We start from the raw sequence: 144,179 nt of genomic DNA on the forward strand, positions 1-144,179 counted from the left end.
CTCTATCTGGTGACCCAAGTATTTCACTTTCTTCTGACAGAACTGCAATTTGGAAGGGGACACCTTATGTCCATTCCTTCCCAAATGGTTCAACAGAGCAATGGTATCAGCTGTGCAGCCACTTTCTGTCTTTGATGCAATCAGTAAGTCATCAATGTACTGTACTAGAGTTGACTCGAATGGCAATTCTAATGCTTCCAAGTCTTTCTTTAGAATCTGATTGAATATCGACGGTGACTCAGAAAACCCTTGAGGAATTCGACACCAACTGTACACTCTGTCTAAGAATTTGAAACAAAAGAGAAATTGGCTGTCCTCATGAAGAGGCACCGAGAAGAACGCTTGTGACAAGTCGATGACCGAGAACCACTCGGCATCACAAGGGACCTGGAACATAATCACAGCTGGATTCGGTACTACAGGGCAGCATTTGACTATGATGTCATTTATTTTCCTCAAGTCCTGCACGAGTCGGACCTTTCCACTCGGCTTTATTAGTCCCATGATTGGTGAATTACATGGACTGCTCAACACTTCTTTCAGTACTCCCTGTTTTACAAATTCGTCAATGAGTTGGGCAACTTTCATGAGGGTGTCTTGTGCCATGTGGTATTGTGGGGTCTGGGGAAAGATTGCAATGGGCTTTACAGTCACTTTCACTGGTTCACTCCTTTCATCAATCCCACCTCTTTCCCTGTCATATCCCACACTTCCTTTCCTACTGTTTCCCGTAATTCAGCTGGAATATCTTCTTCAGTTATCATCGGGAAGAGACAAATCAGAGGATAATCTTCATCGACAGTTTCCATCTCATCCCCCTCTACACTGTCCTCTTCTTCCCCATCGCTGCTCGTCTGAATTTTGATTCCCTCGTTCGAACACATAATCGAACAACCCAATTTGCACAATAGGTCTCTCCCTAACAGTGCTATCGGGCTTGAGTCACATACCACAAATTGGTGTAACCCTTGATAGTTACCAATGCTGACTGGTACCGGATCTGTAATCGGGTTTGTCAGGTGCCTGTTTGCTACTCCCACCACTTGAACTGTCCTTCCTGAGAGTGGCAAATTTGGTACTTCACTGCTCTTAACAGTTGAACGTGTGGCTCCAGTGTCAACCAAGAATGAGACACGATGACCCATTACTCTTCCCTCCACGTACGGACCCTTTTGATCAACTTCCAAGGATGCTGCAAGCACACAATCTCCTTCCTCTACTGAACTTTCACTCTCCCATACATTGTTTATTCCACTCTCACTGCGTAATGGGAACTGTTGTACGGTGCCATTTGTACTCATTACCTGACCCGAGACCTGTGGAGGAACCATCACTTGCTGTTGACTCATTGGTGCCAAAGGTATTTGCTGATTAGGTACCATGGGTAACTGCTGTTGCATTGGCTGCATTTGCGTCATCTGCATACGAGGCATCTGCATTTGCTGCGGCTGCATGGGCTGTAACCCCTGCAACTGATTTACGGTCTGAAAATTTGGGGTTGGACCTCTCATTTTCGGTCCCCTTATTGTCTGAAATGCATTGACATCGTTGTTTTGCTGACCAACACCTGCACCTTCCTGCACCACCATCGGGCACTCGCGTTTCCAATGACCGACAATTCCGCACACGTGACACGGCATCACCTTCTTCATTGCCTGCACACCATTCACAACAGTGTTCAAATCCGGACCATTATTCACAAAACCTCCTCTGCCTCTGCCTCTCGCCTGTGGCTGAAACGCCATGTTTCCCTGCAACTGCGGCTGCTGTTGCGGTACCTGTTGTTGTAACCCTTGCATCCCTTGCAAACCTTGCAGACCTTGCAACCCTGTCTGAGCTGCCTTAAGCTGCATCATCATCACTTTCTCCTTCAACCTTTTCTGTTTCACTTCAATTTCGTCGCTACAGTATTTCGCATAATTCAATACTTCGTCAATCGGTTTCGACTGCCAGCAAATCAAATGCGACTTTATCATCTGACTTATCTCTGGTCTCAGCCCTTCCACAAATCTAAACACAAAATGAAGCATGTCCTTCGCCTCTATTGTTTCCGTGCCACTGTAGTTCTTGAATGCCTTCAACAACCTCTCATAGTAACTGTGAATCGACTCTTTAGCCTCTTGGGAAGTTCGATCTATATTCTGCCAATCCACATTCTTCGCGGCAACCTTCGTCTTCAAATGCTCAATCACCTTATAGTACAGGCTCATTACCATAAGTGATGGTGCACCCGTATCCCTGTCTCTTTCTGGTTCACTTGTCGGCCAACCTACAGCTCTTTTGCAATCCTCCCACAAATCTGCCGGAACCACAATCTCAAAGAGAGTGTTCAAGTCTTCCCAGAGACATTTTGCAAGCTTCACAAACCTGTCAGTTTGTTGATACCATTCAATCGGTTTCTCTCTCAATTTGGGAAAATCATCCGTAAAAGACTGAATGTCGCTTCTGTGCCATGGTACATGTATTAATTTTCCCTCTGCTGTCTCCCTCATTGGTAACATGGTTACTGCCTCGCTACTCTGTGGTCTTTTCTCGTTGAGCTCTGTAGCACTGTCCCTCCTCTTTTCCTTTCTCTTTACCCACCTGCTTTCCCACTTGTCTAAGCACCTCCACACTTGTGCACTCTGTAGCAGTTCTCTAAGGTGCGCCTTCATGCCTGCTGACCTCATGTGTTCAAAGTCTGTGGTCCCAAAATCCAATCTGTAGCTCCTGCTCAAGTGTTTCATCTTGTCTATATCGACCCCGTTTTTGTCAGCTATTTCCTGCAAGCTTTTATGTACCTTATTCACTTCTTTCGTAATCCTTGGACATAGGTATCTCAGCTCTTCTTCCGAGTAGGACTCTAACCTATTCACACCCATAGTCCCTTCCACCAATTCTTGTGCCTCCATGTTCAACCTCATCCTATTCATATAATCTTCTCCCTTCCCACTGGCTGAGCTTTGTGTGGAATTCAGACTGTTGAACCACTGCGTCAGCTTTTGCGCATTCAACCCCATCAGTGTAGCATTCACATCGACTGCCATTGATGGTTGCGGCAACTTTTCAGTGTTCGATGTTAGAGGTATTATCAGTGGGGGACTCGATCTCACCAGTGTTGACTGAGCACATATGGGACTAAACTCCATCAAAGACCCAGATCCGGTTGGCTGAGCCGCTATCGGAGTTATCCCTGGAGTATTTTCTATGCACCTCCTTTCTGTCCCACTCTGCAGCATTGATCCCTGACCGCTCATTCCTAAGTTAGGCTGACTGTACAAAGGTACCGGTGGACCTACAGTAATGGGTAGCGATATCGCGTCTGGGTTCTGTCCATTTCCCATGTTCTGAGACATGTTCATTCCCACACTATGGGTCATCATTGCCGGCATGCCCATCTGACTCCCCGTCATCTGAGCATGTGCTGTTCCCCCCTGCATCTGCTTCTGAGGCATCAAAAACTGGGTTGATTCAGCTTGTGCCAGTGTCGGGTTGTGACCATTCTGTCCTCCTATTACAGTTGGATCTAGAACCATTCCCGTACTACTGTCACTGCTGTAGTACCTTGGGATCTGCGGCTGATAATTCTCTGCTGGTTTCAACATGGGCACATCTGGGTATATTCTCCTAACCTGCGGTATCTGCGGGGTGAACAGTAGACTCGGGTCCTTAGATCCCGATGATGCTCCTGAACTCTGACTTTCACTGTTCTGTACCGGTGCCGGAGGGGCAGAACTGGTACTTGGTCCTTGTCCACTCTCTGCATAAGGTGGTGGACGGTCGTTCAGCAATTGCATTATTAGCTCCTCATCCTCTAACTCCTCTTCTCTTCTCAACTTTTCCTCGTCCTCTCTATCTTTGGAACACCCCCTGTTTGTCTTACAGGTAGCTTTGTTACCTGTCTCCTCTTCTTCCTTAGTAATTGCGGGAAACAATTTTATCCCCTGCAATACATCTGACCTCCACACCTTCTGTGCATTATCCCACCTAGCGTCCGCTAGTGTCTTTTCTACCTTCCTTATCCTGGTCTCGAACTTATTTTGCTGTTTCTGTCTAGCCATCAGTTCCCAAATCGCTAGAGCCTCAAACTGTGCTGGCCTTGGAGGTACCTTCATGTCGTACATCGTGAATCTCAAATTCTCTAGGATCCTTATATTGAATGTCCCATGTATCGGGAACGCTACGCTCCCATGTTTCTCTGTCAATTTGTGCCATTGTTTTAGCCAAAGACACGGAGCTACCCCCTTCTCCTCCATTACAATGTAAGCTGGGGTACCTACGGGCGGCGTCTCCTCCCCTACGCTCGCTTTAATGTAAGACTCCCCCTTCATCGCGCTCCTAAGTGCTTTAAAAACATTTCATTTTCTCGTCTTTTATTTCACAAAGTTTGTAATCAATAGGTGACTTTAATTCCCGGAATACTCTTCGCTTGCCTTTCCCCTTCCAATCGAGCCCCACGGACTGCGTCCAATCCGTGCGCGACCCTCCTCTACAACCAACCTATCCCAGCGCGGCTCCTAGTGACGTCACACTCACACACACTGCGGCTGACAAAGCCTCGCGGCTAGTCCTCCTTCACTCAGCTCTTTTCGTAACAACTTCTTGCATGTATCGCGAGCTACCAAAAATATAAAACAGATCTGTCGGTTTACTACAGGAAGGGTAACACAACCGCTTCAGGACCTTAGGGATTTTTCACTAGCCTCGGCAGTTATTCCATCTTTCTCGGTCCCCACGTTCGCAAGCAAATCTGACCCGCAGACCTACTCTCAACTTGTCAATGATCTATTCTAGTGCACTTAGAATTTTGTCAAAGCCCGAAGTCGAAGTTTCTTTCACTCCCTTAACACACGTACCGACTTGTTGACCACGCCCGATCAACCTACTAAACCGCCCAGACCACAACATAAAACAACATACTCCGGAGTCTCTTGACCTCGCAGGGCCCGTCTCAACAACAACAACCACGTGGACCTTTTTATGCACGAAGTGCCACATGCACATGAAGTTCGACGACTTCCCTACTCTCACACTCGGAGTCGCACCTCCGCTATTTCTATGAAGTTCGACGACTTCCCTACTTCTACACTCGGAGTCGCACCTCCGCTATCCTCTAAAATCCTCGCAACCTTCTCACACAATCTGCGGCAATAAGCTGTGCAAGCGCAAAACCCTAACTTCACTCATACCATCACTAGTACCGCCAACGCTGATTCCACACCTCCGTTCTCTCCATTCGCAAGCTCCGAGATCCCGGGAAAGTCGCGGTGGACCTAGCCCATCATCATTTTCTCAATCAGTTTTATCCAAGAAAAATCTAATTCAACTTCTCGAGTGGGGTCTCAAAGGGCGTAACCGTTAATTCAACACCATGTACTTTAAGAGTATGGGGTCCCAAAAGGCGAAACCGTCCTCTGCTACCATCTACTGATAGAGCGTTCCGTACTAATAGTTTACCTGTATTTAGACGCTCTTTAGGCCGATGAATCTTTTGGCTAAGTGGGACCCTCGACACCCTTAATCAGTCAATTTAATCAAACCAATAATCAATAACGAACATAAGCAATCCCCTGATCAACATAACACTTAACAATTAATCCAGAATACATTTTCGGCGAACCCTGACCTTTCAGTCAGGAATAACCACACCAGTTTATTCAAAGTTAGTGAATTTATTTCCCTATATTAACAAAGCTAGCACAATATAGATGTGTCTCAACACCAAATGATAAACATAAATGAACATTAATAGCTGTCCATAACGGCGAAACAAGTGCAATCTATGCAGCATTTGAATAACAAGGCATTCGATAATGGCAATGCAAATCACCAGAACTATAATCTGTAATGAGCTAATTGCATACATTTAGTCAGCATAACAAGGTCTCAAATTGCATCGTGCGACAAAAGGAATCCTCATCTAACCTCAAATTAGCATCGGCATGTGGGACTTCATGCAAAAACAATTTGGCAACATTAATTTAGAAAACTCCTAACTAGGGCTCTTATCAAAATCAGCAGTTGGTTACCTAAAAGAAACACAATGCAATTGTACAATTTCCTTTCATATTTACCAATTTCAATCAGCATTCAAGGAAGTCTTCGTCTCGCAGGTACAGTTTCTCGATCAGCATGGGACGGGGCAAAGGGGCAGGGGTGGACGGGTCAATTGCCTCACGGCGGCAAGATAAACTACTACTTCATGCAAAGGGACAAATCAAAGTTAAAGTCTCTAGGGTAAGAATCATTTAAGTCTCTTTCTCTCGATTAGAGAAAGCATCAAAGTCTCTCAAAATGGCGTCGCAGCAAAGTGGGCCATAATAGCTGCAATGTCCTGCAAAATGGCGGGTATGGGCGATGTCCAATAATGGCTACTTTCTTCTCGTGCACCTGGTTTAAATAGACAACAGTTCAAATCCAGTAGGGTCTTCCATTGGAGGGTTCATAGGTTAGCTTCAAATTGTCCAATCAAAAACAACAGTTCTCAAGCTTTTACTTAAGCATACATTATCCTTGGAGACGGGTACGCAAGTTGCAACATTTTATACCAATTAACTCACTTTCAGAGCCTCCATTGTCCGCACCTGCAGATCGACCTTGGAGTAAAGAGAAAATATGCCAGGCTGGCACGAAACCTTAAGATAAGCATGTGAACGATCTCAGTGGAAAAGTACAGCTTCAAGCAAAAATACACGTTTAATAGCACATTGGAAAAATACGAGCATCTAAATCGTGAGACCAGGCAACTAGGCCGAAGCCTGCACTAAAGTAATGCTAAGCTAAAACATTTCGAACAAGCAAATCATAGCACACGTTTACGATTAGGTCGGATTAGTGCAATTCTAATACAGCACGTTATATAAAGCACGCTTATAAATGTTGGCAAACTACCCTGAGGGCACGTTTTGTCCCCGTACAATCTTTATTAGTTCGTTTAAATTCACACATGATTATTTCACACTACGTTTAAGCGTTAATAAATGTAGAACCTTCATTTCTGCTTCATCACTACTCAGATTGAGTGTGAGGGCTTGGAAGCCCCTCGGCTGCAGAAGGGATGTGAAAAGGGAAGGACAAGCCTGATACGTGATCTAAAAATGCAAAAAACATCGGAGGATTGAATTCATTCAGTATTTGTCAGCTTTACACGTGGGTCTCAACATTCTAAGAACTCACTCGGGTTTGTGCCAGCTCTCCTGATCGCTAGGCGCGTGTTTTATGCCTTGCATCCAAAGCATCCCAAATGGGATAGCGTAGTGTGAAACTGCTTTAAAGAAGTGCATGCATGCATGTAGTACTCCCGCTGCACACCAGCGTTTCGTCAATGGGAAGCTGGGCCTTTTTTATCGGAAGGATGCTTCATGCCCTCCTAAAACACAAAAACATGCACAGTGCACTGCAGACTTTCAGAAGTCTAATTAGACATGAAGAACGGAAATGGGACAAAATGGTTAAACCTAGTTTCTTGAGAAGAGGAAGAAAGTAGAATGGAGGAAAAGAAGGGAAAAGAAGGGAAAAAAGTAAGGGTGGTAAGAAAGAAGGATAGCATAAGAATGAGGTTGTAAGAGGGAAAGGTAAAAAAAAGCAAAACAAACGAAAGATGTAAAGAAAACAATTGGGACAGAGATTGGTAGGAGGAAGAAACAACCGTTAGAAACGAAAAAAGAAAGGGGTGGTGAAGAAATTAAAATTCACGTATGACCTACAGATAATTTTCTAAGGTTAAACACGAATTCTGGCATTGGAAGAGGCCCACTTAAGGGTTAGTATGTAATTTTACCCATTTCCAGTAGTCTTCTGTAACCCATTCACCTCCCCTTTAAAAGAGGTCAATCACTCAGTAGTTAATGAAAAACACCCGTGTCTCACAAGCACAGATGGCATACCTGCCGTCTAAACATTTTCTAAGACCGAAAACAAGTCCTTCAAAAATTTTTTAAGGAAATAAGTGGGATTTACATGTATTTCAGAAGCGTGCGATGGCGGAACCTAAGAGGGTCTGAATATTCGAGAGGAAGGTTGGTTCATTGTGTGGCCGCTCTGACTTCAGCTGCATAGATTAATCTAGAATTGCCAACTGCTCCATGACAGTTGCTTCAAAATCTGCACATCTTACACCACAACAGAAAAAACAGACAGAACATACTTTTAGAAATTGTTGGACCTGGCCCTTTTACAGGTTATTCCTCAAAATGTTTTGCCTTTTCCTCCTTATATTTCTGACCCTTTTTGGTTGACGTTATGAATCTGCTAATCAGTGCTAAAATACATGTGCTCTCAGGCACCCGGGGGAAGGCACCGGCATCTTGTAAAGGGGCAGGAGCCCTTTAATCTTTGAAAAGCGCTCCCGCCGCGCGGGACGCGCACTCCGGCATCTTGCTAAGGGGCAGGAGCCCTTAACATTTTTGAAAGCGCTCCCGCCGCGAGCACTCCAGGCACCCAGGCACCCGGGGGAAGGCACCAGCATCTTGTCAAGGGGCAGGAGCCCTTTAATCTTTGAAAAGCGCTCCCGCCGCGCGGGACGCGCACACCGGCATCTTGTTAAGGGGCAGGAGCCCTTTACATTTTTAAAAGCGCTCCCGCCGCGTAGGACGCGTGCTGGCGGCGCACGGGCGAAGCCCGGGCCAAGGGCGGGCCCATCCTGCGCCCGTCAGCGGCCGGCAGAGGCTGGGCTGGGCCAGCCCCCTGGGAATTTCTTCGTGATCTCAGGATCAGGTTCCTAGGACTTCTAACAGGTACTGAATTTTTCTGTCGTGAATCCTTGTGATTGTTTCTCCTTAGCCCCCCTCTGGGTTTCACGGCTCAGGAGGTCCCAAGTAACTGGCATCCAAGTAAGATTTGCTAACTGAGCAGTTTTATTCATTCATTTATTTACTTCATACTGCCATAGTTTCCCTGTGCATTACTCATACTGGTTTGGATTGGTGTTTTGCCCCGTTATCATTTGTAAGGCGATGGGTAAAAGGAAGAATACCACACTTGGCGCTGAAGGAGTACATGCCGTGCCTGTTCAATCATCAATAACTAGCTATTTATCTTCAGTTATTGGGGCCATTGAAACTGAAATTGTCCAAGTAGAAGAAAGGATTGGGTTGGCTAATAATTTGACTCAAAGAACCTTTCTAGAACCTACGACTCTCATACAGTCTGTAGACTCTTCAATTGCCCCCCATAATTCCGATCCACCTCTGCCAGAAGACGACATTAATGCTTTGCACTCCTTACAGCCCTCTAACGCAGCTAACACTGAACATTTAGTTGACACTCCCCCTCCTTCAAAAAAAAGGAAAGCTGGATGGCATCGCAAGTGTATTAAGCTAATTAAACAACCGACGAAGGCCAAGGAATTTATTTCTACACCATTGGATGCCCCGGCCGATCCTTTTCCTAAGACAAGTCTATCATTTGGCGAACTAGGCTCAGATTGCAGGATTTTAAGAGACAATCATTTGACTAATTTGGACTCGATCCTCAAACCCCTTTTTTCGGCGTTAGAGGAGAAACTAACACTACTAATTAATTCTAAATTTGAGCAGCTACAAGAAACTGTTTTTAAATATTGGCCTCAGCAGTCCACTATAAAAACTAGTACAAATTCCACTTCTTCCATTCAGAAATTGGTGTCTGATCCCAAAGCCTCTCAGCAGGCTAATTGTTTAACGAATTATAATCAACTTTCGTCCCATCGCATACCCACTCGCGATTCCTATGATGATTCATTAATCGATTCTCTGCCTACTTTGGCTGGTGGTGCGACTGCCTTATTGAAGCCTGAAACTGCTCTTAAACTTAGATCCTCTACCAGTACAAAGGAGGTTTTACAGCTTCCACCGGATAGTCTGCCATATGTTTTAGTTTTAGCAAACGTACCCCCTCTTGATTGTACTCAGAAGGAAGATACTTACGCGCTAATAAGGAAATGTGCACATTGGATGAGACAAAAACTTAGATACCAAGATGATCTAAATAATAGAATAATTATGGCAAGAAGGGTGAAGTGGGTAGGTTTGTCTAAAAAAGTATACGAAGGTGATTGTATAGTGATCAACTTTGCAAATTCTCATTTTGTTAATTACTTGTTGGCGTCTCTACCATTGTGTGCAAAATGGGACGGTGGGATCAAAGTCTATTCATTAAGCTTTTTCTACGGGCCGCCCACTCTATCACTTCCTTCTATGAAGGCTTCCCATGGACAAAATATTGTTTCAACAAAGGCACTTTTACGGAACCCCACCCTTGACCTTGAGGGCATCCAAAATCACTCCTCCCTTGATGCAATTGAATGACAATTGGAGGGTTTGGGGCTCCCAAATGATTGTTTACAGGAAATCGAGTTGATGGGTGGGCATACACCTTTGGAATCACCCACAGGGTCTGATGAGCCAATTAGCTTCTAATACATTATAACAGATACGGCCATAATTAAGGAGTCTGGGATAACGCCCCAGCAAAGTAATGCATTTTTATCTTTAATTAGTTGGAATATTGCTGGGCTTCGTTCTCAAGCTGAAAATTTAGAATGGTTGGAGTTCATATCTACATTTGATATCATTTGTTTTCAAGAAACTTTGCATAAAGCACCCTTTTATTTAGATGGCTTCTATTCCGTGTCTCAGCCAGCTATTCCATCCAGAGCAGGCAGAGCAAGTGGTGGTCTCCTGGTACGTGTGTCATTATTACTTCCAAAAATTGAGGTTTCATTGATTTGGTCTTCTGCTTTCTTCTTGGTAGTTTTATTATCAATAACCGGACGGAAAGATATCCTACTCTTAAATTTTTATAATAACATTCCAAGTGCCGCCCTGCCAGGAAGCCTCGAAGAGCTCACAGACTCTGCTGGGAAACTCCAGGACAGGGAATTCGATATGATCTGGGTTTGAGATTTTAATGTTCAGTTATGGAAGTATGAATTACCTCACTTATGTGGTGCTGCAACAGAAGGCAGAGAGTCACTTACTCATTTTATCCACTGTAATTTAGGAAATGCCTTGAATACCCTTATTTATAAATTAGATCTTGTGTTTGCAAGGGATATGGCAAACAGTTGGATAAGGGAAATACCCACCTATACAGGGAGTACGAATGGTAGCATTATTGACTTTATTCTTATCAGTTCTTCACTTTCATGTTCAATAGTGGATTTTAAAATTAAATCTCACTGTGCCAGTGACCATAATCCCTTGAGCATAAAATTATCTTTCAAAACTAGGGTAATTTTACCTAGGATTGTACATAAAGGGAAAGAGGTTTCTAAAAGAAATTCTGGCCCCGCATGAGATGGGAGAGAGTAAACCCTAACACTTTCCATGCGAACCTTATAACTCAAAATAAGGTCCACATCAATACTTGTTTGTCCCTGCAATCCACTTGCGTCCACCTTATAACTGCTTTTGAGTCTTTAAGCTGTGCTATTTCTGAGGCACTGACGTGTGCCCAATATCCCAAAGGCGTAAAACCTCTACGATGGTTTAATTCGGCCTGCACGGCTGCCCACAGAGATTTAAAGACAGCCATTAAAACTATTCCATTCAGTCGTGATTTAGTTAAACAGGCCAGGGGCCGATACAAGTCAGTCCTTGAAGAAAGAAAGAATGAAATACGCACTAGCGCATGGGAAGATCTCATGGCAGCCACGGAATTACGGGATTCCTCTCAATTTTGGAAGGTGGTTAATCAACCATCTTTCTCAGGAAAGGTAAATAGGGACGATGACTGTCTGATACCAGAGGGGGTTTGGGTAGACCATTTTTCATCTGTATTTCAGTCCGCAAATAATCCCAATTATGGAGGGGAGGCACGTGGTCTCCTACGTTCGGCTACTCCTATTCCAATCAAGAGCGGCATTTCACTTGAGGCATACGAGATCAGTGCAGCTATAACTAAAATGAAACTAAGGAAAGCCCCTTGCACCGACTGGGTACCGGTGGACTTATCCAAATCTTTACCTGATTTGTGGGTTCCACTAATCACAAATGTTCTGAACAGTGCTATTCAAAGTGCTATCCCCTCTTCATGGTTAACAGCAACAGTCGTCCCGATATTCAAAAAGGGTAATAGGCTTGACCCCTTTTGCTATAGACCCATCTCTCTCATTGACTCCACGGCAAAGATTCTGGGGAGTGTCATTTTGACCCGGCTCGAGGATTGGGTTGTAAGGACAAACATTCTATCGCCAATTCAATATGGGTTTAGGCCTGGATTAGGCACAGTGGATCAGGCCCTAAATTTACATCTTATTCTTAGAAAATATGTTATTGCAAAAAGGGAACCTATCCACTTAGCCTTCATAGATCTCTCCAGTGCATTTGATATGGTGAATAGAGCAAAACTGTGGGATATAATGGATACAATGGGGATTGAGCAAGATTTGTTGGATTTGATTAAACGCTTATACTCTGACCTTTCTATTATAATTCCGTTTTGACAACATGGCGAAAGGTCTCATCCCCTTGCATCCAATCGGGGTGTTCGAAAGGGCTGCACTCTGGCACCTTTTTTTATTTCTGCTGTACATAAATGGCTTGCATAGTTATTTAGCCCAAAATGGTAAGGATTTCCCAAGGATGAGTTTTAGACAATTGCCAATTTTATTATATGCCGATGACGCCGTTTTAATTGCCCGCACGGCCAATGGTCTACAGTCCCTTTTGGATATTTTTTTAACACATACACGAGAGCTTGATTTGAAAGTCAACTTTAAAAAGTCACACGTCATGACTTGCGGTCCTAAAACACACACACCAAATGTTTTACAATGGGGGGGAACACCTTAACAAAGGTAAAAGACTTTTGCTATCTAGGTCTGTATCTAAGTTCCACTCTGTCATGGAAATCCCATTTGAATTTTAAGTTCCAACAATTGGAAAGAAATGTTGAGGCAATCTTCTGCTTTGCCCGTAGATTAGGGCATAGACCGGTCCACCAGATCATCACGCTCTACAATTCTAAATGTGTCTCGGCGGTGATTTATGGGGGTGGCCTCTGGGGATATACCAGTCCAAGCATTTTACAACTGGCAGAGAATAAATTCCTTCATCGGTTACTTATGGTACCCAAGAACGTAGCGAATATTTTATGCCATGAGGAGCTTGGAATCCGCTACATTACAGATTTGATAGATATTGCCCCCCTTCTGTTATGGATAAAAGTATGGTCAAATCCGGCGGCTACTTTAACACATGATTGTGTAAAATATTGTATTTCATTAACAAATTGCAACAAAATTCCATGGCTAAATTTTGTTCACAATGGTTATCGAAACTTGGACTTGGAGTTTATGTATTTCAAACCAGAGCTTTTGCCCGCCAATGCGAAAGAAATTGTTAAACTCCGACACAAAGAGCATGTTATGAACCTTAGATATCAAGTGGCAGAGAAATTGAGTTCTTTCAATTCATATGTACAAATTCCATCATCGGACTTGTTAGAACCTTATTTTGTTTGGTTCCCGATCCCTTCTCTATATTCTTTACTCGTACTTTTTAGATTTAACATGATCCATTTTAGAGTGGCGTTTCTGACAAAATGCATGTGGTAAAAAACATTACCGCCATGCCCTTGTGATAACTCTTCAAAACAAAGTACTTGCCACTTTATTTTATTTTGTACACTTTACTCAGCTCCTAGGAAAACCTTTCTATTACCTATTTTGCGTAATTTGCACACTTTTTCTTATAAAGAAGGATTGATTGGCATTCAAAGCCTTTCATCCAAACAAATGTGCAGTTCTATTCTTAGTTTTATTAAATCCGCTATTACCATTAGAAACCGATATGAATTGGTAATGTGATTATTTATTAAGAGAAACTAGATATCGTCTTATTGTTATATACGATTTTATAAGTATTTATTATTTTATACTGATTTAGTAAGCTTAGGCGGTAAGCTTAGATCTTATAGATTTGCCTTCGAATTATGTAATAAGTACTGTATTTTATGATGATTTTTATGTATGCATGTGTACTTTTATGGCAACACGCCGAATAAAGTTATTTTGACTGACTGACTGACTACATGTGCTCTCCCTAGTAAACTTAGTATGATTGGCTTATACCTAATTGGTATATTTAATTTACATGTAAGTCCCTTGTAAAGTGGTATCTCTATACCCAGGACCTGTAAATTAAATGCTACTAGTGGGCTTGCAGCGCTGCTTGCACCACCAACTGAAATAGCCTTTCAAACTTATCTCAGGCCTGCTAGCGCAGGGCCTGTTTGCTCAGTTTCTGCCACAGGGACATGACATCTAAATTTACTTGCCAGGCCCAGAAGTCCCTTCACTACATATAAGTCACCCCTAAGGTTGGCCCTGGTTAGCCCTTTGGGCAGGGTGCCGTCTATGTAGAAGGCAGGACATGTGCCTAGTAGCGTAGCCTGTCCTGGTAGTGACAAACAGCCTATTTGGTTTCTCACTGCTGTGAGTGCTGCCTTCTCATGGGATTGCATTGGAAATGCCCTGCCTTGTGTGTAGGGGTATTGACTGATTTATGAGGGGTAGCATAGGCATGTTTAGTATGGTTGTAATGGTAGTGAGAAATGCAGCTTACTGGTGTAGGTGGATTTTTTATTATCATTGCTGAAATGCCACTTCTAGAAAGCGAGCATTTCTCTGTGCTTATAACTCTGGTGTTTTGTAGCTTGCCTCCAATCCACATCTGGGCAGAGTGACAGTTGGGCTTTGTGCATACTTTTCAGATAGCCTGTACACAGGGAGGGTGGAGGTGTCACAGAGGTGCATCTACATACTGAATAGTCTTCCTGGGCTGAGAGAAGGGAGAGGTGGGGAGCTCATGCATTTGTAAAGGCTGTGCCCTGGCCTCACACAAAAGGGTAGTTTACCCCCAACTGTTGTTTGGAGCCTCTGCTGGAGGAGAGAGGGGGCACTCCCAGAACCAGTTGTAACTGGTTGTAACCTCCTTTCCCCTCTCTTTGTGAAACACGCTGTAAACTGAACATAAGTACAGGGGATTCTTCCCCACAATTTAGACATGAAGAGACATTCTTGGGACTCAGGAGACTCTTCTGGAACTGGAACTTGGACTGCTGCTGTTGTGCTGACCTGTGACCTACTAGTTCACTAAGAGGAACTGCCACTATCTGCATCCTTTGTGACGGCCTGTTGTTTGGGCCTGCTAGCCCTGTGATTACCCCCCTCTTCAGTTTCCAGGGGCAGGATGCTGTGACCCCTGACCCCTGCAACCATCCACAGCACGAGGAGTGCTGCATATCCTCATAAAACGCCTAGAGAGAACTCTTTCCTTTGTGCCCCCCTGTGCTTCTATGCTCATTGCCGTGCTGGAGATTCACCCCTGCTACCCGGGGCTCATTAACGTGTCACCGCGCTTCGAAGAGCACGTTGCTGTGCAGAAATCACTGCTACAACCTGGGCATCTGGAGATTACCCAGTGCACCTGAAAAGCGCTGTGTTAAATACCCCTGAGGTACAGGAGTATTGGGAGAGTGCCCCCGGGGCACCCCGGCCCTTCCTTCTGCAAGGATCACTGCCACAGCCCCGGATCAAGTAGAAGCACGTCTCGCCCCATTTGGGGGACGCGCTGCCCAATGACTCCTTAGGGCCATGGGGGTGGCCGTCCCTTGTTGGAGCCCCCAGAGGGCTCATGCTCTACTGCAGGAGGAGCATAGTCATCCGGGAGTGGTGCCAGCCTCTCCCCCTTTCCTACGGCAGCCGCACCGAGGACGAGGGCGGCTACCTCTAGGAACGCAGGTCGCAGGGAGGAGAAGGAGTCCCTCTCCCCCCAGCCTCTGCCTCAGGGGCAAAGAGGCCCCCACTATTGTTAGGCCTCACCTCAGTCCCCCCCACTAAGAAGGGCCAGTCGCGACCCGTGGGGGGTTCCCAGACCATGTCAGCGCCTGTAGGTGTGGGCCCCAGGAGGTGCCCCGAAACCACAAACCCAGAGGGGGGCGCATACCGCCCTCCCTCCCCAAGATCAACATGTGGGCCCAGTTCTGCGCATAGGAGCACCGGGGCCCCCCTTATTGATCTTAGTGGCACAGGAGGTGCCTTGCATACTAAACCAGGTACTTTTCAGAGACTACCTATCCTTTTCTAATGTTCCTGCTATGGGCGTTATATGCCTGGGATGTAACCTGTGTATTTTATGATGTACTATATATATATGTATGTTGATGTTCCTCTTATGGGCATAAGGTGCTAACATATCTTCCTGACTTGCCATATGTTTTATAATGTTCCTGATATGGGCATTTATGATATTTCTGTGACAAGTGCGTTTGTGTAGTAATGTGATTCCTGACTATTGCTTATGTTGCAGAATCCTGAGTACTTATGTTTTCTAATGTGACTACTGCTTATTCTTGCAGAGTATTAGTAACCTGTGTAACGTTCTGACAACTGCTAAGGTAGCAGGGTATGTCTGACATGTAATGTTTGGTCTAATTATGTTTTGTGCAATACAGTTTATTTTTACATAGCTCAGTGTTGTGTTTACTTTGTGGAGTATATATTGCGTCATTTGTATTGTGTGTGTTGTGCAAATGCTTTACACATTGCCTCAGAGTTCGGCCTGACTGCTCGTGCAATGCTACCAATGGGGTGAGCAGTGGTTATCTTGGACGTGTAACTCCCTTGCCCTAACAAGAGTGGGTGGGCTCTGCCTGGCTTAAGCGCATTCCCTAGCCAACCAGAAACCCCATTTCTAACAGAAATTTAAATACAGCAACAGACTTAGTACTATTACATATGAGCAACATAAACACACTAGCAGGTGAAAGACTTAGGTGGTTAAATCTATTTGCACTCAAAAGGTCATGGGGGAATAGAAGAAAGTAGAGCCAGGGATTCAGCCTCAGGACCCACTGCGATTCTCAAGGCAGGAGGTGACAGTCAGAGACATGTGACCTGGACAAGTTTGTAACCCAGAGGCTGGACGGGTCTTTGAGACAGCATTTCTTATGATGCAACACAGAAATATGGATACTCTCTCATACTAATGGTAGTGGTACTGATGCACGGTGTGCATAATTGACCATTCGTTCCACACGCCAAAGGCTATCTGACCTCTCAACACCAGTCACATGAAATAGGTGGGCTCTCTCAAATGGAGCCGATCCTACAGGAGTGGCCACCCAGTCAAACCAACTGCACTATGCAAATGGCAGCCTCAGTTCCTTTACCAGACTGTTTTGTATTTGGATAACACAGGCAGTTATCATCTTCTTAAACACTCTCCGCCCCCTCTTTCTACAGTAAACAGTGAAACGGAATCAGGCAAGAACTTCAAATAAATGTGAGAGGGCAGCTAGATAAATACCTACAGCCGCTGCATGGCTGACTGAGCCCCAATACCATCTGGTCCCAGGTGCCACTGCACCAGCAGCACCACTGGTAGGTATGCCCCTGAGTGAGGGGAAATGGCCTGGATACATTTCATATCTTAAGCATAGAGCCTCTGAAGAAACCACGCACCTAAAAGAAACCACGTATGACCTTGAGGAATAGTATGAGGACCGTACCTCAAAAGGAAATCTTCATGAGTAGAAGCTCACAATCTCCTATATCAACAGTACCTTTTAGATCAAGCCATGGGGATCAGGGTGGCCTCCCAGATCGGGACTCCCAAACATGACAACAAAACAGGGAAACTCTTTCTCTAGCTAACCCATGGTTATGTGGAGAATAGACATGTTTGGGGATGTGGAGAATAGACATGTTTGGGGAGGAGGGCGATAAGTACTGAGGGGAGCCTTGTAGCTGGCCCAACAGCAATAGCTAAGAAAGCTGCCACATACTACAGAATGTTATAGGGTCTTTCAGTGCCCACTCCCCCAGAACTACATTTCTGGACTCATTGTCATTGGTTTCTGAACGAGGGAGTGGGGTCTTTGAACAATGACCTCACAATTGATGAAATATCAGAAGCTATTTCCAAACTTGTGTGTGGAAAGACCCATGCCGCAAATGGATCCTGCAAGAGTTTCTCAAGGGCTTCTCAGATGCACTTGCCTAACCGTTGCATGCAATGTTATCCTCCTCACATGATATTGAAGTGCTGCCCAGAGAGATGTGTAAAGAATGCTTCATAGTGCTTTCAAAACCACATCACCCAGCAGCGCATCCTGCCCTCTACTGGTCTATATTGTTAATTAATATAGGGGCCAAGGTGCTAGCCAAGGCACTTGCAAATCATCTCTTTGCACTGATATGAAATTTAGTTCACAAAGATCAAAGTAGATTCATGTCACACCATACCCCCATCACAATATAAGGTGCCTGTTGCATGCAGCAAATCAGAAACCCTCAGGCAGTTCTTCAGATTGATTTTGAGAACACATTTAATAACCTGAAATTAGACACTTTTTTCAATCTCTTTCTAAGAATGGCTTTTAGCTGAAATTCATCTCATATGTCTTCCGGTTATACAAGGAACCCACAGCGAGGGTGTGAATGAACGGGGTGCTGTTAGTCCATTTCCATGGGTAGGCCACTGCTGCCACTGGAACTTGGATTAATGCCCAATGCCTGCACCAGGACCCTGGTCCTGATTTAGAGCTTGGTGGCAATGGTCCTGCAGTTAGCTTTTTGACAGAAAACCTGTCTGCAGACTTGGCGATCCACCTGCCCGATTTAGATGTTGGTGGTCCCATAGGCAACAGACCGCCCATGTCCCCCTGTCTCCTCCAGGAATCTTCATCCACCGTGACCGTGCCATTGCAAATAGTGTCTGGCAGCGGGATTTTACCAAATCAATTTCCTTTTTCCACTGGACATGACTGGACAAGACCTTCCATCGTTGCTGCCACAGACCACCACAGAGAAAACACAACCCCATCGCCGTCTCGAAGGTAAGGAGCCCACAATGCCTGTGTACATTGTGGAGTCACAGCACATAGGCTCGGGACCACTGCAGTCAGATACATGTCACAGTGATTTTTCAAAATTACTGTGACATGAATATGTCGGGAACACAATTGTGTCAGACATGGATGGGGACACACTAGTACAATACACATATTGCACACATACACAACGGCCATTATGGTGTCAGTATTCATTGCCAAATGAATGCATGGCACCACAATAACGTCACAATCACACTTGTCAACTATGTATACGAGTTCACATTGAAGGGGGACATGTACCTGTACTGTTGTGCTATCAGTTGTGTATGTGAGTCAGTACATATATGTGTGTGTGTGTGTTTGCAATTGGATTAGCTGGGTGAGGTAGATGAAGGTGTAATGGGTGATGTGGTTGTGTCACATTGTGCACCACTTGCATGTGCGTCTGCTGTTGTTGTATATGTTTGGTTATGTGTTGAGTTGTGTTGCTGTGTGTGACTTTCAAGTGAAGTGTGGTGTCATTGTCATGATGTGTGAAGTTGTGATCTTGCGTGTGTGATTGTGTAGATCAGTGTGTAGTTGTGTTGGTTGTCATGGTTGTGTTGTGTGTGGGTGTTGTGTCAATAATCAGTGTATGTTGTGCCATGTATGTTTGGCAATGTGTGGTTCTAGCATGTGTTGTGTTGTAATGCAATGGCTATGGCTACAAGTGTTTATGTGGTGTGCTGTGTAGTGTGTTATGTAGTGTGTTGTGCAGGGGAAGACATATGGCTAAGACCCTTTGTGCGACTTAACTCTAGTCCATAGCCATTGGCATTGTTCAATGTCCATGGGATCCTTCGATGTCCTACCTCAGTCAGCAATCCACTGCCAGTACACTGCCTGCAAGACTGTAACATCTAAATATGGGCGGTGGGAAACCTGGCAGCTGAGAAGAGCACTCCGTGGGGCCGTCAGTGGCTCAGCTGCAACACATCTAAATACAACTGTCGGAATGCCATCTGCTTGATGGCGTACTCAGGCCCACCGCCGCAGCAGATTGGCACTGATACCGTCAAGATCTAATTCAGGCCATCTGTCAACATGGAAAGGGTTTTCAGTGAACTTTGGAAATTGAAGATAAAGGGCCTGATTTAGAACTCAGTGGGAAGGTTACTCCGACACAATGGTGATGGATATCCTGTCTTCCAAAATCGAAATCCCATAGAATAGAATGGGATTTATATTTTGGCGGACGGGACACGCATCACCGTTGTAACAGAGCAACCCATCTGCTGAGTTCTAAATCAGGCCCAAAGTGTTGTTATATGCTGATGACCTTCCTATTTATCTTGACCATCTTGATCAGTCAAGCCCAAGAGTGGAGTAAATTTTAAATACCTTTGGTAGTTATGCTGGGCTCAGAGTGAAGTACGAAAAATCAAACATTTGTCTTATACAGGGAGGCTGAGGTTGAAGAACGGACCACCATCTCCAGAATCAAGATGGCACCCTACACTTTTAAATGCCTTGAGATACACAAAGAAAGAAGGCCCAAAGAAAGAAGGAGTACAAGTTTGGACCTAAACATTTTCTCTATACTCGAGGACTTGAAGACAGACCTGATACACTGCAACCAATTGTGGAACCATCCAAGTTTCTCTATGACATAAACCTACCATTGTATTGTTCCTGCATTATTCTTTGAACACATTTCCTCCGTACTGCATAAATGTTGGCGGCAGAAAAGAGTTCCAAGAGTTTCAGTCAAAGAAATGTTGTAATTCGTCCTTTGAATGGGGACTAGACATGGCAAACTTTGCTTCATACTACCAAGAAGCACACTTGACGGTGATAAACAACTAGTTAAATGGCTCTGATGCAGACCTCGCATATGAAACAGAGCTGGGTGCCCTCAGAGACAGACCTACTATGCATTATCTGGATAGATAGAGGGATGTCCACTCTTGGGGAGGTAATCTCCAAAGGTAAAATGAAACCTTTCACCAAGCTCTAGAAAGAGTTCGGACTCTTCCAAACCCAATTGCTGAGATTCCTGGTGCTCAGGCATGCCCTCTCCCCCACCCAGTTAAGAGACATAACGCCAGACTTCAACCCTTTAGAGGAGACCGCAGAGCTCTGAGGGAAAAAGCATTGCTAAGGTTTCCAAACCATTAATTTCATAATCCTGACACCCTTCACATCCTTAGGCATCTCTGTGAGTCAGAACAAGGTCATTTAGAAGATGTAGATTGCCAAGATGCCCTCATGGCAACTAGGGAGATCACTAATTCAACATTCCTACAGTGGTTAGGGCATGCAAATAGAGATTCTTACCCTTCATGTCTTAAATACTTTATTGAGGAAGGGGGTTTTTGCCCCACCCTACAGTGTGGAACTGCAGATTTATCAGAGCTTTCTATGAAGAAATAGAAAGGTATTTCCAGATATGCTTGACACATGACTCTGTCTCCACAGGTAACCTTGTTAAATGACCTAAATTGTCAAGTTTTTAAATAATAAGTTACTTACCTTTGGTAATATCTCTTTCTGATGGGTACTCTATCTAGCTGCTGATTCCTACCTCTGGAATATTCCCCATGTGCCACACTTGATCCAGAAATTTTCACATCAGTGCTCCTGCGTGCCATTATGTGGCTCCGTACAGATGTATGTTGGCCTTTTTTCAACCCAGAACTGACAGAGCAAAGCCCACTATAAGTGCCTGTGCACCAACGAAGTTTCTTGCTTGACTATTTCCAAACCCTTGGCGCAGAGCACAAAACAACAGGAGGTGCCACTGTGCAATGCTCTGATTTGGGGCCGTTTTAGATGGTAAGAAAATACACCCCACAAACAAGGGAGATGGGAAGGTGGTGAGAAATCTTTGGTATGGTAGAGTACAAACCAGAAGGAGCATTACCAAAGATACGTACCACCTTCCTATGATGAATACTTCCAACTTAAGAATTCTCACCTGCAGTACAGATACCAAAGTATTACCTCCCTAAGTTGGAGTGTCTGTGGAGTGGAGTAATAAAAAGTCCTGCAGGACTGAATGGGCAAAATAGCCTACCCAGTGAACCTTGCTGTGAAGACAATAGACTTTGTGAATGTGTGCATTGGCGCCCATGTCACAGCCAGGCAGATGTCAAGAACAGAAACTCTGCATGCCTGCTAACAGCCATGGCCTGTGCTCCGTTCTAGCAAGAACTTATCACCTAACAACAGTTTTTTCAAAAAATCCAACTCACAAAACTTTTGACACTGCAGGTGATTCTTGGGAACTCCAACGCACAAACATTTTGACACTGTGCATTCTCAACACGCGGAAAGAACCAACCACAATTCTCTCCACAGTCAGAAATGCCTGGCGCCACCTTGGGGTGCAATCACCATTTGTGATCCACCAGGCGTTGCGGCCTGAGCTTGTTCACCTGGTGTTTAAGGAATCCACTAAATAGTTCACGATCAGGGAGATGCTCTGATGATTCAGCCAACTCTAGAGGCACAGCACATTTTGGCACAGGATCCAGGACCCCATTCCACTCTGCTTGTTGCAGTACCACATGGCGGTGTTGTAATCCATGAGAACTTGCACCAGCCTTCCCTTGATGGACAGCAGAAATGCTTTCAACACTAGGCTGATGGCCAACAGCTCCAACAGATTTATGTCAATCCAGGTTTCTAACAGAGACTAGAGCTCTCTGATCCCCATCTTTCCCAGATGGTTTTCTTAACCCAGCAGTGACACACCAGTCAACTCAGGGTGGGGAAGAGATAGGTGTCTGCTGCTGTTCAGATTCTGGTCAAGCAGCCACAACTGAAGATCTTGTGCATTATCCTCCGAAACCTGGATGATGTCTGCCGGGTTCCTTTGGGACTGGGCTCACTGATACTTACATCTAATTGCAGATCCCGTGTGTGCCACCTGACAAAGTGGACTAGCACGGTGCACAAGACCAACTAGCCAAAAAGTCTCAGGGCTGCTCTCACCAAGTTCCAGAGCTGAGGATGAAACATAATCATAATCTGAACGTTCTGGACTCATTGCAGGGGAAGGAAGACCCTGAACTGCAGAACATCTGTGACAGCTCCTATAAAAGGGACTCTTTGTGAAAGAGCCAGGTGTGTCTTTAGCTCATTTATCGAGAATTAGAGTTATGTATGGGGGTTCACCGTCATCTGGATTTTCTATGTAACTGATTATGGTGAGCCCAAATTCGACTGTCAGTCAAGGTAGAAAAAAACTGTTTTCCCTAGCCTGTGAAGATATGTAGTGTCCACTGCCATCACTTTCATGAACTCCCAAAGTGTGCTGTAAGACTGAAGGCATACACGCCCAACTGAAAATGCTCTTGGCCAGCCGTGATCCTCAGGTAACTACTGCTGGACTTTAAGACAGACACATGAAATGACATCTTCTGAAGGTCCAAGGCTATCATCCAGTAGTATAGGCCTAGGGCAGACAAAACGTGGGGCAGTAGGAGCATTTTGGACTAGATCAAAATCACAAATTCAGGCCAACCACAATGGAGGGCAGGTTGGATTAGGGACCAAGTTTGAAGAGTGTGCCTTCTCACAGTTCAAGTCCAGGTGGGGGAGCCTCAGCTGGAGGTTTGCATTGCCAGGGACTGCAAAGAGTCCATTGTTATTGTGAGGAGCAGGTCGCCACTGAAGCTTCACATTGGCAGGAGGCTTGGCAGTCATTGCTGATACAGACAGTTATAGCTGATGTGAAGAGCAGTTCATTGCTGGAACCTAGTGTTGGTGGGAGTCACAGACAGTTATTTCTTGACGCAAGGAGTTCTCTTGCAGTCGCGTGGAGCACAAAATATCTCAACTCTTTCCTTTAACTTGGTTTTGAGTCAGGAGGAGTACACTCTGAGCCACCAAGGAGGCACCCCTTGGGGATCAGCAGAGGCCAGCACCAGACCTCCTGGAACACCTCTCAGCACTTCCTGGTGGACACAGAAACCCCGGTAGGTGTCCCAAAAAGAAAGGGAGAGTGGAAGAGAAAGAGACAAAACACTGCCACATCTTGCCGGTCCAGCCAGGCACCCTGTATCTTCAGGGGGGCAGGTCGTTGTTGACAGAGTGATAGTAGAGTTAGTGCACTCAACTTCCTTGAAACTGAATCTCTCTTTCTGTTATGGGCACGGGAGTGGTAGAAGAACACCGGGATGCTCCAGCACTTTTCTTGGATAATAATAACTGTTGGCACAATTACTAACACTACATTACCAAAAACCCAAACTGAGCACCATAACAATAAGTACTGCGACACTAGGGCTGGCCCCACATAGATTCACTGTTGCACACTACAATTAGAACTGTTGTTGCACTTATCATGCACAAGAAAGACAAACAAGGGCATTCATTATATCACGTATAACTTTCCTGCATGCATAGTGTTAAACTAAAAGGAACAAAAACAATCAGAGAAATACAAATGTCCACTCTGGGTTTAAACAGTTAGGGTGGCACAGTTTGATTTGGTTTCACTGTGTGTGTGAAAAACCCTTCAAAAGAAAATTCCTCAAACCTGAAACACAGGCATGAATGACATAATTTAAATCCAAGAGTTATGTATTAGAGAATGAAAAGTCACGTAAATGCTCTTTTAAAATTGCACTGTCACTTTTTGCAATACTTGAGCTCAAGCAGATTTCCTGAAGAACATTTAGGCAAGTAACTACAATAATAATGTAGAATGTGCAGAAATGCATTTGTCTCTTCAAAATACGAGGTCTTAAATACACCAGCTGTTCTAGGAAAGCGCGGCGCTCAAAGAACAAATTCCCTGGAGAATACTAGTCACTTAGCTACAGTCTTTTCCGGAGTGCTAGAGGAATGCCTGGTGTCAGCTGGTACAGGAACGAAGAAAATAATTGCCTCAAAGTCCTGAATACGAGGATGACAGCAGGGGCTGCACTGCCAAATCAGATGCTGAGATCAGGAAGCAAAACAAAGCCAAGCAGGGAGGCATGTTTCATTCTGCTATTTATAGACAATCAGGAAAGCAGTTGAGTTTCCACATGTGGATGAGTCACCACACCCAATTATGAGCACATGTCTACACCTGCTCACATTAGCAAACAAGCATTGGTAAAACAAGCATTGATAAAACCAATTGTGTAACACAACACATTAAGTTTATTTAGAAACATGAAGGTTTAACCAAGAACAGAGATATGATTTAACCCTAATCCCTGGGGATGCTGGCAGATAAAGCAGAAGGCACCTTGGGGAATCCTGACACCAGTGGTCCTAGCTCTAGACTGTCTAGGTTGACAAAGGGGAGATCAAGCTGGTGTCAGTTCCCTTTGTGTGTGGTTCAGGCAGGGTCCTATAATCAGGGAATGGCACAGTTACTCCACAGCAATCCAGTCAGGACGCCCCTCTCCCTCCGCATATATGACTCTTTTGTTTCAAGGTCTGAAACCATACACAACCCCCAACAGAAGAGCCATTCCCACTCATGTGAACTTGGACACAGGCAGAAAGGCACATTAGGTTTAGGGCAGAAAAATGCGGTGTGGCATTAACAAAATAGTAACTGTTAAAAATGTGGTTGTTGTTCGACTGGGGTGTGCGACCTGGTCAAGCAGCATCCACAATCTTAGTCAAGGTAAGGCACACACAATCACAAATTAACCTGTGCTCAACCCCCTGGTAGCTTGGCAAGGAGTAGTCAGAATTAACTTGAAGGCAATGTGTAAAGTATTTGTGCAACAAAGTAGTAAAATAGTTAAAACACCAAACAAAAAGGATCACACACCACGGTAGAAAAATATAATTCAATTTTAAACATAAAACAAGACAAAAAAAACAAAAATCCAGTAGGTAGAACTTGAGTTATGATTTTTTAAAGAACAGATTTCAAAATAGTGGTTATCAGACAAAAACAACAAACAAGGATATCTGCACACACTGGATGAGGACAAAGTTAAAAGTTCAAGCCGGCCACGATGGAGCACAGGTCGGTTTTAGGGACCCAGTTAGGCCCGCTGAACCAAAGTACTTTAAATACTGGTTGCGGAGCCTTGCAAGGATCCAAAACAGAGATGTATCACACCACCGAAGATGCAGGGATGCTGCATTGTGAGGTCCTGATGGGTCAACGTTTGAGGACTCTGTTGACGGGACTTGCGATATGAATACTGGTATTGAGGATGTGTGATGCAGTCGAGGTGATGCGTTGGATTAGATCCACACAGGAGTGGCGATGCAGAGGTTCGGCAAAGGATGAAAGGAGAACACAATCGGTTTCATTGTCAGGAGATCGGATGGCGTTATGCCGTGGAGCGCATTACATACTGCAATTATGAGGTATTGGTTGATGTTTCTTCTGTAAAAGTGTGTACTATCTTTATTTTGTCCTAGTAGATGATCAATTGACAATAAAAAATTGATATGTAGCCTTACTTCTAATGGAAATGGAATAGTGTTGTTAAGATTGAAAGATGAGAATCAGAAGAATACAAAATAAATCTTTGAAATTTGGAGTTGTTTGTAATTGTTTGTAATTAAAACTAATTGATAACCAAAATAAAGTTAAATGTGGAGGATAAAGTTTGTCACTTGGTAGGAAGTAACATATGCAATTACTATATTAAGAAACACATTTTGTTTACAACATTTGATATATATATATTTTTTAATAAAAAAATATAAAAATGAAGAGTTTAAAATAAAATACATAATGAGATGACATAGGTAGTTTTGGAGGAAGTGAAGGAAATGAAGAAATAAATAAAAAACTGACAATGTTGGAAATTATTGCAAATAATTAAAAAATTAAAATTTAAAAAAATAATTTAGCCTATTTCCCTCTATTTATATTTTTCTATAAGTTAAGTCATTAGTTTAATTTCTTTAATAAAATTAAACATTACCATGATGGTGATTATTGATGATTTTAATTTTTTCACAGCATTTTATATTTAATATGGGTGGAGGATGTATATAGAATATTATATTGATTGATATTTTATGTATTTGTATATTTTTTATAGCCCTGAAGAAGTCCGTTTGGACGAAACGCGTTGGCTATGATGGATTAGATATTGTCATTGTGGATAAATAAAGAACAAAAAGTTTCTTAAGAACTCTATTGAATTATGTGATTTTTGAAGAAATGTGATAATTTTGTGGATATCAATGGACACTTCGATGTGCTGGGTCTCCTTTTCAATGTTATGAGCCCATGGCTATTTGAGGTCTAGGGGGTTGGCCCTCACGACCCGTGCACCGAAAAGTGCCATAAATTGCATATATGAAATAAAGGAAGAAGGTGCGGTTTCAATTCACCTTGATCCACATTTTTTTTTTTTTAATAGGATGAAAGGACCTTATGCCGGGGAAAGTGTTACGCTGTGGCGGTTCCGAAGGTGATGCAAGTCTGTTGCAACAGTTCCGACCCACACAAATGAGAATGCTTTGGTTCTGATTCAGGCAACAGCTGCAATGGATCAGTTCTGCTCCTGCAGCAGAGGATATGTCAGTTCCGCTGGAGCAAACACCTCAGGTCCACTTCCAAGGGTCCAGAACTGGGGGTTGGCAGGACAGCCTTGCTTATGGAAGAGTCCTTGTGCAGAAGCAGGGTGGTTGGAAGTCTTTTATGTTCCTGAGACTTCAGGTCAGAAGGCCAGCCAACTAGCCCTTGGAGTCACTCTGGGTTCTGGGTTGGAGAGATGCAAGTCCAGTCCTTCTCACTCCCAGACAAGAGGGCAACCGGCACAGGTCAGCACAGCAAAGCAAAATTCCAGCAAAACAGCAGTCCATCAGAGCGGCAGTCCTTCAGCAGCACAGCAGCCCAACTTCTGGCAGGGTATCCACAGGTCCAGACGTGTACTGAAGTGATGGTGTCGGAAGTCCAGTATTTATACTTTGGAGCCCTAGCTCTGGAAGGTCGGAGAAGCATCTAGACAGTGGCTTTGAAGTGCAAGCAATTCCCTTCCTCCCCTGTCCTGGCTCCAAGCTGGCTGCAATGACAATACAGGGTTTTTAAGCCCTTTGTGTGTGGACAGGACTGAGCCTATTCAGGTGTAAGTGAGGCTGTGTCCTACTCCTCTTTTCCATCCTGCCCTGCATTACCCTTAAGTCACACCTAAGCTCCCATTTTGTGTGGCTGTCTAGGAGGAATATACAAAGGCCAACTGCTAACTACACCTAGTGATGTGACCAGAGACAGGCTGCAGGCACCAAATGGCTAAGGCAAGAAAATGCCAACTCCCTAAAAGGGGCATTTTCCAAGTTGCAAATTAAAACCCAACTTCACCATAAGTTAGGATTATAAATTGTGATTCCTGAGACACCAAACATGACAGGGTCACATCTTTCCATTTGGAAGTTACATTTATAAAATGTAATACAGCAACTCCAATGCTATCCTGTGAGAGAGCTAGGCCTTGCGGTAGTGGAACACTAATTTAAGGGTTTCTCATTACCAGGACTTGCAAAACTATAAAGTACATGTCCTACTCTTTGAATGCATTGCACCCTGCCCTCTGGTCTGTCCAGGGTCTACTCTAGGGATGACTTCTATGTATTAAAAAGGAAGACTTGGACCTGGCAAAAGGTTTATTTTGACAGATCAACATGGCAGTTTAAACTACACACAGAGGCTCTGCAACGGCAGGCCTGAGACATGTTTAAAGGGCTACTTAAACAGGTGGCACAATCATTGCTGCAGGCCCAATAGTAGCATTTAATTTACAGTCCCTGGGCACACATAGTGCTCTTTAGTTGTGACTCAAAAGTAAATTAAATATGCCAATTAGGGGATAAGCCAGGATTACCATGTTCTAAGGAGTGAGCACATGCACTTTCTCACTGGTTAGCAGTGGTAAAGTGCTCAGAGTCCTAAGGTCAACAAAAATAGGGCCAGCAAAATGGAGGGGAAGAGGCAAAAATTTCAGGGGAAGACTGACTGCTGTAAAAGTAACCTACAATTGGACTTCACCAATAAAGAGGATTTAAAATTGCAATTCATTTGAGAGTAACAGCATATCTTCATGTAGTCCCAAACTGAAGTTAGCACTTACTAAGTGTAATAAGGTAACACAGCACTTGTCTATGGGAGAGATAGCCTTACAGCAGTGAAAAATGACTTTAGGAGTTTTTCAGTGCCGGGACATGTAAAACATAAGTTCACTTGTCCTAGTTTTTAATTATCATACATCTGGCCCTATCAATTTTAGGTTTAGGTAAGGTTTCTTTTCCAGACCGAAATGGCATTTTAAAACTGCACTACAGGCTGCAGTGACAGGCAGGAGTCATGTTTTAAAAGGCTAGTTTAGTGGGTGGTACAATGAATGCTGCAGCTTACTAGAAGCATTTAATTTACAGGCCCTGGTTACATGCAGTATCATATACTTGGGACTTACCAGTAAATTGAAGGTGCCAATCATGTGGGGACCAATTTTACTATGTTTTAGTGGGAGACTACAAGCACAGGGAAAAAGTGCACAGGGTCTTAAAAGTGAACAAAAATGGGTCTATCAAAGGAAGGCAAAAATCTGGGGTGAACCTGCAGAAAGTGCCAGGTCCAACGCCCTCCAAAATCATGCAAGCAAAATGCTTTTTTTACTTTGAACAGAGTGTGTCCTGTGGCAGTAGGCAACATGATGCTAATGTCATCAGTGACTAAGGGGCTTGGACTTCATCTTTGTGGGAATGCTTTTGAGTTAATGAGGACGTGACTACCACCAGCAGTGCTTTCTATACAGTGAAAATGTCAGCAAGTCGTACTTCAGGTATGGGGTGCTTTCACCTGATCAGGAGGTAGACAGAAGCTAGTGCCCTTATGTTATGTTGACTGCCAAAAAAGATGCATGCAGTTAAAGAAATCTGGGATATGTGACAAAGAAATGAATAGTTAATTACTAGAACATTTAGAATGATGTCTGAAAAGTAGACATAGTACATAAAATTATGCGTTTCGTTCAACCACATTACTTACTGCAGTTTTCTTACATGCGATGTGTCAGGCACATCTTGTCAATCCAAGAAAGGTAATAATTACACCTTCACCTACATAAGTAAATGGCTTTCTTGAGTAGAAGGACATCAAATAATTTTACTGGAAGTTATAGTTTTCATCTCATGTGGGTTACATTCTAAACCTGTGAAATGCCTTTGCACTGACAAGCTGGCTTATCAAGAAGTTCCCACCTTAACGCCTCTCATTTTGAGTAATTATTCAATTTGCTTGTCTATGCTCCCACATAGTTGTTTAAAATGACTCAGTATGCACTATATGATCACTGTACAACATACAAAATGTACAAAAAATTATAAGTTCTTGTTTGGTCTTTTTGCCCTAAAAATTTATGGAAGCCGAACTCGTTGTTGAAATGATACTGAACTTTTAATTGAGAGTGAGTGAAATTACTTGATTTTCCCTTCGAGCGATATATGCATTTCTAATCAGAGTTATGTGTTTTCATGTGTATTACCCAAGCAATGGCATCTGCCAGAATATAAAGAATTTAGATAAAGACTCCCGAAATGCAGTTTTGTTGATTAACACACATTTTCACTGGTTGTGCTACTGTATAGGGATCGCCAGAATATTGTGGCACAAGAATATCAAGAAGAGAATATGGAGGAACAAAATATCGAAAGGTAAGTGCCTACAGGGAAATATAGATTTACAATTCTTAACTTACCATCTACTTACATTCGAGATCGATATTTCGCCAAGCTACATATATGTAGAGTTAGGTATAGAAAATCTCGAATAAGGGCACAATTTATACTTTGGTAGATGGAGTAATCTCAGTTGGGCTGGCAGAGGACTTAACATCCACCCTGTGTGAGACTACTTCGTCAACCAAATTTATAAATCACCACCAACCTGGATGTCATTTCTAAAGCATTGGCAGGAACCCTTGTTGCGTCAGTTTCTGTCAATCCTCGTTACAATGTGGTGCAGGGCTCTACCAACATGTGGGAGCCCTACACCAAACTGTTTCCTTTTTCTTTTTCAAAAAGAAAATCCCACAGGATTTTATTTTTTAAAAGAAAAAAGAAAATGCTCCCCTTGGAATGGGAAACTGGTAGGTTGTCTTTTATCTTGGTGGCATGTATACTGTATTGCCATTGAATCAGTCCCTTATATGATATATTTAACAGCCTTATAGGTCCTTTGTAAGTTGTGCCTACAGTGTGCCTATGGAATGGAAAGTTGAATGTCGCATGTGGGGCTGCAGTTTGAACTTACAGCACCCACATATAAGAGAAAAACGTATGCCAGCAGCACCACTGTGCTCCGGCTAGGCTGCAATTTAAATGGACTGCAGTGGCACGTGGAAGAGATAAATACCTTTGCCTTACAGTAAAAGTCTATTTTAATGTTCTTAAGGCACCATAAAAGTATGCCTTCTGATCAGATGGGAAGGGGGTGAGATATAAAAATATGGCATACTACATATTATGGTCGGTGTTCCCTAACAGTGAAATAAATCTCAAAAGCTATTTTGTGAGGCTTTTCCCTAAGTAAGTATAGGCGAGAATACAATCTCAACTCCTATCTTCACTTAGGAAAACGCCACAAAATGTTTCAAAGTTATTTCCTTCTTAGTTTCTAAAATCGGATACAAATGGCCAAAACATAGTTTGATAGCTTAAGCAGAAACACAACTTTATAAAAATGTACTTGGGGTTGACTGAGACATAACTGACTTAAAACCAGGTTTGCCACTCATGACACCTCCCAAGCTGAAATGCACATCCTTGGCTGGGAGGGTTAACAACTCTGGCTCAGAGGACAATGGACTACCTCGAAGTCCAGAAAGGGTCAATGAATGTTAACTGTTGACCATTTAGCAGGGATTTGATATCTGGCTGTTGACTGGAACTTTTGACAGAAGGAAGAACACTTAGCACTATGGCCTAGATGTATAAAAAAATAGCGACTCGCAAATTTGCCCCAAAGTGGTTTGCGAATAAAAAAAGGCTTTTCTCAATGTACGAAAGTCATTTGCAAACCAAAATAGCGATGCAACTGGTTTGCAAGTCGGTATTTTTTGCAACCTAAAATAGCAAGTCACTGTGTAGAAATCCCTAATAGCGATTTGCAAATGGGATGTTGGAGGCAGTCGCTAAATGACCTGTTTGCATATGCAATTTACCACCAATTCAAACCAAGTGGTAATTGGGTGCAAAGTATAAAAGCAAGCCCGAGATACATCAGGGCTTTCCACAATGGCTGCCCTGTACTTGATTGCAAGGAGGATGCACATACTACTGCTCAGCAGAGGAAGAGGCAAAGTCAATAATACTCAGGCTGACCATTTTTCAACACACTGAGGAGGGAATATATGACAAATACAGGCTAAGTAGCAATGTCATTTTGGAGATAATAGCCCTTTTAAAGCCACATCTAGAAAGCAGCACTCTGCGCAGCAATTCCATCCCCATTCATGTTCAGGTGTTGTTCTTGTTACACCTATTAACCTCAGGCAGTTACCAGGATATGATAGCTGTTGCAGAAAGGGTGTCTCAAAGTGTGCTTTTACGTTTCTTCTGGTCATTCTTAGATGTCGTGCTTCTCTGCATCCACCACTACATAGACCTGCCCAGGAATGTTCAGGAAATGCAAAGTGCAAAATTGCAATTTTACAGGACTGCCAAATTTCCCAATGTCATAGGGTGTATAGATGGGACACATGTGTGTCCTCCATACCATCTTGAATACCTTTTTAAGAAAAGGAAAATTGCGCATAACCTCAATATGCAAATGGTGTGTAATGCCCACCATATAATAACTGATATTGTGTCACAATATCCAAAAAGCACCCATGACTCCTTCATGTTTAGGCACAGCGGAATATACAGACGACTGAAAAGAGGGAAGTTTGATGATGGATATTTATAAGGTACTGAAAAGAAATGTAAATACATATATCTTATTGTCCGACCCTCACACAATGTTTGTCTCACACTAAGATATGATTTTCAGGTGACAGTGAATGTGCCCCACGTCCCTGGTTTCTCACACCCTACCTTTCTCCTACCACCAAAAATGAAAGGTGATACTGTGATTTAGCGGGCATTTGGCCTACTGAAATCACATTTTTGCTGCCTTCATACGAGTGGGGTACCTTCAAATATATACCAGAAATTGAATGTAGGATAGTAATAGTAGCAACATGTGCCATCCTACACAATAGTGCCTGCAGGAGAGGCCTACACATTGCAGTGTAGGAATTAGATTTAGAGGGTGAAGATCCTGGCCCACCTGTTCAGCAGCCAACAGAGTAGAGCCTGCTGGGGCATGTCATGTATGGTCCAAGGGCTCAGTGGGAGGGGATTATGAGGCAGTATTTCCAAACTCTGTCAGCTCTGAAAGCGAATGTGAAAGTGAGGGGCTGAAGTTGTTGATTCTGTGTGCACCCATTCTTGTGTTTCCTTGTGATGACATAAACACCTTCAGTAGCTGGCAAGCTGCTACTTCCTCTGCCCACTTTGGAGCGGTGCCACATAGTCTGTGCAAGTACATCTGCTGTGCAAGGCCACAGCTTCCATTCCTGTGAGTCCCTAGCATTGTCAACATGCAGGATTGTCATGGTGCTGTTTCAAATGCAAGCAGCTGGGCCCCACATTTTAATTGCAGCTCATGTATTCGCCTTCCTTCAAAGCTCTGCCAGGCTGTTGGCATTACCAGCGCAAAGATATCCCAACTGGTACAGACTTTTGAATTCCCTTCCTTAAGTGCATACTTGTTTTTTTATTTTATTAAGAAAGCTGACTTGGGTCAGATTAATTTTGCACGTCATCACAACATTTACTCAGTGGTTAATTTGTAAATAAAAACGTGCCAGTGCTCAAAGATCTCCTCTGAAACATGCGGCTGCTGCATTTAAATGTGCGGGCACAGAATACTGAGGCAGCATAATCCTAAAGTCATGTTGGGCCTCTCTTATTCATTTACAGCCACTTCCTACCCCTTCAGCTCACTCTTTCAGCTTTCTGCTTTCGCCCTTTGAGCTGCTTTTCCGTCTTTCTTTGCTCCTTCTTTCCCATATAGGTCTTTTGCTCACAGTAATTGCCAGATGCAGAAAAATAAGTGTCGGCCCTTAAAATTAGGTGCTGGTGCCCCCAACCAGAAACCAACAGCTCAAACTAAGCACTGGATTGAATTAACATGGTGCATAGCTGCCACGTTTCCCAGGTCCATCGGTGATATCCTGTTCCACTCCAGGGAAACGTGGCAAGGCTGCATGGTGTACTATTTAGCTCCTGTGAGAAGTATGATCCTTCGGTGTACAATCTGTACCTAGAAAATATGAGGCTCAAATCCGGTTTCAGCCTTGACTAAATAGTGTGATTTTAGTCAAATTACTAAACAGCTCTGATAGTGTCAAAATGCAGAGTGGTCAAGCAGGTAGTCCAGCTTCTAATGCACCCATCTGAGCTCCACGCTTGCATCATGTACCACTGCCTGCCTTCCTAGCTTGGGCAACCAGAAAGTGCTTGTGCCTTCCACCATCCATCATTTCACAGGCACTTCAACAGTCCTCTGACCACCAACATCACATGTGCAGTGAGGGTGGTATCAGTGCCTGAATTAGTTCACCTTGTGACCAGTATATTTATTTAACACAGTGCACTATTTCACTCCTGGTAGATTTATAGAAAATCGCTGTCCTTTGAAGTGAAAGGCAACATGGAAGAAGAAATCAATCCAATAACTAAATAGAACATTGTGTAACCAGAAATTCTTGGTGCTAAATTCCTGCTTCTCGCATTTACCAAGTTGTGGGATCGTAGAGAAGTCATGTTACTTCACTGTGTGACTAATACAAAATCTTCTCTTGTATATGTTTTAATGACTATAATCTTGCTCATCGATCATAACAATATAGGCCATATGGAGGGGGTGCATACCATCTGAGATGTCTCTTAACTTGCTTGTGGCATCATTTTATGGTGGTAACAGATGGTGGGCAGAGGAAGCAGTTCATAAATGTACATACTTAGTTGCCTTAATTTGTAATAAATGTCACTAAATGCAGTGATGTAAACTAATTGCTACACTGCAACCCTTTTAACTTTTTAAGAAAAACATGTTTAGAATTGTAAGACTTTACCATGTTTTACATGTTTGTTGCATAATTTACATAACAAATTACACAACAAAAGTGCTTTAGCACTTGAATAAAAGTCAGACCCCTGGTCATAGCTTGGCTCAAATGTCCCTGTTAATTTTCCATCTTGCCTATCTCTAATCCTGACTTCATCCAGGCTTACATTAATACTGTATGGAAGTTTGCAATTCAGCATTATTTTTAGTTGCATAACTTTAGGATATACGTCATTACCAAAGGTTAGATTGGTTACTTATATCATGCTTTCAATACCCATTGGGAGACCTAGGGCCAGATGTACGAACCGTTTTGCATGGCGCAAACTGCGAAAATCGCAGTTTGCGCCATGCAAAACGGTCATCGTGATGCACATTCCCGGTACCGACTCGCAAAATGGGAATGCAACTCGCACCACGATGCAGAATTGCTTTGTGACCGCGAAAGCAGTTAGCACTCATAAAAGGGAAGGGGTCCCCATGGGACCCCTCCCCCTTTCTGTATGTCGCACAATGGACCACTGCCTACTCTGAAAAAACGAAACCAAATGGTTTCATTTTTTTTTTTTGTATTGCAACTCGTTTTCCTTTAAGGAAAACGGGCTGCAATACAAAAAAAAACTGCTTGATTGAAAAAGCAGTCACAGACATGGAGGCCTGCTGTCTCCAGCAGGCCACCATCCCTGTGAGTGCAGGGAATCGCAAGGGGGTCTCAAATTGCGACGAACCTCATTAATATTAATGAGGTGGGTCTTTGCAACCCCCTTGCGATTCGCAGAAGGTGTCTGAGACACCATTCTGCATGCGAATTTGCGAATCGGAAATTGCGAATCACACCAACTCGCAATTTCCGATTCACAAATTCGTCTCTTGCTACATCTGGCCCCTAATGTACACAAGAGCTAGTTGCATTATTTATGTAGCACTTCATACCCCAGGTGAGATCATCAAGCGTTTTGATTTGCATTGGGTTCCTGAACACCCTTTGGAGTGCATGGTTGTAAGGGGCTTGTTTGCATTTAGATCTATGTAGGATATATCAATGAGGTGTGCAAGGTTGGATGAAGTGGGGTGTTGCTGTGCATAAGCCTGGGAATGACAGATATGTGGATCAATGAAGGTTCATTGTGGTGTATGGGAATCACTCATCACTCAGTAGTGCCAAAGAAAATGAACTATCGATAGCACTGGTACACTACCAAGCAGTATTAAATGGAGCAACAAGAAAGAAACACATTGGAGACACTCTTTAAATGGCACTTCTACTCGACAACATCACAGAAATCAAACAGCCTGAGACACAGTTATTTATCAGGGGTATAAGGAATCTACCTAGGAGTAGAGAAAAACAACCTATTAGAGGCATTTTTAGAACATTAGGTATTGTTATATGGAGACTGTAAAAATACTACAGGAGTGTGACCCATTACAGACTCTTAAACCCCTAGGACGACCATTAAATGGAGTATAGCTAGGGACAAATGAGGATCAACATATTTATTTAGAGTACTGTTAAACCAACAAAGCAATTATGTATGGTGTTCACACATGATTACATGGAGACTGAGTGAAGGAAGGACAAGAGAGAAGAAGAGAAGATGAGAAAGGAGTTATTTCCCACACCCTTCCTGCCCCTAATAGATCCAAACAGGGGAGGCACCACAGAAGGATGCCCTCAACATTCCACCCTCACTCGTATGCCTTGGCTGGAGCCCTCGTATGGAAAAGGATCAAATAGTTGGAGGAAAGCAAAGGGTGGAAGGGGTGAAGCTAGAAGAGAGGGGGTATGTCCCAGACAACACTAGAGGAAGGACTCCTGTAGTTCGAAAAAGACAAAGAAATGGAGAGAGACAGAAACTAAGAGAGACAGAGAACAAGGCAAAAAGAGTGTGGAATGGGACAAAAATGGCAGAGAAAGAACCAACAAAGGAGAAAAGGGAAATATAGGTGGAAAAAACAAAGAACCACATAAAAAGAGAGAAGATGAAACAAAGATAGAAAAAACAAATGTAAAGAAATAGCACAGATATGAATCTTGTTAAAAGTTGTTGTACATTATTGACTTTCAAGTGAGCCAAAGTGGATTATTTTCTATGGGACCTCGAAATTCGGACTCTTAGGTTTCTTTTAGGATAAGGTGTAGCTTGACCCTGTTTGGTCCAAAGCCATTTCTGGACCTAACAGGGTCAAACAGGGGAGTCACCACAAGGCAACCAAAAAATACTCAGGCAGTAGAATGACTGGGGTAATATGAAGAGCAACGCATTACAAATACAGCACAGGAGACAGAAAGAGGAATAAATAGAGACTGCTGGTTCCATGCATTTTATTTTAGTCTGCCAAAGTTTTGTTTTGCGGGATCACAGCTTTCTCAACTATAGTCGTCCTTTTGTTTTCATGCACTGCTAAGTATTTAGTAGCTTTATCTGAAATGCCATTTTATTTACAGGTTTCTCTTCATCAGTTTCTAAGCCCTCTGTATGTGTTTTTCTCTATCATGTTTATGGACTATTACTGTGTGTTTGGTCGTTGTCTGATTTAATAATTTTTTTTTTATTATTGCAAGGCTTTAAGAGTAGGATGGTCCTCGTGATCTTGTTGTGTTTACCATAATTTGTCTTGAAGGTTGTGAGCCATAGAAATAGATCATCATTCACATGAGCGATCATGTGAAGGTGGGGTGCTTGAGTGGGATTGATTGTGAACTAGGTATCATGACACACAATATTCATTGAAATGCAGATCCATCTGCTTTACACTCTACTCTCTTTGGTCATTTGGAGAGTTCACTGTTGTGGTGCAAAAGTTCAAATTCATTATTACAAACCTATGAAACTCTAGACACTCTGTACCAGGAACCATTCGTCATTCATGTTATATTTCAGCAAACCACCCTAATGTATCCAGTCTCTTAGCTGAATTTTCCTCGGTTGAATTCCTCGCAGGGCACACTCAGAAATGTATCTCTTTAAGGATAATCATTTAGGTATAATTAAATTGGGAAAAATAACATCAGATATTTACAACATTATGGATTTAAAACTACAAAACTGCAGTGTAAGGTGTGTTAGAAAGTGGATTATTAGTTGGGGAGGGTGGTAGTCCACCACAAGTAATAATTTCATTATTTTTGTTAGGCCCAGTAAAGGTTTCAGTAATTTAAACCTGACCTAAATCCTTTGTAGCTATGGCAGAGAGCAGACAGGCTTAACTTAAGAAAAATGTGTAAAGGATGAGGAAGTACCAAAATGGGTAAAACGTTGAAAACACAACACAATAAAAATCCCCACTCAGATTTATAATCATAAAGAATAATTTAATAAACAAAATGACACTGAAATGGCAAACATCCATTAAAGGAAACCAGAGTTATGAGTTTTTAAAGTTTTAAATATAAATAGCATCAAAAAGTGCAAAGCACCAACCGTGAGCAACTGGTTGTGCTAGACAGAGATGCATATATTTTCAGACTGCCTATGATACAATGCGGGTCAGATACAGGGGGTCATTCCGACCCCGGCGGGCGGTGGGCGCCGCCCGCCGGACGGGAACCGCCCAAACACCGCAGTCAAATGACCGCCGCGGTGATTCTAACTTTCCCGCTGGGCCGGCGGGCGATCTCAAGAAGATCGCCCGCCGGCCCAGCGGGAAAGCCCCTGCAAAGAGGAAGCCGGCTCCGAATGGAGCCGGCGGATTTGCAGGGGTGCGACGGGTGCAGTTGCACCTGTTGCGATTTTCAGTGTCTGCAAAGCAGACACTGAAAATCATTATGGGGCCCTGTTAGGGGGCCTCTGCACTGCCCATGCCAGTGGCATGGGCAGTGCAGGGGCCCCCAGGGGCCCCACGACACCCGTTCCCGCCAGCCTCTTCCTGGCGGTGTAAACCTCCAGGAACAGGCTGGCGGGAAGGGGGTCGGAATCCCTTGCAGCGCCGCCATGGAGGATTCCCTGGGCCAGGGGTAAACCGGCGGGAAACCGCCGGTTGCCCTTTTCTGACCGCGGCTTTACCGCTGCGGTCAGAATTGCCCATGAAGCACCGCCAGCCTGTTGGCGGTGCTTCCGCGGCCCTCTGCCCTGGCGGTTTCAAACCGCCAGGGTCAGAATGAGGGCCACAGTGACCTGGTTTGTCCCTATGGAAACAGTCTTCAGTGAAAGCAGGAAGTGGATTGGCACTGAGAGAAGGGCCTCGACCTCAACAGATTCCGGAGTCAAGCTGTAGCCTTGGTGAAACTGTTGGTTTATGCAGGGAAACCTCCGGCAGGAGAAGTTCAACTTTTCACTCCCCAGTGGCCTTCAGTGTCGATCAGGACTCCTTCAACAACAGCGCACATAAATCTGGTGTTGGGAACCGAGGAGGCCTTAGCATCAACAGATTTCAGCATCAACAGGAGAGCGTAGTGGGAGCTGTAGGGACGTGCGACCCACCAGCGATGCACCCTTGGTGGATTGGCTGGCAGGTTGGCCTCGGTCCCTCAAAGGTTCTCCAGGAGAAAATTATCAATACATTTTCTTAGTCCCCATGTTTTAGTGTTAAGCAGGAGCAGTACAATCTGACACCAGCCAAGGGTTACAGGAGTTCATAGATTCCCCCCCACTCCGAAGCCACCAGCATCCCCCAGTCACAGGACCTCTGCAACAAACTCACTACCTTTTTCTACACAAGATTCAGGACATCTACAACAGCTTCCTCCTGTAAAGTCCTGGCACCGGAACCTGTGATCGTCCCCCCCCCCAAGAACTCACCCAGACCATTCACAGCTGGTCCACGCTTACCACAGAGGAAACGTCCAGCATCATAAATGGTACCCACTCCGGAGCCCTCACTTACCCCTGCCCATGCCACATATACATCAGAGCCAGTGCATCCATTGCCTCTGAGCTCTGGAACACAACTGCTCCATCAACACTGGCACCTTCCCCGAGTACTGGAAACATGCTGAAATATGCCCTCTCCTGAAGAAACTTTCGGCCGACACATCAGAACTAAAGAATTTCCACCCCCTCTCGCTGCTACCCTACCTTGCAAAAGTACTGGAGAAAGCAATCAACGTACAACTACGGAATTTCATTGAGGCCAACAACTCCCTGGGGAGCTCCCAGTCTGGCTTCCGCAGCAACCACAGCACAGAGACAGCCTTCCTTGCAGCCATCCTATTACTCCCAGACCATGGCCACACCGCAGCACTCATACTCCTCAACCTCTCAGCAGCTTTCGACATGGTCTCCCACAGCACTCTGAGCACCAGACTGCACGGCATAGTAATCTGCAGAAGAGCCCTGGAATGGATCCACTCCTTCCTCTCTGGGAGCACGCAGAGGGTCAGACTCCCGCCCTACACTTCCGGACCCACAGGAATCAACTGCGGTCTCCTACAAGGATCCCAACTGAGTCCCACACTGTTCAACGTATACATGGGCCCTCTCGCTGCCAATGTCAGAAGCCACGGTATAAACATCATTTCCCTCACCGAAGACCCGGACACGGCCAAAAGGAACTTCCTCGCAGGAATGGGAGCCATCACCACCTGGATGAGAGAAAGCTCAACTCCGATAAGACTGAGCTCATCATCTTCGGAAACGCCACCTCAGCTTGGGATGACTCCTGGTGGCCCACATTCCTCTGCGCCACCCTGCACTGACTGACCACGCCCACAACCTAGGAATCATCCTCGACTCCTCCCTATCCATGACCCACCAGGGAAACTCAGTCGCCTCCTCCTGCTGCTACACACACTGCAAACTTCTGAAGCTCTTCAGCTGTATCCCAGCAGACTGTCGCAGGGCAGTCACCCACGCCTTAGTCACTATTAGGGTCGACTACGGCAACGCCCTCTATGCCGGCACCTCTACTAGAAACATAAAAAAACACACAACTCATCCAGAATGCTGCTGCCAGACTCATTCTGGACCTCCCTTGCTGAGAACGCATCTCCCAACACCTGAGGACCCTCCACTGGCTGTCAGTTGAGAAGAAAATCACCTAGAGGCAACTCACCCACACATACAAGGCCATGCACAATGCAGGACCAGCCTACCTGAACCACCGCGCCTCCTTCCACACCCGCCTGATCCTTCCGCTCCACCCAGATGGCCCTGGCCACCATCCCTCGCATCTGCAAAACCACCGCTGGAGAAAGATCCTTCACCTACATTGCAGCAAAGACCTGGAACAACCTCCCCCTGCACCTCAAACAAAGTCCGTTGCTCACCATCTTCAGGAAGAACCTCAAGACGTAGCTCTTCGGATGAGGCCCGTCCCCTCCCCCAGCACTTTGAGAACCTCACGGGTGAGTAGCCGCTCTTTACAAATACTGATTGATTGTTTGAATGACCCAGAAACAGCATTTGGGGGTAAGGACCTACTCTCTAGGAGCTACCAGTGGGGCCCTGGACAGGTCCATTTGAAACTGTTCAGTTGGGCTCTTCCTGGAAAGTGGACTTCTTACAGCGTTTATGTCCCTGTAGCTTAGTAGGCGGGCAAGCAACTGACCTTTAGGCTCCACTTGTTTGTCCTGGGTAGAAGTTCGTGCAAGCCCAACCCTTAGAGTTCTCCTCATAGGTCTCAATGGCAGTTGCAGCCTTCCTGCAGCCTTCCACAGGTTCACTAGTGTTCTCTAGAGGTGTGTTCAGGGGTGCCGACACCAGCCAGTGGGTGTGGGTGTGACTCCTAGATCCTTTCTAACCAAAAGGGAAAACATTATAAGGGGTACCCTTACATACTTGTACAGCAGTTTCTGATGCACTTCTGCAAACAATTCCACTGTGTCCCTCACTACCTAAATCCAACATGGCAGAGCCTTCCTCTTCCTTCCCCTGTGCATATTTCCTATGCCCACACTTGAGGTGTGCGGAAATGAACAACCCTTCCTCTGTGGTCACTCAAAACCTTTTCTGGGACTGGTCTTTTTCCACTGAGATCTGTGCATTGATGAATAGAGTAGCAAAAGAATGGGCAGGGGCAAGGTGTTAGCTACAGCTGCCTGTGACAGGGTAGACATCTTTAAGGTTAGTTTCTTTTACACTGCCCAGATGGTCATCTTGTCAGAGGAACAGACCACCCACCACAGCCAAGGTCTTTGTCTCAGCTCTTCAAAGGTGCTACTCAGATTCTGTGTGATATTTGGAAGCTCATGCAAATGGGCTTCAAGAGACTTTAGGCAGGAAAAATTTGACTTTTTAAAAGTACTTTTGTGTAATATTTACTGTAATATTTAGTACAATTCTAACTTTACCAATGGATTGGTCTTGTAATAAATATTTATAAAGTTGAATAATTAACTTTTCAGCTGGTTCCTAGGCTGAGATAACTTTATACTTTGAATAATGTAGTTCAGTGCTTACTTATTGAATAGCTAACCATGCTACAGTGAAAATAGTTTTTAGTAGGGCTTTGTCACTGTGGGGACATGTTAAAAATTGTCTCTTTACTTGTCCTACTTTTAAATACCATGCTCCCTGTATAATGGGCTTTTTAGGCCTACTTTGGGGTGACTTAATATTTAAAAGGAGTGTGTAAACCTGTTAAATAGGAATATATTGGCAAGTCGAATTTGCAGTTTTAAAACTGCACAGACAGGCTACAGTGGTATACCTGCAGTCAGGTTTTGCATTGTCACTCTAGTAGTGGCACAATGTGTGCCGCTATCCACTAGTGACACAACATACAGACCCCGGGTACACTTTATACCAGATACTTGTGACTTATGTGTAAGGTAAATATGGCAGTTAGGGGTCAGACAACATAGACTGGGGCCTTGTTAGGAGGGTCCCAGTGCATCAGTCTTAAAGATTGGGTTATCCTTCAAAAAGAGGCATTTAACTACACAGTGTAAGAAGTGACAAGACCAACAGGTTTAGCTTTTATGTAGTGCATACACACAAACAATCCACACATTCAGTGACATAGATGGCACATACATGCAAATATACAGATATTACAGAAAATGTACAGACATCCCTCCACATGACCAGCAGATAATCATGCACTCATGCATAAAGTCATACAAGCACCTATACACACATACTACTTGACATGCAATCATCCATACAAACAGACCACATGATGTGTTATGATGGCTTCTTGTATAGCGCTTTGTGCTGTGGTAAGGCTGTTTACAAGTGCTAGATGTGACAGGAGAAGGGAGTGTAAGGAGAAGAGTGAGGAATTACGGAAGGAGGCTATTGAATGGCACGATCTTCCTCAAAATGGAAAAGAGCAGTGGTTGATAAGCAATAGTATGTGTCTGCTTGTCATAGAGGGAGGAAGAAGGATGCAAAAAAGAGGCTGCAGGAGACAGAAGGAGGGAGTAAAATAGGGTTGGATGTATAAATCAATGCAGAGTGGCTAATCGTGTGAGAATCATGGGTCAACATATGTTCAGAAAGGGTAGAGTGTTAGAAAGATGCCAAGGCAAGCCAGGTAACCATGTCTTCTAAGCAAGACACCAAAGCTAAGACTGAGTCAACACTCAATCACTGTCCCACACAACATAGGTAAACGTGAGTCAGTACACAAATAGGCATACAAAGGGAAGAGGGGGTCAAGGAGAATAATCAGGTGAAAAAAGGATGGACAAATATATGGATATACATTTAGGTCCATATAATCCTTAGATCTTTTGCTGATAAAATCAAATTTGAGGTAGAGGGAAGATTTATGTTAATGCCTAATCAATCTTTGGCCTTTCTTAGTTAAAAAATTTCTATTGGGTGATGGAATATATCAGTTTCCAAGTCCATTCAATCATTTCTGTTTTTTAAGTGATCACCTGTTGTAACAGTATACGTTTGTTGGGGTAATTATATAATACAAGCTGCTGGGAATCAATGGAGCGCTGAACAGAAGGGCAAGAGCCAAGGTAGATTGTTGAACATACTTACAGGGAAGCAGAGAAAAGCTGGGTAAGCTGAAGTGAGGAAAAGAAATGAGTTGCCAGGGAGAGTACCTAGTGGGAGTTCTTCAGTTCCATCCTGAATCGCAGGAGGGTAAGAGTAGGTATTCTGAGACTGTTACTCTGATCCAAATAGGTGCATCAATTCAGAAGGTTTGCATTCTGGTACTTTCTGATCTCTTTTGCTTCCATTTTCTTGTTTCAGATTTGGAAACATCCTTGTCCTTGGTGTGGCATTGTCCTATAAGATGGCTGGCTTCTCTGCTAGGTACACAAGGTTTTTTGATTTTGGTGGACTTTTAGATGGTGCACCATGTCTTAAGGATAATGCAGCTTTCTGGGGGAAAGGGTGGTCACTCATTGGCTAACAGATCTGCCCTGAGCATTCCAAGTGCATCCTGGGAATTGTAACACAGTTCTTACTGTATTCCACTGTAGATTGCACTGAAAGCCTTTGTCGTATGTGCTTCATATTGATGAACTTATCAGAAAGGTGAAGTCTTAAGAAAAAGATGCAGGCCAGAATGGGAAATCAGTGAAGCTCCTTCAATGTTCAGGTGATGGGCTTGAATTTGATCATATCCCCAGAAAGTAGGATGCCTATCAGACATGACAGTATGGAATGGGAATAACTCCTGAAAAGAGCTTTGCTTACATCCGGGTTGGAGTGGACCAGTTCCTGCACTGATGTTCTGAAGACAGCCTTCCAGAGTACGTTTCACTTTTTATATGATATGCCCACAGCTAGAAGCTTATTACTTCCATTAGTGCACTGCATTTACACCTGTTGAACTATGAACTTTGGGATATGGGGAAAAGTGTATCTTTGATCACATGCTGACAGTCATCGCAGTTCGCAATGTCCTGCGCATTCGTTAGTAGCTCTTACTAAATTGGCATCTTTTTGTTTCCATTGCTCACCATCTTCAGGAAGAACCTCAAGACGTAGCTCTTCGGATGAGGCCCGTCCCCTCCCCCAGCACTTTGAGAACCTCACGGGTGAGTAGCCGCGCTTTACAAATACTGATTGATTGTTTGATTGACCCAGAAACAACATTTGGGGGTAAGGACCTACTCTCTAGGAGCTACCAGTGGGGCCCTGGACAGGTCCATTTGAAACTGTTCAGTTGGGCTCTTCCTGGAAAGTGGGCTTCTTACAGCTTTTATGTCCCTGTAGCTTAGTAGGCGGGCAAGCAACTGACCTTTAGGCTCCACTTGTTTGTCCTGGGTAGAAGTTCGTGCAAGCCCAACCCTTAGAGTTCTCCTCATAGGTCTCAATGGCAGTTGCAGCCTTCCTGCAGACTTCCAAAGGTTCATAAGTGTTCTCTAGAGGTGTGTTCAGGGGTGCCGACACCAGCCAGTGGGTGTGGGTGTGACTCCTGGATCCTTTCTAACCAAAAGGGAAAACATTATAAGGGGTACCCTTACATACTTGTACAGCAGTTTCTGATGCACTTCTGCAAACAATTCCACTGTGTCCCTCACTACCTAAATCCAACATGGCAGAGCCTTCCTCTTCCTTCCCCTGTGCATATTTCCTATGCCCACACTTGAGGTGTGCGGAAATGAGCAACCCTTCCTCTGTGGTCACTCAAAACCTTTTCTGGGACTGGTCTTTTTCCACTGAGATCTGTGCATTGATGAATAGAGTAGCAAAAGAAGGGGCAGGGGCAAGGTGTTAGCTACAGCTGCCTGTGACAGGGTACACCTCTTTAAGGTTAGTTTCTTTTACACTGCCCAGATGGTCATCTTGTCAGAGGAACAGACCACCCACCACAGCCAAGGTCTTTGTCTCAGCTCTTCAAAGGTGCTACTCAGATTCTGGGTGATATTTGGAAGCTCATGCAAATGGGCTTCAAGAGACTTTAGGCAGGAAAAATTTGACTTTTTAAAAGTACTTTTGTGTAATATTTACTGTAATATTTAGTACAATTCTAACTTTACCAATGGATTGGTCTTGTAATAAATATCTATAAAGTTGAATAATTAACTTTTCAGCTGGTTCCTAGGCTGAGATAACTTTATAATTTGAATAATGTAGTTCAGTGCTTACTTATTGAATAGCTAACCATGCTACAGTGAAAATAGTTTTTAGTAGGGCTTTGTCACTGTGGGGACATGTTAAAAATTGTCTCTTTACTTGTCCTACTTTTAAATACCATGCTCCCTGTACAATGGGCTTTTTAGGCCTACTTTGGGGTGACTTAATATTTAAAAGGAGTGTGTAAACCTGTTAAATAGGATTATATTGGCAAGTCGAATTTGCAGTTTTAAAACTGCACAGACAGGCTACAGTGGTATACCTGCAGTCAGGTTTTGCATTGTCACTCTAGTAGTGGCACAATGTGTGCCGCTATCCACTAGTGACACAACATACAGACCCCGGGTACACTTTATACCAGATACTTGTGACTTATGTGTAAGGTAAATATGGCAGTTAGGGGTCAGACAACATAGACTGGGGCCTTGTTAGGAGGGTCCCAGTGCATCAGTCCTAAAGATTGGGTTATCCTTCAAAAAGAGGCATTTAACTACACAGTGTAAGCAGTGACAAGACCAACAGGTTTAGCTTTTATGTAGTGCATACACACAAACAATCCACACATTCAGTGACATAGATGGCACATACATGCAAATATACAGACATTACAGAAAACGTACAGACAGTCCTCCACATGACCAGCAGATAATCATGCACTCATGCATAAAGTCATACAAGCACCTATACACACATACTACTTGACATGCAATCATCCATACAAACAGACCACATGATGTGTTATGATGGCTTCTTGTATAGCGCTTTGTGCTGTGGTAAGGCTGTTTACAAGTGCTAGATGTGACAGGAGAAGGGAGTGTAAGGAGAAGAGTGAGGAATTACGGAAGGAGGCTATTGAATGGCATGATCTTTCTCAAAATGGAATAGAGCAGTGGTTGATAAGCAATAGTATGTGTCTGCTTGTCATAGAGGGAGGAAGAAGGATGCAAAAAAGAGGCTGCAGGAGACAGAAGGAGGGAGTAAAATAGGGTTGGATGTATAAATCAATGCAGAGTGGCTAATCGTGTGAGAATCATGGGTCAACATATGTTCAGAAAGGGTAGAGTGTTAGAAAGATGCCAAGGCAAGCCAGGTAACCATGTCTACTAAGCAAGACACCAAAGCTAAGACTGAGTCAACACTCAATCACTGTCCCACACAACATAGGTAAACGTGAGTCAGTACACAAATAGGCATACAAAGGGAAGAGGGGGTCAAGGAGAATAATCAGGTGAAAAAAGGATGGACAAATATATGGATATACATTTAGGTCCATATAATCCTTGATCTTTTGCTGATAAAATCAAATTTGAGGTAGAGGGAAGATTTATGTTAATGCCTAATCAATCTTTGGCCTTTCTTAGTTAAAAAATTTCTATTGGGTGATGGAATATATCAGTTTCCAAGTCCATTCAATCATTTCTGTTTTTTAAGTGATCACCTGTTGTAACAGTATACGTTTGTTGGGGTAATTATATAATACAAGCTGCTGGGAATCAATGGAGCGCTGAACAGAAGGGCAAGAGCCAAGGTAGATTGTTGAACATACTTACAGGGAAGCAGAGAAAAGCTGGGTAAGCTGAAGTGAGGAAAAGAAATGAGTTGCCAGGGAGAGTACCTAGTGGGAGTTCTTCAGTTCCATCCTGAATCGCAGGAGGGTAAGAGTAGGTATTCTGAGACTGTTACTCTGATCCAAATAGGTGCATCAATTCAGAAGGTTTGCATTCTGGTACTTTCTGATCTCTTTTGCTTCCATTTTCTTGTTTCAGATTTGGAAACATCCTTGTCCTTGGTGTGGCATTGTCCTATAAGATGGCTGGCTTCTCTGCTAGGTACACAAGGTTTTTTGATTTTGGTGGACTTTTAGATGGTGCACCATGTCTTAAGGATAATGCAGCTTTCTGGGGGAGAGGGTGGTCACTCATTGGCTAACAGATCTGCCCTGAGCATTCCAAGTGCATCCTGGGAATTGTAACACAGTTCTTACTGTATTCCACTGTAGATTGCACTGAAAGCCTTTGTCGTATGTGCTTCATATTGATGAACTTATCAGAAAGGTGAAGTCTTAAGAAAAAGATGCAGGCCAGAATGGGAAATCAGTGAAGGTCCTTCAATGTTCAGGTGATGGGCTTGAATTTGATCATATCCCCAGAAAGTAGGATGCCTATCAGACATGACAGTATGGAATGGAAATAACTCCTGAAAAGAGCTTTGCTTACATCCGGGTTGGAGTGGACCAGTTCCTGCACTGATGTTCTGAAGACAGCCTTCCAGAGTACGTTTCACTTTTTATATGATATGCCCACAGCTAGAAGCTTATTACTTCCATTAGTGCACTGCATTTACACCTGTTGAACTATGAACTTTGGGATATGGTGAAAAGTGTATCTTTGATCACATGCTGACAGTCATCGCAGTTCGCAATGTCCTGCGCATTCGTTAGTAGCTCTTACTAAATTGGCATCTTTTTGTTTCCATTGCTCACCATCTTCAGGAAGAACCTCAAGACGTAGCTCTTCGGATGAGGCCCGTCCCCTCCCCCAGCACTTTGAGAACCTCACGGGTGAGTAGCCGCGCTTTACAAATACTGATTGATTGTTTGATTGACCCAGAAACAACATTTGGGGGTAAGGACCTACTCTCTAGGAGCTACCAGTGGGGCCCTGGACAGGTCCATTTGAAACTGTTCAGTTGGGCTCTTCCTGGAAAGTGGGCTTCTTACAGCCTTTATGTCCCTGTAGCTTAGTAGGCGGGCAAGCAACTGACCTTTAGGCTCCACTTGTTTGTCCTGGGTAGAAGTTCGTGTAAGCCCAACCCTTAGAGTTCTCCTCATAGGTCTCAATGGCAGTTGCAGCCTTCCTGCAGACTTCCAAAGGTTCATTAGTGTTCTCTAGAGGTGTGTTCAGGGGTGCCGACACCAGCCAGTGGGTGTGGGTGTGACTCCTGGATCCTTTCTAACCAAAAGGGAAAACATTATAAGGGGTACCCTTACATACTTGTACAGCAGTTTCTAATGCACTTCTGCAAACAATTCCACTGTGTCCCTCACTACCTAAATCCAACATGGCAGAGCCTTCCTCTTCCTTCCCCTGTGCATATTTCCTATGCCCACACTTGAGGTGTGCGGAAATGAGCAACCCTTCCTCTGTGGTCACTCAAAACCTTTTCTGGGACTGGTCTTTTTCCACTGAGATCTGTGCATTGATGAATAGAGTAGCAAAAGAAGGGGCAGGGGCAAGGTGTTAGCTACAGCTGCCTGTGACAGGGTAGACCTCTTTAAGGTTAGTTTCTTTTACACTGCCCAGATGGTCATCTTGTCAGAGGAACAGACCACCCACCACAGCCAAGGTCTTTGTCTCAGCTCTTCAAAGGTGCTACTCAGATTCTGGGTGATATTTGGAAGCTCATGCAAATGGGCTTCAAGAGACTTTAGGCAGGAAAAATTTGACTTTTTAAAAGTACTTTTGTGCAATATTTACTGTAATATTTAGTACAATTCTAACTTTACCAATGGATTGGTCTTGTAATAAATATTTATAAAGTTGAATAATTAACTTTTCAGCTGGTTCCTAGGCTGAGATAACTTTATAATTTGAATAATGTAGTTCAGTGCTTACTTATTGAATAGCTAACCATGCTACAGTGAAAATAGTTTTTAGTAGGGCTTTGTCACTGTGGGGACATGTTAAAAATTGTCTCTTTACTTGTCCTACTTTTAAATACCATGCTCCCTGTATAATGGGCTTTTTAGGCCTACTTTGGGGTGACTTAATAATTAAAAGGAGTGTGTAAACCTGTTAAATAGGATTATATTGGCAAGTCGAATTTGCAGTTTTAAAACTGCACAGACAGGCTTCAGTGGTATACCTGCAGTCAGGTTTTGCATTGTCACTCTAGTAGTGGCACAATGTGTGCCGCTATCCACTAGTGACACAACATACAGACCCCGGGTACACTTTATACCAGATACTTGTGACTTATGTGTAAGGTAAATATGGCAGTTAGGGGTCAGACAACATAGACTGGGGCCTTGTTAGGAGGGTCCCAGTGCATCAGTCCTAAAGATTGGGTTATCCTTCAAAAAGAGGCATTTAACTACACAGTGTAAGCAGTGACAAGACCAACAGGTTTAGCTTTTATGTAGTGCATACACACAAACAATCCACACATTCAGTGACATAGATGGCACATACATGCAAATATACAGACATTACAGAAAACGTACAGACATCCCTCCACATGACCAGCAGATAATCATGCACTCATGCATAAAGTCATACAAGCACCTATACACACATACTACTTGACATGCAATCATCCATACAAACAGACCACATGATGTGTTATGATGGCTTCTTGTATAGCGCTTTGTGCTGTGGTAAGGCTGTTTACAAGTGCTAGATGTGACAGGAGAAGGGAGTGTAAGGAGAAGAGTGAGGAATTACAGAAGGAGGCTATTGAATGGCACGATCTTCCTCAAAATGGAAAAGAGCAGTGGTTGATAAGCAATAGTATGTGTCTGCTTGTCATAGAGGGAGGAAGAAGGATGCAAAAAAGAGGCTGCAGGAGACAGAAGGAGGGAGTAAAATAGGGTTGGATGTATAAATCAATGCAGAGTGGCTAATCGTGTGAGAATCATGGGTCAACATATGTTCAGAAAGGGTAGAGTGTTAGAAAGATGCCAAGGCAAGCCAGGTAACCATGTCTACTAAGCAAGACACCAAAGCTAAGACTGAGTCAACACTCAATCACTGTCCCACACAACATAGGTAAACGTGAGTCAGTACACAAATAGGCATACAAAGGGAAGAGGGGGTCAAGGAGAATAATCAGGTGAAAAAAGGATGGACAAATATATGGATATACATTTAGGTCCATATAATCCTTAGATCTTTTGCTGATAAAATCAAATTTGAGGTAGAGGGAAGATTTATGTTAATGCCTAATCAATCTTTGGCCTTTCTTAGTTAAAAAATTTCTATTGGGTGATGGAATATATCAGTTTCCAAGTCCATTCAATCATTTCTGTTTTTTAAGTGATCACCTGTTGTAACAGTATACGTTTGTTGGGGTAATTATATAATACAAGCTGCTGGGAATCAATGGAGCGCTGAACAGAAGGGCAAGAGCCAAGGTAGATTGTTGAACATACTTACAGGGAAGCAGAGAAAAGCTGGGTAAGCTGAAGTGAGGAAAAGAAATGAGTTGCCAGGGAGAGTACCTAGTGGGAGTTCTTCAGTTCCATCCTGAATCGCAGGAGGGTAAGAGTAGGTATTCTGAGACTGTTACTCTGATCCAAATAGGTGCATCAATTCAGAAGGTTTGCATTCTGGTACTTTCTGATCTCTTTTGCTTCCATTTTCTTGTTTCAGATTTGGAAACATCCTTGTCCTTGGTGTGGCATTGTCCTATAAGATGGCTGGCTTCTCTGCTAGGTACACAAGGTTTTTTGATTTTGGTAGACTTTTAGATGGTGCACCATGTCTTAAGGATAATGCAGCTTTCTGGGGGAGAGGGTGGTCACTCATTGGCTACCAGATCTGCCCTGAGCATTCCAAGTGCATCCTGGGAATTGTAACACAGTTCTTACTGTATTCCACTGTAGATTGCACTGAAAGCCTTTGTCGTATGTGCTTCATATTGATGAACTTATCAGAAAGGTGAAGTCTTAAGAAAAAGATGCAGGCCAGAATGGGAAATCAGTGAAGCTCCTTCAATGTTCAGGTGATGGGCTTGAATTTGATCATATCCCCAGAAAGTAGGATGCCTATCAGACATGACAGTATGGAATGGAAATAACTCCTGAAAAGAGCTTTGCTTACATCCGGGTTGGAGTGGACCAGTTCCTGCACTGATGTTCTGAAGACAGCCTTCCAGAGTACGTTTCACTTTTTATATGATATGCCCACAGCTAGAAGCTTATTACTTCCATTAGTGCACTGCATTTACACCTGTTGAACTATGAACTTTGGGATATGGTGAAAAGTGTATCTTTGATCACATGCTGACAGTCATCGCAGTTCGCAATGTCCTGCGCATTCGTTAGTAGCTCTTACTAAATTGGCATCTTTTTGTTTCCATTGCTCACCATCTTCAGGAAGAACCTCAAGACGTAGCTCTTCGGATGAGGCCCGTCCCCTCCCCCAGCACTTTGAGAACCTCACGGGTGAGTAGCCGCGCTTTACAAATACTGATTGATTGTTTGATTGACCCAGAAACAACATTTGGGGGTAAGGACCTACTCTCTAGGAGCTACCAGTGGGGCCCTGGACAGGTCCATTTGAAACTGTTCAGTTGGGCTCTTCCTGGAAAGTGGGCTTCTTACAGCCTTTATGTCCCTGTAGCTTAGTAGGCGGGCAAGCAACTGACCTTTAGGCTCCACTTGTTTGTCCTGGGTAGAAGTTCGTGTAAGCCCAACCCTTAGAGTTCTCCTCATAGGTCTCAATGGCAGTTGCAGCCTTCCTGCAGACTTCCAAAGGTTCATTAGTGTTCTCTAGAGGTGTGTTCAGGGGTGCCGACACCAGCCAGTGGGTGTGGGTGTGACTCCTGGATCCTTTCTAACCAAAAGGGAAAACATTATAAGGGGTACCCTTACATACTTGTACAGCAGTTTCTAATGCACTTCTGCAAACAATTCCACTGTGTCCCTCACTACCTAAATCCAACATGGCAGAGCCTTCCTCTTCCTTCCCCTGTGCATATTTCCTATGCCCACACTTGAGGTGTGCGGAAATGAGCAACCCTTCCTCTGTGGTCACTCAAAACCTTTTCTGGGACTGGTCTTTTTCCACTGAGATCTGTGCATTGATGAATAGAGTAGCAAAAGAAGGGGCAGGGGCAAGGTGTTAGCTACAGCTGCCTGTGACAGGGTAGACCTCTTTAAGGTTAGTTTCTTTTACACTGCCCAGATGGTCATCTTGTCAGAGGAACAGACCACCCACCACAGCCAAGGTCTTTGTCTCAGCTCTTCAAAGGTGCTACTCAGATTCTGGGTGATATTTGGAAGCTCATGCAAATGGGCTTCAAGAGACTTTAGGCAGGAAAAATTTGACTTTTTAAAAGTACTTTTGTGCAATATTTACTGTAATATTTAGTACAATTCTAACTTTACCAATGGATTGGTCTTGTAATAAATATTTATAAAGTTGAATAATTAACTTTTCAGCTGGTTCCTAGGCTGAGATAACTTTATAATTTGAATAATGTAGTTCAGTGCTTACTTATTGAATAGCTAACCATGCTACAGTGAAAATAGTTTTTAGTAGGGCTTTGTCACTGTGGGGACATGTTAAAAATTGTCTCTTTACTTGTCCTACTTTTAAATACCATGCTCCCTGTATAATGGGCTTTTTAGGCCTACTTTGGGGTGACTTAATAATTAAAAGGAGTGTGTAAACCTGTTAAATAGGATTATATTGGCAAGTCGAATTTGCAGTTTTAAAACTGCACAGACAGGCTTCAGTGGTATACCTGCAGTCAGGTTTTGCATTGTCACTCTAGTAGTGGCACAATGTGTGCCGCTATCCACTAGTGACACAACATACAGACCCCGGGTACACTTTATACCAGATACTTGTGACTTATGTGTAAGGTAAATATGGCAGTTAGGGGTCAGACAACATAGACTGGGGCCTTGTTAGGAGGGTCCCAGTGCATCAGTCCTAAAGATTGGGTTATCCTTCAAAAAGAGGCATTTAACTACACAGTGTAAGCAGTGACAAGACCAACAGGTTTAGCTTTTATGTAGTGCATACACACAAACAATCCACACATTCAGTGACATAGATGGCACATACATGCAAATATACAGACATTACAGAAAACGTACAGACATCCCTCCACATGACCAGCAGATAATCATGCACTCATGCATAAAGTCATACAAGCACCTATACACACATACTACTTGACATGCAATCATCCATACAAACAGACCACATGATGTGTTATGATGGCTTCTTGTATAGCGCTTTGTGCTGTGGTAAGGCTGTTTACAAGTGCTAGATGTGACAGGAGAAGGGAGTGTAAGGAGAAGAGTGAGGAATTACAGAAGGAGGCTATTGAATGGCACGATCTTCCTCAAAATGGAAAAGAGCAGTGGTTGATAAGCAATAGTATGTGTCTGCTTGTCATAGAGGGAGGAAGAAGGATGCAAAAAAGAGGCTGCAGGAGACAGAAGGAGGGAGTAAAATAGGGTTGGATGTATAAATCAATGCAGAGTGGCTAATCGTGTGAGAATCATGGGTCAACATATGTTCAGAAAGGGTAGAGTGTTAGAAAGATGCCAAGGCAAGCCAGGTAACCATGTCTACTAAGCAAGACACCAAAGCTAAGACTGAGTCAACACTCAATCACTGTCCCACACAACATAGGTAAACGTGAGTCAGTACACAAATAGGCATACAAAGGGAAGAGGGGGTCAAGGAGAATAATCAGGTGAAAAAAGGATGGACAAATATATGGATATACATTTAGGTCCATATAATCCTTAGATCTTTTGCTGATAAAATCAAATTTGAGGTAGAGGGAAGATTTATGTTAATGCCTAATCAATCTTTGGCCTTTCTTAGTTAAAAAATTTCTATTGGGTGATGGAATATATCAGTTTCCAAGTCCATTCAATCATTTCTGTTTTTTAAGTGATCACCTGTTGTAACAGTATACGTTTGTTGGGGTAATTATATAATACAAGCTGCTGGGAATCAATGGAGCGCTGAACAGAAGGGCAAGAGCCAAGGTAGATTGTTGAACATACTTACAGGGAAGCAGAGAAAAGCTGGGTAAGCTGAAGTGAGGAAAAGAAATGAGTTGCCAGGGAGAGTACCTAGTGGGAGTTCTTCAGTTCCATCCTGAATCGCAGGAGGGTAAGAGTAGGTATTCTGAGACTGTTACTCTGATCCAAATAGGTGCATCAATTCAGAAGGTTTGCATTCTGGTACTTTCTGATCTCTTTTGCTTCCATTTTCTTGTTTCAGATTTGGAAACATCCTTGTCCTTGGTGTGGCATTGTCCTATAAGATGGCTGGCTTCTCTGCTAGGTACACAAGGTTTTTTGATTTTGGTAGACTTTTAGATGGTGCACCATGTCTTAAGGATAATGCAGCTTTCTGGGGGAGAGGGTGGTCACTCATTGGCTACCAGATCTGCCCTGAGCATTCCAAGTGCATCCTGGGAATTGTAACACAGTTCTTACTGTATTCCACTGTAGATTGCACTGAAAGCCTTTGTCGTATGTGCTTCATATTGATGAACTTATCAGAAAGGTGAAGTCTTAAGAAAAAGATGCAGGCCAGAATGGGAAATCAGTGAAGCTCCTTCAATGTTCAGGTGATGGGCTTGAATTTGATTATATCCCCAGAAAGTAGGATGCCTATCAGACATGACAGTATGGAATGGAAATAACTCCTGAAAAGAGCTTTGCTTACATCCGGGTTGGAGTGGACCAGTTCCTGCACTGATGTTCTGAAGACAGCCTTCCAGAGTACGTTTCACTTTTTATATGATATGCCCACAGCTAGAAGCTTATTACTTCCATTAGTGCACTGCATTTACACCTGTTGAACTATGAACTTTGGGATATGGAGAAAAGTGTATCTTTGATCACATGCTGACAGTCATCGCAGTTCGCAATGTCCTGCGCATTCGTTAGTAGCTCTTACTAAATTGGCATCTTTTTGTTTCCATTGCTCACCATCTTCAGGAAGAACCTCAAGACGTAGCTCTTCGGATGAGGCCCGTCCCCTCCCCCAGCACTTTGAGAACCTCACGGGTGAGTAGCCGCGCTTTACAAATACTGATTGATTGTTTGATTGACCCAGAAACAACATTTGGGGGTAAGGACCTACTCTCTAGGAGCTACCAGTGGGGCCCTGGACAGGTCCATTTGAAACTGTTCAGTTGGGCTCTTCCTGGAAAGTGGGCTTCTTACAGCCTTTATGTCCCTGTAGCTTAGTAGGCGGGCAAGCAACTGACCTTTAGGCTCCACTTGTTTGTCCTGGGTAGAAGTTTGTGTAAGCCCAACCCTTAGAGTTCTCCTCATAGGTCTCAATGGCAGTTGCAGCCTTCCTGCAGACTTCCAAAGGTTCATTAGTGTTCTCTAGAGGTGTGTTCAGGGGTGCCGACACCAGCCAGTGGGTGTGGGTGTGACTCCTGGATCCTTTCTAACCAAAAGGGAAAACATTATAAGGGGTACCCTTACATACTTGTACAGCAGTTTCTGATGCACTTCTGCAAACAATTCCACTGTGTCCCTCACTACCTAAATCCAACATGGCAGAGCCTTCCTCTTCCTTCCCCTGTGCATATTTCCTATGCCCACACTTGAGGTGTGCGGAAATGAGCAACCCTTCCTCTGTGGTCACTCAAAACCTTTTCTGGGACTGGTCTTTTTCCACTGAGATCTGTACATTGATGAATAGAGTAGCAAAAGAAGGGGCAGGGGCAAGGTGTTAGCTACAGCTGCCTGTGACAGGGTAGACCTCTTTAAGGTTAGTTTCTTTTACACTGCCCAGATGGTCATCTTGTCAGAGGAACAGACCACCCACCACAGCCAAGGTCTTTGTCTCAGCTCTTCAAAGGTGCTACTCAGATTCTGGGTGATATTTGGAAGCTCATGCAAATGGGCTTCAAGAGACTTTAGGCAGGAAAAATTTGACTTTTTAAAAGTACTTTTGTGTAATATTTACTGTAATATTTAGTACAATTCTAACTTTACCAATGGATTGGTCTTGTAATAAATATTTATAAAGTTGAATAATTAACTTTTCAGCTGGTTCCTAGGCTGAGATAACTTTATAATTTGAATAATGTAGTTCAGTGCTTACTTATTGAATAGCTAACCATGCTACAGTGAAAATAGTTTTTAGTAGGGCTTTGTCACTGTGGGGACATGTTAAAAATTGTCTCTTTACTTGTCCTACTTTTAAATACCATGCTCCCTGTATAATGGGCTTTTTAGGCCTACTTTGGGGTGACTTAATATTTAAAAGGAGTGTGTAAACCTGTTAAATAGGATTATATTGGCAAATCGAATTTGCAGTTTTAAAACTGCACAGACAGGCTACAGTGGTATACCTGCAGTCAGGTTTTGCATTGTCACTCTAGTAGTGGCACAATGTGTGCCGCTATCCACTAGTGACACAACATACAGACCCCGGGTACACTTTATACCAGATACTTGTGACTTATGTGTAAGGTAAATATGGCAGTTAGGGGTCAGACAACATAGACTGGGGCCTTGTTAGGAGGGTCCCAGTGCATCAGTCCTAAAGATTGGGTTATCCTTCAAAAATAGGCATTTAACTACACAGTGTAAGCAGTGACAAGACCAACAGGTTTAGCTTTTATGTAGTGCATACACACAAACAATCCACACATTCAGTGACATAGATGGCACATACATGCAAATATACAGACATTACAGAAAACGTACAGACATCCCTCCACATGACCAGCAGATAATCATGCACTCATGCATAAAGTCATACAAGCACCTATACACACATACTACTTGACATGCAATCATCCATACAAACAGACCACATGATGTGTTATGATGGCTTCTTGTATAGCGCTTTGTGCTGTGGTAAGGCTGTTTACAAGTGCTAGATGTGACAGGAGAAGGGAGTGTAAGGAGAAGAGTGAGGAATTACAGAAGGAGGCTATTGAATGGCACGATCTTCCTCAAAATGGAAAAGAGCAGTGGTTGATAAGCAATAGTATGTGTCTGCTTGTCATAGAGGGAGGAAGAAGGATGCAAAAAAGAGGCTGCAGGAGACAGAAGGAGGGAGTAAAATAGGGTTGGATGTATAAATCAATGCAGAGTGGCTAATCGTGTGAGAATCATGGGTCAACATATGTTCAGAAAGGGTAGAGTGTTAGAAAGATGCCAAGGCAAGCCAGGTAACCATGTCTACTAAGCAAGACACCAAAGCTAAGACTGAGTCAACACTCAATCACTGTCCCACGCAACATAGGTAAACGTGAGTCAGTACACAAATAGGCATACAAAGGGAAGAGGGGGTCAAGGAGAATAATGAGGTGAAAAAAGGATGGACAAATATATGGATATACATTTAGGTCCATATAATCCTTAGATCTTTTGCTGATAAAATCAAATTTGAGGTAGAGGGAAGATTTATGTTAATGCCTAATCAATCTTTGGCCTTTCTTAGTTAAAAAATTTCTATTGGGTGATGGAATATATCAGTTTCCAAGTCCATTCAATCATTTCTGTTTTTTAAGTGATCACCTGTTGTAACAGTATACGTTTGTTGGGGTAATTATATAATACAAGCTGCTGGGAATCAATGGAGCGCTGAACAGAAGGGCAAGAGCCAAGGTAGATTGTTGAACATACTTACAGGGAAGCAGAGAAAAGCTGGGTAAGCTGAAGTGAGGAAAAGAAATGAGTTGCCAGGGAGAGTACCTAGTGGGAGTTCTTCAGTTCCATCCTGAATCGCAGGAGGGTAACAGTAGGTATTCTGAGACTGTTACTCTGATCCAAATAGGTGCATCAATTCAGAAGGTTTGCATTCTGGTACTTTCTGATCTCTTTTGCTTCCATTTTCTTGTTTCAGATTTGGAAACATCCTTGTCCTTGGTGTGGCATTGTCCTATAAGATGACTGGCTTCTCTGCTAGGTACACAAGGTTTTTTGATTTTGGTGGACTTTTAGATGGTGCACCATGTCTTAAGGATAATGCAGCTTTCTGGGGGAGAGGGTGGTCACTCATTGGCTAACAGATCTGCCCTGAGCATTCCAAGTGCATCCTGGGAATTGTAACACAGTTCTTACTGTATTCCACTGTAGATTGCACTGAAAGCCTTTGTCGTATGTGCTTCATATTGATGAACTTATCAGAAAGGTGAAGTCTTAAGAAAAAGATGCAGGCCAGAATGGGAAATCAGTGAAGCTCCTTCAATGTTCAGGTGATGGGCTTGAATTTGATCATATCCCCAGAAAGTAGGATGCCTATCAGACATGACAGTATGGAATGGAAATAACTCCTGAAAAGAGCTTTGCTTACATCCGGGTTGGAGTGGACCAGTTCCTGCACTGATGTTCTGAAGACAGCCTTCCAGAGTACGTTTCACTTTTTATATGATATGCCCACAGCTAGAAGCTTATTACTTCCATTAGTGCACTGCATTTACACCTGTTGAACTATGAACTTTGGGATATGGGGAAAAGTGTATCTTTGATCACATGCTGACAGTCATCGCAGTTCGCAATGTCCTGCGCATTCGTTAGTAGCTCTTACTAAATTGGCATCTTTTTGTTTCCATTGCTCACCATCTTCAGGAAGAACCTCAAGACGTAGCTCTTCGGATGAGGCCCGTCCCCTCCCCCAGCACTTTGAGAACCTCACGGGTGAGTAGCCGCGCTTTACAAATACTGATTGATTGTTTGATTGACCCAGAAACAACATTTGGGGGTAAGGACCTACTCTCTAGGAGCTACCAGTGGGGCCCTGGACAGGTCCATTTGAAACTGTTCAGTTGGGCTCTTCCTGGAAAGTGGGCTTCTTACAGCCTTTATGTCCCTGTAGCTTAGTAGGCGGGCAAGCAACTGACCTTTAGGCTCCACTTGTTTGTCCTGGGTAGAAGTTCGTGTAAGCCCAACCCTTAGAGTTCTCCTCATAGGTCTCAATGGCAGTTGCAGCCTTCCTGCAGACTTCCAAAGGTTCATTAGTGTTCTCTAGAGGTGTGTTCAGGGGTGCCGACACCAGCCAGTGGGTGTGGGTGTGACTCCTGGATCCTTTCTAACCAAAAGGGAAAACATTATAAGGGGTACCCTTACATACTTGTACAGCAGTTTCTGATGAACTTCTGCAAACAATTCCACTGTGTCCCTCACTACCTAAATCCAACATGGCAGAGCCTTCCTCTTCCTCCCCCTGTGCATATTTTCTATGCCCACACTTGATGTGTGCGGAAATGAGCAACCCTTCCTCTGTGGTCACTCAAAACCTTTTCTGGGACTGGTCTTTTTCCACTGAGATCTGTACATTGATGAATAGAGTAGCAAAAGAAGGGGCAGGGGCAAGGTGTTAGCTACAGCTGCCTGTGACAGGGTAGACCTCTGTAAGGTTAGTTTCTTTTACACTGCCCAGATGGTCATCTTGTCAGAGGAACAGACCACCCACCACAGCCAAGGTCTTTGTCTCAGCTCTTCAAAGGTGCTACTCAGATTCTGGGTGATATTTGGAAGCTCATGCAAATGGGCTTCAAGAGACTTTAGGCAGGAAAAAATTGACTTTTTAAAAGTACTTTTGTGTAATATTTACTGTAATATTTAGTACAATTCTAACTTTACCAATGGATTGGTCTTGTAATAAATATTTATAAAGTTGAATAATTAACTTTTCAGCTGGTTCCTAGGCTGAGATAACTTTATAATTTGAATAATGTAGTTCAGTGCTTACTTATTGAATAGCTAACCATGCTACAGTGAAAATAGTTTTTAGTAGGGCTTTGTCACTGTGGGGACATGTTAAAAATTGTCTCTTTACTTGTCCTACTTTTAAATACCATGCTCCCTGTATAATGGGCTTTTTAGGCCTACTTTGGGGTGACTTAATATTTAAAAGGAGTGTGTAAACCTGTTAAATAGGATTATATTGGCAAGTCAAATTTGCAGTTTTAAAACTGCACAGACAGGCTACAGTGGTATACCTGCAGTCAGGTTTTGCATTGTCACTCTAGTAGTGGCACAATGTGTGCCGCTATCCACTAGTGACACAACATACAGACCCCGGGTACACTTTATACCAGATACTTGTGACTTATGTGTAAGGTAAATATGGCAGTTAGGGGTCAGACAACATAGACTGGGGCCTTGTTAGGAGGGTCCCAGTGCATCAGTCCTAAAGATTGGGTTATCCTTCAAAAAGAGGCATTTAACTACACAGTGTAAGCAGTGACAAGACCAACAGGTTTAGCTTTTATGTAGTGCATACACACAAACAATCCACACATTCAGTGACATAGATGGCACATACATGCAAATATACAGACATTACAGAAAACGTACAGACATCCCTCCACATGACCAGCAGATAATCATGCACTCATGCATAAAGTCATACAAGCACCTATACACACATACTACTTGACATGCAATCATCCATACAAACAGACCACATGATGTGTTATGATGGCTTCTTGTATAGCGCTTTGTGCTGTGGTAAGGCTGTTTACAAGTGCTAGATGTGACAGGAGAAGGGAGTGTAAGGAGAAGAGTGAGGAATTACAGAAGGAGGCTATTGAATGGCACGATCTTCCTCAAAATGGAAAAGAGCAGTGGTTGATAAGCAATAGTATGTGTCTGCTTGTCATAGAGGGAGGAAGAAGGATGCAAAAAAGAGGCTGCAGGAGACAGAAGGAGGGAGTAAAATAGGGTTGGATGTATAAATCAATGCAGAGTGGCTAATCGTGTGAGAATCATGGGTCAACATATGTTCAGAAAGGGTAGAGTGTTAGAAAGATGCCAAGGCAAGCCAGGTAACCATGTCTACTAAGCAAGACACCAAAGCTAAGACTGAGTCAACACTCAATCACTGTCCCACGCAACATAGGTAAACGTGAGTCAGTACACAAATAGGCATACAAAGGGAAGAGGGGGTCAAGGAGAATAATCAGGTGAAAAAAGGATGGACAAATATATGGATATACATTTAGGTCCATATAATCCTTAGATCTTTTGCTGATAAAATCAAATTTGAGGTAGAGGGAAGATTTATGTTAATGCCTAATAAATCTTTGGCCTTTCTTAGTTAAAAAATTTCTATTGGGTGATGGAATATATCAGTTTCCAAGTCCATTCAATCATTTCTGTTTTTTAAGTGATCACCTGTTGTAACAGTATACGTTTGTTGGGGTAATTATATAATACAAGCTGCTGGGAATCAATGGAGCGCTGAACAGAAGGGCAAGAGCCAAGGTAGATTGTTGAACATACTTACAGGGAAGCAGAGAAAAGCTGGGTAAGCTGAAGTGAGGAAAAGAAATGAGTAGCCAGGGAGAGTACCTAGTGGGAGTTCTTCAGTTCCATCCTGAATCGCAGGAGGGTAAGAGTAGGTATTCTGAGACTGTTACTCTGATCCAAATAGGTGCATCAATTCAGAAGGTTTGCATTCTGGTACTTTCTGATCTCTTTTGCTTCCATTTTCTTGTTTCAGATTTGGAAACATCCTTGTCCTTGGTGTGGCATTGTCCTATAAGATGGCTGGCTTCTCTGCTAGGTGCACCAGGTTTTTTGATTTTGGTGGACTTTTAGATGGTGCACCATGTCTTAAGGATAATGCCGCTTTCTGGGGGAGAGGGTGGTCACTCATTGGCTAACAGATCTGCCCTGAGCATTCCAAGTGCATCCTGGGAATTGTAACACAGTTGTTACTGTATTCCACTGTAGATTGCACTGAAAGCCTTTGTCGTATGTGCTTCATATTGATGAACTTATCAGAAAGGTGAAGTCTTAAGAAAAAGATGCAGGCCAGAATGGGAAATCAGTGAAGCTCCTTCAATGTTCAGGTGATGGGCTTGAATTTGATCATATCCCCAGAAAGTAGGATGCCTATCAGACATGACAGTATGGAATGGAAATAACTCCTGAAAAGAGCTTTGCTTACATCCGGGTTGGAGTGGACCAGTTCCTGCACTGATGTTCTGAAGACAGCCTTCCAGAGTACGTTTCACTTTTTATATGATATGCCCACAGCTAGAAGCTTATTACTTCCATTAGTGCACTGCATTTACACCTGTTGAACTATGAAATTTGGGATATGGGGAAAAGTGTATCTTTGATCACATGCTGACAGTCATCGCAGTTCGCAATGTCCTGCGCATTCGTTAGTAGCTCTTACTAAATTGGCATGTTTTTGTTTCCATTGCTCACCATCTTCAGGAAGAACCTCAAGACGTAGCTCTTCGGATGAGGCCCGTCCCCTCCCCCAGCACTTTGAGAACCTCACGGGTGAGTAGCCGCGCTTTACAAATACTGATTGATTGTTTGATTGACCCAGAAACAACATTTGGGGGTAAGGACCTACTCCCTAGGAGCTACCAGTGGGGCCCTGGACAGGTCCATTTGAAACTGTTCAGTTGGGCTCTTCCTGGAAAGTGGGCTTCTTACAGCTTTTATGTCCCTGTAGCTTAGTAGGCGGGCAAGCAACTGACCTTTAGGCTCCACTTGTTTGTCCTGGGTAGAAGTTCGTGCAAGCCCAACCCTTAGAGTGCTCCTCATAGGTGTCAATGGCAGTTGCAGCCTTCCTGCAGACTTCCAAAGGTTCATTAGTGTTCTCTAGAGGTGTGTTCAGGGGTGCCGACACCAGCCAGTGGGTGTGGGTGTGACTCCTGGATCCTTTCTAACCAAAAGGGAAAACATTATAAGGGGTACCCTTACATACTTGTACAGCAGTTTCTGATGCACTTCTGCAAACAATTCCACTGTGTCCCTCACTACCTAAATCCAACATGGCAGAGCCTTCCTCTTCCTTCCCCTGTGCATATTTCCTATGCCCACACTTGAGGTGTGCGGAAATGAGCAACCCTTCCTCTGTGGTCACTCAAAACCTTTTCTGGGACTGGTCTTTTTCCACTGAGATCTGTGCATTGATGAATAGAGTAGCAAAAGAAGGGGCAGGGGCAAGGTGTTAGCTACAGCTGCCTGTGACAGGGTAGACCTCTTTAAGGTTAGTTTCTTTTACACTGCCCAGATGGTCATCTTGTCAGAGGAACAGACCACCCACCACAGCCAAGGTCTTTGTCTCAGCTCTTCAAAGGTGCTACTCAGATTCTGGGTGATATTTGGAAGCTCATGCAAATGGGCTTCAAGAGACCTTAGGCAGGAAAAATTTGACTTTTTAAAAGTACTTTTGTGTAATATTTACTGTAATATTTAGTACAATTCTAACTTTACAATGGATTGGTCTTGTAATAAATATTTATAAAGTTGACTAATTAACTTTTCCGCTGGTTCCTAGGCTGAGATAACTTTATAATTTGAATAATGTAGTTCAGTTCTTACTTATTGAATAGCTAACCATGCTACAGTGAAAATAGTTTTTAGTAGGGCTTTGTCACTGTGGGGACATGTTAAAAATTGTCTCTTTACTTGTCCTACTTTTAAATACCATGCTCCCTGTATAATGGGCTTTTTAGGCCTACTTTGGGATGACTTAATATTTAAAAGGAGTGTGTAAACCTGTTAAATAGGATTATATTGGCAAATTGAATTTGCAGTTTTAAAACTGCACAGACAGGCTACAGTGGTATACCTGCAGTCAGGTTTTGCATTGTCACTCTAGTAGTGGCACAATGTGTGCCGCTATCCACTAGTGACACAACATACAGACCCCGGGTACACTTTATACCAGATACCTGTGACTTATGTGTAAGGTAAATATGGCAGTTAGGGGTCAGACAACATAGACTGGGGCCTTGTTAGGAGGGTCCCAGTGCATCAGTCCTAAAGATTGGGTTATCCTTCAAAAATAGGCATTTAACTACACAGTGTAAGCAGTGACAAGACCAACAGGTTTAGCTTTTATGTAGTGCATACACACAAACAATCCACACATTCAGTGACATAGATGGCACATACATGCAAATATACAGACATTACAGAAAACGTACAGACATCCCTCCACATGACCAGCAGATAATCATGCACTCATGCATAAAGTCATACAAGCACCTATACACACATACTACTTGACATGCAATCATCCATACAAACAGACCACATGATGTGCTGTGGTAAGGCTGTTTACAAGTGCTAGATGTGACAGGAGAAGGGAGTGTAAGGAGAAGAGTGAGGAATTACGGAAGGAGGCTATTGAATGGCATGATCTTTCTCAAAATGGAATAGAGCAGTGGTTGATAAGCAATAGTATGTGTCTGCTTGTCATAGAGGGAGGAAGAAGGATGCAAAAAAGAGGCTGCAGGAGACAGAAGGAGGGAGTAAAATAGGGTTGGATGTATAAATCAATGCAGAGTGGCTAATCGTGTGAGAATCATGGGTCAACAAATGTTCAGAAAGGGTAGAGTGTTAGAAAGATGCCAAGGCAAGCCAGGTAACCATGTCTACTAAGCAAGACACCAAAGCTAAGACTGAGTCAACACTCAATCACTGTCCCACACAACATAGGTAAACGTGAGTCAGTACACAAATAGGCATACAAAGGGAAGAGGGGGTCAAGGGAATAATCAGGTGAAAAAAGGATGGACAAATATATGGATATACATTTAGGTCCATATAATCCTTAGATCTTTTGCTGATAAAATCAAATTTGAGGTAGAGGGAAGATTTATGTTAATGCCTAATCAATCTTTGGCCTTTCTTAGTTAAAAAATTTCTATTGGGTGATGGAATATATCAGTTTCCAAGTCCATTCAATCATTTCTGTTTTTTAAGTGATCACCTGTTGTAACAGTATACGTTTGTTGGGGTAATTATATAATACAAGCTGCTGGGAATCAATGGAGCGCTGAACAGAAGGGCAAGAGCCAAGGTAGATTGTTGAACATACTTACAGGGAAGCAGAGAAAAGCTGGGTAAGCTGAAGTGAGGAAAAGAAATGAGTTGCCAGGGAGAGTACCTAGTGGGAGTTCTTCAGTTCCATCCTGAATCGCAGGAGGGTAAGAGTAGGTATTCTGAGACTGTTACTCTGATCCAAATAGGTGCATCAATTCAGAAGGTTTGCAATCTGGTACTTTCTGATCTCTTTTGCTTCCATTTTCTTGTTTCAGATTTGGAAACATCCTTGTCCTTGGTGTGGCATTGTCCTATAAGATGGCTGGCTTCTCTGCTAGGTACACCAGGTTTTTTGATTTTGGTGGACTTTTAGATGGTGCACCATGTCTTAAGGATAATGCAGCTTTCTGGGGGAGAGGGTGGTCACTCATTGGCAGATCTGCCCTGAGCATTCCAAGTGCATCCTGGGAATTGTAACACAGTTCTTACTGTATTCCACTGTAGATTGCACTGAAAACCTTTGTCGTATGTGCTTCATATTGATGAACTTATCAGAAAGGTGAAGTCTTAAGAAAAAGATGCAGGCCAGAATGGGAAATCAGTGAAGCTCCTTCAATGTTCAGGTGATGGGCTTGAATTTGATCATATCCCCAGAAAGTAGAATGCCTATCAGACATGACAGTATGGAATGGAAATAACTCCTGAAAAGAGCTTTGCTTACATCCGGGTTGGAGTGGACCAGTTCCTGCACTGATGTTCTGAAGACAGCCTTCCAGAGTACGTTTCACTTTTTATATGATATGCCCACAGCTAGAAGCTTATTACTTCCATTAGTGCACTGCATTTACACCTGTTGAACTATGAACTTTGGGATATGGGGAAAAGTGTATCTTTGATCACATGCTGACAGTCATCGTAGTTCGCAATGTCCTGCGCATTCGTTAGTAGCTCTTACTAAATTGACATCTTTTTGTTTATATTAATAACTTCAATGGTGCGATATTTTCATAAACAATAATTAGGATAATATATTGTTGCACATGATATTTAGGTCATGATATTCTGGTAATATACACTCACTGCCCTGTGTACCCAGCCGATGCCATTTCCTTCATGTTACTACCGGGGGCCATGCCCCTCTCAAAAAATATATCTGGCTAGGGGCAGGCGCTCTGATAAGGTAGAAGTGGCATTTGGAAACTTTACAATAGACATTGTTAAGGCATCCATATGCACAGCACTGCTCCCTCTCTTTGCCTTTGATAGCTAGTGTTTTCTGCCATGTGTGTGACTAGTTTCTCAAGGGCACTTGTTAGATTGCCCATTTTAGTGTCCATCCTAGACTGATTGCCTGCCAACTGATTGAAGACTGTGTTGAAACCCACAGAAATGGAATGCTGCATGTTCTGTAATTTTCTATTTGCTATTTTAATTTGTTTGTGCTGAAGACTCTGAACTCGCAGCATGGATGCCTCAGGCCCACCAAACACCCCTTGATGTTCTGATGTTGCCTGACACCCAGAAGGCTGGTTTACATGTGAACTATCACAGAGCCTACAAGCATACACTGTGGTACACTGTTGTTGGGACCTGACAACTGGCTGCAGAATTGGAGTGTGTAGCTTTATGGCATCCTCATCCTCAACTGCTGGTGGCTTTTTGTTGGCTGACTCTCTAACAATACTGGTTCTTCCTCCACCATTTGTGCCCATTCTTCTCCCTCATCTATTGGCAATCAATGTATTTCTCAGGTATAGCTATTTGAATAATGGACATACTATTAATTTCATTACATGGGGAACGCAATTCTCTTTAGTTGTAATAACTGATTTAATAAATGTCTGACACTGACTACAGTGTGTTTCTTGTTGACTATGAGTCCCATAATGCACCATAAGGGGTACTTTTGCTATGTAATTATCCTATACTGATATAGCTGTATTAGTTCAGTTTTTACATTCATGTAGAAGACTGTTTTAGGTTGAGAAATGTTCTAACTACTAAACTTTTACACTTACTTTGCAATGATGCAGGTGCAGAAGTGTCAAGGTTGGAAAAACCAACTCCAGGGTAGCCTCTACCATTGCCTCCAGCGCAGTGGGTGGGGATACAGTTGAGGCCCTGTTGCCCGAGACCCACTCAGGTGTGTTGCAACCTTTCTTTAGTGCAAGACCAGAGGTTGTACCACCTCTTCGTATCTCTACAACGGAGAGCTGTGCCACCCCTACAGCATTTTTTTTCTGCTGTATCTCCTTCCAGATTTGCACTTTTATGTCTCAGCCACAGCCATAAATGACCACCAAAACAAGGTGTCATGGTTGTTGCAGCACTCCTCTGTCAATATTTCTAGTTCCTTTTCTGTGAACGTCAATTTGCGCTTTCTCTCCCCTGCCTCCTTCTCTGGTTATTGGCTGGCCATTCCTATTGTCACAAGTGGTTGTCTGGTGCTCTTCAGGTCACTTTATTAGTACAGCAGTTCTCTGCCCTTAGTCTGCCTGCTTTCTTAGCTTTTCATGTGCAACGCTTCCTGTTTGTGGGGTCATCACCCTGAACCAGGACACATTTTTGCACATTTGCGAACGTGTTTGCGAATTGAGTTCACTAGGTAGATAACCTCTAAATGCAGTATGTAAGGAAGAAACTAATTTGCGAGTCACAAATTTCACCCAGCCACCATACATACATGCAGAATTGTAAATACCAAATTCCCGCAATTCAGAAGGTTTGTACATCTGGCTCTAACTCTTTTGGCTTAGAGACGCCAAGAAAAACTTCTCCTATTCTTTCCACAGATTCTCCCAGACAGCCTCCTTCCAGTCAAAGTAGCAGAGGAAAACCAGAATTGACCCTGTCAGGTGGAAAGATAGTTCATATGATCAGAGAAGTGGCTTAGGAGCTGAAGACAGGCCTGCGTGGGGAGAGGTGGGTTTTGTTATCTCAGGACAGGGAACCTTGGGTACTTTTATAGTACAGCAAAGAGGAAGTGCTGCAAAAGCCGGTGGAATACTGCGAGGAAATAGTTGGGACTGGGTGACAGAATTTCTCCAGTCACTAGCAAGTACAAAGGATAAATCTGGAACCTCTACTGCCACCTTCTCAGAACATTCCCAGACCTGGGAGACTCCATCTGAAGAAGAAAATCATGCTGGAAGAAGATCCCTGATTCCTGGTGGACGACAATAGCTCACACAAGGATCATGGACGTCAATTCAACAAAATACAAGGGGTAGCAGAAGTGACATCACACACCCTTTCACCGTCACTTTCACTCACACACACACATACCTTTACATACACATAAATTCACACTTACATACACTCTCTCTTACATAAACACTCTCTCACCCACAAACATGCAAAGCATGTATTTAAAAGCATTTTTTACTTACCTCCACTGTCATGGACGGGGATATTCCAGTTAATAGTATTCCATTTTTATCACACTAATAGTGAGTAATATTTTATCATTCACTATTAGAGTAATAAATTGACAGAAAACAAAGAGAGTGGGGCCCCAGCTGACACCCATAAAGACAAGTTGCCACTGTGTTCCTGGCACTGAACCTGCCACCTCTGGGGCCAGGGGTCACAAAAACAGTGCCGGGGTAACATAGGGCAAACCAGGGGTTGCAGCTGTGACCCCTTGTAACCCGTAAATGACATCCATGACAGGAATTGGCAGACTCCTAACTTCTGCCAACACCCAAAGCTGAAACTGTTCTCCAAGGGTCAAGTAGTTGGTCCCCTGTTTTTCTGCTCTAGAGCACAAAACGCAGAAGGATTTCTGAATCCAAAAGTGCCCAGCTTGTTATTAAGGGCTGGATCCTGCAGGAGAACTGGCTGTCGAAAGACCTGGTGCCTGAGGAGCTTGGGGCTGCAGAACTGGCCAGGAGGAGTTTTCCCAGAACTGTGAAAAAGTTGGGACTTAGTCATTTTTTCAGAGAACCAGGACAAAGTGCAGATGTGTACTCAGGGAGGTTGCTCCTAAGGCAGGCAAGAAAATCAGACATGTCTCACTATGAACCTTTTGCTGCACTGAAAACAGGTTCAGGGGACCTCATGGCAAAGGTATCTGGCCTCGAAGAGCCCTGCCTAGCTAGAGCTTCTAGGCTTGCTCAGCTGGAGGATTTTGACTTCCAAAATAGAGATTAAGCCCAAACGTAAAACTTTGGACAGGGGCGAGGCAGCAGATCTATCTAATCTGCAAAGCGACCTAAATAGCTATGCAATCCAGGTTTGTTCTACTTGGTGCTTTTGGTGCCTGTTTGGAACACACCTGCTCCATAATAATTTTTGGCGTGGATTTTCCGATGTTGACATCTATCGAAGTGGAGGATCTCCTGCTTTCCGTGGCTTCTGTCTAAGAATGTGATTTTTTTTTTTTAATTGACATTATATCAAATTTGGCTTTACCGTCACATGCTTCCCAATTTAAATTTGTTTTCTGCTTTGTTGTCCTCTGATCTTGTCGAAATATATTTGATGTGTTTTTGTATCTGGGGCATCAGCTTCAGCTGGGCTAGGACATTTCCATGTTCCAGGGACACTAGCTGGTCACAGCCTTGGGCCTTCACTCTCTAGAGAATTTTAGCTTGCATAATTGCTTGCAATTACTTCAGAATGTAAAACATGTTGGTCTTGATGACCTTCTTGGTGTATGCGACATCTGCTCCCTCATGGTCAACATGGAATTGTACATTATTTGGTTGCTTCTTTATTTTTTCTTGATGGTTTTTGCCTTAAAAATGTTAAACTTCAAAGTCAGCCCAGCGGGAAACAACCTTCCCACGAGGACGCCGGCTCAGAATTGTGGGAAGGTGCGACGGGTGCAGTTGCACCCGTCGCAAATTTCAGTGTCTGCTAGGCAGACACTGAAATTCTTTTTGGGGCCCTCTTACGGGGGCCCCTGCAGTGCCCATGCCATTGGCACTGCAGGGGACCCCAGGGGCCCCGCGGCACCCCCTACCGCCATCCTGTTCCCGGCGGGAGAACCGCCAGGAACTGGATGGCGGTAGGGGGTGTCAGAATCCCCATGGAGGCGGAGCGCGCTCCGCCGCCATGGAGGATTCTCAAGGGCAGCGGAAAGTCGGCGGGACACCGCCGACTTTCCGTTTCTGGCCGCGGCTGAACTGCCGCGGTCAGAATGCCCAGCGGTGCACCGCCAGCCTGTTGGCGGTGCTACCGCTGACCTCCGCCATGGCGGTAATTACCGCCGGGGTCAGAATGACCACCTAAGTTGGTGGGAATACCGTTGTTAGAAATGGGGTCTTTGGTTGGCAGTCAGGTTACCCCCTGTCCAAGCAAGGACCCCTCACTCTAGTCAGGGTAAAAGAGAATCACCCTCAGCTAAGCCCTGCTTACCCCCTTGGTAGCTTGGCACAAGCAGTAGGCTTAACTTCAGAGTACTAGGTGTAAAGTATTTGTACCAACACACACAGTAACCTAATGAAAACACTACAAAATGACACAACACAGGTTTAGAAAAATAGAGAATATTTATCTAAATAAAACAAGAACAAAACAACAAAAATCCACAATACACAAGTCAAGTTATCACTAAAAATGCAAAAAGAGTCTTCATGTAATTTAAAACACAACGTTAGCGCTGTTAGCATGAAAATGTACCTTGGGTGCATCAAAAATAACCCCGCACGGGCGAGTGTGCATCAAAAAGGGCTTGCGATGCGTAGATTTTACTCACGAGTTAGACCTTGCGTTTCTTCTCTCGGGTCCGGACAGGCCTTGTGTCGCTTTTACATGCCCAGCGGTGGTTGTGTCAGAAATTCAGCCGCACGATGGTCCGAAAACCACACAGCGCAGGTTGCGATCTCACCACCCTCTGTCAGCGATACTGCACGTCGTTTCTCCAACCGCGGGCGTCGATCTTTCGGTCACTTTGCAGACGATTGTCGATTTTCAGCCACAAAGCTGGTGGCGCATCGATTTTTCAGCCGCAGATCGGAGTTGCGTCAATCTTTTCCCTGCACGGCGGTCTGTGCGTGGATTTCTCACTCTTAGGCTGCCAGCCTCTCTTCTCAGGGCCCCAGGAACTGGATGGGCACCACTTGGCAGTGTAGGAGTCTCTCCCGATGCTCCAGGTGCTGGCAGAGAGAAGTCTTTGCTGTCCCTGAGACTTCAAACAACAGGAGGCACGCTCTAAATCAAGCCCTTAGAGATCTTCACAAGAAGGAAGGCAACATAAAGTCCAGGCATTGTCCTCTAGCACAGGCACAAGCAGCAACTGCAGGATAGCTCCACAAAGCACAGTCACAGGAAGGGCAGCTCTTCTTCCTCAGATTTTCAGCTCTTCCCCAGGCAGAGGTTCCTCTTGGTTTCCAGAAGTGTTCTAAAGTCTGTGGTCTTATACTCATTTTGCCCTTTGAAGTGGGCTTACTTCAAAGGAAAGTCTCTCTTGTTTGTGAAATCCTGCCTTGCCTAGGCAAGGCCCTAGACACACACAAGGGGGTTGGAGACTGTATTGTGTAAGGGCAGGCAAAGCCCTTTCAGGTGTGAGTGACCGCTCCTCCCCTCCCTCCTAGCACAGATGGCTCATCAGGAAATACACCCCAGCTCCCTTTGAGTCACTGTCTAGTGTGAGGTGCAACCAGTCCAGCTGTCAAACTGACCCAGACAGGGAATCCACAAACAGGCAAAGTCACAGAAATGGTTCAAGCAAGAAAATGCTCACTTTCAAAAAGTGGCATTTTCAAACACACAATCTTAAAATCTGTGACAGAGTATCCCATCAGCCAAGGTCGTAATGAGGCCCTGAGTCTTTCAACCAATCACCCATGGTGGGGTTTCTACTGCTATCCCAGCAAAAAGCTATATGTTGCTTAGCCAGTAATAATGCAATAGCAGTGAAACACGTTTGTCCTGGGTTCAGTGACCTAACATATCCTAGCATCTGAATACTTATATAAACATCAACTAGATGACAGTTCTAAAATATGAATTGAGATGCTTTTAAAGCTTATACTCGCAGAGTTACTATCTTCATCATGGCACATGAACATAAACTATTCCACTCAAACCTCAATAGTTTGAAACAGCAAATATTAAAAACTGAAAAGCTATGTCATTTGCAGACATTCAAGTCAAAAATCAATTATAAAATGTAAGCTATAAATGCAATGCTCTTTTTAGTAAAAGAGCAGGTCTTTTTCTTTCCAAACAAAAATCAATTTCCAATTTGATAAAAATCTGGCCATATTTTCGCAAATTACCTACAAATCAACAAAGATAAAAAACAGATATGAGCTATACAAAATCCATTTACTACTCTCTGCTATGGAAATAACTGCACAATTTCAGAGATTTTACTCAAACTGTTATAGTAGACTCCAAGATGCTCAAGATATTATACTAGACACATTTTTACCCAACTGTAACTTACTGTCCTAATCAAATTCTGACAGAAGAATAGTGGATGCTCTTTTCACCATAAAATAGGTTTGCAATGCTATTAAGGCCCTCATTATGACACTGGTGGTACATCCCGCTTACCTCCACGCTGACCCTAGTCAACTTACCGATGTGGTGCCGGATATCCGTTCACCATATTCTGACACACACACACCAATCTGACAGAATACAGACACATACACAAATCCGCCAAGCCAAAGGTCAATGATAAACTGGCGGTCCCAAAACCCACACCGTTACGCCAACAGAAAAACGCCCATCACATTATGACCCATGAATCACCACGGCAGACATTCAACGGTGGTAAACCATTGGCGGTACATACCGCCACGCTCACAATGGACACCCACATAGAAAACAACACCACATTGGGCAATTCAAACAACACACACCTGACACCCATACACACCCCATACCCACATACCCACACCACTATAAAACACCCACCCACATTACCCACAACCCCTTACGAATACAAATCATTGGCATGAGACCGACACCAAGACCACTGCGACAACTAGACCCACACACCACTCACACCCATATACCCCTTACACACTCCACATCACACACCCCAACACATTACCCAACACACCCTCACCAACACACATCACATAACACACATGGCACCACGAAGGCACCCCATTTCACTGAGGAAGAGTTAAGGGTCATGGTGGAGGCAATCATCAGGGTAGAGCCACAGCTATTTGGAGCACAGGTGCAGCAAATATCAATAGCTAGGAAGATGGAGCTATGGCGGAGAATCATGGACAGGGTCAACGCCATGGGACAGCACCTCAGAACAAGGGACGCCATCAGGAAGAGGTGGAACGACCTACGGGGCAAGGTACATTCCATAGCAGCAAGACGTGAGCTCGCTATACAGAGGACTGGCGGTAGACCCCACCTCCTCCCCCACAATTCACAGCATGGGAGGAGCAGGCAATACTGCATCCTGAGGCCCTGGCCGGAGTCGGAGGGGGACTGGACTCTGGTAAGTCAACTTTCAATAATTATCACCCCCATACATGCATGCCATCACATACCCTCACCCTCATTCCTATCACTCCACTCCATCCCACACACTCCACTATCACATTGCACTAATCCCCTGCATGCTGTACCAGTGCATGGTCACTCCTCACAGCCCTGCATGGACACTCATCGCTAAAGCATGCACAGCATAGGGAACCTAAGAATCCCAACATACACAAGTAAAAGCTGGCAGGGCAAAACCAACCATAGAGGGGAAGCCAGGGATGTACAATATGTCAAACACATGAAGCATGATACATCATTTACATCCCCACAGGTACCCCTGCCAATGTCACTGGAGAGGAAGTGCCATCACAATCCAGTCCCCCAACAGAAGAGGCCCACAGTGATGACATTAACTCTGGTCTTCAGGATCAATCAGCAGTGTGCCCACCTGTACAGGGATCCCAGGCTACACCTCACACACAAGGCAATCAGGGACCTGGGATCAGTGGCAGTGTGCACACGGTTCAGGGGACAGAGGCACAGGCCACCAGGGACACTGGAAGGAATGCTGTGCATCAGAGGGAGGACAGGAGCAGGGAACCAACTCTTCAGGTGGCGCTCTCCGAGATCATGGGAACCTATCAACATTCCCAGGACACGATGGGCCAGATCCTAGACAACGTGCAGGAGAACAGGTGGCCCACTTCCGCTGCCGCCAGTGGCCAGGAGGCCCCGCCACAGGACCAACAGGCCACTTGCACCCCTCCCCCTGCAGATGGTGACCCACCCCTCAGACGTTCCCTGCGATCCATACAGAAGCCAGAGACACTTGCCAAGACCACCGCCCGGAAATGAGACTCTCCTGATTGTTCCTCTTGTGCCATACTCAGTTACCTTGTCCACCTTGAACTGCCATTGCTCCCCTTCCTATGTCCCCTTGGACAATGTGCCTGTGCTACGAACTGACAGGAACAATACCCTGGACTTTCCTCCATCATCACCCCATCCCATTGCACTTTCCCCTCTATATATTAGCACTACAATGAACACCATTTGATAAAAATCGACTTTGAGTATGTCATGTATTTCAAATATGTATTGATTGGAACAGCATCAACAAAGAGAGGGATCGGGAGAATTAAAGGTCCAGTGTACATGCTCCCTATACATGTAATCAACAACAAAAGGTACACTGTTCCTGGCTGTAGGGTGAACAATTAAAGTTTAGGAGCTAGAACCCTCACACACCCAAGAGGGTGTCATGCTTCATCATCGGGAAGCTCCTCGTCAGACCGGCCGGTGCAATGTCTGACGGGCTCCCCTTTCGGGGGCTCTTTGCCGGAGATCTTTTTTGGTATGTGGTGGCTGCCGTTGAAGTTGTGGAGGTCAGACACTGTAACTGGCAGGAGAGTGAACGGAATTTAAGATTGATTAGAAACCCCTAAACTTATTCTGTTTAATATCTATCCAGAGGGGTTACGATCAAGATTAAAAAACACTATTAAGTGGAATCAGAGAATAATGCTCGACCACTTAAGAAAAGCCTAGAGTATTGGGAAATTGTCACCTTCCCCTAGGATCTGGTCAACATGTTTCGCGTAATATTGGTCGTGAAAGATCCTCTAACGCTTCATCAGGACCTACATCAAACTAGACTTCTCCTGGCTATATACCAAAAAAAGAAAGAAACACTATCTAATTATGTGTATAGCAGTCACTTACATTCATGTGAACTGTCTCGTCAGTAGTCTGAAACAAAAAAGGTCACCCCGCCCTCTTCGTGTAGGGGGCCCCTTAGGGAGTAGCACGGTCCAGTCTATAGCTTTTTGCTAACGGCGTCTTCAATTTGAGACACCTACCCGTCGGCGTGCTCACCCTGGAAGTGATTGATTGGAACAGCTACAACCATTGCAAATGAACTGTACATAGAATGAGCATATAATTAATTACCTGTAGCTGGCTGTTGTGACCACACCAGGAGTATTTGTCAAATCACCAACATCTGCAAAATGAATATCCAGAGGTAACAGTAAGTGGGCAAAGAAGTGGGAAATACCAGCATGCCAATGCCACACACAATACAACCAAAGTCATTGAAATGTAAAGTTGCACTGTCTCACCTGTGTGTCATTGGAAGTACTGACTGATCACAGATGTTCTATTGTCCACATCCTCATCCTCTGCCTCCTCATCCTCACTGTCCACAGGGTCCACTGCTGCCACAGGGGCATCTCCAGTCTCCTCCTCCTGCAGAAAAGGTCGTCTGAGGGCCAGGTTGTGCAACATGCAGCCTGCCACTACTATCTGGCAGACCTTCTTGGGTGAGTAGCACAGCGACCCACCTTTCAGATGGAGGCACCAAAACCTGGCCTTCAGGATCCCATGGGTCCTTTCAATGATCCTTCTAGTGCGCCCATGTGCCTCATTATAACGTTCTTCAGCCCTTGTCCTGGCATTCCTCACAGGGGTCAGCAGCCATGATAGGTTTGGGTAACCAGAGTCACCTGCAAATATTGTGGGACAACATTTAGCCACACACTATCCTATATGGCCCACACCATAGGCATACACCAACGTATACTGGGTGGGAACCAGGGCTCTCCAATTAGCCACACCCTGTGCCTCTGTAGTTGGGACATCACATTTGGGATGCTGCTATTCCTCAGGACAAAGGCATCATGCACCGATGAGGGATACTTAGCATTGAGGTGGGAGATTTACTGGTCCACCAAGCACACCATCTGCACATTCATGGAGTGGAAACTCTTACGATTCCTGAACATCTGTTCATTTTGGCGGGGAGGGGTACAAATGCAATATCTGTTTCGTCAATCATCCCAATTATATTGGGGATATGTCCCATTACATAGAATCCGGCATTCACAGTGGCCAAATCCTCAACCTGTGGAAATGCAATGTAGCTGCACATGTGTTTTATCAGGGCAGACAACACTCTTGTCAGCACTATTGAGGACATTGGCTGTGACATTCCTGCTACCAAGCCCACTGTCACTTGGAAAGAACAGTTGCCAGGAAATGGAGCACTGACAGCACTTGCACAAGATGGGGGATCCCAGTGGTGTGACTGATAGCAGATATCAGGTCAGGCTCCAATTGGGCACACAGCTCTGTGAATGTGGCCCTGTCCAGTCTATAGGTGAGGATAATGTGTCTGTCGTCCAGTGTAGCCAAGTCCACCAGGGGTCTGTACACGGGGGTATGTCTCCATCTCCTATTCATCTGCAGCAGTAGATATCTAAGGACAAAAGAGTGAGGAGGCTGTCACAAACTGAACAATGGAGCCGTCTTCAATCTATAAACATGTTATGGAACAGTGCAATTTGTGAAGTATGTGCCTATTTATCCTCTGACGCAGCATTAATCCATAGACCTGTCCCCCCCCGAAATGGCGTCCGCCTGTCCTATGTAGAGGGACAGGTGGAAGTGAGGTAATGACGCTGACGTTGTGCGCTGTGGCGGTAGGTGGTCGGGAACCGCCATGCAATTCCTCATTGTTTATAATTGGGCCCTATGGGGTACAGTGGCCAATGGTGATCTACGCTGGCGGTGACAGTATGCACCACCGCGGATGTGACCGCCATTTTCTATCATATCCATCACTTGTTTCCTGACCTTCCATAGGAGAGGACCTACACTGCATGTGCTGCTGTGACCTGTGTCTGGAGCCTACCATGGCCCGTGTGACAGGGAAAAGGGCCCCAGCCTTCACTTCTGAAGAGTTGGAGCTACTGGTGGATGGGGTCCTACCCCAGTACGAACTGCTGTATGGGCCTCCAGACCAACAGGTGAGTACACTGTGGGCACGATGCATGTGGCATGAATAAGTTGTGTGTGAAGACGTCCTGTAAAGGGGGTGGATGGATGTCCTCTTGGCGGTGTACACGTTGTGTGCTGGGCTATGTGTGTGCCAATGGCGATGGAAACGGGTATTGTGGGCCATTTGTGTTACTGGCTGGACTGTTTGTCTAATGGTGTTCTCCTGTCTGTATTGCCTCCGCAGTGTCCATCAAAAGAAGGGTATATGGCGTGCCATCGCCAAAGACGTGCCGACCCTGGGGGTCCATAGAAGGCAGAGCACCCACTGTCACAAACGGTGCCTGGACCTGAGACGCTGGGCTCAGAAGACTGCAGAAGCCCAGCTGGGGATGGCCTCCCAATAAGGAAGGGGTGCCCGCCGGACCCTGACTCCCGCATGGCCTGCATACTGGCAGTGGCTTATTCTGATCTGGATGGGCGCTTGAGGGCATACCAGCAGCCACCAGGGGGTGAGTACAGTGGCCATCATTGAAGCTCACTGATGGAGGGGTGGTATCTGGGTGGTGGTTGTGTGTCAGTGGGCGCCCCTAGGCCAGGCCAGACACAGCAGTGTAGGTCCTCTGGAGGCTAAGGGTATGAAGGGGAAATACTGCCTACCTAGCTTGTTAGTATTCACTACTGATCAGGGCTGCGTGGGTCCCAGGTGTGCTGCAGTTGGCGGTGTGTACCCTCCTCATTCCTTGTTCAGTAGCCATTTCACTGGTAGTCCAATGCATAGTGCGTAGGCCTGTTACCTGTGTGTAAGGGTGCTGTGTATGCCAGTGGGGGTGTTGGTGCAGTCATTGGCCCAGTGTATCATTTGTCTCTCTCCCCCCTTTTCTTGTTTTGTCATCCTGTCCTTATATGCATTAACATCATCTGGTGGTGGAGGAGAGGCACTACTGACAAAGGGAGCTGCATCCCACAGGACCCTGGAGGCAGAGTCCACCGACGCTGAGGGCACCAGTGGGACGGAGGGCGAGGGGAGCACCATGGCGGGGACTGGAAAGGACAACACATACTTTGATACCTCCTCCAATGGGAGCTCCCTGGTGGTGGCGGACACCTTTGTGACCACCCCAGCTGCAGGTACAGCCGCTACCCCTGTACCAGCATCGCCCTCCCAGTAGCCCCTCAGCGAATTGCCCGTGCCCGCTCACCCAGGAGGGTGGGCATCTCCTTCACCCCAGGCACATCCGGCCCTGCCCCAGTGAGCCCTGTTGCCCTGAGTGAGGAGGCTATTGACCTCCTGAGATCCATCTCTGTAGGGCAGTCAACCATTGTGAATGCCATCCAGGGGCTGGCAGCCCAGATTCAGCAATCAAATGCATTTCTGGAGGGCATTCACGGTGGATTGGTGGTCCAACAGAGATCGATTCAGGCTCTGGCCTCCTCTCTGATTGCAGCCATTGTCCCTATTTCTACCATCCCCCCTCCAACTTCCACTTCCCAGTCCCATTCTTCTCAACCCCAACCCATCCCAAACACACAGCCAGACCAGCATGCACACAAGACAACACCCAAGAGTGTCACAGGCAAACACAAGCACCACACTTCATCCCACAGGCACTCACACAAACACCATTGATTTGCAGACACAAGATACACTATTTCCACTGTCTCCCCGTCTTCCTCCTCAGCCTCCCACCCAGTTACGTCCACACTCACACCTGCATGCACTACATCATCATCCACTACCAGCATCATCACCATACCAAGCAGAACACATACCTCACTGCAGACACCTCTACAACATCCATGCACACATCCCCTGTGTCCTCTCCCACTGTGTCTGTCCCCCAGTCTCCTAAAGTACACAAGCTCAAGCACTTAGACACCCAACAGCCATCTACCTCACAACAGCATACAGCCCATGCACCTGCACCCGAATCCAGCAAACACCTTCAACAACCACTCAAATTAATCCCCCTCTTTCCACCCCAATGTCCCTATAAAGCTTTTCCTTTCCCAGATTGACCTCTTCACCCCCCCATCCTACACGTATGGGCAGGGTAGCAAGGACCCAGCCAAGCACCTCAGCCAAACAGTCCATGGGCCCAGTGGTAGCAGCACCTACTTGTGGTGGAAAGGATTCCAGGCCAACAATACTGAATGGGAAGGAGCCTGCACCAGTCACATAGAAGGGGAAGGAGCCTGCACCAGCCACAAAGAAGGGGAAGGAGCTTGCACCAGCCACAAAGAAGGGGAAGGGGTCTGCAACAGCTGCAAAGAAGGGGAAGGAGCCACACCAGCAGCTATCACGGAGCCCCCACTGCCAGTCGTGGTTGTGCAGCCATCAGAGAGTGCAGGGGCTGATCAGGAGCCTCCCACAACCACTACCACAGTGCAGCCATCAGAGGGTGCAGGGGCTAAGCAGGAGCCTCCAACAACCACCACCACAGTGCAGCCATCGGAGGGTGCAGGGGCTGAGCAGGAGCATCCCACAACCACCACCACAGTGCAGCCATCGGAGGGTGCAGGGGCTGAGCAGGAGCCTACCACAATAACCACCACAGTGCAGCCATCACCGCCAGCGGACGCCATTTAGTCCAAGCTCTGAGGGCTGCTGTGCGGCCTGCCCCCTCTGGAACCAGTTGGGTATTCACCCACTCGAGAGACTGTAGCCTTGCACACCCCAGGACCAAGCACAAGGCATGTTTCCCCCTCCAGAACCAGTGGGGTATTCACCCTCTCTAGAGACTGTGGCCTTGCACTTCCCAGGACCAAGCACAGGTCATGTTGCCCCCTCCAGAACCAGTGGGCAAGTCACCCACTCGAGAGGCTGTGGCCTTGCAGTCCCCTCCAGAACCAGTGGGGTATTCACCCACTCGAGAGACTATGGACTTGCACTCCCCAGGACCAAGCACAGGGCATGTTGCCCCTCCAGAACCAGTGGGCAAGTCACCCACTCAAGAGACTGTGGCATTGCACTCCCCAGGACCAAGCACAGGGCATGTTGTCCCCTCCAGAACCAGTGGGGTATTCACCCACTCAAGAGACTGTGGCCTTGCACTCCCCAGGGCCAAACACAGGGCATGTTGCCCCCTACAGAACCAGTGGGCTTGTTTCCGCATCCGGCTGAGGTGCCACCCCCCCTCTCCCTGAGGTGCCTGCCAATTGGCCAACTGATGCCCCTGCAGTGTTCTCTCCGTATTGGGGCAGGATTCGAGTAGGGCCTTGGACTTTGCCCTGTGGCCATGTGGGCCCTGTGAACTATGGACTATGGACTGGGCAATGTCCCTTTCTTATACACGTGTACAGATCTGTTTAATGTGTAAATCAGATTGTTAAATTGACTGATTACATTCATTTTCGTAAATTCCTGTTGCCTTCGCATTATTCTGCAGATTTGTGTGATCAAATTATTTTTGTAATGCATATGGTTGTGTGCATGGTGTGTGTGTGTGTGTGTGTGTCGGGTGTGTGTTGTGCGTGTGTGTCACTCTCTTTTACCCCCCTTGTGTGCTAGGCGGCTGTACTCACCATAGTCGTCTTCGCCGGTGTTGGTGTTCCATGTGGAGCATAACATAGAAGATCATCAGGAAAACTTGCAGTTCTGGTTCCATGGCGGCGTGGTTCTTCCCTGTGTCTCCAATGGTGAGTCCTTTGACTTTTGTGCTCTGTTTCTGCCAGGCTTTTGATGGCGTTGGCCCTAGAAAAGGTGGCGGATTGCAGGGTCTTAATATGGTGGGTGGTACTTTGTCTTCCGCCTGGCTGTAGGTGGCTACCGCCGTGGTGCCTGTTGTTTCTATCCTGGCGGTCAGTGTGGAACATTGGCTGTCTATCGGAGATATCACCGCCATGGTCATAATTTGGCAGTAGTTACCGACAGCCTGTTGGCGGTATTACTGCCACTTTATCACCGACCACCAGGGTCGTAATGAGGGCCTAAATCTTTAAATGCTAAAATATCCTCAGCTCACAATGGTATTCCAGCAGAATTTTATAAAATCTTTATGACCCAAATTTTCCAGCTCTTGTTCTCACTCTTTCAGGAATTTATGAATGGTGCTTCTGTAGAGAAATCCTTTAAATAAGTAACACTTGTTGTCCTTTCCAAACCAGATAAATATCTTACATCAGTCCCTAAGTATCACGCATCCAATTCATTAATCAAGGTTGCAAAACTGATGCTAAAATTCAAACCATTAGACTTTCTCTAATTTTATCCCATAATATTAATCCTGATCAGTTCAGTTTCCTGAAAGGTAAATTATCCTCACACAATACTAGACAACAATGTTGTACTATCACCACTAAAAAAATGTAAAGGTCCCTTAGATTTATTAGCGTTGGATGCTGAAAAAGCTTTTAATGAAGTCAACTGGAAATTTTAAAAAACTGTTTAGGTGCTACATTTATCTCAATGGTTAAAGAACTGTTCTGTTCAACCTCAGTAGTCATATTTGTTAATGAAATAATTATCTAGTGGTACTAGGCAGAGATTCCATTTATACCCCTTACTTTTTATATTGCTATTGAGCCAGCATTAGCCATTATTTGTACTACTGTGGATAACACATGCATTATTATCAATAATACAGTTGTCAAGACTTCTGCAGATGATGTTCTGTTATATATCGATGATACTTCTCATAAAGTCCCAGAGGTATTAGATATTATAAAAGGTCATGCATTAGACTCAGGATCTAGCTTAAATATCAATAACATTGTTTTTTCCCTTTAAGCATGTTTTGTACTGAGGATATTTTACATGGCACTGGCATTATTTTAATACTGCTGGTCTTAAATATGTTGATGTTTATTTATTTAAATCCAACTTAAAAATGAATGATTTAAATTGTAAAATACTATTAATAAAAATTATGGAAAAAATGGACAAACAGTCATCCCTTAATTTATCATGGTATGAGAAAATTAAAGCAATCAAAAGATGATAATTCCACATGTGCTATGTATATTATCAATGGCACTGGTTCTTTTCCCTCCTAACTTCTTTACCAACTGAAATAAACTCCTTTCTAAATTGATTTGAAATAATAATAATAATAATAATAATAATAATAAACACTAGTTTTCCTTTTTAACTGCATAAAGTGTTTTATTGGTTTTCCTATTTTGGCCCTACCTTTCACCATCGTGGGTTTTGACAGAGAAAACTATTATGGTGCCATTTCCCTTACAGGCAATATCTACTGTGGATCTTAAAACAAAGTTTTATTTCCCTTAGTTATTAGTACTAAAAAAATGAACTATTAAATCTAGATGCAGGTAAGTTAAATACCTTGATCTCTTGTTGTGAAAAATTGATCCATGCTGTTATATTTAATATATCAGATATCTGCCAAAGTAAAATATTTAAATAATTTTCTGATTTACAAGATGAATTTCATATTCCTGCTATTGACTATCACAGATAAATTATACTGTGTAATATGTTTCTAAATCATTCTAATAGTTCTAATCCAGAACCTAAATGTTGGATTATAGAATTATTTGTTGTTATGCTTACTATTTGGATATATTGGTTATAAAATGTATAAAACATTGATTTTCACAAAATCTCTCAATTGGTTAAAAATAAGTGAATTTTGGAATCCCATCTTATATAATAACTATTCTATGCAAATGTGGAAAAAACTGGTTATTCAATATTTCCGACAGGATTCCATCAGCTACATGTCAGACCAATGATTTTATTCTGACAAATTATTTTTGGAGTCCTGTTAGGTTACATAGGACAAACCTAATTGACAAACCAGATTGCTGCCATTGTGATACAGAACCTGGATTGTTGAAACACCTGTTGTGATTGTCCGGTTACTTGTAAATTTTGTTTGATGTTTGGTATAAATTCTCTCAACTTTTTCATTGTGATATTTCCATCATGTAAATCCTTATTTATTTGATTTCCACTTACATCTATGGATGCTAAAGTGTTTGATTTATTGATCTCTTCTGCTCTGTTGCCATGAATTAGAAATCTGCTAAAGGTTAATCACCACGTGCCTGATGGGATTGGATAGTATACATGAAAAATGGAGTTGAAGTCTCTTATAATAAGTTGTCTTTTCTCTAATCATTAGTTGGGAGGACTCTTGATGATTTCAGGAATACTAGTTAATTTATTAAATAAAATAGGACTGCATTAGATAATATTATATAGGCAGCACTATCTATGTTTTTAAATTATTATGTTTATTGAGTTCTGGTTGATTACAATGTTACTATAAATATGCATTTTACCCACTGTTGTTATGGATGGATTTTAATATGGATGGATTTCCTTCTGTTGTCTTTTCTCTGTTTTCTTGCTACAATCATAAAACTCAATAAAACATTTTGAAGATTAAAGCAGGTTCTTCTGAAGACATAAGTATCCTCTCCCACCTGGTACAGCCCATACAATACCACCTACCCTAGTATGCCTCATGTCATATGTCTGTCTCCAGGACAAAGATCCTGTTTCTGCAAGCTTCTGGTTTCTCTCAAAAGATCTCATACTCAAGGAACCCAGGTTCCAGCAGATGTGCTGTACTCAAAAAGAGAGCTCCTATCAGCATGACGAGAAGGGGCCCCAGGGTATATGGTGATGTGCTGAGTCCTGGGTTTACCATAAACAAACTTACAGAAGCTGCCAAGGAGTCGGCGCGTTGGCCAATTCTTCAATATTTTGCACTGAGATATGCAGGATTTATCTTGAGGCACGTGTGAACAGGTGAAAAACATTACTCAGTGAAATGTAGCTTCACTTCCATGTGGTGGATTGCTAGTTGTGTGGCTTGATGCTCGTTCAGGTTTCAAAGCAACTGCAGAGAGGCATGTGTTTCCTGGGCTGTAGGTCAGCTGTTCTGTTGCATGTTTTACGTAGCTTGACTTTTTTTTAGGTTAAAGCCGAACAGGGAACTGGGGAATCAGATTCAGTTTATAGTTTACAGTTTCAGTCAACAGAATTTTTGGTGATGTTGTTTTGTGTATCTGTTGACGAGACTGTGGAATGATAAGGTGCCATCAATTGTCAACAAAGTTCCTATTTCCTTTATATCAGTCTGGGCCTGATTGAAAGCAGCAAAGCTCAAAACACCATACACTGGGATTTAAAGAACCTGATCTCTCAAATCAGAGCCAGTAGTGCAGAAGGTACACACACTAAGAAAATCCTAAGGTTGATCACTGTATGAAAAAGACTCAGCACAACATTTCAGCCTTTTCCAGCACCTGTGTGTCAATGTCAGTGCTGCTGTACCCAGCAAGGTACGCGCTTTGAGCAGACATGATCTGTACTTCAAAAAGCTATCTTTAAAACTCCTTTTAGCCCTCTCTGTCCTACAAGAGTCTACAGCTGTCAGCACTCAGGCTCATTGGTAGCTATGGTTCCTAAAAGGAGGGAACAAGTACATAAACAGCTTTCATTGTACGCTTCTGCATTGGGGCAAATCAGAAAACGAACATCCCAAGGTCTGGGAGGCAGTTTCTTCAGTCCAGAGGGGCACTACTTCATGTGAGAGCCAACCCTTTTGGATCATGACCAGGGAGAAAGGTAAAGGAAAGGCCGACATTAGGTACTGTTTTATTGTTTTGTTGTGATAGCCTAACGGTTTTACAAGGAAAAGCAGATTAGTATTGGTTCATTTTAAAGAATATTGGGCACTGATCCTAGACTTTCCAAATTCTCATGGAATCGGTTTTGACTGCTAAACTGTCCATCTACACTTCCTGGACAGAATCTGGTTCTGGGCTTTAGTCATGTGAAGATTCTCTTTCCCCTGCTCTAGATAAAAGGTAATTGCTCTGCCATAGGAATAAGGGCAACAAATCACAGCTCCTGATAGCAGTATTCTACTACCTGTTCTCACTAGAACAATTTCCACTGACAACGGCAGCTGTTCTGTTCACACATGATGAGTCTTCCCACAAATTGACTCACGGAGGTCCATTAATTTATAGACTGTGGCCCACATTATGAGTGTCATGTTCTTCAGGCCACCAAACTCCTGGTAGCGGTCTCACCACTGTGGACCCGGCGGTAAAGACCGCCGTATTACGTGTCTGGCAGTTTGGCCAAAGCCAAACTTCCACCACCACGACGACACCAGTCCCGCTGGTCCGGTTGTATTTCGAGGTGGAAATCCGCCAGGCTTTTTGCAGCGGTCGCCCCACTATGAAAACCCTGGCAGTAACACACCCGGTGACAGGAATCCCTATTCCTGTCACTGGCACACGGATCTCCACACGTCCACACACTTCCAGGCACCCCTCTAACACATGCAGACACACACCCCCACCAGACCGCATACATCCAGACACCCCCAACCAACTGCATGCATACATCCAGGCACCACCACCCAACCGCACACATACATACTGACATCCCTACTTGCTTGCACGCACCCATACAAACATCCCTACTTGCATGCATCCCGATACACACACCTACTCACTCACACCCCGACACATCCCCCTCCCCTTTGCTTCCATTCAGACACACACACTCTCCACGAACACATACATACACACACACACACTCACGCACATCCATACTTCTACAAATACACGTACACACACAACACCCCCTCCCATCCACACACTTGCAAACACCACCCACCTGACAGCACACTTGCAGACACCCCCTACCCGACCACATGCATACATACAAACACCCCCACTCGCTCTCACACTGACATTCACACACCCCCACTCATTCTCACACATACACACCCTCCTCCACATTCATACACATACTGCCCCTCAGTATTCATATACACACTCCCCCTCCGCATTCATACATACCCACACCCCTCTGCATTCAGACACATCCCCACCCCTCCACACATCCATACACATCCCAGCCCCACTCTGCATCCATACACATCCTAGCACCACTCCGCATCCATACACACCCCTACCCCCTTCATGCATGCCCATTCCATTACACACACACACACATACACGCACACACCACACACACACACCCCTTTTGGTTTGGTCCACCTATCTGTCTGGGCGAGGTGATTGTCAGGGAGCAGATGGTATCGGCTGTTCCACCGCCAGCCCTCCACCTCCCTGCAGGGTCCGCCATGCCATACTACGTGTCCTAATATGGGGGGCGGAGTCCTTGCGACGTGGCAGTGCTGGCAGCGGAACAGCCTCTCACCCAACATCGATCAGGCCGACAGTGTCGGATTTCCACCTGTGAATGAGCAGAAATCCATTGGTGACACCTAATTCGGTGGTCACTGGTGGTAAGGTGGCAGCATTATGCACAGCAGTCTTGGCAAAAGACTTCTGTTGTCATAATGAGGGCCATAGGGCCTGATTACGACCTTGGTGGATGGGATACTCCATCACAAATGTGACGGATATCCCGCAGTATTACATGTTCCTTTATACCCTATGAAACTTGTAAAACGGCAGGCGGGCTATCTGTCACATTTGTGACAGAGTATCCCATCCGCCAAGGTCATAAGCATGCCCATAGTCTGTCGGTCAGAGAATTAGGATTTGTTTGTTTTTAATCTCTGACAAAAAATAACTTTGGAAAAAGTATATACATATGTGAATTATGTTTCAGTGGTTTTTACATTAATACAAACATGATAAAGATCAGAACTGCCACCAAAGAGACAATATATCATGTGCTTAATACTAGGGTTAAATCACACACTGCCCTGCAGGACCTCTGGGTACAATGTGCAGGCCGTGGCAGCATAAAATGCTGGACAAAGCTTTGGACCAAAATGTGAAAAGCTCTCTCCTTGGGTAATTTATAAGTTGTAAAATACTTGGCGGTTGTTTTCTGACTGAAAGACAAGTTAATACTTTAGTTATGCAAGTTTAATTAAAATATATCCCAAGTCACACACTAGTTAGTTCAACCTGTGCGAGACCACACTCCTTTTACCAGTTTGGTTGTATGTGAAATAATGATCTGATCCACTACAAAATATGGCTTTAGTCCTTAGTACAGGATTACAAATGAAGATTCAGAAAAGTAAGACATCAGGGGATGTGCACCATCATATGGGGTTTGCACACAAGGACAGGTTGCGAAGTGAAGATTAAAGATATCCCTGATGGGTTACTAGGCGGTAGTACACTGATAATACTCAAGAAGGATATGGATATGAGAGATGATCAATTTCCTAAAAAGCAACACTAGTGGACTCTAAGGCTTCCAAGTAATGTAGGGAGGTCATAGAGACCATTGCCCCTTTCCTTGGTAGCCCAAGCAGCATATATCATCTTTCTGCTAAAAAGATCCTTGAATGGTTTCAGGCCATTGTCCACTAACATTCTTCACTGTATTTCGCCCCTGTTGCTGATTTCCTTCTATCCCTGTCTATAAACCCTCATCCTACTTCTATGATTTATTGTCACATGTTCTGAGCACTATTAATACTGCGATCTAAAACTAGTAGGAGTCCTTTGGGAAAATGGATTTAGAGTCAGGGTCAGAGCATATTGTACAGAGGATGTGATTCAAAACTCCTTCATGGAATGGCGACCTACAGAATGGCATCACCTTTGGAGGCCCAGAGATTATGGGCCAGATGTAGCAAAATTCTGAATTGCGACCTGCAAATTGCGAGTCAGACCGACTCGCAATTTGCGAGTCGCAATCCAGAATGTTGGATGGTGTCCCTGACAACATCTGCGATTCGCAGGGGGGTCGCAAAGGCCCACCTCATGAATATTCAAGAGGTGGGTCGCAATTTGCGACCCCCTTGCGAATGGCGGCCCTCACAGGGATGGTGGCCTGCTGCTTGACAGCAGACCACCATGTCTGTGACTGCTTTTTAATAAAGCAGTTGTTTTTTTTTGTAATGCAGCCCGTTTTCCTTAAAGGAAAACAAGATGCATTACAAAAACGAAAAATGAAATGTTTTCATTTAATTTTTTCAAATGTTTGCAGTGCCACTCTCAACTGGTGCAATGGGTGCAAACTGCGATTGGTTTGCGACCGCGTTCGCGGTCACAAAGCAATCCTGCATTGCACTGCGACTCACAATTAGTAAGGGAACACCCCTTCCTAATTGCGACTTGCAAACCTGTTTTGCAATTCGGTAACCAGGTTACCGAATTGCAAAACGAGGTCTGTGCATTGCAAAGTGCATTTTGCACGTCGCAAACAGCAACGTGCAAACTGCTTAGTACATCTGGCCCTCTCTCTCTGCAACATAGCTGCCCCTACCTTCCAAGTCCCTGCATATTGCATTCCGCAACATCTGAACAATACATTCACATGCATGTGCAGAAATGGCTGAAGTTCAGCAACTAAAAGGGTGATAGCAGAGGCCATGTCACTCTTTCTGTTTTCTGCAACTCACAAATTCAAATTTCCAACATCCCTTATCATCTCTGATCCTTACACAACAATTTCACTGTATCCATTGCTGCCTGTAAGTTGTGTTCCCCTGACCAAACCTCGCTGTTGTGCTCTTGAGCACCTTATCTTCACATGCTTTTGCCTGTGGGGCCTCTCCTGTCCCTTTCCCCTGTAAATAGGTGCCCTGGTGTCAACCGAGGGCAGCAGTCTCTGCAAAAAGACATTGTGGCTGATTTAGACTTGTTAAATAGAACATTTGAGCAACTGTGATAGATATTTTCTAACTACCAGGTCACTTAGGCAATAGCATCTTTTGTCTCACCTATACCTCTCAGTGGCATAAAAATAGCCCCTCAGCCCCTGTGGTGCGGGGTATCCAAACTCCAGGGGGCCCCCTCAGCACAGTACACAGTGCACAGGTGGCGGGCACCTGGCCTGGGAACTCCTGACTGTGTCGACCCCCCTCATGTATTTTCCTCAAGTTTCTTAGGCCACTGATTCCTCTCTTTAACTTCTCCAAATCTGCCACCAGGGGTCTTTTTCACAGGCTCTATTTGCATCTTCTGGAGCTCAGTGCAAGATTTTCATCTCACCATGCTACGTGGGGAGTAAATCAAGGCCCATGCATGGCTGCAAGCACCTCCAGGGACAGCCTTCTTCCACAAGGACCCAACCTGTAGGGTTGTGAAAAGCCCACGATGGTGGTTGGTGAGTATTCCAACATCATAACTATGTGGAACAGAAAGAGACTTTACATCCTCCCATCTAGGAGGTCCTTCTCTTAGATCTTCTGATCAAAAATGTGACCAGGTAACCTGTGTTAACGCTGAATTTTACTAATAAATATTCATGTATTCTGAATGTTGAATCTGCACAGAAAATGAATTAATATAGACAAATAATGCATGACTTTGAAAATGTGCCTACTTGAATGTCCGTCAGTAACCTCGAAGTGTGCATATTAATTGCTTATTAATATGAAATGTTGTGCTCATGTGTAGAATAATGTAGTAGTAAGTTTTATTAATAATTACGTATTATGCATTTGCTTTATTAATTTTAGGCCTTAAGTTGGCAATGTATTGGGCCTAGTTGCACCGCCTCATGTAAAGTTGATCTGCTTAAATAAATCACATGAAATGGATGCGTAGAGAAATTGATAATTATATTTTTCCATCGTGTTGACCAAATGCTAGTAAATTATTTTCTTTCCCATGAGAACTGCTTGCTAGAATACGCTGTATTAGCTATTGTTAGAAATGGGGTCTTTGGTTGGCAGTCAGGTTACCCCCTGTCCAAGCAAGGACCCTCACTCTAGTCATGGTAAGTCACACACAATCCAAATTATCCTGTGCTCACCCTATGGTAGCTTGGCACTGAGCAGTCAGGCTTAACTTAGAAGGCAATGTGTAAAGTATTTGTGCACTAAATCATACAATAACACAATATAGCACCACAAAAATACACTACACAGGGTTTAGGAAAATATATAATATTTATCTGGATATTTGCAGGTCAAAACGATCAGAGATGCAATAAGTAAATGTAGAGATATCACTGAAAAGTGATATAAAGTGTCTTAAGTCTTTTAAAAGCAAACAAAGGCCGTCATTATGACATTGGCGGTAAAAGCTGCTTACCGCTGTGCAGAAGACCGCCAACACACCGCCGCGGCCGCGGAATTCTGCCACAGCTATTATGACCCACAGTTCGGAATCCGCCAAAATTCAGACACCCACACAAGTCCGCCACACCAAAGGTCAGTGATAAACTGACGATAACAAAACCTCCACCGTCACGCCAACAGAAATACGCCCACACTATCACGACCCACGAATCCACGTGGCAGTCTTTCAACCGCGGTATTCCATTGGCGGTACACACCACTGCGCTCAAAATACACACACATTTACAAAACACAGCCACATTGGACAATTCGAAATACACACACCTGATACACATACACACACCACTCCCACACACCCAATACAATATAAAACACACACACACATCACCCACCAACCCTTCCGACCACAAATCACGAACGAAAGCCAGAGAGAGACACCACCATCATCAACACTAGCATCCACAGGCACACAACACCATCACCCACAGAACTTCCACGCCCCTCACACAACACCCCACTACATATCAGCACAGTTATCACCCCACACACCACCCTACACATCACCTACGCCACCCCATGGCACGGCAAAGACACCCCAGGTTCACGGAGGAGGAGCTCAGGGTCGTGGTGGAGGAAATCATCTGGGTGGAGCCACAGCTATTCGGATCACAGGTGCAGCACACCTCCATTGCAAGGAAGATGGAGCTATGGCTAAGAATAGTGGACAGGATAAACGCAGTGGGACAACACCCAAGAAATCGGGAGGACATCAGGAAGAGGTGGAACGACCTACGGGGGAAGGTGCGTTCCGTGGTCTCAAGACCCCACCTGGCGGTTCAGCGGACTGGAGGCAGACCCCCACCTCCTCCCCCACAACTAACAACATGGAAGGAGCAAGTCTTGGCGATTCTGCATCCTGAGGGCCTCGCAGGAGTAGGTGGAGGAATGGACTCTGGTAAGTCAAAGCTTTACTATTACATCCCCCACCCTACCTGCATGTCAGCACATGCCCCCACCCTCACACTCACCCCCATCACTCCTACTCCTCACAAATGCCCCACTATCACAAACCACCCATCCCAACACCAAGCCCTGCATGCAACACCAAAGCATGGACACCCATCACTAAAGCATGCCCACTGCACATACCCATACACCCCCCTAAACCATCATCACACAAGGTCCCACACAGGAATGTTAGCACTTGGGTACACAGTCACCCACCCATTGCACACCTTGACACACACAGATGCAATAATCATGCCTTTGTACCCCTGCAGGACCCCTACCCAACGTCACCGGACAGGAGGGTCCACACCACCAACAGAAGAGGCCCACAGTGATGACAGCACCTCTGTCCAACTGGATCTAGATGACCAGCCTGGCCCATTGGGGACCTCAGGACAGTCGGTTCGCCACACCCAGTCACAGGCCACTACAGACCTTCCCCTCTCTGGAAACACCAGTCCAGCACCCACCCAGCGGGCCCATACCTCCGTCCCCAGGACACGTCAATCAGCAGTGTGTCCACCACTACAGGGAACCCAGGCTAACCCACCACCCCAACAACAACAGGGACCTGGGGGCAGTGGTAGTGGGCACACGGTCCAGGGGACGGAGGCCCAGGAACACAGGGGAACTGGGAGGGCTGCTGTGCGACAGGGGGCGGACAGGTCCAGGGAACCCACTCTCCACGAGGCCCTCTCCTCCATCATGAGAGCCTACCACCACTCCCAGGAGACGATGGCAACGGTACTGGCCAAATTTCAGGAGTCCCAGCGCCTGCAGGAGGAACAGTATATGGGCTTCAGGGAGGAACTCAGAACCATTAACTCCACCCTGGGCACCATCATAGGGATGCTGAACGAAGTACTCAACACCAGGAGGGACACTGTGGCACTACAAGGGGCCCCTGGCACCAGCCTGGACGATGAACTGCCCACCACCTCTGCCGGCGCTAGTGGACAGGAGGCACCGTCACAGGTCCACCACACCAGCACCCCACCCCCTGCAGAGGGAGAACCACCTCGCAAACGGTCCCTGAGATCCAGGAAAAAGACAGAGAACGATGCCAAGACCCCCGCCAAGAAATAAGACCACCCTGATTGTCATCCTACTGTCCCACTTTGTCACCCTGTCCATCCTCATACTGCCCTAGCTCCACTTCCTATGCCCATTTGGGCAATGCACCTGTGAGACTAATAGACTGGACTCTGCCATGGACATTCCTCCGCCATCACCCCTCACCATTTTACAACCCCCTCCAATATTGAGCACTTAAATAAACACCCTTAAAGCACCAACAAATCTGGAGTCTGTCTGTGATTTCGGAATACTGTATTAGCAATAACTGTGGCAAAAAGCTTTTTAATTGGTAATGTCAACATACCTATGTCACACAGCACTAGGCCATGAGGAAACAAAGCAGATGTCACACAGTGGGACCCACATCTGTGAAATCATAAGGGAAAGTGACAAATCAGTGACCATACACTGAGTGAAAATGACAGACAGTAGAGAGGTAGTAGTGTTTAAGTACATGTAGTAGGCAGGTTTGTATTCTTACCTGTGTCTCACTGGAAATATTGCTGGATCACTGAGTCCCTGTTGTCCATGTCTTCTTCCTCTGCTTCCTCGTATTCACTGTCCACAGGCTCCACAGCTGCAACAACACCGCCATCTGGACCATCCTCCTGCAGAAAGGGCACCTGTCGTCGCAAAGCCAAGTTGTGAAGCATACAGCAGGCCACGATGATCTGGCACACCTTCTTTGGTGAGTAGAATAGGGATCCACCTGTCATATGGAGGCACCTGAACCTGGCCTTCAGGAGGCCGAAGGTCCGCTCGATCACCCCCCTAGTTCGCCCATGGGCCTCATTGTAGCGTTCCTCTCCCGTTGTCCTGGGATTCCTCACTGGGGTCAGTAGCCATGACAGGTTGGGGTAACCAGAGTCACTGCAAATGGCGAGGGACAACTGTTAGACACACACTAACCTGGAGGGATATCCCCAGACCCGGACAACCATTCCCACTGACTACCTTCAAGGTGCTCACCTAATAGCCACACACGGTGCCTCTGGAGTTGACCCATCACATAAGGGATGCTGCTATTCCACAGGATGTAAGCGTCATGCACTGAGCCAGGGAACATGGCATTCACATGGGAGATGTATTGGTCTGCCAAACATACCATCTGTACATTCATGGAATGATAACTCTTCCGGTTTCTGTACACCTGTTCACTCCTGTGGGGAGGACCAAAGCCACATGAGTCCCATCAATGGCACCTATGATGTTGGGGATATGTCCCAGGGCATAGAAATCACCTTTCACTGTAGGCAAATCCTCCACCTGAGGGAAAACGATGTAGCTCAGCATGTGTTTCAGCAGGGCAGACAACACTCTGGACAACACGTTGGAAAACATAGGCTGGGACATCCCTGATGCTATGGCCACTGTTGTTTGAAATTACCCACTTGCAAGGAAACGGAGCACTGACAGCACCTGCACTAGAGGGGGGATTCCTGTGGGATGGCAGATAGCTGACATCAGGTCTGGCTCCAACTGGGTACACAGTTCCTCGATTGGGGCACGGTCTAGCCTGTATGTGATTATGACATGTCTTTCCTCCATTGTCGACAGGTCAACCAACGGTCGGTACACCGGAGGATGCCGCCATCTCCTCACATGTCCCAGCGGACGGTGCCTATGAAGGACAACAGCGAGCACAGAGTCAAACAACACAGAGGTACGTACCCACAGCTTACACAGAACACCATTCATACTCAAAAAGTGGCCTGTATGTGTGTTGAGTCTAGGCCTAGGTATGTGTGACGCAGTTGAAAATGAAGCCATGTGGGCCCCTGAAATGGTGGCTGCCTGACCTCTAAAGTGGGACAATGGGATGTGAGGTAACTGCGCTGGCGTTGTACACCGTTGCGGTAGGCGGTCGAAGACCACGGCGCAATGCTGCATTGGTTAACATTGGACCCTATGGATCCCAGGAGCCAATGACGATGTACGCTGGCGGTGACGGTACGCAGCGCCGCGGACGTGACTGCCATTTTCTCTCTGTTCAATCACTCGATACCTGATCTTCGACAGGAGAGGACCTACACTGCAAGTGCTGCTGTGACCTCGGTCTGGAAAAGACAATGGCTCGAGTGTCTGGTGAAAGCGCCCCTGCCTTCACATCGGCGGAGTTGGATAAACTCGTGGACGGGGTCCTACCCCAGTACACGCTACTCTACGGTCCTCCAGACAAACAGGTAAGTACACTGGGAGCATGATGTATGGGCTATGCCTGTGTGGAGAGGGGTGGATTTAAGAAGGAAGGGGGGAGAGTGCGGCGTGCATGAAACGACGGTCAGTGCATGTGCCACATGGCAAGGGTAGGGATGGGGGCCAATCACTTTGACGGTGCAGTTGGTAATAAGTTTCTCTTCCCCCTGTACAAATCATGTAGGTCAGCGCCCACCAGAAAAAACATATTTGGCGTGCCATCGCCAAGGACATCCGGACCCTGGGGGTCTACCACAGATGGAGCACCCACAGCCAGAAAAGATGGGAGGACATTCGCCGCTGGAGCAAGAAGACGGCGGAGGCTCAGCTGGGGATGGCCTCCCAATGTGGGAGGGGTGCCCGTCGCACTATGACCCCCCTGATGTTCAGGATCCTGGCGGTGATGTACCCGGAGTTGGATGGGCGCTTGAGAGCATCACAGCAGACACAAGGGGGTGAGTACACTCGCATTCTGCTGATTTTGCGGGCAGTGGAGGTGTCTGGGTAGGGGAGGTGGGCTGTGGGTTTCCCTAGGCCAGGGCGAGTTCCATAGGCAAGGTCCCTCCGTAAGGCAGGCCATGTGGCACCCCACCGCACCTCTGTAGAGTGCCAACTACACCTAGTCATGCCCCTGTGTCATCTATGTGTGCAGATGTCGTCCATAGCCTTGTAGGCCATTTCCCAGGAAATGAACAGTGGAGCCCAAGAGCGCGGCATAGTGCAGGGGGCTTCTGTGTCTGTTGTGTCCGCCAACTGTAGAGGTAATGCATGCACTCAACATGTCTTTCTTCTGTCCTCCCCCCCCCCTTTTTGTGGTTTCCCTGTTCTTGTGTGCATTAGTATCATCAGGCGGAGGAGCAGTGGCACCGGAGCACCAAGGGGCTGCATCCCACATGGCCAAGGAGGGCCACACTACGGACTCGGAATTCCCCCGTGGGGCGGAGGGCGAGGGGAGCTCCACGTGTGGGACAGGAGCTGAGACCAGTGACACGGACTCGTCCTCTGATGGGAGCTCCCTTGTGGTGGCGGCAACATCGGTGTCACCCCCATCTACAGGTACAGCCACCACCCCCCCTTCCAGCACTGCCCTCCCAGCAGCCCCTCAGCCATCGCCCCGTGCCCGCTCACCCGGGAGGGTGGGCATCACCTTCGCCCCAGGCACCTCAGGCCCTGCCCCAGTCACCCCTGCTGCCCTCAGTGAGGAGGCCATTGACCTCCTCAGGTCACTCACTGTTGGGCAGTCTACCATTTTGAATGCCATCCAGTGTGTGTAGAAAGGTAGTTGCAATAAACTAATGCATTCCTGGAGGGCATTCATTCTGGTCAGGCGGCCCTTCAGCGAGCTTTTCAGACTCTGGCCTCAGCACTGATGGCAGCCATTGTCCCTGTGTCTAGCCTCCCCCCTCCAACTTCCTCCACCCGACCCAATCCCCTGTACCTCAGCCTATCCCAAGCACACCTACAGACCAGCATGCACACACGTCAACACACAAGGGAAGCTCAGGCAAACATAAGCACCACACATCCCATAAGCACTCACGCAAGCATCACACACATGCATACACACCAACATCCACTGCCTTCACTGTGTTCCCCTCCTCCTCGTCTCCCTCCTTCCTTCCTGTCTCGTCTACACTCACACCTGCATGCACTACCTCTATAGCCACTACGTCCCTCTCCAGCACACCCACCACCACACCCCGCTCACGTGCAGTCACCACCCCCACTACCATTCACACGTCCCCTGTGTCCTCTCCCAGTGTGTCTGTGACGCCCCCTCCAAAGATACATAAATGCAGGCACACACCCACCCAACAGCCATCCACCTCACAACAGCCTCCAGCGCATGCACCTTCACTCAGTCACCAAACGAACACCTCCTACAACCACAACCTCTTCCTCCACTCCCAACCCCCCTCCAGCTACCCATCCCAGTGTGTCAAAAAAACTTTTCCTGTCCAACCTTGACCTCTTTCCCACACAACCCGCACCCTGACCGTCTCATAGGTCCAGAACTAGCACCTCAGCCACAACATCTCTGAGACCAGTGGTGCCTGTAGTCACCGGAATCTGGAGTGCACCGGCCACCAGGGCAGCCAGTGTGGCACGGAGCCACAGCACAGACAGTCCCCCACCTGTGAAGCATCAGAAGTTGGCCAGTGCCCGGCGGGAGAGGGGGAAGACTCCAGCCACCAAAGCCGCTGCCAGGGGTCCCGGTGGGAATGTGGAGTCAGCTGTGACACCTTCCAAGGTGGGGAAGGGCCACAAGAAACCTGGCAAGTCTGGGAAGAGCAGCACGGCGGAGAAGACCGCCATCATCCCCGCTGCCTAGGAGGCCACCGCCAGCACCAGCCCAGCTGCCCAGGAGGCCACCACCAGCACCAGCCCAGCTGCCCAGGAGGCCACCACCAGCACCAGCCCAGCTGCCCAGGACAGGACCGCCAGCACCAGCCCAGCTGCCCAGGACAGGACCGCCAGCGCCAGCCCAGCTGCCCAGGAGGCCACCGCCAGCACCAGCCAAGCTGCCCAGGACAGGACCGCCAGCACCAGCCCAGCTGCCCAGGACAGGACCACCAGCACCAGCCCAGCTGCCCAGGACAGGACCACCAGCACCAGCCCAGCTGCCCAGGACAGGACCGCCAGCACGAGCCCAGCTGCCCAGGACAGGACCGCCAGCACCAGCCCAGCTGCCCAGGACAGGACCACCAGCACCAGCCCAGCTGCCCAGGAGGACCCCCAGCACCAGCCAAGCTGCCCAGGAGGCCACCGCCAGCACCAGCCCAGCTGCCCAGGAGGCCACCGCCAGCACCAGCCCAGCTGCCCAGGAGGTTACCGCCAGCACCAGCCTGGCTGCCCAGGAGGCCACCGCCAGCACCAGCCCCGCTGTGCCATGAAGGACCGCCAGCACCAGTCCCGCTGGGCCATGAAGGACCTCCAGCAAAAGCCCCTCTGGGCCATGAAGGACTGCCAGCAAAAGCCCCGCTGGGCCATGAAGGACCGCCAGCACCAGCCCCGCTGGGCCATGAAGGACCGCCAGCAAAAGCCCCGCTGGGCCATGAAGGACCGCCAGCAGATGAGTCCCTGCAATGGATACCGCCGTCTCAAGCACCGCTGACCAGGGCACCGCTGCCTCAAGCACCTCTGAACAGGGCACCGCCGTCTCAAGCACCGCTGAACAGGGCACCGCCTTCTCAAGCACCGTGGAACAGGGCACCGCCGCCTCAAGCACCGCTGAACAGGGCACCGCCGTCTCAAGCACTGCTGAACAGGGCACCGCCGTCTCAAGCACCGCTGAACAGGGCACCGCCGCATCAAGCACCGCTGAACAGGGCACCGCCGTCTCAAGCACCGCTGAACAGGGCACCACCACCTCAAGCACCGCTGGCCCATGAGCACCAAGGGCACTGACGCAACTGAGTCCATCACGGGCAGAATGAAGCACTCTGGCCACCATGCTCCCTCCAGAACCAGTGGAGAGATCCATCCACTACCTCTGTCCTTAGCAGAATGAAGCACTCTGGGCACAAAGCCCCCTCCAGAACCAGTGGAGAGATCCATCCACTACCTCTGTCCTTAGCAGGATGAAGCACTCTGGGCACAAAGCCCCCTCCAGAACCAGTGGAGATATCCATCCACTACCTCTGTCCTTAGCAGGATGAAGCACTCTGGGCACCATGCCCCCTCTAGAACCAGTGGAGATTGTCATCCACTACCTCTGTCCTTAGCAGGATGAAGCACTCTGGGCACCAAGCCTCCTCCAGAACCAGTGGAGACTGTCATCCACTACCTCTGTCCTTAGCAGGATGAAGCACTCTGGGCACCATGCCCCCTCCAGAACCAGTGGATACTGTTATCCACTTGAGAGACTGTGGCTTTGCACTCCCCAGGATTGCACAGTGGGCAACCTACCCACTGTAGAGACTTGAGAGACTGTGGCTTTGCACTCCCCAGGATGGAGCAGTGGGCAACCCACCCACTGTAGAGACTTGAGAGACTGTGGCTTTGCATTCCCCAGGATGGCACAATGGGCAACCCACCCACTGTAGAGACTTGAGAGACTGTGGCTTTGCACTCCCCAGGATGGAACAGTGGGCATGTGGCCCCCTCGTGGATTTGGCGTCATGCACACAACCGGCTGAGGTGCCCCCCCTTTCCCTCCCCCTGAGGTGCCTGTTTAGTTGCTCTCTGATGCCCTGCAGTGTTCTCTCCGTCATGGTCGGGGATCTTGTGTGGGCCTCGCCCATACAGTGTGGGCCCAGTGTTCCACTGACTTAATTGTAGCACTACCTGGAGTACTATGCTTGGTATATATTTTGTAAATGGTGTATGTATATATTTTGCCTACTTGCTTTTCATATATTACAATGGTTACACTCATTTTCTATTGTCTTTGCATTCTTCCTAGGGGTTTGGGGGGTGTAACTGTGATGTATTAATATGCATTAGTGTGTGTGTTGTAGTGGGTGAGGGTGGGGGTGTTGCATGTGTGTGTCCCTGTTTTTTTCCTCCCCTGTGTCATAGGTGCAGTACTCACCGTGGTCTGCGCCGCCGGCGTTCGTGCTCCTGGTAGAGGAGCAGGAAGACTATCGCAGGTAGAATTTGGAGTTCCGGGTCCATGGTGTCCTCGTTCCTCGTGGGGTGTGTAGAGGTGAGCGTTTTCCATTCGGAATTCCTGTTTCCGCCATGTTTTTATCTGTGGTAAATCCGCCCCGGAAAAGGTGGCGGATTGGTGGGTTGTGATACTGTGGGCGGTACATTGTCTCCCGCCTGTCTGTTGGCGGTGACCACCACGCTGTTTGTTTGTACCGCCGTGGCGGTCGGAGTTTTAAAGTGGCTGTCTTTGTTGGCGGTTTCCGCCTCAGTCGTAATTTCACATTTTTTACCGCCGGCCTGTTGGCAGTCTTACCGCCGCTTTAACACCGTCCGCCAGGGTTGTAATGACCACCAAAGTCTCTTTTTAGCACAAAGTACCTGGTTCATGTGAAAAATCTCCACAATGGGCCGCAGAGGAGGAGAAGCGTGGAAACAAAGGGGATGTGTGTTGATTTCTCGGGCCGCACACAGTGATGCGTCATTTTGTTTCCATGCAGGGATGGATGTGCGTCGATTTCCGGCGCACATCGTGGATCCTCTTCGGGTTGCGGGGTTTTCAGACGCCACGGGGTCTGTGCGTGGAATCCTGAGCTTGTGGGGTGGAGTCACAAGCGCTGCGTCGTTCCGGTGGGCGTTGCGTGGAAATTTCTTCCGCACGGCAGGTGCTGCATCGGGCCGCATTGTCCCAGGTCGATCCGGTGGGTTGTGCGTCAAAGTTCCGGTCACAACGCAGGCGCTGCGTCGATCCTCTCCTTGCGAAGTGGGCCTGCGTCGTTCCGGTTCGGCGTGCAGTGAATTTCTCACCGCGGGGCAGGTTGTGCGGCGGGTTTAGCAAGCTGTGCGTTGAATTTTCACCGCACAAGGAGTCCAGTTGCAAGAGAGAAGTCTTTTTTGTCCTGAGACTTCAGGGAACAGGAGGCAATCTCTATCCAAGCCCTTGGAGAGCACTTCTTCACCACAGCCAGGGAGCAGCAAGGCAGCAGGGCAACAGCAAGGCAGCAGTCCTTCACAGAAAGCAGTCAGGTGAGTCCTTCGGGCAGCCAGGTAGTTCTTCTTGGCAGGCTGCAGGTTCTGGTTACAAGTTTCTTCTCCAGGAAGTGTCTGAGTTGGAAGGGGCAGAGGCCCTGTTTATATACCCAAATGTGCCTTTGAAGTGGGGGAGACTTCAAAGAGTGGCTTAGAAGTGCACCAAGTCCCTTTTTAGTTCAATTCTGTCTGCCAGGGTCCCAGTAGGGGGTGTGGCAGTCCTTTGTGTGAGAGCAGGCCCTCCACCCTCCCAGCCCAGAAAGACCCATTCAAAATACAGATGTATGCAAGTGAGGCTGAGTATCCTGTGTTTAGGGTGTGTCTGAGTGAATGCACAAGGAGCTGTCAACTAAACCCAGCCAGACGAGGATTGTAAGGCACAGAAAGATTGAAATGCAGAGAAATGCTCACCTTCTAAAAGTGACATTTCTAAAATAGTAATATTAAATCCAACTTCACCAGTCAGCAGGATTTTAAATCACCATTCTGGCCATACTAAATATGACCTTCCTACTCCATACTTTCAGATCAGCAGCTACCACTCAAACAATATATGAGGACAGCCCCAATGTTAGCCTATGAAGGGAGCAGGGCTCACAGCATTGTAAAAACGAATTTGGGAGTTTTACCCTACCAGGACAGGTAAACTAAATAGGTACATGTCCTGCCTTTTGGCCTTTTGCCTACACAGCACCCTGCCCAATGAGTTACCTAGGGCATACCTTAGAGGTGTCTTATATGTAGAAAAGGGGGAGTTGTAGGCTTGGCAAGTACTTTTAAATGCCAAGTCGAATTGGCAGTGAAACTGCACACACAGGCCTTGCAATGGCAGGCCTGAGACAAGGTTAAGGGGCAACTTAAGTGGGTGGCACAACCAGTGCTGCAGGCCCACTAGTAGCATTTAATCTACAGGCCCTGGGCACATATAGTGCACAGTACTAGGGACTTATGAGTACATTAAATAGTCCAATTGGGTATGATCCAATGTTACCATGTTTAAAAGGGAGACAGCATATGCACTTTAGCACTGGTTAGCAGCGGTAAAGTGCGCAGAGTCTAAAAAACAGCAAAAACAGTGTCCAAAAAGTGGAGGGAGGCAGGCAACAAGTTGATCACCCTAAGGCTGTCAGGTCTAACAGCTATCGATACATTGTAGACTTTGGTGTGTATGAGAGTGATGTTCCCAGGAGCTCAGAATGGATGCACTGACTTGATGACAGAGAGATACAAAATTGTTACCTGACAAGTCCGACGATGGGAACAGGAGAAGAGGAGCCAATCATCGGCATGTGAAGACAGTTTAGTTATGTCTTAGATTTGAGGTTATACGTACATTGGACTAAAAGTAAATGTACGATTCTTGGACCAATAGCAATGTGGGAAGAGTCCTAGAGAACTTTAACTTAGCCCGACTGTACAGGGAGGAGAGAGCTCACTTTTTCTTACTCTTTTACTTTTATCCCCGTTCCTTGAGAGACATTTTTCCTGTTTTCCGTCTTAACTGATGAGTACTCACCTTAATTCTTTTACTTAGAGAAACTCCTATCTTGAACTTCACTGCTAAGTTCTGATGCTAATGCTGACCGACCAGATGTCCACTTGACGAAGACTATCGCAGCTTGCTGATCCATACCAAGGAAAAGTATATCAGAATGTAATTGTTCATGATGTAATTTGTCTTTTGTCCCTAGGTACCAACCGCTAATTTGGAAAGAGCCATAGCTAGTTGTTTTTTCAAATTTGTGTTGACTAAATTGTTTGGCATGAAGCCCAAACATGCTATTCTAATCAGACGGTTAGCTAGGAAACTTACAGAAGATGTTTACTAATTATTAACAACAGTTGATGTAATTTCTTTGCTGAATCTAAATGTATTCTATTTCTATTGCACAGTTATTCTTGTTATTGAGTTTCACTGTAATACTAGAATGCATGATCATACATGCTTTGATTAAATTGAGATTCTTTAAGAGATTTGGTCAACCAATGTTGTTTCTGTATGTTAATCATTTGAATTGAGACTCAGGGGGTCATTCTGAACATGGCGGTCTGGGCCGCCATGCCGGCGGTGGCTATCATTACCCCCACCGGCATGGCGGCCCAGACCGTCATATAATGGATGTGGCACAACCACCACTGGCATAACTGCGCCAGGCAGCCTAGCAATGGTGGAGTTACAAATCCGACAGGGCAGCGCTGCAAGCAGCGCTGCCCGCCGGATAATGTACCTGATTCCACCAGCCTTTCCCTGGTGTTTCACCCTGTCAAAGAAAGGCTGGCAGAATAGGTTCCCCCAGGCCCCTCTGGGGGGCCCTCAACTCCCCATTCACTTGGCATGGGCAGTGCAGGGGACCCGTGCACAGCCCCGTCGTGCAGGTCATGCGCGAAGGGTGCGGTTGCACCCGCCACACTGCTACACTGCCGTCGGCTCCATGTGGAGCAGGCGTCAATGTACAGGCCATGCCCAATACTGTTTCCACCCACCGGCCCATGATCATTATGTGGCCGTCGGGGTCTTCAACATGCTGGCGGTCTTTTGTAGACCGCCAGCGCCGAACTCGGCGGGTTTTCCTGCTGAGTTCATAATGAGGGGCTAAGTTACATGATATTAGTATTGTTAATATAGGGAAAAAAACATTCTAACTTTTACAAAAGGTGTGGTTATTCATGGCCAAAGGGGTCATGGTGAGTGGAAATTACTGACTCCCAAGATTATTGATTATATTGATTGATCGTGTTATTGATTGGTATTGAAATTGGGTCCGATGGTGGGAATTAATCTAAGCGCAGTCAAAAGGTCCATCGAACCTCTAATGCGTCCCCTTATAAATTAAAGATAAAAAGCCAAATAAGGTTAGACGGGCTAACACCTGCCACACTTGCATCTCTTTGTCAAGCTACACTTGCCAGCTGCAACAGGCAGCAAGAAGCTGCAAAAGGTATTGAAACTAATTTTGACTCATTTTGTCACGACAAATGACAGAGATAAGATACACACATCTTTGTGTGTGTGTCTGGGTGAATGTGTTTGGGTAAGAATATGAAGGTGAAGCTATTGCCTGATTCCTTGTCTGTGAACGTACTTATCACATAAAGAAGTCTGTGTCCGCTTAGCACAGTGAAAACGCTCCCTGAGATGTGTTTAATGATGCATCGGAGTAAAAGACGTCTACTCACTGTAAATGTAATATGATGTATTAAGCATTTTAATCTTAGTTTGTATAAACCATATAACCCTCATTCTAGTATGAAACTTGACAGCGCACTATGCAAACCTCATGTAGTTTACATTAGGATATATTAACACCTTCTGTGACGCAGCTGAGAAACGAAGGCAACCAGCTTCGCGGCTGAATTCTACGCTCCACCTGCATCGCGGCTGGAAGATCGACGATACACGGCTAGGGAAACGACGCATAACACCTGCTAATGGAGGCTGATAATGATGCAAACCCTACGCAGCACGGTTTTGTAATACAGTGCAACCGGATTTTCAACGCAACATCGCTGGATGTGGAAAAACAACACAAAGCCTGCCCGGACCTGAGGTGCCTGTCCGAATCAACGCATTGCTCTCTTTTGAGAGAGGAAAAATGACGCACGCCGACCCGACCTGAGGAGGAACAACACACGGTCTCGCTTGCGAGTGAGAAATCAATGCATCGCTGGCCTTTTCTGATGCACACTCACCCGTGCAGTGTTATTCTGGCACTACCCAGGTACATTTGAACGCTAACAAAGTTCTCACTGTTTTTAAAAGGATTTAAGACTATTTTTGCTTTTTAAATTCATAACTTGACTTGTGTATGTTGGATTTTTGTCATTTTGGTCTTGTTTAGTTGAGCTAAATACTATCTATTTTTCTAAACCTGTGTTGTGTTGTTTTGTAATGTTTTTACTGAGTTACTGTGTGTGTGATGGTACACATACTTTACACATTGCTTTTGAAGTTAAGCCTGCCTGCTTGTTCCAAGCTACCAAGGGGGTGAGCGGGGCTTAACTGAGGGTGATTCTCCTTTACACTGACTAGAGTGAGGGTCCTTGTTTTCACAGGGGGTAACCTGACTGCCAACCAAAGACCCCATTTCTAACAGGCTGGCACTGTCCAGTACTGAGTACAGCACTTTTTATTTTGAGAGGGAGAGTACCTGCTCTTCTCAAGAAAAATGTAATATTTTTAATTGGAGAGGACCAGCACTTCTCAGAAACAAACAGGTACTCTGAGACAGAGTACCTGCACTACTATTTTTTCATTTCAAGCACTGCATATGAACATCAACCACATTGAGAGTGGTGGGAGCAATCATCCATAAACTGAAACTCTACAGGCAACAGCAGCCGACTCCACCAGTTCCATCATCCCAGTGATTGTTGTTTTCTCAGTGCTGGTCATGTAAGATGAGAAGGAAAGTGAAGTTGAGCCTTCGCATTAGGCATTTAGGCCATATTTATGCTTTTTTTGTGCCGCATTTGCGTGACTTTTTGATGCAAAAGTGGCACAAACTTACAAAATGCAATAATATTTTCTACGTTTGTGCCGCTTTTGCGTCAAAAACTGATGCAAATGCAGTGCAAAAAAAGTGTACATATGGGCCTAAATACTTCAAGCTTAGGAGGGAAGACAGAGCAACAAGGGGCGTCGCAACACTTTTTTTTAATCAGTGATGAATATCTGGTGCTTTGAACAGTGACGAATAGAGCCGCTTTCTACCAGATAGGAATAACCAAGGTAAGATGTAGGCCTTCTGAGGTTTCATGTAGGCAAGGTGGTCCTCAGTGGCCATTTTAGTAAGATGAAGATCGTTCTGATGTTGAGACATTGTGCTGGAATTTTTTAGTTGAGAATGTGGGCGAGTACAGGGATCTGTTTGTCCACAATCCTTGTGATGTCTGTGTTTGGGGAGCAAGGACAGATAAACATGGGCGCCAGAAGTGCAGAGGCCCTGAAGAAATCGGGCATATTTATACTCTTTGCACTGGATTTGCGTCTTTTTTGTTTTTTTACACAAATCTGATGCAAATTTAACTCCATATTTATATTTTGGCACTAGATACGTCCAGCGCCAAAATACTGGAGTTAAAGTCATTGGAAAACGACCTTGTGTCAATGAGATGCAAGGTAGGCGTTCCTGGGCAAAAAATTACTCTAAGGCCCTAATGCCTGATTTGTCCTCCTGCGTAAAAATCACGCAGGGGGGGGAGTAGGGATCAAATTAAACACCTGGGTCAGGTCAGGCGTTAGGGGACCTGTGGGCCTATTTCCAATGTGGAACACCATGGAATAAGCCCACAGGTGCCCGCCCCAGGGACACCCACACGAGAGGGACAGCGGAGGACGGGGGACCCCATCCCAGGTAAGTATAGGTAAGTATTTTATTTTTTAAGTGCCATTGGGGGCCCTCAATTGGGCCCCCCTACGTGGCACTGGGTTCAATGGCCATGCCCAGGGGACCTTGGTCCCCTGTGCTTGCCATTGGGGTGGTGGGCATGACTCCTGTCTTGTCCAAGACAGGAGTCATGTGGTATGGATGGTTTAGCGTCAGAAAATGATGCTAGGCTGGTTAAAGTAATGTTTTTTTTTACTCTAACCTGCAAAACCCCCTTCTTCCATACCGCCAACCCCACCCGGATTACATCAATTTCTTTTACGCTAGCCTACCCTTTGCACCGGCTTGCACCATTCCATAAATATGTTACCTGGCTGGTGCTTAGAAATGGTGCAAGCTGGTGCTAAACCTTTTGGTGCACAACTGCTTTAGTGCAGTTTTGCACGAAAAAGTATAAATCAGGGCACTAGTGTCTCCAACTGCTTCTATAATGCCTGCTTTTGCACCTTGTGTGATGTACGGCTGTTATGTATGTCTTTCGTGAAATAATATACTAGTCTCGACCCTGTGACCAGGGCTTTAAGTCAGATGAAACAAGTAGGTGGGCTTCGATAGGGATGTGAACACAGAGGCATCACAAGAGTAATTTGCTTTTTCAGGGGCGGGGCTTATGTAGATAGGAGTGTTGCCTAAATAAAGTGAGTCTAGAATCCTGTTGCTTGCAAATTCGTTCAAGTCTTACCCAACAAACAATAACTGAAATCAGCAGCAGCACATTTATTCATCATACACAGTAAAACACTTTAGAGGGTGAATATACTGTTCTGTGTTTTAATGAAGGCATATTTATTTATGGTAAGGACCTTTCACCAAACCCATCACACTGCTGCAGGAAGTAGACATTGACTGAGTGTTTCTGGGTATGTATTCATATAAGCATGCAAGCCCAAGAGAAAAAGACCTTGAATAAACAGATGTTCCCGAGCGTTTCAACAGAGAAGCGGGAACATTTCAGCGCCTTTCCAAGAGGTATTAAGGCCCATATTTTTACTTTTTTAGCGCCGCATTTGCGTCATTTATTTCACGCAAAAGCAGAGTAGACTTCCAAAATACAATTGTATTTTGTAAGTCTGCGCCGATTTTGCATCAAAAAATGACATAAATGCAGCGCAAAAAAAGTATAAAATGGGCCTAAAGCGCCATATTAATGGCGCTTTGTCCATTTGAGCAAAAAGGCAGATTGACATTTGTTCTTTCCTCTGGATACCAGTTCTGCTGGAAAGCGTGGCAGAAGAAATTGTACAAACAAGAAGCCTACACTGCAGTGGCGGTTTCTGCACGAGGGCGTCGGGGTTCCGCCCTCGTAAACATTACTAAAAAAAAAAAAAAAAGGTGAAAACAAACTCCCCTAACTCCCAGTCCCTCGCTTAAAGAAATGCACACACCTCTTTCTTGCTTGGGGCTGGGTCACGTGAGATTAGACTGGCAGGATCAGGCCAGGCCCTCCCCTGACTGAGTCTATGTTGCCGGGCTGATAAGCTCACAGCCTGAGGCCTGTGAGGTCATCAGCTCGGCAAAGACATAGCTCAAAGGACCAGTCTCCACCCCCTAATGACGTGTAGATAAACTTAGCCCCGGGCGCTTCAGGTTGAAGCCCTGTAGCGCTAGGGGCTTCACGTCAGTCAGTGTAGTGGAGGATGGTCACCCTACCCTTTCCCAATTCGTCACGGAGGATGGGTGTAGCCCTGTGACAAGTTGGGAAATGGTGGGCGGGGCTTCAGGCAGGAAGGCAGTGGCAAGCTCAAAATCGAGTCTGCGCACTGCGCAGTTTATGCACTGTCAGCAAACACGAGGTGTTTGTTTCCCGCGCCTCCTGCTCCTGAGCAGCCCACACCAGCAGCAGCACTGCTTCCAGGTGCCTCGTGGCCGTGCTCTGGGCCGGCACCGCTGCCACCCTCGCCTTTCTGCTCTCACCCCCAGAGGACGGATGAGGATGGCACCTGCCTGCCCCCGGCCTTCCGCGACCGCGACTCCTTTTTTTGTGGGTAGTGTAGCCGGGACCCAGAGGAGCCCCTGGGGGCAGAAGAAGACGCTGCGTCGCCGAAAAAGACAGGGCTGTCTCCGTTTACAGTAGGTGAGTCATGGCTCGTGTCCATCTTTCATTCCTATGAGCTCTGACCAGTGCAGGTAAACGTTCATACACAGCTCCACTCACTCAGACACGCACATAGGGAGACATTCAAAGTTAGGAACTTGCCAATTTAGGCAAAGGTACAGTAAATGCGTGCAACATCTCACTGCACAGGTTGTAGATAATGAAGGAATAAACAGATTCTAAAACTCATTGGGAGAACTAGGAGACCACAGCAGCGTGTCAACGGTTCAGGAGAGTGCATAAAGCGTGTGTCTCTCTGTTGCAGCAGCCTTTGGGTTGAAGCAGCACTGATTTCAGATTTTAAACAACATTTATCTCGAAAACCACAGACTAACGCGCATACCCGTGCATTATGAGGTTAAAAAGATCTCACCACCATTGGGGTCAGATTTGGACCTATAGTTTGATTCAATTGGCAGAAGGCTGGATCCAACTTTATTTTCTAAACCAGGGAGCTTAGAAGTAAGAAAGGTCCCTTGTATCAAGTCACTATAGAAAATTAAAGTCTTGATGACGGACCTGCAAGGGCGAGGGACACCAGGTTATTAAAGCACGAAAATATGCAGGCTGCACCAAATCCAAACATGCCTTAAATAAATGTATGAACACATTGTATTACAGCACTGAAAAATATAACACTTCAGATTCTTGCTGCACTTTTTAAAATTATTTCAGGCACTTCAGGACTACGTGTATGATGCCAATGTGGGCATATTTCAGTGTCTTCAGATTAGATTTTCAACGAGCTGGGCGCTTATTGTCATTACGAAGATTTGCATGTCTGTGGGGTCATGGTGCACCGGGATGCATCATGATTTACTAATTGAATGCTAAAAAATGGGATATATTACAGTTTAAATTTAGGCTAAAAACATCATCTGTGGTTGAAGAAATATATCACCAAGATATGTGGCTGACCTGACACAGCAAGAATCTAGCGTGTCTTGGCAGATGTATTGCTCACAACCTTAGTTTTCTATCTATTATTTTGTAGCCTGACATCTGGCATACAACATCTGGCCAAATTGGGCTGCCTGTTTGATTGGAAACATAGCACTGGACATTGCTCCACGTACACCACACTTCTAGAGCTGTGTGTACTTGTGTGTCCTGTCATAATATTCATAGCTGTGCTTCCTGCTGGCTTCCGCACACCCACTGAGCTACTACCGGAGCTGTGCACTTCAGTGCACCCCCAGGCCTCATTGAGCTCCAGACAGGCCTGCATACTCGTGTACCTTTGTCATTCTTACATGTGTACAACTTGGACCCATTCCCATAGTTGTGCTGCACAGCACCTTCAAGTCATTTCAATACATGTGCTTATGTGCACTCGCATGACTGCTGCTAGGCTGCCCATTTCTCCTTCCCTTGAGATTTTGTCAAGTGTTCTCGCACAGAATTGCTGCCCAAGCTGCATATTCCATTGTACATCGGAACCATTTTAAGGACTGTGGCAACAGTTTAAGTGGCTGGGCAGAAGAGCTGTGTATGCTCCTGTGCAGCTGCTGAGCGACTTCCAGTGCTGTGTCAGCAGAATTGTTGCTGCACAAAGTATGTCCCTTTTAATTCTGTTTGTGCCTTTTAAATGTTCTTGAAGCAGTTTCTTCCTTCATTGCTCCCACACTGAACTCATTCTCTTTAAGTGCTTTATATACTCTGAGGAGCAGGGAATCCTGTAGAAGCAGCGATTCCTACACAATTGCATCTCATGGCTCAGCTCTTTTTGTTTTAACTGCTTTACTTTTCTCTCGTTTACACTTATTACCAAAGAATAACGTATGGACTGTAAATATGGAATTACAAATTATTTTTCCCTCTGTGTTATCATTACAAGGTAGGCCTGGCGGTGTGGCACTTGTGAAGGGGATCTTTCTTTCCTCAGTTATTTTCTCCTTCCTCTCGGATCATTCTACCAACAAGGGTTCACTTTTTGGCTCTCTTAGCAATAGTCCTTCCTCTTCCCATTACACTAAGGGTATGTATGGCAGAAGCAGTCCTGTGACTCGTCCAGATTGAGTCAGATCTGCAAATCAGACTTGTTGACATCCAAGAGCGGGCCTTACAGTGAGTCATTCCAGTATTGGCTTGCGAGAAACAGTGATCTTATTTAACTCCAAGAGATACCACCATAATATTGCATTAGAAAAATCGGCCTCCACCTGGAAGTGTGTCCTGTGTACAAAAGCCTATGAAAGCCATTGTTTTTTATTTGAAGAAATCCTGGAAAATGCTTCATTTTATCCCATTGTTTTTAAAAAAAAAGATTTGCACAGGAGATGGCCACCCAAAAAATGCTGTGTCCCCTTAATGTGAACCCCAACACCACCCGTCCCCTCACCGCGTGCAGCCCAGCCCCACCACTCTTAAACGTCACCAGCCGCCACTGCTACACTGACTTCATTTACAGCAGTATCCCTTTGCTCCAATAGCTGCTGATCTGATGACAAGACTAACCTTATTTTTCACAAATTAATTATTTTCGTTCTCACCCAATAGAGGGCCTCCAGAACGGGACAGGCTAGCCTGCCTCCCACAGCTTCAAACAACAACAAAAAAACTGTCTGATTGCGGACAAGTCCGTGGCTCCTTATTTACGGGTGTGGTGTAACCAAACAAAGGCAATACAACAGAAGACAGGGTCTACCGGTTCTCACTAGGGCCCATATTTATACTTTTTTTTAGCCGCATTTGCGTAATTTTTTGATGCAAAAGCAGCGCAAACTTACAAAATACAATTATATTTTGTAAGTTTGCACTGCTTTTGCTTCAAAAAAAGACGCAAATGGGGAGCAAAAAAAGTATAAATATGGATCAGGTGCATTGCTCGGGAAAGTTCAAACCTTTGGGGGCATATTTATACTCTGTTGGCACCGGATTTGTATAATTTCTTTTTTTACGCCAATCCAGCGCAAACGTAACTTCATGTTTATATTTTGCCGCTAGACATGTCTAGCGCTAAAATATTGGAGTTAAAGTCATTTTTTGCCTTGCGTCAATGAGATGCAAGGTAGGCGTTCCCGGGCAAAAAATGACTTTTAGGCCCTAGCATCTTATTTATCCTTCTGTGCAAAAATGGTGCACGGAGGGAGGCGGGCCTAAATAATGGCACTAAGCCTGCTTAGTGCCATTATTTAACGCCTGGGTCAAGGCAGACGTTAGAGGACCTGTGGGCCTATTTCCATGGTGGAAAACCATGGAATAAGCCCACATGTGCCCTCCTCAGGCCCCAGGGACACCCCCACCGACACCAAAAGAACAATGGAGGATGGGGGACATCATCCCAGGTAAGTATAGGTAGGTAGAGGTAAGTATTTTGTGTTTTTTTTTAAGTGCCATGGGGGGGCCACCCCTACATGGCACTGTGCCCAATGGCCATGCCCAGGGAACACAAGTTCCTTGGGCATGGCCATTGGGCTGGGGGCATGACTCCTGTCTTTACTTAAACAGGAGTCATGTCCATGGGGGTTGTGCATCTAACAATGGCGCTAGTCAGGTTAGAGTCATTATTTTGACTCTAACCATGACTTGCGCCATTCTTTCACGCACAAACTCCAGTTTTCCCTACACCTATTTTGACGCTAACCGGGCCTTAGTGCCAGCTTGCGTCATTCCTTAAATATGGCGCCCGGCTGGCATCTTGGAATGGCCCTAGCCGGTGCTATACTTTTTGATGCAAACCTGCACTAACGCAGGTTTGCATCAAAAAGCATTAATATGGGCCTTGGTTTGCCAGAGCTGCTACCGTTTTTTCAGCTCACTAATTCAGAGGATTAATCTAGAGCCTTTAATGGTACCCTTTTCAATCCCCCTTTTGAATTACTGTCAGTGCTCAGACCCCAACGTACCCGGCCCACTTAAAGACTTGCCTGTGACACCGTTGTTGAGTATATTGTAACAGTAGTATGTATTATTGGCTGCAATGACATTGTTAATTATAATTTTTTTTTTAATCGACATGAAATTGTTTAAAATAAGGAATGTGGTCGAGGGTTCTATAAACACCAATGGACAATGCACACTAATTTATATGTAATGCAGTTGGACACAAGCCCATGAGTATAATTTAACTGAACTACGGCAAAAATACCTAGGTGAGGACATCGATGCCTTAATGCAAGGTGTTGTGTAGGTGATAGACTGAATACACAACTAAGTTGAATCAAGATAGTTACATTGCATGCTGATGTGTTGTACGTATGATGCTTGGAAAATAACCGTGGAAGGGAGTAGGAAAGTGCGAGCATGAGGCTAACATTAAGTAACTAATTGTATCATTGACATCATCTTGGAAATTGTAACGTGCCCCTTCATACTAATTAAACGTTTATGCGTTTGGAGCCACAGTCACCGCAGATGTTGCGAGCAGAGTCGGAGGTCTAAGAACTGTGGGCCTGATTCAGACCCTGGCGGCCGGTGACCGCCAGGGTCACCGGCCACGGGAGCACCGCCGACAGACCGGCGGTGCTATAAAGGGCATTCTGAACGCGGCGGTTCTGCCGTGGCCAGAAAGGGTAAACCGGCGGTCTCCCGCCGGTTTACCGCTGCCCTTGGAATCCCCCATGGCGGCGCAGCTTGCTGCGCCGCCATGGGGGATTCTGACACCCCCTAACGCCATCCGAACCGCCAGGAACAGGATGGCGGTAGGGGGTGCCGCTGGGCCCCAGGGGGCCCTGCCGTGCCCATGCCAAAGGCATGGGCACGGCAGGGGCCCCCGTAAGAGGGCCCCACTGTGTATTTCAGTGTCTGCCTAGCAGACACTGAAATACGCGACGGGTGCAAACTGCACCCGTCGCACATGCCCACTCCGCCGGCTCCATTCGGAGCCGGCTTCCTCGTGGGGAGGGGTTTCCCGCTGGGCTGGCGGGCGGCCTTCTGGCGGTCGCCCGCCAGCCCAGCGGGAAAGCCAGAATGGCCTCCGCGGTCTTTCGACCGCAGAGCGGCCATATGGCGGTTCCCTCCAGGCGGGCGGCGACCGCCGCCCGCCGGGGTCAAGATGACCCCCTGTGTCTGGCCTTGTGCAGAACACAAAAGACCTTCAAAGGTGTTATATAAATCGTATCATCCATACATCAAGAATGAGGTCCTTTGTATTAGGGGATGGTTTTAAAGGATCAGCAAACTGAGACTGGCAGGTGAAAAGACCTGTTGAATAATTAGTTATGACTAATAATAATTTGGAAGAAACTTCTGGACTATAGTGTGCCCAATAAGTTATTTTGAACTTAAACTCTATCACGTGGCCATCACAGAATCGTGGATCACAGTGTTCACAATGCAAATGCCACATTCAGCTATGGAAAAACACGCAAAATGTGATGGGAAGAATGCCCACTGTCAATTGCACAGGGTGACATTCCAACCCATCATTATGTTGTCCGATATGCCACCTCAGTTTAAAAGTAAACATTTGCAAATCAGTCTTGATCCTGCTCCAATAGGAAAAGTCTATCCAGAATTGTCATGCTGTATCCTCCCTGAACTGGAACACAAGCTACCCTAGACCATTTTTGCCCTGACTGGGGTTTATCACTCGGAGTGGCACAGTGAGCAAGGGACCTAAACCTGGGCATACCCCTGGCTACATAGGGCATCACATCAAACACAGAAACAATGATGGGAGGATGCATATAATAAGTCTAACCACTGGCAATTGCATGGGGAATCATTCAAACCCATCATTAGTTTGCATACCATACCACCTCTGGTTTGACCCAGCTATACACAAATCAGCCTTAACCCTGCTCCAACAGGAACATTCCAGCTGAACTGCCAGGCCAGGGTCTCCCTGAACCAGAACACAAGCAACCCAAGATCAGTATTGCCCTGTCTGGGCTCGTCAGTCATGAGCAGCTGGGACCCAGTGGCACAGTGAGCAAGGGACCCACTTCTGGGCTTACCCATCACACTGAAGTATTCAAAAAGTGATGGATGGAATGCATAAAGGATATGGCCTGGCAGTTCGGGCTGGATGTATTCCTATTGGTGCATGTTCACGACTGATTTCCATTTGGCTTGGTCCAAACTTAGGTAGCATGGTGTGCAAAATAACAATGGATTGAAATGGGGCACAGAGTATTTACCAGTGGCTGAGAATAATTCAATCATCCCATCCATCACTTGTTTGTATACTTCAGTGTAACACCCTAAGTGTGATGGATATGCCAAGACATGGGTCCCATGCTCACTCTACCACCACAATCAAGCTACACCTGACTGAAGAGCCACTGGCAGGGTGAAACCGGTATTGGGTTGCTTGTGTTCTGATTCAGGGAGGAACTGACCTGGCAGTTTGAACTAGACTATCCTAATTTAGCAGGATAAAGATTGATTTGCATATGGCTGGGTGTAAACAGAGATGGCTGAGATTAATTCAAGCATTCAAATGTCACTTTTTTGTCTAATTCAGTGCAATACCTTAAGTGGGTATACTCAGGCTTGTGTCCAATGCTCACTGTGCCACTGGCACCAAGCTACACCTGACTGAAAGGCCCAATCAGGGCAAAATTTGCCTTGGGTTGGTTGCCTTTTGGACTGAGGAGGGCCTGGCCTGGTAGTTCAGGCTGGACTGTTCCTATTGGAAAACAGTAAAGACTGATTTGCATATGACCAGGTTCAAACTGAAGAGGCATGGTGTGCAAAATAATGATGGATTGAAATGCGGCTCATGTAATTACCAGTGGCTCAGACAAATTCAAGTATTCCATCCGTAACTTTTTTGTGTGCTACATTCAGCTAAGGAGGCTTGGCCATGATGCCACTTTTTTTTTTTTATATGCTTCTGATGGACCAGGAATGGTGTTAATCCCTCAAGGATTTTTGTTGCTCCTCAACTGGATCTGGTCATTAAGTTTATAATGGAAGGTGTAAGGCACATTAGACATAACAATGAAACAAGACAAAAATGTAAAGGAAACAAAGTTTATTACGGGTTCAAATCATTACAGAAATAAATGGTTTGAATCAGTCACTTAGGGGGTTATTCTAACTTTGGAGGAGTGTTAATCCGTCCCAAAAGTGACGGTAAAGTGACGGATATACCACCAGCCGTATTACGAGTTCCATAGGATATAATGGACTCGTAATACGGCTGGTGGTAAATCCGTCACTTTTCCGTCAATTTTGGGACGGATTAACACCTCCTCCAAAGTTAGAATAACCCCCTTAGTCATTTACATCAAGTAATAGCTTGAAGCTCATACTAAAATGGATTAAATGAATAAGCAGAACAAATATATTTCAGCTCTAAAGAATAAATCAAAGTTTTAAATCAGACGGCAGACTGACATGGTGCTGCCTCCTAAACATCAAGGGAAAATGAGCACAAAACCACCCCAAAAGAAGCTTGCTTTACAATGCGTTTTACAATAGTCATACATTCAATACAATTGTGCAGAAGGCACAATGTTTGAACCAATCACATTAGAGAGATAACAATGCAATTTCTGGGCTTACATTCTCAACATTATTACACAAATTCACATAATGTAGTTCCTAATACTGGTACTCTTCAGACACTTAAATAGTTTGTACAAATGTTGTTACTTACTATGCAAGAACACGTTGTCATAATGAAGAATCACACTGTGGTCCCAATGTGTAAAACCTTAGCAAATTCACTCTTAGAGGAACAGAATGCTACAGGATCCTAAGGAAATTGAACATCATTTTATACCTGGGTTTTAGAAATTGGGTTTCTAGTTGGCACCCTGATCAAGCAGGAATCACAATCCTAGTCAGGGTAATTCACAAACACACCCTAAATTAACCTGTTATCACTCTCGGGTAGCTTGGTACAGAGCAGTCATGCTTAACTTAAGCAGGAAAGTGTAAAGTATTTGTGCAACACTTCAAACAGTAAAACAGTCAAAACACCTCACAAAAAGATTCCACACCTGGTTAGAAAAATATAACTTAATTAAATAAAGCAAGACCAAAACAACAAATATTCATAAGTAGAACTTGAGGTATGAATTTTTAAGGAATAAAGGGCCAGATGTAGGAAAAAATCAAATTGCGACTTGCAATTTGCGAGTCTGTGCGACTCTCAAATTGCAAGTCGCAATTTGACATGCAGAAAGGTGTCTCAGACACCTTCTGCAACTCGCAATGGGGTCGCAAAGACCCACCTCATAAATATTTATGAGGTGGGTCGCAGTTTGCGACCCCATTGCGAGTATAGGCACTCGCTAACATGGAGGCCTGCTGACGTCAGCAGGCCTCCATGTTAGCGACCTGCCTTTTAAATAAAGGTTTTTTTTTTTTTTGAAGTGCAGCCCGTTTTCCTCACAGGAAAACGAGCTACATTTCAAAAACATCCGAAACCTTTTGTTTCGGTTTTTTCAGGGCAGGGAGTGGTCCCTTGGACCACTCCTTGCCCTGAAAAAATAATTTGGGGTCCATTCACAAAGGGGAAGCGGTCCCATGGGGACCCCTTCCCGTTTGCGAGTGGGTTACCATCCACTTCAAGTGGATGGTAACTGCGACTCCATTTGCGACCGCGTACGCGGTCGCAAATGGAGTTGCATACCACTCCGACTCGCAAATAGGAAGGGAACACCCCTTCCTATTTGCGAGTCGCAAATGCATATTGCGAGTCGGTAACGACTCGCAATATGCATTTGTGCATTGCAAACCCACGTTTGCGAGTCGCAAACGGCGATTTTCGCAGTTTGCGACTCACAAAAGGGTTGCTACATCTGGCCCAAAGTGTAGAAATGTGCTTAGAAGCAAAATGCTCTAACTAAAGCTACATAGACACGCCAGACCGGTATGAAGTCAAATGTTCAAGCCGACCGTGATGGAGTGCAAGTCTGTTACAAGAACTCCGTTAGGCCCACTGAACCAAAGGACTTTAAATCTCAGCGTAGGAGCGCTGCGTTGGTTCCGAACCATGCTGTTAAGGAGATGCATTTATTTTGTCCACAAAGTCAAGAAGATGCGTCGAAGTTCCCCACACAGCGATGGTGATGCATCAGAGCTGTGATGCGATGGAGCTTGGGTGCGGATGCTGGCTACGTCAAGAGGAAGAGCTTATTCCAATGAGTACACTGGCTGCGATGTGCGAGTTCGGTGTAGGCATCAATTCTGTGGTCGACAGAGATGCAGGGACCTTGCACTGAGGGAAACAGCTCAGTGCTGGTTCCAAATGTGATGCACCATTTTTATCCACACAATGGCAGGGATGCACCTGTTCTGTTCCCGCAACAGTGGAAATGCAGTGGTTCTGCTGGAGCAACCCCTGAAGATCTACCTCCAAGGGCTCAGGACTAGGGAGGTGCCACTTGGCAGATCAGGCTCACAGCTGGCAGACTCCAGTTGCAGTGTTGGACTGGTTGGAAGTCTGTTATGTCCCTGAGACTTCTGATCAGGACACCAGTCAGTTGGCCCTTGGAGTCACTCCTGGTTCTGGGATGGAGAGTTGCAGGTCCAGTTCTTCTCACCCAGACAAGGAGGGCAGCAGGTCAGCACAGCCATGCAGCAGTTCTTCCAGAGTAGCAGTCCAACAGAGTGGCAGTCCTTTAAACAGCAGAGCAGTCCTTCTCCCGAGAAGGGTATCCACAGGTCCAGAAGTGTAGTGAAGTGGTAGCGCCTGAGGCCCTGTTCTTATACTCAGTGGTGCTTTTGAAGTGGGGGAAACTTCAAAGTAGTCTTTGACCTGCACAGACGTTCTCCCTTCCTGCCCTGGCTCAAGACTCACCACCGGGGGAATGCAGCAATTTGTGTGAAGACAGGACACAGCCTATTCCGGTGTAAGTGTGAGGCTGTGGGCAGCTCCTCCCTCCCATCCTGTCAGGATGGCCCATAAGGGCCCATCAAGTCACACCTAATCACCCATTGTGTGTGGCTGTCTAGAGGGAATACACAAAGCCCAGTTGTCCCCACCCCAGCTAAGTGGTCAGAGACAGGCAGCAGGTACACAGGTCTAAGAGCAGGAAAATGCCAACTTTCTACAATTGGCATTTTAAAAATTGTAACAATAAATCAGATTTTACCATGAATGAGGATTTATCATTACAATTCCATAGGTACTAAGCATGACAGATACACCTCCTCTCAATAAGGAATTACAGTTTATTGATTGTAATAAGGAATCCCCAGTGTTCTCCTATGAGAGGGTAGACCTCACTGTAGTGAAAAAGTAGTATGGGAGTTTTTCACTACCAGGAGATGTAAAACTGAAAGGCACATGCCCAACCTTTTAATTACATAGTGCTGCACTATGGGCTTCCTAGGGCCTACCTTAGGGATGACATAAATGTAATAAAAGGGGAGTTTAAGGCTTGACAAGGGGTTTTAAATGTCAAGTCGACATGACAGTGTGACACTGCATTCAAGCTATGATGGCAAGTCTGGGGCATGTTTAAAGGGCTACTTAAATGGGTGGAACAACCAGTGCTGCATTCCTACTAGTAGCATTTAATTTACAGGCCCCCAGCACATTTAGTCCACTTCACAAGAGACTTGTAAGTAAATTAAATATGCCAATTAGGTTACTACCAATCAAACCTTGTTTAGGGGAATGAGCACAAGCACTTTAGCACTGGTTAGCAGTGGTTACGTACACAGAGTCCTAAGGCCAACAAAAAATAATTCAGCAATATTGGAGGCAAGCAGCCAAGCATCTCAAAACATTGTTTACAAAGTTGCTTGTGCATGAATAGCCTGTATGCTAGGTGCAACAGAAGTAAAAAGGGGACTGTGTACTGAACAACTGCTATAAGTGGAGTTTATATCCACAAAGAAGAGGAGAGAGGAAGGAACATCAGTCAGCCTCCCTAGCTAATCATAAAACCTAAAAAGATTGAAGAGGTATCATGAGTTTTCCACCATTTAATATGATCCCACACTTGCACACTTGGTTTAAGAAATGCTCTTGCCCACTTGCTGTGGCTTGCTTCATCCTGAGGCAACTATAACACCGGTGGAGCTCAGATAGAGAATTAAGAATTTAAACTTAGGGATCAGATGCCAGTTAAAACTGTCTTGAATGGATACCCAATCGATTTGATTTATTCGGGGTGTTCTTCTGGCAGAATAAAAATCAGGTTTGATAGTCATTATCACCCTACCATCTTTTTAGGTTTAAATCTTTTTTACAGATGTTCTGTAGATTCTATAACAATACAAAACAGTCACCTACAACCGCAGGCCGGTGAGGAACAGGAGAGAATACGAACATTGGTAAGAGAGAGAAAAGTGGAGGACAGGATGTCTATGCTGTAGAGCTGATATCTAGGACAATTTGGCTTAGCTCGTGTCATAGTATGTATACATCCAGGGTCATCTTCTGATGTAAGTAGAGCTAAGGTGAAACTGGATTTATAGGAGTGAGGCGGACTACCTGTAGATAAGTGGGGCATGTAAGTTCTACAAATTCTTGTGAAAGGTATGACAGACAGGGTGCCATTGTTTTCTCACATTGGGGGAGTCTTTTTCAACTGTAGCTGTTAATGTTTCCATGCTCAAGTGGTCCCATAATCGGTGCACCAGTCCAACTGTGTGGGCACATCATCTGTGCCCCATTGTGCTAATAACACCTGCTTGGCTGCACATAGGGCGAGTGTATTGGCTCAACCCTGCAATGATTTCAGTGGGTAGTGTAGGACATCTGGTAGGCTTATAAGAATATAGCTTAGAAACCTAGGTATCTGTATCTTGTACATCTTATCAAGGGCATCCAGGACCTCTGTCCAATTGCGATGTAGCTTTGGACATTTCCAGAGGAGGTGAATCAGTGTCCACTCTTGTGTGCATCCTGCCAACAGCATACCTCCCCATCCCTCTTCCATTTGAAAACTCTTGCTGGTGTGTAATACCAATAATGTACAGCAGCCCGTTCAATAATATCTGACCAGTCCCCAGTTGTGAAGGAATGTTCGCATTCCTTCTCCCACCGGTTTTGTGTCGACTATTTTGAGGAAAGTGGTAAATTGTTGAGGAAGGTGTATATGTCAGAGAAAATGCATTTATCAGAACTTCTAATTAGGAGCCATTTCTCAAACCAGAGCAGGAGACGGCTTGCATGGGGCTTGACAGAAGCCTGTGAATCCCAGTGGCCAATGGAAAGATACTGCCATCAGGCAGTTTCTGACAGACCATAATGTTGTTGCAGTTGGGCAAAGGTAAGAAAGCCTGATTGGTCAAACAGATACCCAGTTCTCTTACAGTTTGCCTGTTGCCACTACAGGTAGCCAGAACCCTGGTATGCAGGTGGGAAGTCTGTGTTATTTATAATTGGAGTCAGAGGCGAGATGTGTGTGGAATGTCCTTTACGTATATGCTCACTGTGGCCCCTATCATGGGATCAGTAGTTCGTTGACCGAGCATGTCCGTGTTATATAGTATCTGTAATTCATGAGGAACTCCTGTAACTGCCCTTTCCACTGTTACCCAGAGTGGTGGGTCCCGTACATTTGGGAGTAGGAGGGTCATCTGTGATAGGTGTAATGCTGAAGAATAGTGTTCTATGGAAGGGAGATTTAAACCTCCAAATTCACGTCGTGCTAATAATGTGGCTCTCGGTAGTCGTGGGCGCATGAATCCTCATACAAAGGTGCGAATGCAACAGTCTATCTCTCGGAGGAGGGTTAGTGGTATGTATAATGGGAACATACCCAGCACGTATAAAAATCTTGGGAGGGTTACCATTCTCACCGCCTGCACTCTACCCCACATGGAGAATCCTAATTGTTTCCATTTCTCAAAGTCTTGTTTCATGTTATTGATTAGGGGGTTTAAGTTGTCTGTCACTATGTTTTCTAGGCCTCTATTTATATCAATACCTAAGTTACGAAGCCGTGCATGTTTCCATTTAACCGGCAGGTCTTGTAGGGAGGAGCAGGTTGTTATAGGGGACAAAGGTAGGGCCTCGCTTTTATCCCAGTTTATCCTATAGCCCGAAAGCTGTTCAAATTCTGTCAGTATCTGTTTGAGAGCTGGTAGGGAATTGGATAGGTCGGTGAGTGTGAGTAGGATGTCATCTGCGTATAGATAGATGGTGGAACATCCACCCGGGATTGGGATTCCTGATATTACATTGGAGTTCCTAATTACCGCCGCAAGGGGTTCGACAGCTAGCAAGAATAATAGTGGGGATAATGGACAGCCCGGCCGTATTCCTCTGGAGATCGGGAAAATGTCAGATAGGAACTCTCCACAATTCACCTGAGCTGTTGGGGAGTCCTAGAGTAGTCATATTTTATTAATGAAGTTAGTCCCTAGTCCGAAGCGTTTTAATATTTCAAAAAGATACCACCATTCTATAAGGTCAAATGCCTTCTCTGCATCCAGTGAGAGGGCAAGGGCTTCTTCCTGTGAGTCTTGCGCTGTCCATATGGTATGGAATAGTGTACGGAGGTGATTCTTTGATGAGCGGCCTGGCACAAAGCCCACCTGGGTGTGATGGATCAGAGAGCGGATTACTTTTTTCAATCGGGTTGCTAATATCTCTGCTAAGATTTTAGTGTCTCCATTAAGTAGCGATATGGGGCGGTAGCTCCCACAGAGAAATGGGTCTCTCCCTGGTTTGGGTATAACTGTGATAATGGCTTTGTTGGGGATAGGATATAGGGATCCCATGCGGTCCGCTCCCTGGAAAGCGTCGTATAGAGTCTCCACTGCCTCTGTCCCAGACCATTTATAGAATTCGGACGTCAAGCCATCTTCCCTGGGGGCTTTGTGGTACGATAGATTCGCTATCGCCTGTTGAATTTCTATCTTGCTAATATCACCTTCTAGGAGTGCCCTACCTTCTGTCGAAAGACAGGGTATATCTGCTCTTTGTAGGAAGGTGTTCAGGCGGTCATTTGTTTCTACCATTTCTGGTGTGTATAGGGCTTGGTAATAGTTGCCGAATTCATTCGCAATTGCCTGTGGGTGCGTGAGGAGGTCGCTGTTTCCGCCAGTGAGTGCTTGTATGGCTAATGTAATTTCTCTTTGGTGTAGTTGGGCGGCTAGTAGACGGCCTGCTTTCTCGCCGTGTTCATAATGCCGGCCCTTTAGCCTTTGCAATGCATATTCTGCCCGCGAGGTATATAGGGAGTTGAGTTCAATTTTAGCTTGTTCAAGATGGCGGCGATTGGATGGAGTGGGGGTTCGCGTATATTCTCTGGTCGCATAGGCTATCCTGTCCTCTAGGTTGGCCTGTTGTTCTCTTTTCCGGGCGTTGGCAATGGCAGCGTCTCGCATTAGTTGATCTCTAATAGTTGCCTTTGCTGCCGCCCATAGGAGTTGGGGTGAGGTTACCGAGCCTTTGTTATCTTTTAGGTAGGTAGCTAAGTGGGTTTTCAGCTGTTCCTTTCCTTTTGGGGTTCTATATCTGGAATTGGGAAGGCGCCATGGTTTACGGCCGGGATTGATCACTCCTAGTTCCAGCGTTAGTAGGACCGGGGAGTGGTCCGATAGTGCAGCCGTAAGGATATCCGTCAGTTTTATTGCTTGTATCAGTCTCTGGTTGATCATAAAGTAGTCTAGTCGCGATTGGGTTCCATGTACTGGAGAGAGAAAGGTGTATTGGCGGTCTGAGGGGTGTAATAAGCACCAGCAATCTGGCAAGCCGTGGTCGGAAAGGACGTCGTGGAGTAGGGCCCTATCTGAATTATTGCCTGCATCAAGGCCGCTTGTGCGATCAAGGATAGCATCTTGTACAATGTTCCAGTCTCCACCCAGTACATATTGAGAGGCGCCAATCTGTGTGAGCAGTCGATTAAGAGAGAGGAAGAAAGTGTGCTTGGAGCCTATGGGGGCGTATATTGAGCCTATGCAGATCGTGGAAAGACCTATCCTGATTTTGGCTAGGACATAACGGCCTTCTGGGTCGTGCCATGTTTTAAGCAGTCGGAACTGCAGTGAGCGATGTATGAGGATTTCCACCCCGCATTTCCTTCCAGTACCCTGTGTTCCATCAGATACGGGCGGTTTACCGCTATAGAGTACTTTACCGACACAGTCTCTACGAAGTTTTTCAGATTCTGCAGAGTCGAGGTGTGTTTCCTGCAACAGGGCTATATCTGCATGCTTAGAGCGTAGATAGGATAGTACTTTCTGTCGTTTGACATAGTTGGTCATACCATGGACATTCCAGGAGATGATTGTGAGCGGTGTTGTCGTTCCCATGAATGCTATGTGGATAAAGTGTATTCCGTATAATGTATCTGTAATGTGTGGTCAGAGGGGGTCCACAGGGGGAGTATTATATAGATACTAGCTATTCAGGGACGCGTAGTGGGGGGATGGCGTGATATAATATAATATAATATAGGGGACAGAGACAGGGTGTGTCTAGGTCCCTCGGTCACCAGGGGTAATGAGTAGGAGTTATGAGAGAAGTGATGTTGAAAGGCTCCTAACTCGGAGAGAAGAATAATTTATGCACTAATGAATAAAGAAGTGAGAGAAAGACCTAGGAAAAAGAACAAAAGGAAGGGAAAAAGGAAACCTGCTATCAGTTAGACTGTTAATCTACGGGTTCGTACCTGTGGAGCCCGCGCGCCGAGGGAGTATTATTATGAGATATAGATATGATGGGGGTTATTTTAGTGTTTCTTTGATGATGTTGGAGGGGGGTTAGTAGTCAGCCTCAGTGTGTTATGTGTTGCGTGGTGCGGGTATAGATAGATAATGATAATAATATCACTGGGGTTTGAATACAAGAGAGTCCAAATTCAGAAGCAGATGAGCGTGGGGGGGGGGTGCTGAGGAAGACCCGGTCATGTGTGCTTAGAGCTGAGTATAGGGTTTGAAATGATGCGTTTATAACCGTTTTGACATCCTTCATTGTTGTCTCTAAAGATCTGTGTATTTGCCTCAGCTATACTTCTGAGGTTGATTAGGGAAGACCCAGCTGATAGACAGACATTACTCTTTAAAAGCTGACATATAATAGGCGGGAGTAATGTTAAACTCTCGGACTCCCCCCACTCCCTCCCCATCAATGGTGCGTCTTTAGTTCAGAACAGTTGGGCATGCCACTTATCTGTCCGACGAAAAGCAGGTCGGTTACTAGATGAGGGTCCGTTCTTTCAGTGTTCTAAGTATTCTCGGAGTTCAATGGTCTGTGTGATCGTCCAGTGATGGCTTCAGTGGGGAGCGGGATTTGTCCCTACCCATGTCCTGGGTGTGGTCCATTACTGCCTGTAGCACCTGGTCCCAATTGTCCTGTGGCTTAGGAAGGCGGTCCTACATTCTGCCTCTCTTGTGTGAGGCAGACCTTTGCAACTGGGCTCATAACAGTGCAGTAGGAGGGTTATTCCCGGTCTGGGAGGTATCAGGGGCTTCTTGTCCTGATGAAACGTCCATGGGGTGTGAGATAAGATCATTGAGAAATAAGCTAAGGTCCTCCGGTTCCGTAAAGTCTTTGGATTTATCACAATAGGTTATCCACCTCCTTGCGGGTTCAAAAAGGCCATATTTGATGTCTAGTCTCCTGATCTGCGGCCTGAAGGCTAGGAACGTTTTTCTCTTTTCATTCGTCAGCCTGGAGAAGTCGGCCGCAACTCTGATCTCATGGCCGTCCAAAGAGGCTGGTCCTTGTGTTTTAGCTGCTGATAGGACCTGTCGAGCCTGATCATGTCTTAGAAAACATGCTATGATGGGCCGTGGCTTGTCGGAGGTAGCCTTGTGAGAAGGTCCTATTCTATGCGCCAATTGGAATTCCAGTGGCAGTGAAAATTCAATATCGAAGAGGTCGGGCAGGAGTGATTGTAGGAAAGCCTTGGTGTCAGATCCTTCTTTGCGTTCTAGGATTCCGAAGAGTCGTATGTTGTCTCGACGGCTCCGGTCTTCCAAGTCTGTTACCTTTGCTCGGAGGGATCGTAATTCGATTTCTTGATCTGGTAGTGTCGCCATTTGATCTTCCACCGTAGTGAGGCGTTGGTCCAGGGCATCCGCTGTGTCTTTGAAACCTGCTATCTCTGCACGGAAGGAGGAAGAGGCTATGGTTAAGTCCGTGATCTTCTGATCCATTGCTTCGAGACGATGTCCCACCGAGGCAATATCCTGTAATATACGTTCCGTGGCTTCCAAGGCAGAGGGGTCTGTTGGTGTGGATATTGACCCTGGTGTTGCCATTTGTGTTGTCGTGGGATTTGATTGTGTGACAGCCTCTGAAAACAAGAGTTGTCTGGAAGGCTTGCCTGAGGGCTTCCCATTGGGCATTACTTCCGGGATGTAGGAGGCTCTGTGTGATAGATGTCGTCGTGTGGGTATGATGAGGTCGTAGTTCGCCGGTCGTCCTTCCTCTATCCTGTAGGTGGTGGCACTTGGGAGAGGAGGTGGAATATTGGTGGGGTGGGGGTGGGAAGTTGGTGGTCCCGTTAGTAGTGGCCACCTAGCGTTCTATTATAAGGTTGTATATTGATGGCCTCTAATTATTGCTCTGTACGTGGTGATGTCTTCGGTGCTATGTGCCTCAGGTTATGCCTCTCCAGATCGTAGCATCCGTGCTATGTTACAAGGTAGATAGTTCAAAGAGATTTTTGTTTCACTCTCAGTGCTACTCGTAGGTAGGTAGTTTTACCTTCTATTTCATTTGTTCAGGGTGTAGCCGCAATACCTATCCGTCGTTGATTCTCCACTCTTTCTCGTGCTCTTCGTTTGATGCCGTGACCGGGCACACAATCATGGGCCTCGGGTGAGCCTCAAGCCAGTTCGTTCCACACTCTACGTGTGCCTCAGAGGGGGGGAGGGGCCCCTGTAGCCTTCTCGGCCCATGCGCCCTGTGGCTTCAAGATGTCCTCCTGTGGTGTGCTTCATCGTGCATCGTTTTTATCAGCCGGCCCGAAGGACTGATTTTAGCGCATCCCAGAGCACTGCTATGAGTGTGACAGGGGAGTCATGATGCTCTAGATAGTCAGTGATGGTGGCTTCCAATTCGGAGATGTGTGTTTCACTGGTGAGGAGTCGGATGTTAAGACGCCAATAGTGTGGATGAGAGTCTGGGACAGGAGAGGATATAGTCATATGTAGCGGGCCATGATACGATAATGCCGCTGTACCTATGTCTACTTGTGTGACAAACTGCCAAAACTGCAGTGTAGCTAGGTAAAGGTCAATGCGTGCATATGTTTCTTGACCTGCAGATTCAAAAGTGTATTCCCTCTCTGTAGGATGGTAGTGCCGCTAGACATCCGTTAACCCATTATCTGCTAATGTCTCCAAGCTCTGCTTCAAAAATGCCCCTGTCTGTCCCACATGTGGCATTGATCTGTCCAGATCAGTGCAGCATGTGGGACACCAAGTTAAAGTCCCGTCCAAGGAGCACAGCCTTATCTGTTGTGACCATCACTTTGTCTAAGGCCTTTAGTTTAATGTGATGTTAAGTGACAGTAGTCTGCCAGGGATGTCAGCTTGAACTTGGGTGACTTTTCCAGGAAAGAGTGTGGCTACCAAGATGGCCACACTAGCGTTGCCAATCAGCTTGCACTAGGTGCGTTTTTGAACTAGACACATATCACATTTGGATTCTCGGATCGAGGATAAAAATGCTAGGCATTTTGCGGGTGCGTTGAGCCCCCTGATGTTGTAACTAATAATGTGTATCATTTTGGAGCCTAAGCGCAAATGTGTGGTTGTGGGGTATGCTCTTGGTTGCTGGAGGTTAGCCATCTAATGTGTCGTGTCTGGCTAGGTTGTACCAATGAAAACTCATACTGCATAGTAAATAGGAAGAAAGGTAAAGGAAGGTAGCAAAGAAGGTCAAACATGTCAACATAAATAAGCACCAGTTTGGTCTTCCCCGGTACCGCTTCAAAACAATAAGGTGGGATCCATGGCACGGCATCCTGGTCCTAGCACTGTCCTCCTCTATAGCGTCCAAGGCCCCGCCGCCGGCTTATGTCATCCTAAAGACAGGAGACGGGTCCCTCGATCCCCCCAGGTAGCGTTCGGAGGGCAGGGGAGCGGTGCGCATATGGGTCTGTCACTGGTCCAGTGTTGCCGTAGTATCTCTCAGTCATTATCCACATCGGAAATATGCTCCTGGCGATTCAATTGTCTGAGCAGTGCTGCCCTTTCACCCCAGCTCTCGTGTTCAGTTGGCCCAGCTGTTCTCCCCTTCTTCTTTCGTGCTGGGAGTCTGGAGGGTGCCGATGAATTGGGTGAGTTAAGTTTCAGCACATGCAGTTCTTCCTTGTTTTGATTCTTGGTTAAGGGCCTTGGTTAATATTGCTTGGGCCTCTTCCAGTGTGCACACGCTGTGTGTTGACATGTGTCAGCATGGTAACCTTGTATGCTCTATATAACAACATCACACATCACATAGCAATACACACCACTCATGGTCACTTATATGCCAGGCCAAGAGCAAGGTACCAACAGTGACACATTTCCCAAATATGTTTTGGTTTCCAACATGCTGATCAGGTGTGGGATATGCAAGTATGTCCAGCAATGTCCAAACATGTCAGAGACCATTAAAAAAATGAATGGGAGTAGAAGTAGACAGATATGTTGCGTTTGGCTAATGAAAAAAGCAGCACTGAGATGATTTCACACAGCAACATCATACCGTCATGTTAAGAGTTACATAGGTTTTGAAATGCATGAATAAATGCATAGCCATGTTCAACAGAGGATGTGGATGGACAGCTGAGAGATACCCACAGATAGTTGGAAATGCAACATGGGAGTGCTGTGTCAGGTGTAATATCATGTGTCTGTGGCATTCATTAAATTTGCAAAGCCTGGCAATGGGAAGGTAACTATCATGTAGCCAGTAGTGGAAGACGTGTTCATCTACAATTTTCACAAGTCACATGTTGCATCCTGTCCATGTATGGACAGACAATATTGCTGTAGAAGATGTGTACAAAGTATAAGCAGCCTAAAGAATGGCAGCAATGTAGGACAAAAAATATTCTCCTTACAAGTAATGTGGTAAAACGTGGAGAAGGAACACTCATAGACAATACTGACTGTGCAACACTTCAATGTCTACATGTGATCACCCAACATATATACAGAGAGGGTGGCTAGGTCAGTACATAACCCAGTCATGTTTGCCACTACTATAACCTGGTAGTTGCCCCTCGCATGCCAACATGACATGAGTCAGTGACAGATAAAACATCTGTCCCCTGGCACGTTCCCAAAATAGAATTCACAACAGAGATACAACCCCTAACCAAGCTGCCCATGGAAATTACTAAGGACATCATGTAATGCGACATATCCTACACGTGCAAGTAGCCTGTCCTCAGTACATGATAGGGGGAGGCTGACATCAAGTATCCCAGAGGAAAAACTGATATCCCAGTCTGTTTGATCACAATTGTGCATGTGTCTGTCTGCAGGGGACTGTGCATTTCTCTGCTGATTAGCAATCATGAAGATGCTAGATCCTTGCCCAAAACACCCTAACACAACTGCTCTGGCTACATAGACTTTTGACATTGTCAGGGACCTGATGCACGTGCACAGTGGACTGAGTAGTCTGGAGCTCCATAATCCTGCACCTTCACATGCAACCATGGATCTGTGTAGGAATAAAAACTCCTACAGTAGTGATGAAGAGTAGGCTGCCGTCTTTGCCAGACTGCAACACTGCTACACAGTGGTATGTCATTGTTCATTCATACAGTCATAACAAACATGATGTGAACGATTATGAGTGCCTAGTTGGTGGCATGCACACATATACCAGATAACTCAGCACACATGTACCAACTAAAATGCCACTGGCCTGGTAATATGTATTGGAGTCTGAACAAAAGGCAACTTACCACAAGTACATATGTATCACAAGATCATTGACAGAAATATATTACTTTCACATGTGTTCTGACACATAGAAACATAGATGGAACTGATTTGACTACAGAGGCATTTGTCAAAGTTCAACATGTGTCCATGCAGGAAGATAGATATGTGAGGTTTCATATCACATGAACACACCACTGTGGTCATATGTTACTGAAATGACATTACACATATCTTTAAACACACATGGCATATAGCAACCTTTATTGACACATTTGTATACCATCTCCTGCAACTAAGATGCATGGGGAACTATATGTCACGTGTAGCAGAGCATCATGAAGATGAAGGCTTAACCAACAACACACCACAGAGTAGACACACACATGCACATGCAAATTGCCAGGGGTAAAGGGATTTCAACCCAGCCGTAGTCCACTGCATCCTCTGAGTACAAATTGCCATGGCTGTCACATGCCTTACCATGTATTGGACATAGCCCATCATATCTATTGTGTTGTTGGTATGTGTACATTTGTGTATCAGGCATAACAATGTGTTACACCCACAAATATGTGTTAGAACACAGATGTACACTCATAGTACACATGCGCTAACATGTATGTGGATACAGTGTAGCTACACATGCACATATGCACAAGGTATAAGTCATCCCAAACATATAGGTAGAACATACCAATGTCACAGTCAAGATATGAATGGATAGGCACACACATGTAGCCATACCATAATGAGAACATTATTGCATAGCCCCTGTGACATGGTATGTGAATCTAGGTGCACTCTAGTTCTCATAGCAAATTTCCACTCATTCCTGTCATTCGTCAGTATTTTTTTATGGAAGCGGCTCAATTCCATACTCCACAACACCAGAAAAATGACGCCTGGCCCCTGAGAAGCTATCGCAAGTCCACAGGCCTTTTCACGCACAATCGGACAAAATCAATGCATGACCGTCATGTGTCAAAAACGCAGATGCAAACACCTAAACTTCACATTTTTCTGTGCAGCAAAAAGACATCGGGACCCTGAGCGTCTATCGCAAGTCCACAGGCCTGGTCACGCACAATGGGACAAAAGTGACACATGACCGCCATGCGTCAAAAAAATTACGCATTTTTGAATACGTGATGCACAGCCCCAAGAAGTGATGAAACAGGACATCCTGCCTGCATACATGGTACAGTGAGTTCACTTTCACTTCATAGTTTTATTGTTTGTGATTGTGTGAGGGTGTGTGGAGCTGGTGTTGATGGATTGGAGTTTTTGGAGAATTTATGTGCAATGTCTTTAGCTGTTGTGTCTTTTTTGTCTTTTAATCAGTCTTTCGTAGTGTATTTGTACTGTATATGTCACTGTATTGTGGGGTGTTTGTCTAGGGATAGGATAATTTGTTGGGTAGTTGGGGTAGTTTTATATTGTATTTTTTTCCTGCAATTGCATTTGCAGTACATATACACTGCATGATGTCAGGGAAAGGGAGAATGTCCAAGATGTTGGCAGATGAGCTGGGGAGCTTTATTTGGCTTGGGCAGAATAACCTGCCAATGATGCTTGCACTGGGTGGCTGTCTTATCCAGGGCTGCCCCACAGAGGCCAGAAAGCTGCAGTGGGGTGAGGTGCTCCACCACCTGACACGAATATTTTGTACCGGACGCAATGACCACCAACTCAAACACCGTTGGGCTGACCTGATCTCAAGGGGGCAAGATCTACTGGATCACCTGGGCATTGAAATTGGTGGAGCAGTTGGTAAGTGTCCCGTTTCCATAGCAACACCATTATTTGCATGTGCATGACAGGTGCTGATAACGTTGAGTGCAGCATTTTTTGTCAAAGGATCTGGACATGTAGTATTGTGCCTGGATTTAGAGCCCTAGTGTCACCTTAGGGCTGCCATTGTAATAAACAATTATGAAGCAGAGCCAGGGCACAAGTGCATCTTCCCTGCGCAATCATAACAAAGTGTTGTGATGCATGCATAGCTCCACTCTGTTTAGACCCGCACAACATGAGGCCTGCTCCAGGCATCATGTATGCGAGGGGGACCCAACATCTGTTTGGTGGTTAAAGTACATGCCTCTGGGAAATATGAGAAATTACCTAATGCCATATTTCCTGCACTTTGAACGGCTGCTCAGAGCAGGTATTATAAGGGGGCATATAATTGTATATGAGGGGCCTCTATGTACTCAGCAGAAGTTGTGATAATCTGTTTTGGTGCTACTCCTGCTGGGTCCATCATTTGCCTCCATATAAATAGATGCAGTTGGACCCTACCTGCACCATGCTGTGCCTTATTTCTCATAAGGTGCACACATGGCGGGGGAAAGGGGTGCACTAAGGGCCGCAAGGACTGTAGTGATGCACTTGGTGCAGTACCACTTTCTTCAATTTTCCCTTTTGTGTCATTGGCCGACACCATTTAAGGGAGCTTCACTATGCACTGGGTCCAGACTACTAACACTTTCCTCTTCCTGTACATTGTGTATCACATACACCTCAAACTTTGTCTATTACCCCACACACATGTGCAGATTTTGTACCACAGGCCTGCTGCATCTTACTGACAGTACAGGGCTGCCCTGCATCTGCACCAGCATTGGCACATTACTCAGAAACCTGCACCAACACATGTATCCTTGGACCACAGAGCAAGTGTATCTGTGTTGAGGAATAGATATTTGACAGTTGGTCTGAACTACCACTAGGTTGACTTGCTCACTCAGCCTAACAAGACAGTCCTAGTCTCTAACAAGTTGATTTTTAACACTGTCATCCATTCACATCCTGAAGAGTCTCTACATTGATGGTTGGCAGCTGGTCATCCATGCTATCTGTAAAAGTCAGGACCAGCAGGTTGGCAGGAGGTAAGCCATCATTCTCTGCAATGAGATATTGAAAGGTCAATCTTAGATTGTTGTGGATGTTGACAAGGCACATCATTTATTTGCTACTGGATGCTCAGTGACATGTTACAAACCCAAGGTTGTAGTTGTGTATTATGGGGGTTATTACAACTTTGGAGGAGGTGTTAATCCGTCCCAAAAGTGACGGTAAAGTGACGGATATACCACCAGCCGTATTACGAGTCCATTATATCCTATGGAACTCGTAATACGGCTGGTGGTATATCCGTCACATTTGGGATGGATTAACACCACCTCCAAAGTTATAATAACCCCCTATGTGTAGCATTGTGCATCACACATGGGTTAAGCTCACAAGGTATTTTGGGGCATATTTAGGTGTCCCTAGCACCACCTGAGCATTTCTTTTCATCACGCTTGGGTGGCGCAATGCCCTGTGACGGTTTTGCGATGTGGCACTAAGTGACTTATTGTGGCTTAAGGCAATCTTGTGAGAAGGGCCCCTTCACACGCAGCACTTTGTGTGGTGGGGATGTGCAATGGGTGTTGCTGTCAGTGTGCCACAGCAACACCCATTGCTTTTTGACAGTGCCTCAGATTGACGTGTTTTTGTAAACCAGAGTCCTTGCCAAAATACCACACCACCCCAGGGGTGGCATTGGCATGGTGCAATGATGCTAAATGCCATTTTTGTTCCTCATTGTGAACTTTTTCCATCTGTGCTGTGTTGGCCCATGTCAGCTAATTTAGCTCCAGCACAGGGAGTGATACAGCGGTGACCCGTATTCTAGTGAGTACTGGCCAGTGACTTTTGCAACTCTGCCACATTTGGGGTAGTGTGGCACACCATCATTTCCGATTACATCTGGGCATTTGTGATTTTATCCTACACCACCTACTTCCTTGCAGGCTCCTTGTCACAGCCACTGACACAATGGTGGCATGTAATTAGACTTCCTATTCACCATGGTGGACAATACCACAGTAGTGTAATGCGTGCTGTCACTCTTTTGGTGCAATGATGCATTGGAACCATGAATAATGGAACTAGTGCAGCATAGCACAGGTAGGTACATTGCATGCAATGCTTTTGTTACATTTTCAACTGCCTGTAGCAGGCCCTACACGTGCTAATTGGAGGTAACAGTACAACCATTATGGATTGTCTGCCTCATTAGATTGCCCCTAACTAAATATGGAACATTTCTTTGCACACAAGATATCAGCAACAGGCATGTGTTGATGTAAGGATGTTGAATGTGGATCAATGCATGCATTTTGTGACTTTGTAGATGTGGCACTAGGGGAATGTGCAGCTTGTTTCCACATGGGCTATTATTTGAATGATGATACAGTTGCAGTACAGGGTAGTGACACTAACCGCTACTCTGCTGACTGAAGGCAGGCACAGGCGCCCAGTCTGCCCTGTGGCCAATCCTGACGCTGCTCAAAGTAGCGGCAGGAATGGCTGAGAGCACCCAGCCAGGGCACTCCCAGGCAGACTGGGAGCCTGTGCTGGCTCTCTCTAGCCCAGCGACAGTGTTGCTGGGCTGGAGAGAGCCCCGAGGCGGCTGGCCAAACACACATGCGCTCTGAGAGGGAGTGCTGAGCACTTCCCCAGCATTCCCCTTCAGAACACGTCACCTCAGTGGCCCGCCCCTTTACAAGGAAACAATAACAAACACTGTTTGTTCTCATTTCCTTATAAAGGTTTTGCAGCTGTCGCTGTTGTCGGGGGGGGGTGTTGGAGGCGACGTTCCTCCACCGTCACGGAGGAGCCACCCCTGTTATACATAAAGCACAGATCTGGTCTTGTGCCCTGTCTCACACGGCTCTCAGCCTGATGATGCACGTCGCTGTCTGTTCCCAGACACAGAACTTGCTAAAATGTAATTAACTCGTGGAGAAAGCCTGCTCATTTTACAGCAGTGCATAATTACCATGCCCCCCTCTTTGTCAATGTGGCAGTCTAAATCAGATCATAAACTGGTCTGCTCTTTTCAGTTTTCTCTATTGCGTCACCTGAGCTTTCTTGGGGGCTACTGTTAGGACAATTCATTAAAAAATAAACATGTTGTTCCTGTATTTACCAGTCAGAGCTGTCTTCTATTTTCCATTACTGCTGCCCTACGGGCTTAGGAAGAAAAAAGACACGATGAACACAAAAGTCTTCCTTATTGCTGATAATAAAAAGGAAAGCAATTTTATTTCTAAGTGAAATAAACAACGAATTAAACCTTCAGCTACCTTCTGTAGAGTTACCCCCAGAGTATTTGGTAATGTCTAAGGCTGATGTGTGTGCTTGAAAGCACTCCCACCACCTATTCACTATAGACTGAGACCAAACTTCAGCAAGAACAAGCACTAGCAAGGCCAATAGGTTTAGTCTATGCCACGGTTATTGGCTTTGTCAGTGTCTATTAGGTATGGTCAGAATGCAGGGTCTGTAGTCCTTCGCACTGTAGAGATCGTGCATACGTTTTTTAATGCCCAGTTACGTAAGGGGAGAGAAAAGTGGCGTCTGGTATGTTGTATGACAGTCTAATTGCTTGTTCTGTTTGTAAGTCCTAATGGAAACTGGATCAGACCAGAATGTTGTGACAGGACATTACAAATGTACAAATGATCTTAAACACGCATATAATTCCAGACCCTGCATTCTAACCATACCTCAATTAAACAACACGGATTTATCTACCGGCTTTGAAAAAGCTCCAGGTTTACACACCACAGGGGGCGAAACATATGTTGGCTGTAGCACTTTGATGAACGAAATAGTAATACATTAATACAATAAGCAACTTTGCTGCATCCATTTATGAATTTAAAAAACTGTGTGTTGCATAATTGAACAAATTAGGAGATGCAAGAATCCCTATCTTAAATTTGACCAAGAATGTCTATTTATCCTCTGGAATGGGACCCAGTGAAAAACTGATTTAAGCCAGTTTTGGCTCAGGCAGCAGAAAGTACATGTTTTTAACATCGATATTCCACTAAAATCAGTCACCATGCTGCAGACAAAATACACATGCAGGGAGAAGTTGGCTAGCATCTTCCCATAGACCTAGGTTCAAAATACCAGCATTTATGTCAGTGAAATCAAATAACATCTGGGGCAACATGCAAAAGAGTTTAATTATTTAACTGCATCAACTTCCATGCTATGACCAATTAAGTTAAAGCAGGCCCTTTTAATCCTTCTCTGGTACCTGACAATAGTACTCATCAGAAATTTGATTATTGACTTGGGCGAGTGTAACCCCTAGCAACTAAACGAACACAGTCTAGGTAGGCAAAAACACAGTATTCAGAAATTCTTAGCTCGATCTCTGGTGGTGATGGCACAAGCAGCAGGTAATTCCTGAAATAAATATGTGCTAAATTCAAAGAATACCTGCACACCTAAAGTAAAGAAAACAAAATAATAAAATTCCAAAACCAATTTAGACGAACTAGGTCTCGCATTTGCTTCAGGTAGAGCTATTGGTGCTGTACATTCATAACTAGACGTTTCTTGCGACATAACTTGGTCAACCCTGTCTCATAATTTGGTCGTTTCTTGCCATCTAATTCCAGTGGCCCTGTATTTAACAAAGCACTTCAATTTGCCTTCTTCCTCTATCTGCAGCCAAAAATGAAAATGTCGCCATTTAGCATCCTACTTTAAATCTGCCATTCTAATTCCAATAGAATACCACTTTCACCACCCCACCATCAGAGTTGCTGGCTGGCCAACACAATTCCCAAAGAAAAGACACAAGGAGGAGTAACAAGAAAAATAAAGTAGAAGCATAACATATCAAGATTGTACAAACAGTCATAGGGCCTCATTACAACCCTGGCAGTCCAAGACCGCCAGGGCTGTTTTGGAGATTGTACCGCCAACAGGCTGGCGGTACAATCTTGCGGATTACGACCGGAGCGCACAGGCTGGCGGGAAGGGGACTCGCGGGGCCCCTGCACTGCCCATGCACTTGGCATGGGCAGTGCAGGGGCCCCAAGCACAGCCCCACACTGCTTTTCAACACCGCCGGCTCCATTAGGAGCCAGCTCCCATGTTGGGACCGACATCCCTGTTTCCGCCCGCCGGCCCAGCGGGGATGTCGAAATGGGGCATTTGCGGCCGCACATCGGTTAAACCTTGGCGGGAGTTGGTCGCCACGCCCGCCAAGGTTGTAATGAGGTCCATAGTGTCATATGGATGTTAAGTTGGCTCGGATCATGGTCATAACTGAAGTAAGGAGAGATTAAAAAAACATATACAATTATAATGTAAACCCAATAAAACTCTTTATCAGAAATACACTTTTGGCATAAGACTATAATGCTCAGAACAGCCCCTAGAGGACACCACAACGAAAATAGCATTTGTAAGAAACATGGGGCCTGATTTATTAAAAGTTAGCATCACTTTTGCATCAGTTTTTGACGCAAAAGCGGCGCAAACTTACAAAATGTAATTATATTTTGTAGATTTGCATCGCTTTTGTGTCAAAAATTGACGCAAAGGCAGTGCTAACTTTTCATAATGGTCATGTAACTAAATAGTTAGCCCCTAGAGAGCATAGCACATTACACATTTTTAGGGCTAGCAGGCATACTGTAATGAAAGTACAAACAAGGACTTTAAAACACAAACTGCTCCCAACTGTAAAATAAAAGTCACAACCATGAGAGTGCTTAAAAAGACACTGAATGGTTGGGTGGGGTGTTAATATTTTGGAGTCCCCACTAACCTAGTATGTGGACCCAGAGATGAAAGACAGAAAGAACACATTGTGGTGAATGTTTTGAAGGTGGTCCCATTGTCCTAGGACCACCACAGGCTGAGCAAAAATGTTTTGCAAACGTAATGCCCTGCAAAGTATTATGGAGCGAGTTTTTGTACCTGTGAATATTGTAGTATGTTGACTGGAATGCTCAGAACAGCCCCTAAAGGACACTACAATAAAAATAGCACTTGTAATAAACATAGTCATGTAACCAAAGAGTTAGCCCCTAGAAGGAATAACCACATCAAAATAGAATGGAAGAAGTAATGTAGTGTAACCATATATTTAGCCCCTAGAGAGTGTAGTGCATTATGCATTTTGAAGGCTAACAGTCCTACTAAAATTATATAACAAACAAGGCCCTTAAAACACAAACTACTCCTAGCTGTAAAACAAAATTTCCAGCCATGAGAGAGCTATAACAGACACTGAATGGTAGTAGAGGTTATTATTTTTGGGGTCCCCACTACCCTAGTGTGGAGACCCAGAAATGATGTAGACTGAAAGAGCACGTTGTCTTGAATGTTTTGATGTTGTTCCCATTGTCCTAGGACCACCACAGGCTATGTTATCAGCAAAAATGTTTTCTTTCTAAAAGTGATGTCCTGCAAAGCATTAAAGGGCAAGTTTTCTGAGTGCAGTAAATATCGTAGTATTGGCTCTCCCGCCGTGCCGGGAGAGCCGCTTTGACGTTTTCTGTGTTTTTTATGGAAAGCCTTTATCAATTGCAAGTGTTTTTGTGAAAGCTATGGAGTGCGAAGGGTAGAGCCCAAAGAAATGACTCTGATTAGGTAACAGTGTGAACACAGTGACCAGCGCTTCAATACCACCGATGAAGTTCGAACTGTTCTGCGCTGTTTGCTCTGTGAACACCATGGCTACCATGGAGCACGAGAGACTAAAGAAAAAAATAGTTTGCCAATGCTGAAGTGAATCCTACATTAAAATCATGTAACAGGGTCAGTCTGCAAGGCGGTAACAAAACCGCCACAAGGCAGGACAAACGTAAAACATCTGCCAACGACATCAGGGATTTTTGGAAGGCAAGCCCACAAATGCGTGAAAGTGATGGGCGTGAGATGGGCGTTGTTAAAAGCCCACAGAATACTTACAACAGGTCAAAAAACGCTTGGGCACTCAACCTAAAAATGTAATCAACAAAAACATAAAAGTAATCAAACTCAAACAAGGGGCAATTGAGATGTGAATCTTTCAATTTTTAACACAAATTCGAATAAATGAATAACATTTCAGTTCCTGTTTAAGCATGTCCTTGGTGCAATTTCAGGCCAACTGCCATGGAGAGGAGGTGGCTACACAAAGAGTAGTATATGCTTTTCCGTTTTAAGGTCAAAATCTTCCAGCAAATCAGTTTCCAAGGCTGAAGCTGGCAACAGTCCCTCAAAGTCAGACCCACTTTTGTCAAAGTCCTACTAAAGCCATTAGTTGTGTCGCTAAAAACTCTGAGCTGGACAAAGCTGAATTTTCAAGCCATCACAGTTATTTTACTGCTGGGATAGATTCACTGCTCACCCCAATTCAACATTTTACCTGCAGAGGTGATCATCTTTAGTTGTTAAAATCCACCAGCAGAGCAAGTCTGGAAACTGTTCATGGGCAGGTCTCCATAAGTAGGGATATCTTTACCATGAGTTCCAGCTGAAAGAGTTTTCTTTGCAGCAAAAAGCTCAGAGCAGAACAAATCTTGTTTTCTTGCCTGGGCAAGCCTCTGTACCATGTCCCACTTTTCCATAGTAGAAAAATTACCCAACTTTCTCCAACTACTTAAAACATTGCTTTTGGGTTGTAAGGGCTGGTCTCTAGGTACCAGGTATATCTCCAGGCAAATTTTCCTCTGGGTCCAGTACTTTATATTCAGCTGAGGCCCCTGAGGGGCAGGAGTTCTTTTGCTTTTTTGTATTTGCCAGGCACTCATCCAACTAGTCACTAACAATTAGTAAATTTCACAGTAAATAGTCAATATTACATCACTTGATACCGTGTTTATTATACTTGTTTTTCAATCCATATATGTGCCCAATTGGCATCCACTATGATCCTATGAGTTCATACAAAGTCCAACAGATTCCATTAGTTGCTTGTACAAATCCAGATCCTATTGACTCCACATTAAATCTCCACCATAGTAACAATTTGATATTACTCAATCCAGCCAACATGTGGTTTGTCGGGGATATCTCCCACTAGACTTCATCAGGGCTGCACACATCAAATGATTGCTTTTTTCCAAGTAAAGCTCCTCCGATTGTCATAAGTTACTAGTTCATAAATAATTGGCCCATAGTGTGCACCATTGTTTGTAAACCATCTGTCTAAAGTGTCAAAGAATTTAGATTTAATAGTCATGTGGATTATTTCTATAGTCTCAGCGACCTCACTAATTAATGATAAGTCAAACTAGACACTTACAGACTTATTCACTTGGGAATAATCAGACTAATCATAACACCATAACTGTGTATACCGGAATCGCTACAGATATCAAGACCGGGGTACGTGGTCATATTATCCCTATGCATGATTAAATATGGTTAGCACAAACTGTATTGCCATTCTCATTAATGCTCATCCCTTAGTCATTAATTCATTACTTGACCGATATTGGCACTGTTACGGTAATTAGAGCCGCTTTGCGTATCCACTCACAAGAAAGCAGTCTTTGAACTGCTCAGTGTAATAATATGTCAGTTCTCGTCAAAACCATCAAGGTTATTCTGGGCTTATATCAAGCCACTCCCACTTACCTTCATATAAACGCTAACGTGTTTAATCCATTTAATCCAGTTAATCCAGTTAATCCTGTCTGATGCGACTACGCTCATCAACTGGGCGCAACAGGCACCCGCAATTAAATAACCGCGTCACCGCGTAACACGCATGTTTTGGTGTCCCGTTTGGCTAAGTCCTACTTCAGTCTCTCTGTCTGTTTCTCCCGAATAGAAACAGAAATAGGACTCAATCGTCATGTCTACTCTCTCTGTATTGGGTATATTTAGCTCGTTTATATATAAATACCGTAATTAGTTTCATCACATAAATTCCTATATCTACAATAATGTTACTTGAGTAAGGTAATTAACAGTCTTAAGTAATTCTGTAACACAGAACTGGGCATACAAATTTACATACCATGGAATTTCTACTCTAATTTCTATGTGAGATTCACATCCCAAGAAAATTAATTCAACAATCTCCTGTGTAAATACTGCCAGTGAGACAATGTAAGAACACCCGAAAGTTCTTCAACCGATCTATCAATATTGATGTCTTTGTAAAATATCTGTTGTTTCATTGGCTCATTTTCAATGGTAGTTATGTGTATGTATACATGATAGGCTTCAAGATTAATACACGTATACTCAAAAATAACGTGTGATTGCTTGCTACTCTACAAAGTTTTCTAGAGATTCTGATTTATGTTCCTAGAAAGTATTCCAACTCATGATCTGTATTCAAACCCACCTCCACCATCTGTAATTTCATAATCCATAAGGACTCCCTACGTCTCAACTGGAGTTCCCTATTACCACCCCTGGGGTCCACAGGAATATGTTCTAAACCAAAAAATTTGATTTTTGCTTGAGTACTCTGATTAGTGCAAGACAATACATATTGTACTAACTGATATCTCTCATCCATTTGTTTCAACACCCTCAAATGTTCACCAATCCTTATTCTCAATGGGTGTATTGTGCTGCCCACATATATACGTTCACATTTGCATTTGATAATGTAAATAACATATTTTGTGTCACAATTCATATGTGATCTTAATCGTGACTATTTCCACCCCCATCTACATATTCCGTAATGCCAGGACAAGCCCATTTACAAACACCACAATGTCCACAATTATAAAAACCTAGGTTGTTAGCTGTGAGCCAGTTTTCTTTGTTTTTGGGTCTTGGGTAGGTCCGACACAAAAGATTCTTCAAAGATCTTCCTCTTCTATATGTAAATAATGGACCTTAGATGTAAAGTTGTTCAGCATGTTGTCCTGTTTCAAAATACTCCAATGTTGTTTCAACATCTTTTTCATAATAAATGCACTCTCATTGAAGTCCATAATCAATCGTAACTCATTGGTATCTTCCTCCCTAGATTTCAAACGTGGTAGTAAAGTCTCTGTTCTGCTGATTCTTTCAATCCTTTATTGTGCAGTCTTGATTGTGCTCCTGCTATAACCCCATTGTTCAAAGTGAGAAATCATATTATGTGCACATTCCTCAAAATCTTCAGCCCTACTACAATTGCGTCTTGCCCTCCCTTATTCCCCAAACAGTATTGCTTGTATTTGATGTTTGGGGTGTGCACTGGAAGCATGAAGTATTGCATTGCATGCAGTTGGTTTCCTACATAATCTTCTGTGGATCTGGTCTTTATGAATAAAGAGCTCTACGTCTAGAAATTCTATTTTCTGTTTACTATATATGTAAATAAATTTAATATTCACATCATTGTCATTCAAATATTCACAAAATTTAATAAGTTGTGCTGTGTTTCCTGTCCAAATCATGAAACAATCGTCAATGAATCTTCCCCAGTAAAGAATAAAATCTTGCCACTCTCTGGCCCCCAGTCCCCTGACCCACCTCTCCTCAAACCATCCCATAAAGAGATTGGCAAAGGAAGGGGAGAATCTGGCTTCCATCGCCACTCCTTGTTTCTGTCTGTACCACTGATCAATATGAAGAAACACATTGTGGTTTAAAATTAGATCAACCATCATCAAAATCATTTCTGTATGTTTGAGAAGACTAACTAATCTACAGTTTAGCATGTATCTCAAAGCATTTAGACCTGTCTCATGTTGAATACTGGTATACAATGACACCACATCTAAGGTTACTAGCATAATGTCCGTCTCCCATTGTATATCTCCCAATATTCCTAGAATATGTTTGGTATCTCTAATATACGATGGTAAATTGACTACCAATGGTTGAGGAAAGACGTCAACAAACTCTGAAATTTTCTCCGTAGGTCCCCCAATTCCTGAGATAATTGGTCTCCTAGGCAGAAATAGGAGATTCTTGTGTATCTTCGGTAGAGTATAAAAACATGGATATCTGGGTGCATCTACTTGCAAGTACATAAATTCTTCTTCATCCAATAATCCTTGCTGGTACCATGCTCCCAATGAATTATTAATTAAACTCGTCAGGCTTCGTATTGGGTTAGAAGGCAGAGTTTCATAACACTGTCCATCATTCAACTGACTATAGATTTCCTCATCATAGTCTTTCTTATTCATAACAACAATATTACCACCTTTATCGGCTTGTCTAATAATTATGTCCTCATCCTCTTGTAATTCTTTCAGGGCCTGACACTCTCTATTGGTAAGATTGTTTCTCATTCTTCTGTTCCTAGTTTTAAGCATGTATGGTCTGAAATCTCTGGTCACCAACCTATAGAAAACTTCAATATTACTGTCATTACCCATTCTAGGTGTCCAGTTAGATTTTTTTCTTTAAGCCACTAGTTTCATGTAGATCAGAAAAGATATTTAAATCATGCAATAATTTTTGAGTAATCATAGGTATTTCTTCATAATCGGTAATTGACATTATAGTTGCTGTGTCATGTATGTCCTGCATTGTTAACTCACTATATTTAGTATCCTTTATTATGGAACTAGAATGACGCACCAATTGTTTGTTCATTTAGAAGAATCTCTTAAGTTTCAAACGTCTTACATATTTGTAGAAATCAATTTGCTGTCTACAAAGGTCTCCCTTATTTGTGGGGCAAAAGCCTAAACCCTTGCTAAGCAAGGAGATCGCATCTCAGGACAAATGCTTACTCGATAGATTAGTTACATTAATTTGCTGTCCCGTCACTGTCCCTGTGTCTTCCTGTCCCAAGACCTTGTTTTCATGCCTCTTCTCTGTATGTTGTTTCCTCCCTCTATGTCCCCTCCTGGTTTTCCTATTGCCTCTCTTTTTTGTTGTCGGTTCCCTTGTTTTATTCTTCACATTTCTTGTCAAAAAGAGCTTCTGCTACCAGAATCCACACTAGTACTTGCTGCACCTCTGTTAATACCACTCTCGCATATTAGTTCACTACCCCCTGGGGATGACACAGAACTCAAGGAATTGCTAGAAGAGCTCTTCATGTTAGTCTCCCTAGCTAGATGATCATATTTCCTAGCAAAGGTGAAGACTCTACCATTCAAATAGTCCCGCTCATCTCTTTTTAGCTTCCTTGCTTTCCTGGGTTTAATTTCCTCTTGATGTCGGGTTAAAATGTCATTCAATATTCCATAATTTTTCCCTATTGCTTCCACTAAACCTGTATCTTTGATTTCTTGTTCTAGTAATGCTATCTCTGCTTGTAATTTGAGTACCTTCCTGCCCACATTTTCAATGAGAATATCAATGAGTCTCATTGAGCTAGATGTTAATTCCTTGTTCCATTGTAATAGTAGATCTAAATCCAAATCGTCATATATTGGGAAGATCTGTGACCTCAGACCCCTTTTGCTTTTTGTGTTTGCTCCTGGAGCAGGAGTGCAGTCTCATGACCCTTGGTGAGCAGCTCCACCCAGTACAGTCCCTGGGGCCCTGAGGGTGTCATGAGTCTTCGGTCCTTTTCTTCAAGAAGGATCTTTAAGCGTTCTTTTCCTAGGAATTTTCTGAGGACCTGGTGGTCAGGTGCCATTCTAATCCCCACTAGCTACTTACTGAGTAATTTCCTGCAAACAGTCCTTTCTTGTCCTATGCCCACCACCTCCTTTTGCAGCACTTCCTCTTAGCCTTAGTGTAGGATTTATCAGAAGCCCTAATGCAAACATGGTTAGCCCTGTCATCTGGAGGGGTTCTGGCTCTCCCTTAGCTAGTCCCCCATTTAGATAAGGTATGCTCCCCTCTCTCCGGGATAATAACAGGTTCTCTCTGCTGCTGTATTTACCCTCTGTTAGGGCTAAAAACTATCTCTCCCTCATGCTTGGCTGGATTCCGGAGGTCTAAGGGGGGCCTAGGAATTAATGGGAGCAGACACTGCCAGCCCCATTTGGCAAAAGAGCAAGTGTGAAGGCTGCCAGTTGTTGACAACACACATGCCTTCCTCGATCCAGAGACCCAGTGTTAGACCTGACAGCCTTAGGGTGCCCACCCCTAACTTTTTGCCTGCCTCCCTCCACTGTTTTTGCTGGTTTTAGGACTCTGCGCACTTTACCACTGCTATCCAGTGCTAAAGTGCATATGCTCTCTCCCTTAAAACATGGTGACATTGGTTCATACCCATTTGGCTCATTTAATCTACTTGTAAGACCCCATTAAAGTGCACTACATGTGCCCAGGGCCTGTAGATTAAATGCTACTAGTGGGCCTGCACTACTGATTGTGCCACCCACATAAGTAGCCACTTAACCATGCTTCAGGCCTGCCATTGCAAGGCCTGTGTATGCAGTTTCACTGACACTTCGAGTTGGCATTTAAAAGTAGTTGCCAAGCCTTAAACTCCCCCTTTTCTACATATAAGTCACCCCTAAGGTGAGCCCTAGGTAACCCATAGGGCAGGGTGGTATGTAGATAAAAGGCAGGACATGTACCTGTGCAGATTATGGCCCTCATTCCAACCCTGGCGGTCATGGACCGCCAGGGTGGAGGGACACGGAAGCACCGTGGTACTTCCAGGGCCATTCTGACCGCGGCGGTATAGCCGCAGTCAGAAAAGGGGATCAGGCGGTTTCCCGCCGGATTTCCCCTGGCCCGGAGAATCCTCCATGGCGGCGCTGCTTGCAGCGCCGCCATGGGGATTCCGACCCCCTTCCCGCCAACCTGTTTCTGGCGGTTTACACCGCCAGAAACAGGATGGCGGGAACGGGTGTCGTGGGGCCCCTGCACTGCCCATGCCACAGGCATGGGCAGTGCAGGGGCCCCCTAACAGGGCCCCATAAAGATTTTCACTGTCTGCTTTGCAGACAGTGAAAATCGCGACGGGTGCAACTGCACCCGTCGCACCCCTGCAACTCCGCCGGCTTCATTCGGAGCCGGCT

The sequence above is a fragment of the Pleurodeles waltl genome, chromosome 8, assembly GCF_031143425.1.
Source record: "Pleurodeles waltl isolate 20211129_DDA chromosome 8, aPleWal1.hap1.20221129, whole genome shotgun sequence".
In the NCBI taxonomy this organism is placed as follows: domain Eukaryota; kingdom Metazoa; phylum Chordata; class Amphibia; order Caudata; family Salamandridae; genus Pleurodeles; species Pleurodeles waltl.